This window comes from Pieris napi, chromosome 15, assembly GCF_905475465.1.
Source record: "Pieris napi chromosome 15, ilPieNapi1.2, whole genome shotgun sequence".
In the NCBI taxonomy this organism is placed as follows: domain Eukaryota; kingdom Metazoa; phylum Arthropoda; class Insecta; order Lepidoptera; family Pieridae; genus Pieris; species Pieris napi.
In genome coordinates, this window is record NC_062248.1 from 12,315,994 (window position 1) to 12,455,147 (window position 139,154).

The 139,154-nt window shown below is 40.6% G+C and overlaps 14 protein-coding genes across 46 annotated transcripts; 9 read left to right on the forward strand and 5 right to left on the reverse strand.

Moving 5' to 3' along the window:
- Positions 1-1,856: 1,856 nt before the first annotated feature.
- Positions 1,857-25,721, forward strand: LOC125056852 (prothoracicostatic peptides-like). Of its 3 annotated transcripts, none has more exons than XM_047660165.1 (7): positions 1,857-1,959; positions 19,006-19,089; positions 20,741-21,187; positions 21,303-21,413; positions 21,477-21,585; positions 22,146-22,235; positions 25,324-25,721. In XM_047660165.1, exons 1-7 carry the CDS (start codon positions 1,930-1,932, stop codon positions 25,347-25,349), a joined length of 897 nt encoding a protein of 298 aa, XP_047516121.1. In that variant the 5' UTR covers positions 1,857-1,929; the 3' UTR covers positions 25,350-25,721. The 3 variants fall into 3 exon arrangements, with proteins under 3 accessions (XP_047516121.1, XP_047516122.1, XP_047516123.1); XM_047660166.1 differs by having other exon boundaries at positions 20,744-21,187; XM_047660167.1 differs by lacking the exon at positions 22,146-22,235.
- Positions 25,722-31,011: 5,290 nt separating this feature from the next.
- Positions 31,012-36,219, forward strand: LOC125056791. Its single transcript, XM_047660078.1, has 2 exons — positions 31,012-31,439; positions 34,316-36,219. The coding sequence occupies exons 1-2, from the start codon at positions 31,423-31,425 to the stop codon at positions 36,033-36,035; spliced, it is 1,737 nt and encodes a 578-aa protein (XP_047516034.1). The 5' UTR covers positions 31,012-31,422; the 3' UTR covers positions 36,036-36,219.
- Positions 36,220-41,306: 5,087 nt separating this feature from the next.
- Positions 41,307-44,230, reverse strand: LOC125056766 (prolyl 3-hydroxylase sudestada1). Its single transcript, XM_047660046.1, has 8 exons — positions 43,866-44,230; positions 43,342-43,514; positions 42,941-43,228; positions 42,678-42,875; positions 42,453-42,608; positions 42,097-42,376; positions 41,794-42,029; positions 41,307-41,727 (listed from the first exon to the last, which is right to left on the reverse strand). Exons 1-8 carry the CDS (start codon positions 44,095-44,097, stop codon positions 41,452-41,454), a joined length of 1,839 nt encoding a protein of 612 aa, XP_047516002.1. The 5' UTR covers positions 44,098-44,230; the 3' UTR covers positions 41,307-41,451.
- Positions 44,231-46,361: 2,131 nt separating this feature from the next.
- LOC125056483 (tRNA:m(4)X modification enzyme TRM13 homolog) lies at positions 46,362-48,960 on the forward strand. 6 transcript variants are annotated; one of them, XM_047659596.1, is made up of 8 exons: positions 46,365-46,616; positions 46,751-46,917; positions 47,047-47,084; positions 47,156-47,343; positions 47,647-47,841; positions 47,912-48,298; positions 48,431-48,552; positions 48,656-48,960. In XM_047659596.1, exons 2-8 carry the CDS (start codon positions 46,777-46,779, stop codon positions 48,926-48,928), a joined length of 1,344 nt encoding a protein of 447 aa, XP_047515552.1. In that variant the 5' UTR covers positions 46,365-46,616; positions 46,751-46,776; the 3' UTR covers positions 48,929-48,960. The 6 variants fall into 6 exon arrangements, with proteins under 6 accessions (XP_047515556.1, XP_047515552.1, XP_047515555.1 ...); XM_047659595.1 differs by having other exon boundaries at positions 46,366-46,917; XM_047659597.1 differs by having other exon boundaries at positions 46,366-46,917; positions 48,431-48,575; positions 48,656-48,805.
- Positions 48,950-53,725, reverse strand: LOC125056482 (ADP-ribosylation factor GTPase-activating protein 3). The gene is made up of 11 exons (XM_047659594.1): positions 53,568-53,725; positions 53,305-53,496; positions 53,093-53,224; positions 51,450-51,548; positions 50,620-50,748; positions 50,441-50,539; positions 50,223-50,359; positions 50,029-50,145; positions 49,713-49,944; positions 49,518-49,646; positions 48,950-49,447 (listed from the first exon to the last, which is right to left on the reverse strand). The coding sequence occupies exons 1-11, from the start codon at positions 53,640-53,642 to the stop codon at positions 49,346-49,348; spliced, it is 1,443 nt and encodes a 480-aa protein (XP_047515550.1). The 5' UTR covers positions 53,643-53,725; the 3' UTR covers positions 48,950-49,345.
- Positions 53,726-53,879: 154 nt separating this feature from the next.
- On the forward strand, positions 53,880-59,783 carry LOC125056480 (E3 ubiquitin-protein ligase TRIM33). Of its 2 annotated transcripts, XM_047659592.1 has the most exons (17): positions 53,880-54,278; positions 54,441-54,696; positions 54,915-55,031; positions 55,181-55,295; positions 55,378-55,492; positions 55,573-55,832; positions 55,921-56,228; positions 56,300-56,481; positions 56,586-56,603; positions 57,896-58,007; positions 58,080-58,196; positions 58,264-58,419; positions 58,487-58,635; positions 58,715-58,992; positions 59,055-59,223; positions 59,301-59,432; positions 59,506-59,783. In XM_047659592.1, exons 1-17 carry the CDS (start codon positions 54,132-54,134, stop codon positions 59,638-59,640), a joined length of 2,766 nt encoding a protein of 921 aa, XP_047515548.1. In that variant the 5' UTR covers positions 53,880-54,131; the 3' UTR covers positions 59,641-59,783. The 2 variants fall into 2 exon arrangements, with proteins under 2 accessions (XP_047515548.1, XP_047515549.1); XM_047659593.1 differs by lacking the exon at positions 56,586-56,603.
- A 79-nt stretch (positions 59,784-59,862) lies between these two features.
- LOC125056485 (glucosamine-6-phosphate isomerase) lies at positions 59,863-62,383 on the forward strand. 4 transcript variants are annotated; one of them, XM_047659605.1, is made up of 4 exons: positions 60,560-60,672; positions 61,070-61,210; positions 61,258-62,039; positions 62,115-62,383. In XM_047659605.1, exons 3-4 carry the CDS (start codon positions 61,272-61,274, stop codon positions 62,181-62,183), a joined length of 837 nt encoding a protein of 278 aa, XP_047515561.1. In that variant the 5' UTR covers positions 60,560-60,672; positions 61,070-61,210; positions 61,258-61,271; the 3' UTR covers positions 62,184-62,383. The 4 variants fall into 4 exon arrangements, with proteins under 4 accessions (XP_047515560.1, XP_047515558.1, XP_047515559.1 ...); XM_047659604.1 differs by lacking the exon at positions 61,070-61,210 and having other exon boundaries at positions 59,863-60,672; positions 61,255-62,039; positions 62,273-62,383; XM_047659602.1 differs by lacking the exon at positions 61,070-61,210 and having other exon boundaries at positions 59,864-60,672; positions 61,255-62,039.
- Positions 62,384-62,546: 163 nt separating this feature from the next.
- On the reverse strand, positions 62,547-64,462 carry LOC125056486 (replication factor C subunit 2). The gene is made up of 4 exons (XM_047659606.1): positions 63,694-64,462; positions 63,253-63,474; positions 62,862-63,098; positions 62,547-62,788 (listed from the first exon to the last, which is right to left on the reverse strand). The coding sequence occupies exons 1-4, from the start codon at positions 64,060-64,062 to the stop codon at positions 62,582-62,584; spliced, it is 1,035 nt and encodes a 344-aa protein (XP_047515562.1). The 5' UTR covers positions 64,063-64,462; the 3' UTR covers positions 62,547-62,581.
- A 1,970-nt stretch (positions 64,463-66,432) lies between these two features.
- LOC125056487 (charged multivesicular body protein 2a) lies at positions 66,433-68,822 on the forward strand. 3 transcript variants are annotated; one of them, XM_047659609.1, is made up of 7 exons: positions 66,599-66,812; positions 66,918-67,101; positions 67,237-67,449; positions 67,718-67,815; positions 68,139-68,236; positions 68,301-68,441; positions 68,619-68,822. In XM_047659609.1, the coding sequence occupies exons 2-6, from the start codon at positions 66,934-66,936 to the stop codon at positions 68,417-68,419; spliced, it is 696 nt and encodes a 231-aa protein (XP_047515565.1). In that variant the 5' UTR covers positions 66,599-66,812; positions 66,918-66,933; the 3' UTR covers positions 68,420-68,441; positions 68,619-68,822. The 3 variants fall into 3 exon arrangements, with proteins under 3 accessions (XP_047515564.1, XP_047515565.1, XP_047515563.1); XM_047659608.1 differs by lacking the exon at positions 66,599-66,812 and adding an exon at positions 66,433-66,545 and having other exon boundaries at positions 68,301-68,822; XM_047659607.1 differs by having other exon boundaries at positions 68,301-68,822.
- Positions 68,823-68,879: 57 nt separating this feature from the next.
- On the reverse strand, positions 68,880-70,892 carry LOC125056488 (lysoplasmalogenase). 2 transcript variants are annotated; one of them, XM_047659611.1, is made up of 3 exons: positions 70,579-70,892; positions 69,576-70,112; positions 68,880-69,498 (listed from the first exon to the last, which is right to left on the reverse strand). In XM_047659611.1, exons 1-3 carry the CDS (start codon positions 70,579-70,581, stop codon positions 69,415-69,417), a joined length of 624 nt encoding a protein of 207 aa, XP_047515567.1. In that variant the 5' UTR covers positions 70,582-70,892; the 3' UTR covers positions 68,880-69,414. The 2 variants fall into 2 exon arrangements, with proteins under 2 accessions (XP_047515567.1, XP_047515566.1); XM_047659610.1 differs by having other exon boundaries at positions 70,561-70,886.
- Positions 70,893-77,069: 6,177 nt separating this feature from the next.
- On the forward strand, positions 77,070-79,495 carry LOC125056634 (zinc finger protein 330 homolog). Its single transcript, XM_047659849.1, has 6 exons — positions 77,070-77,512; positions 77,579-77,729; positions 78,580-78,691; positions 78,766-78,885; positions 78,961-79,197; positions 79,275-79,495. Exons 1-6 carry the CDS (start codon positions 77,373-77,375, stop codon positions 79,427-79,429), a joined length of 915 nt encoding a protein of 304 aa, XP_047515805.1. The 5' UTR covers positions 77,070-77,372; the 3' UTR covers positions 79,430-79,495.
- Positions 79,496-81,760: 2,265 nt separating this feature from the next.
- LOC125056471 (rho GTPase-activating protein Graf) lies at positions 81,761-99,271 on the forward strand. The gene is made up of 9 exons (XM_047659579.1): positions 81,761-82,244; positions 84,837-84,994; positions 90,887-90,958; positions 91,178-91,279; positions 91,357-91,572; positions 91,921-91,995; positions 92,074-93,074; positions 98,559-98,604; positions 98,692-99,271. Exons 1-9 carry the CDS (start codon positions 82,085-82,087, stop codon positions 98,971-98,973), a joined length of 2,112 nt encoding a protein of 703 aa, XP_047515535.1. The 5' UTR covers positions 81,761-82,084; the 3' UTR covers positions 98,974-99,271.
- Positions 99,272-102,374: 3,103 nt separating this feature from the next.
- On the reverse strand, positions 102,375-106,430 carry LOC125056801 (hamartin). The gene is made up of 3 exons (XM_047660088.1): positions 106,084-106,430; positions 103,588-105,190; positions 102,375-103,440 (listed from the first exon to the last, which is right to left on the reverse strand). Exons 2-3 carry the CDS (start codon positions 105,178-105,180, stop codon positions 102,496-102,498), a joined length of 2,538 nt encoding a protein of 845 aa, XP_047516044.1. The 5' UTR covers positions 105,181-105,190; positions 106,084-106,430; the 3' UTR covers positions 102,375-102,495.
- Positions 106,431-106,940: 510 nt separating this feature from the next.
- On the forward strand, positions 106,941-111,921 carry LOC125056651 (putative apoptosis-inducing factor 1, mitochondrial). 19 transcript variants are annotated; one of them, XM_047659886.1, is made up of 7 exons: positions 107,368-107,390; positions 109,664-109,704; positions 109,776-109,824; positions 109,913-110,068; positions 110,133-110,212; positions 110,314-111,476; positions 111,546-111,921. In XM_047659886.1, the coding sequence occupies exons 4-7, from the start codon at positions 109,962-109,964 to the stop codon at positions 111,849-111,851; spliced, it is 1,656 nt and encodes a 551-aa protein (XP_047515842.1). In that variant the 5' UTR covers positions 107,368-107,390; positions 109,664-109,704; positions 109,776-109,824; positions 109,913-109,961; the 3' UTR covers positions 111,852-111,921. The 19 variants fall into 19 exon arrangements, with proteins under 19 accessions (XP_047515844.1, XP_047515846.1, XP_047515837.1 ...); XM_047659871.1 differs by lacking the exon at positions 107,368-107,390 and adding an exon at positions 107,397-107,892 and having other exon boundaries at positions 109,795-109,824; positions 110,152-110,212; XM_047659884.1 differs by lacking the exon at positions 107,368-107,390 and adding an exon at positions 107,825-107,892.
- The last annotated feature ends 27,233 nt before the right edge of the window (positions 111,922-139,154 follow it).

A 139,154-nucleotide genomic window follows, 5' to 3' on the forward strand; every position in this document is an offset into this window, starting at 1 on the left:
CAAAAGGCCGAAAAATAATTAAAATAAAAATTTTATATTTTTTATTATTTTTTTTTAAATCTTGCGCTACGCATCATCGAAGACCACTATATTTTAGATAATAACATTTTTTTAAACAACGTCGCGTCAGCAATTAGTGTAAACCGAATTATATCGACTCTTACTTGGTATTGCTTTCCCATTTGACATTTAATTGCTTATCAAACTTATATACAGCTTTCAACACAAATGGTAATGTTTATTTCTCAGACCAATATAATTTAAGGGTTGTGTAACTATAATGCTAAGTTTATGTAGAAGACAAAAGTAAGAGAGTTAAGTCATTTAAAAAACAACACATCCAGGATATCAAATAAATTATTATTGGCATTCGTAGTTTCTATTGTTTTCCAGTATCTCTTCTATCCAAGCCGAATAGTAACCTAAAAAGATTGTTTTAAGTCGACATATTCAACGTCTTTTGAGTGCAATATCCACGAATAAACGATTGGCAATATGGCTAAGACTATGACTGTATTAAGTTTAACTTCTAATGAGCTAAAAAAACTGTAATCAGATCAGTGCTACGGATACTCTGCGACCAAATGACCCAAATAGAAACTTTTACTCCATCACGCACTTGAGTGTCAACTCACCTTTCAGACAAATGCGACGATTTGGGTCAACTCTTTTAATATAGATGTTGCCTGTAAATTATCCTCTGTGATTTCCTTCAAGGAAGACAAGATCCAATTTGTGAAACTTTTACATTTATAATACATAGTTTTGGGTAAATAATTTTAATTGTATTGTATTATTATATTACACTTGTATGTTAAAAGAATTTAGTGCTTCATGTAAAGACAGTAAAAGCTTCTTAAATAAACTAAATTGAGATAATAAACCTTCGATAGATTAAATTAATTATCAATTGTAGGTGATAAAGGAGATGGTGACGATTGCTGAGTGGAGTTTACGAGTTTCTTGAGAAGTTTACGAGTACACGCCCGTTAACAGTTTGCCAACAATTATCGCTCTTTATGGACTGTCACATTAAACTGTTATTACTTTATTTCTTAACGTATGGAAAATTTCAATTTGTCGTTTTTCTATAAAATCTAAGAGGTTGAGTTTAGGAACACTTTAAAATCTACGACCGACTGAATTTCACAAGGTGTTCAGACTGACACACTTCCTCGACGTTTTGGGTTTGAGATATTGACGGTTTCTTCACAGAACGATTCCTGTCATTATACTAGTAAGTGTTAATTGCGTACATAAAAAGTAAAATCCTTAAACGAAGAACGAATGCTTGATGGCGATACATATACTTAGGTGAATCAATTTGTAGCCATATCTATTACAAATTAATTAAAAATCTAGCGAAGTGATAACAAGCTTATAGCCTAGCCTAAACTAAGTCAACATGTTTTGTTTATTTTTACTGACAATTGCAGAGTCAGTCCATTAGATACAAACAGAAAGCTCTTGTAACCAAGGTCCTGGGATCTATTCTATTAATAGGCTTTGCCGTCAAAATATCTAGTAAGTATTATTTATAATTTTCACGACAGAGGTTAAAATGATTTCTCGCCTCGCCCAGGAATAATCTCTTTTGTGGCCGATTCAGATTTATTTAAACCTGTGCGAAATCTTACACGTTTGTCACTAACATACCCTTACACGTGCACATATAGCTTCCAAATCTTATCGAGGTAAAGGTTTACGTTTTCTGCGGGATGGCACCTGTAACCTTTTGACCTTGATGAACTAAAAATATCTAGAGATCATCGATGACGTCACATGATTTTATAAAAATGGGCGGAGCCAGAGGTGCCATGCGCTGGTTGGCGCCGCCCATCGGATTCGAGGAGCCAACGAGTATATAAACCATTTCAGCCTGAAAGGGCACCAGTCCACGTCGCACTACAGGCAAGAACGTGCTGCCTGATGTCGCAAAGTTTGCTCCGAAGTACAACGGTAAGTAGCTCTGAAAAACACTCCTACAAAATTATTCGATAAAAACATTCTACTCCAATTCAAAGCTTGTTCACACAACAACTCCACGTAAAATAACGTAAATTTCGCAAAATATCAGACCATCGAAAATAGGTTTTTGCAACTACATATTTCAGTAATTTTAATATTTCAATTTAGTTTTGTTAACTGAAAATTACATTAGCCAACAGTTTCAAATTAACCCGGATTGTAAGTCCCATATATTCAGTATATTATCGATTTCTCTATAACTCCTATAAACAAATAATATTTAAAATGTGCAATTCGGAAAGAAAAGATGAATTGAAAGATGTACTCTCAGTAAAGTTTTATCGAAGCCTACAAGTGCTTTTGTTTAAGTTGTTCTTAGGAACCGAGTTTATCTTGGAAGCCACCTTTTAAAGGCTTCTTATTGAATGCGTGAGACAATGGATAGTCAAAGAACGAATTACAAAAGTAGTAGTATATACAATATTCATTTAGTTATGATCACGTTTTTCTTTTAATCATTAGCAATTAAATGAACAATACCAACGGTAGTAAAACTAGTCACAAATACTTCTTTCTCGTATTGAGCAGTAGTTCGTTGGCAACGAATACGCAGTCTAATAAAAAACCGGACTACTAAAAAAAATTAATCGCGTGAAATGAAATTTCATAAAATACAGAATGACGTAAAGTTTACCGTTTTTTATTTAAAATAGGAGGAGGAGTAAAATTATACGCTATAAATAGGAAAATATATGAGTAAATAACTTTTCATAAAACAAATCATAAGACGGGCCGCTTAATATCGAAGAAAACGTAATAAAAGCCAATTCTAACAATTCTTGGAAGCCTTAAATTATGGGACAGTTATTTATAATATACGATTACGATATTTAAATGACCCCGCCAGCCATGGAGAAGGCACGAAGTGGTTAAGATTTTAATAAATAAAGAGGTTATCGATAATGACGATCAATCGGAAAACGAAGTTGCTATAGGTGTCAGCCTTTGAAAGTCTGTTTCTTTAAACAAAAGATAATCAGCTTGACTCCTTGTCAATCTCACTTACAGACCAATATCTCAATTTTTTTATCATATCACTTATATCACTGTCGCAGTACATGCTTTCAAGGGGAAGGTAATTAAATTTTTAAAGGCGAGGTGCTTTTATGTAATTAATATGACATTTGCATGCCTATTTTTTATAATCATTCAATCTGAATGTACCACTTTCTTTGCAAATAAACGATTTATTTATTTATTACAAATCGATTTCACTTAATGAAAATTAGTGTTAGTAATAGGTTGTCAGTTTCTCAAACTGCGATAAAGGTATTTTACGTCCTGTGCCCTTCTGAAAGTCTTGAAGATTGAGCAGAACTGATTGAGATTAGAATGTAAAGTAGACTTCCAATATAGAACAATTTCGATATCGGGCGTCTGAGCAAACAGAATAACTGCGTAGCAGACATCTACGAGGGGTCTACAGAGATGTGTGAAATGTCTACAAATAACTTTAGCTTACACTGACTACGTCATATGTTAAGATGTTGCTACTGTGTTTCATAATTACCATTGATTTTCATCAATAAACGTGCAATTTAGTTAAAAACTTAACTATTACTTGTCTTTAAACGGGCATTCGTACACTATTTCTTATAAGGTTTATTAAAGGTACGCGGTAAAGTATCGACTTACTTGATCTGTTTAATTTTGCAGACAATGAAGTTGTCTTAAATATTTAATCCGTTAAGAAATCTTCCGAAGAGGTTACCCTCGCGGTGCCAATGTATTAGAGTATGTACAGTGCCCCGTATCCCTATTGCCTTTGTTTCGGGATAAATTGTTAGCACTTAAAAACAGCAATGGCGTATTGTGTTCTCGAACAGTAGTTGAGTTTAGAGCCTACTTTGCGTCGATATTGTTTCTCTGCTCATTTGTTTAAGGACTATCAACGGCTGACGAATTTCCAAAGTGACGTTGAAAACCTTACCATAAAAGGTTAAGCAATCTATCAACCGTGGTAGACGAACAAAATCACCTGCCAGTCTACGAAATATTAAAACGTAGTGTGACGATAACCGAGGCTAGTATTTTCGAGTACAGCGATAGATACAATTTCTTTATATAAGATGTTCTTTCAACATAAATTGTATTCAGGATTTTTTTTGCAACAGCTCACACTATTTAACAACAGCGTCGATACTCGTTGGGCTTAGATTTCTTGAGACAATTCGGTGCTATAACAATGGTTGTTAATTAGTTCGAAACGTCCCAGAGGTTTGCAGTTCTCGTCAAATTATTCAAACAGATACGCGTCACGCGTCACTTCTTGCATGAAATTGCTTAATTATTGTGTAAATCATAATACAGAGAAACTATTCTACGATGATATCATTCAGATCTTACCAATGCTGTACGCTCTAATATTTAAGAAACTAATCTAGAAAATTATTAAACGATGGGTATTCTAAACAAAAAAGGAAAGAGAATAATTATTATAGATGAATATCAAGAGATTGCGAAGTATTAATGACAGCAGATCAATAATCTCCCGCCGGAGATTGATTCAACTGAAATATTGGCAGCGTAATTGTTCTTGTTATTTCAATTTGTTGGCATAATTCAAATATAATCAGAGCAAATAGAGACGTTGGGTCTTTGAGCTTGTAATAAGGTCTTAATATCTGTCGGACGTTTCTCGAGTCAATAACGACCTTATCAAGTTGTATCGAATATTGAAATAAAATGTAACCCAAAACGAGATATAATATATAAGAGAACATTTGATTGACATATTATCATTTTTGTTGAGGAAAGCTCCTAACAGACACCACGGCCCAATGAGTTAACAAACAACATTATATTTACATTAAACAAGGTACAAATATATTAAGAAATGTTTGATACAAAAGTAATTCTATCTTCACTCCGTTGCACAGACATTCAATAGCAACCCCTACGTAATATTTCTTACTTGATTCTCTCTTTATTCTAGTGATCGATTGCTACCGTCAACATAACATTTGGGTGTTAATTCTAAGTAATAGTCGGCGCATTCTATGCTCTTCATTCGATCTTAGTATTTTTTCTTACGTACAGTTTTATCAATTGCAATGATCAACTCTCAATATTTACTGATATCACCCACAATTATTGATAATGTTGTTATTTATCTGCTAATAATAATTGGTCATTATTACTATTGTTTTTAATGTGAATACGATATATATAATTTAAGTCATGTGTATGGAATTATTATTGATATTCACCTTATTACCCCTCTCGGTTTCTTAATACAAGTTAAAGTTTGTAATAATTTATGTAAATTATGAATTTATTTTAAAAACTACAATTAAATGGTACCTATTCGGTCTGAGCCACATAAATCCGTAAACCGAAAGTATTAATTTAAAATCCGGTCACTAATTGAAGCCACCTCCCGCCATCTGGCGTCATTTGTATGGAAATAGCTTTGTTTAATTTTTATTGTAAATTGATTCCTGAGCCCGTTGTTTGTTTAACTAGATTTTTATTATTCCCGTGAATGGCCGGTGGGTTTTTATAAACGCGGTCGCAATTAACTACGGTCGTTAGTTTTAATAGTTCTTCTTTAATTCAATCGTCTAATTTGTTTCGTTCCCGCTATTGTTGTGTGTGTGCTTATTTCTTCCAAGTTATGAGTAATGTATAGTACTGTACTACTAAGGGTTGCACAATCTAATGGGTTTATACGTCGTATGGTCGTATATTATAATATTTGAAACGTCCAGAGCAATCTGAGCTCCTTATCTCGGATACCTGCTTCTGCCGGTCCGCCATAAATAAGCACCGGGCGAAGTGTCCCAAGATACCGAACCCAGCTACTTTATACACGATTGTCTCCTTTGTTGGTATAATTTATTCATAATCAGGTTTCAACTACTAATTTCTAAATTATATTTTCAATAAACGTGACGCACACATTACTGTAGCTGTTAGGAATTTTCGAAAAAACAAGAAACAAATTCGTGGCGTTACTTAAGTCTTTCAGGTCTTGCAAGATATTATATGAATGATGTTTCGTGCGATTAATAATTGATTGAGATGTATGTATGATGTGCTCGGGAATATTCAACCGAGGAGTATATGTTACACATGTCACTTTTCACATTCGATGAATATTTTCATTACCTTTTATTTTTCTTTGTTTTCGGGAGTTTGGCAATCGTACTTCGTACAGTTATATTTTTCCGTCGCCAATCATAAATTATTTATTGGCATTGTGACATTAAGTAAATACATTTTTAATTTTATCTGCTGTTCTACAAGCTATTTCACTACTATCAATATTAAAACAAAAAAACAGTGATCCTAGTACCTTTTTGGTCTGGGTCTCAGATTTTTGTTTTTTTATCTGTTTCTAGATAATTTGTTTCTTAATAGTCTAGAATAGAAGGTGATCAGCCTATTTCTTAAAGTGCCAAGTTAAATATTTAAGTATATAAGTTGGCTGACCTTTATTTAAAGAAAAAATAAATGTCTACGTATTACAATAATACGTATAAAAATTCTATGAATATGTATGTATGTATATATATACACAGAATGCTATGAATCACACAACCAAAACTCATTAAGAGTTTACCGTTCGAAACTTGAAAGTGAGGGGAAATTTCGGAATATTAACATTTTAAATCCCAGTTTTTAATAATCTCGGAAGCGCCTGGCTCGCTCTCAAATAGATAGCTGAAGCCGGTCATTTCACAGTTACACCCATTAATCTCTCCCACTATTTCCATAAAATTGTTTAGCCTTGAGGTAATTATTTTGAACTCATTTTTTAATTAACACAATAAACTAAATCTACTCAAATTAATTACTTTGTAAAAACATATTATATATTAGAGTGATAAATATAATTAGAATAAGAAGTTAATTCGATTACAAATACTCTACCAAACAATGGGGAATTAATTAACAAAGAAAGATCACAACAAATACAAATTGACACCTTGATTATCAAGTATTTTTGAGAGGTACTTCTCTCTCAATAAAGCTACATTAATTTTCTCCTCAAAATTACTTCTCAAATTTTCAATAAATTGTCATTGAGTCTGGCACTGCGAAACAACGTTTTACAGATTTCTTTATACTTATTGTAAGTGTGTCCTACTGTTTGCAATACTAGGATGTATTACTGACGATTGAAACACTACGAATATATGTTTTAATTAAAATAGCAGCAGCAAGCAATGCCAAAAAAAATTACCTATACATTCCATAATTATAACCAATGGATATAATATTTTAGCCAAGTTTAGCATTATTTAAGCGTTCATATTGAAGTCGGTGTTCTCTGAGTGCATACAGAGACAGGTGCAACAAACAAAGCGCCGTGTCCGTCGACCGACATCACGGATTATATACGCGCACGTTTCCCACCAATACTTTGCCCTGTTTATTCTCTAAATAATAGCTAATGTTAACACGGTTTATATCAATCACGTATTATATATACACTCGTTGAAGTGCCTTAACGATGCGGGTCAGATGATGGGTCAAACACCCTGCTCTAAAGTGCAATTATAGCGGTATTAGGCAATTTTGGCAAATACAGTTGATTTAAATGTAACGTAATCTCAGTTTGGTAATATAAAAGCCATCGCTGTGCTCCTAGAGTATATCTAGTATAATAATTAGTTTAAAAATGAAATTAATTTATTCGTCTCTTATGGAGAAAATTATGTGCGACTGGAGTTATACTGAAACGTAACGAATCACATAATACTATGTGTTGCAACAAGGAACTACCAAGCAATCTCAATATCACGCTATTGTTGAATTTTATCAAAATTTATTAAGAGCCTTTGTAGTGTAATCAGGCGTAGTATGTTGAAGAGTTATAGTACTTATACCTTTTTCTAAAAGTAAACCTTTCCATCAATGATAATAGGTCCTTTTCGCTGTACAAATTGTATCGTCAAACACCAATATACAACACCTTAGTAACCGGTTTACTCCTCTTTTTGTGATATAAAGTTTGGTTATAATGCAAAACTGCTCGTTGAGTTATATTACCTTTAGGATCTGTTTCACAATGTCCGGATAAGTTCCAAATTAGCTATTTATTACTTATTGGTAGGATAAACACTAATGTTGCGTTTCACGACTGTCAGATAGCGCTATTCGTCACATAAAATCCATCAAAAGTTATGAGTCCGATGAAGTGTCAAATAGCACAATTTATCTTCCAAATAATTTATGTGTTGCATAGCTATTTGGTACTTTATCCATACATTGTGAAACAGACCCTTAGAATAAATAATCACTCGCCAAGGTAAGCTCATTTAACATGTTGAATATAATTATATTGTGGCGATTAAGATTATCAATTGAATCTGCCATAGACAATCATATTATGTAAGCAATTAATTGTTTTTACCCTTCGGGAACAAAACAATTTGTCTCTGGTCAGGGTGCGTAGGAATGTTTGCTTTTCTAAAGTAAATTAACACGCAAATGTAATTTAATTTCCTGGATCTTTTTCGGCTCCATATACAATACAATAAAGCAAGAAGTATCGAGCTTAAATAAGTAACAATGAACTCAAGGCCTTAGTGCGGCTGCTTCCGTTTCCGGCAAACTTATGTACAAATGTGATCGCCTACTTTCTTTTTATTTATACTTCATTTCCTCTCACATTTTCATGTAAGTATATGAAGTCAAGGGTCGGTTCACAGATAGCTTTAGTGGTCTGGGCTTTTTATATGCAAAACAATTTCAAATATTCATATTAAAGATTTATTATGAATATTTGAAATTTATAAATTTTAAGGTTTCAAAGTTGATCTTTATTTTATTAGATCGCTACCATGTAATAATAATAATATGGCATTTCTCGACTTGTCGATCAAAAACTATGTCAATCTCCAAAACATAAAAATATACTATTTTGGTTATTACACGCGAATGGAAAATACTTCGGAACCCGTACCCTATGCAGAACGTAAATCAGCGGAAGTGGATAAAAAAGGTGAAATTGAAGTTTTTTGATTCCCCAACCAGCTTCAACTTCCAAATTAATTTAGAGTTTACAAGCCAAACATGTCGCCATGTTTCATTCCACGCAAAACATATTTGTTCTGCATCAGCAGTAAATCCTTTTTAACGGCATTTTGTGTTGATTGAAAAAACACAAATTATTCTGAACCCTCGTGGGCAGTAAACATTAACTAAGTCTCGACAGTTAGCTATAGGCTAACATTTTGCCATTTTTATTTTTGTATTTTCGCCATTTCGCGTGCACAGTGCACAATATAGGCCAAATAAAACAAGTGGCCATCTGTTACCGGTACTATATCGTTTTAAATCCATGCATTCAAGTACTACCTGAATCGACAACATATAAAATTGACTTATAAAATTTTTTTGTTCATTTTAATTTTATATTACGTTTAAAAATTATTATATTATTTCTACACTGCTTTTTTACGTTATTGTTTTGACTAGATCTCTTAAATAATTACACTACATAAAAAATTGTCCTCCCACAAGGTGATGTCACTATATATAATAATCAGATAATAAAAAATATTTATTAATTTAACCTCTCGTTGCATTACAATACCAGGACAATGAGAACACTTGAATAATTCGGGAGGCAACTGGTTCCTCATCCGTACGCTTATCTATTTGAGACAGCTACTCGAATATTCAAAGTAAAAGTCAACTACATATGCTTAAAGGCGAAGAGTGAAACGAATGTGCTTCTGAGAAAGTGTTAATATTTCAGCTTTTTATAGACATAATATTATTTTACTATATTTTTTATGACCTAAGAAAAATATTTGAAGAAACACGGAGTATGTACGTAGTCACATGTCAAGTTTAGAAAAGTATACTTTTACATGATATACATATTATTGTGTATATGACGTTCGTTATTCAATATGTTCTCTTTTTAGGCCGTTTCTCCACTGCTCCGGTCCGGCAAACGTTTATTACCGATCCGATTTAGAAACTCACAACAGTACTTACGTACTTCTCCACGACTCCGGCATCCGGTTTTTAACGATCCGATAACTTGCTAGATCGGAACGCGGTGTTTTATCGGTCGAGTATCCAAGAGGTTATAAATTATTATTCACAGGTTTATTTATAGTTTGTTTAATTTGAAAGAATCTGGATAACCTGGACCAAACCAAATTATGTTGCTATTTATTTATATGTTTATACCAAAGTATTAGTGAACTATTTATAATATTTTAAGATTGTTAAAAAAGTAATAAACTTGCCAGGGCAACAAAATATTCAGAATTTAGAACGTTTTATTAATAAAATAAAGTATATGGGTTATAGTTAATATAGGTGTTGCATGATAAATATACAAGAATCGATTATTGTTGGATCGGATATAGTGGAGGAGCGCAATCCGGCCATCCGATATTTTTCTCATGACTCATTCCGGTATCCGACGCCGAACCGGAGCAGTGGAGAAAGGGCCTTAGAGCGTTAGCTGTGAGCTCTGTGGGTGCTTTAACATAAAATATTTGCACCGAATAGAACAAAAAGCTTTTTAACAAACCCGCATGCAGATCTTGCGTCGTGCATCACGAGCTGTACTCGCAACTCGTAAATACAAATATTATACAACCTCAGAACCGTCCTAAAATAGGACACCACATTTTTTTATGCAAAAGTTTTCCATTTCCTCTCAAAGTCGCTTTGACACGACTCTCGTAATATTGTTGGTAAAAACGTTATATCTGTCCGTAATGAGCAACTAATGAGCTCGCCGCACACTTTTATTTACTCTTTCGCAATTTATAAGCTGCTTACAACTTAAAGGATGACATCGTAATGTTTTTCGAAAAGCTACACAAACCGTTTCGCCGCTTATTTGCCCAAATAGGACAAAAACTTTACACAACCTTAAGATGAATTAACACGACCTTTCTCACTTACGTCACATAACTAACTATATTTATATACACAGATAACTAACACTCTTGGTATGTGTGTGTAAATGTATTTATGTTTAAAAGTGCTAACCAGTGTTGAACAAGTTGAAGCGCCATGAATCGTGTATCGTGATTGATGAGTTTTTGTAATTATATTGTGCAGACAAAACGGCAAAACTTTGTTATTTAAAACCGCAACCTTCCAACAGTGCCTGTTCTTATTTACATTACCGAACACCAATATTAACTGCTAGTATTTTGCGTTCTACTCGCTTCATTCTATGTATGGTGTGCTGTATTTTTGGGAGACCTACTAGATAGATAAGTGAAATCTATGTATGTTGAAGATTTAAGTTGTGTAGGTGTGAGAACGGAAGCTTCGACAGAGGCAGTGGATTGTCAAGTTTTCTCGTTACTGAAGCCCACGAAGCGCGAACCCTTATGAGATACTTTCCTTCTTTAAATGTCGAATCACAAATCTAAATATATACCAACTCACTACCAACTGAGGCAAATAAATTTTGTTACGAATAAAGTTTACCATTATTAGAAGTAGATTCGAAATATTGGTTGAAAAAATAATATAACTGCTCTTTTAGATGAATTTGATTTTTTCTGAATTTGTATAAACTCCCAAATCCCCTTTATGCCCGGGACTTGGAGTATACTAGGTTACTACGTCTCATTTAGTCAAATCACTCTTTTCTGCCTGTCAACTATTATTTTTAAAGGGGTGGAACTCAGGACATATTGATATGATGAATTATGAAATTAATTATTATTTAATGCTAATTAAATGACACGTGACATTCTTTGGACTCCCGGGCTCTTTTCAAACAATTTTCTATTAAAAAGTGCTCAGTGATCGTTTGGGTTTTAGCGTTCTTTATAATAATGTGTTACTGTTTTACGTTGAATTTTGAATGTGAATACAATATAGACTTACTAAATGGCCACATAAGAGGACAAAGCGTTTTACTTTACGTTTATTTTAATGCTATTATACAAGCAATTTTTGATTAAAATGAAAAATGGCCACGACAGAGTTTTTAATGAAAGATTGGCGATACAGACACCAAGAGGACGGTTAACGACGTGACAGTTTAATAACGGCGCCTTTCCCCTTCCTTCCCTCGCCGGCCCTCACCCTCACCCGCGCCAATACGCTGTTGATGGAGATTAAGAGATTGAAGCATTCCAATAACTTATAAAACATGACTACATATGGTTAACTACAACTACAAACTCCGAATGCCGTTTCAGCCGTTTAATTTATGCAGCCAGTAAGACTGAACAGCATATCACCAAGAATTTAAAAAAATATGAAACGAATATGATCAGACGAACATTTAAAAGTTTTTTAAGGCTACTATACAGTTTCCTTATAAGTTTTCAATTTCTACCACTAAATAGTAAGGCACGGCTCCGAAATTTTATAATAATAATAATTTTATTCATCAGACAAATACAGTCCATTGATTGATTAGTAAGTTAGTAACAATAGTTTCTTAAGATCTATGTTAGTAGAATAAGTAAAAAGAAGAAAAAAGTAGGTAAACAAAAACTATTAGGTACAAAGCCCTGCGGAGATGTCGGAGCAGTGTCGTAAATAGGGGCACTCCATTCTCTCGACTATCATCCGTAAGATGTTGCTGGAGCTGCCCCGCACCCGGCGCACCAAAGACGCGCACCGCTTTCGCATAGTGGCGAAAAAGCAATCCACCCGCGCCTCTGCAAACATTCCTGATGCGCTGCAGAAGCGAGGCAACCCCAGCAACACCCTAAATGCGTTTTTTATTATACTGCACCCGAAGCGAGTTGTATGTTTGTCGAGTGAAACTGGCCCATAGGCTGCACGTGAAGAAGCTAGTGCAATATGCTCTGAATAATGTGACTTTTACGTCATGAGAACAACGTACAAACCTACGAGCCAGCATATATTTTGCTCTAACTATATCGCCATTATCTTTGAGGTTGGGGAGTAGGACGTGCCCAAGGTATTTAAACTTACTAACTCGCTGTAAAACACTGTTGTTAATAGTAACTGTCGGCACATTTTGTCTCCTCCTCCCCGACTCAAACACCATCACTTGGCTTTTCTTGGCATTATAGATAAGACTTATGGTAATCTGTGAAGCAGCACCTATTTTTATTTGATTACATCGCCGCCAACAAATTATACGAAGCTTAGCCAATCTTCGATTGCAGCTACTAAAAGCTGTTGACGATTACCGAAACTCGGAACTGCATATAAATATACTTAAAAAGATATATACATTATACACACACATATATATAGAGCTATAACTATATAATAGGTTCCTTTATCTGCAAGCCCCTCGAGATTACTTACGCTATACGTATATATGATGGCTTGGAATCATGAAAGCGAGTGAAGTATGACAGAGACCGACCCAAAATCATAATTAAGAATAATCTGAATGTTTTGATGATTGAAAATTATTGTAATATTTGTCGACCGAAGTCTGTTTAGTGCCTTAAGTTACGTGAAGTCTCAAGTTTATAATAAACCCCAAACGGTTTTAGATAGTTGACTTCAAATAAACCGCAAGTTAATTTGAACCGATCAAATGAAAAGTCAACGGGCAGATTATCCTCCGTCAACTGATCTCGTCCAAACTTTAAGTATCGTCTTAATAACTACTTGATAGTCAGTCGTTCTGTCCTCATTTAAAACTATACTAACTATACCTTTGGTAGGTTTTTTCTCAAACACCTTTTGTAACACCCTTTGGCCATTAAGGTTTACAATAATTTACCAAAAGAATTAAAAGATCTTCCGACTAGAGTCTTTAAAAATCGACTTGGTGTTTTACTTTTGAAAAAAATGTATTATACAATAAATGATTATTTGCGTGAGACACTGTTATTTAATAACGTATGATATGTAGAATACAAATAATATAAGAACTGACCAATTCATATGCCTAAAAATGTAAAATGTAAAATTCCTTTAAAGACAAATTTGCGCGCCATTGTGTGCGGCAGAATATGCGAAATTACGCATTCATAAGGTGGTACATTTACCACCTTACACATTTTGTAGGATATTCTTGCGATAAATTGTTATTATTATTTGATTATTATTTAAATCTAAGTGTTCACTAAATACGACTTGGCTGAAAACTAATTTTAATCTATTTCCTCATACACCGAATTAAATTAATCGATTTATAAACTGATATTCGTTACTCTACTAACGGTAATTTGATAAAACGTTATTAATTAAATACGCCGATAATATGGTAATAAGCGCTCATTATACAACGTGACAAATCCGATGCGTGTTGAAAGACCGCGTGACACGATTACTGTGTATTTGCCACGTACGCGCTGTCGATAATGCGTGAATGCCTCAATCACTGACGTCTCGACAAGCGTGAGACACTTGAACGTAAGACTCGTTCGAAAACGTGACTTACATGTAACAATTCTATAACGGAAGAATTATTTAATTTATTTATTATAAAAATTAAATTCTACTACTCGCTTCAGAACAACGATGTATTTATTGATAGAGGAAATTTTCATTGATTTAATAGTAAGGGAAGCGGACGAGGGGTTATGTCTCGAAATGGAAACGTAGCCAGAAATATAATTCCGGCAATTCGCAATAATCTCGCTGCAAATTAGGTTAGAGCGGGCTCGAGGCGCGCAGTTAAATCTGTTTGCCCTATTAAACACTCATAAACATTATTTATAATTTACTTGTGTTTTTTTCATAATCCTCGGTTACGTGAGATTTAAACATTTATCTAATTCCTATAAATACATATTACGTCTATGTCGATTACTTACTGTTTAACTGAACTGTTTGTTGATGTAGCTAAAGGAACAGTGTCATGTAAAAATAATGAATCACTCCAAAAGAAGTAAATGAAACGTTGATTACGGCCTCACAGCAGCAAAGCTTCGATACAAAGTTAGGCGGTCTCCAAACAGAAAGCCACCATCCCAAACTCGTAATCTCCGCTAAGCCTGCCCGTAGACCTTAATCGAAATTAAATGTTTATTATTAAACCGACGTTATAATTTATCGAGTCCTATTTAGCACAGTTTAATTATACTTAGCCGATTAAAAGTATAATACATTTAAACAAAATAAATGTCTATATTTGCATAATTTACAACATTTCACAGGAACCATTCATTTAAAGTTGTAGCTGTTTGTGTCTCATTAGTCCATCTAGTCTTTATTTTGTTCTGGCTATGAAAGTATACAGTAATGCTCCTACTACAGCTATCTATTTTGTCTTTTGAAAATATACTCCATGTGTAGCAGGCACTATTTAATTAATCGAAGATGTTTAGTAATTCATAGATATCGATCCAATTCTCCGCCTTTCGTGAGCACTTGACCTGGCAAAATCTGTTATAATTCCCACCAAGGAAATGCACATACATTTCCAGTTTCCAATAAAATAACAAAAGACTACTACAAATATTTGCAAGTAATTATATAAATTAGTATGGAAACTCTAAACAAGAGTGTTCGATTTCACATCCAGCCATAGAAAAAATACTAGAAATTATCCATAACAACCATAAAGACTATATAGTTATTTTATTGGATTAGAAATTGGAGCGGAATTTGGAAAAGGATCAGATAAATTTATTGTATAAGTACATAAATGCTTATAATTTTATATTGTTATGAAAAATAAAACTGGCTAAAATTCTATATACATCAATATTTATATTAGATAAAAGGACAGAAATTGAAGTAGGAAAAGGAATTTTAATGGATAAAAGTGAGGAAATAAAAGCGGAACGGTCGTGTCGAGTACAGGCGAAGAATATATGATTAAAATCCCCAACGTCATTGCCACACTCACAAATATCGTTAGGCAAAATGCAAAGGAATGCATGTACTTTACAATAGTGTATTGAACAATCCTACCAATATTCAGCCAAGTGGGAATTTTTGTAACCTTACCCCTATTTTTTAGTCTAATTTGACCGGATTATTTCATCTCATTTAATTTCATTTGATATCAATAAAAAAATTCTACTGAAGACTTGGGCATAGTTCCCTTTGCCTACCCAGAATGGATGAAAAAAAATCTCTGCTTATATTCTTTTACGGTTGGCGCCATTTTCCAAAAATGTTCTTTATTTAATTGCTCATTTTCGTGCAACTGTATTAAAAATAGTTGTTCAGTACACGTGCGGAACTGCCAACCCTCACCTTTGCAATGACAGGCCTTCCACACTCGTAATAAAATATACTATTACAAAACGTTAAGTAAAAAGCGATTGCTACGCTTTGCTACGTGGCTACGGCGTAGATGCTGTAAAAATATTAGTAAAATTGTATTTCTATTATATCAGTCCTTGTAAAGAGAATATTGTTCCTTAATTTAATAACTTTTTGTGTAATTATTAATACAACATTTAATTGGCTGGACGTATAAATTAATTTAATAATTATACAACACGTTGAAATTATTCGTAATTTATTAGCCACTTCATCACGTCATTTATTGAGAATTCAATTTCTGTATTTGTAAGTTTAATTTAATTATTCCGAAAAACGTTGTTAATACTGAGCTAAAATAAATTAAACGATTCATTAAAGCTGTACTGATTTTGAATATTGTCATTAACTTTGCGGGTCCTTTCAAATTTGAGTAGAGGACAAACGAGGTGCTCGCTTTGTGCCTTAAATTGTGAGTTGTTGTACAAGTTTCATTCCATATTGAAGCCCTTTGATGAATTTCTGGATCTGGAATGTTAGAAATGTATTCGTGGATTTTTATACGACTAACTCCCTCAGCATAGAAGTCAAGAGAAAGAAATTGACTTCCTCGTGTCATTAACATCAATTAGCTACTTTACTCTAGCTATCACCTAAAACAGTCGGATGAAGAGCAAAACTGTTAACCTTTTCGTGATCTGGCAACTTGAACGGTTCATATAATCTAAATCATGTGCTCTTACTACGACATATTGCATTCATATATAGTAGACGTTGAAAGCATTAAATGAAATGCTAATGTGCCAACTGATGAATATTGAAGGTCACGTTCAGAGCGATGCTTTCATTGAAATTTTACTAAAATCTTTTATCAAATTGTATACAACACTATTATTAAAATGTTATAATAATACTAGTTAATAAATTAGTTTAGTATTAGTGATTAGCCGAAACTTATTAACAGTATGAAGAATAAACTAAAATTATATATATAAATTATATGCAGAAATATAGAAACTACCTAATAGTTTCTATAATTCTGCTCTATGTATTGAAACCGCAAGGATTAAACGATTCGGTTTTAGCTTTTAAAATTGAAAAGAAGTTTATCTGTACAATCGTTTTTTAATTACTTGATTTTTTTGCGACTGTCCCAACAGTTTCGGCTCCGTGTGGATTCTAATTCAATTGAAACATCCAACCTACAGCGTTTCGCCGCGGAATAAAACTAAGTAAACAAATAAGTTGGCTCTATAAAAAGGCCTGTGACGCAATCGGGGTATCTTCAGATTTAACCTACATCAGATACATATTTATACCTATGAGATTTATGTGTATGAGGCTGATCGATATCACTCTATAAATACAAAATGTAAGTCTGCTTTTATATCGCAATATACGACATTTCTCCCGAACAATGCTTTTTACCTGCTTGACTCTGTATCCTACAGGATTTTTTCGGTTCTTTATATTTAAGTATTAGGTTGCTTCCTCGTTATATCTTTGAATGTATCTCTATTAATAATAATAATGTGTTGATTGCGATATCGTATCGTTCACTGTGAAGAATAACAACTCCATGACACGTAGGTAACGACCATCAAAGCTTGACCTCTCACGTGTTCCAGTCGTTTGACAACGACAACGGCCTCAAGTAATCCCATTGAAGTGCAACAGATCAACTTACAATGGATAGTGCAGCTGGCGCTTTTTATAGAATATTGGCTTAGGGAATTAAACCGTGCCGTGTTCGTTTATTCTCTTTTAAATAAATATGTCTTGTATACTTATATTTTGGATACATAACGCCGTAGGTAAAGTAAGTAAAGTAAAAAATCATTTAATCATATAGGTAACATAATGTACATTAATGATTCGTCAGTAAAGAAATACATAGTAATGCTTCTAATTTTACATTTACTGCCAGTTCTCAAATCAAGGGCGTAGAACGGAAGAGAAGAACTGGCAATAAACTCTCCGCCACTCTTTTTAATCGCCTTTTTTTTACACGACGTTTGTAAGGAGCTGCAACCTTTACACAATGTTCCACATGACATATTAAGTAATTAATAATAATAACATTAATTAAAAAAAAAACAAAGACTTGTCCTCTATCAGCAGGAGGCATGGTGAAATAGGAGCACACACTTACATTCTCGTAGTGAAGCACCGATCGGTTGAAATGATTTGCATTCCGAAATTCTTATTTACAAACCAACTCTGGCGAACACTTCCGTTTAATTACTTTCAGCTTTACCAACATCCCTGTCCAAACAAAGTGTTTTAAATTATCTTTAAAGTACTATGAATGTAGAAATAAGGAGGAAAACTATTTCCGCATTTCGTCATAAAGGAAATTCTAAAGCATCTTATTTGTTTTCAATTGCAAAAACAAAAGCTTGGTACAACAAAGCATTCTTTATACCCTGAAAGCCTTATTTTCTATATTCATTTCTTTTTGAGTGCTTAACAACTACTTTTAAATGTAATAAAGCAATTTGTATTAAAATGCATTCCTCCAACTTTTCTCTTTGTTTATAAGTTTTAGAATGTGTCAGCTATGAAGGAGGGGCTGAGAAATGTGGATTTCGCATCCTGAACATCCTGATAACATTTTACTAATTAACATTCTTTACCCGAAAGCCGTAAACAACCTGAAAATGTTTAAATTCTTTGTTTTGTTGTCAGGAAGAGTAAATTATAAATGCAAAATTATACGTTCTGTCATTGTCATAATAATTATATTTCAATAAGCAATTTCAGATAAAAACATTCATTTGGTAGAGAATATTCTGGTTCATAATTTGCTCGGACTTCATAGAATATATCTTTTAAAAACTTTCGAATGTAAGTTTTATGAAACGTTTGCAAATGTTACAGATGCGCTGTGTGGCGGCGCTGTGTTTGTCCGTCCTTGCGACGCTTGCCGTCGCTGCCGCCGAGTCTCACGACACGCCACCCCAGGTAATCGAAAGGATCGAGCCACAATTTATGTCATCAAAAGACGCTTATAATTATACTTTCAATCCAATTATCATAGGCAAACATGACCACCGAATGTCACTTTTGTTTTAAACAATTACTGTCAGACGCATGACCCTTCGGAACCTGAATGAGCAAACTTGTCTTTACTTCACGGGCCATTCGCTATTACAATACATCTTTTAGCACAAAAGCTGCCAACAAAACCTTTGTTGTCTATGTAGCCGGGAATCCGAAATTATAATATTCTTCACAAAATGTTGAAAACTAAATTAGTAAATCATTTAAAAACGACATCCGAACATAGTATGACTATTAACTTTATGTTGTTAGATCTTTTGCAATCCGTTTTGAGAAATTTTGTTGTTATATAGGCCTCTTAAGCTTTAATTATTATTCGGACTTCATGTATCAATCTCACCCATCACAGATACATATACACATATTGTGTTTCCTCGCTATTTATTTTGATACAATCCTGTAGTTTAATACGAACGAATTTCAAAAAACTTTTAAAAAGTAAATAATACATGTGCTTTTAAAGATAACGATACAATTTCTAGTCTTGCAAATTATTGCCTAAAGTACAGACACAACGGTGATTTTTAAATGACGAGTATAAAAACTCGTAGAATAACTTAACTTGGAGTGGTGGTTGGTGGAGTGATTGTACTGCCCTTACCTATTACCGTTTACGTATTGGCTTTAAAAAATCTTAACGGTACGATTATAATTTTGACTTTAATTCTAACGCTGTCAAAAATATAAGAAAAATTATGACTACTTCATCGAAATAGAAGCTAGTTCGGTTTGTATTTTCTATTCAAAAAAATATACTTTAATTATTTTCAAAGCACGTAACGGCTATATAAAAAGCGTTGTAAGAAAGCGGGTGATATTAAAATATTCACAGAATACACAACCACGACGCAAAACGCGAATAAATCAGTGTCGTTAAACAATTTTCCTCCCACTCCAACAGATTGGAGATCGTCTCTTAGTAGCCTATTTCTCTTCTACCATCTTACACCTCTTCACTCTTCAGAAATCGTAATTTATGACTAATTCTGGGCTCCTCATTCATTCAAATACGCACCCTCCATTCATATGACTTGATGACAGCCTGTAAATATATGACGTTAAAATATTAACCATTGAGTAATGTAGGTCAATTAGCCAACTTTTACTTTGTCAATGTTACTTACTATCTATAATAGAGAGGTAATGTTAGTAAAAAAAGCGTGAGGCATTTATTTATTAGAAAAGTGTGTTTAAACCTCAGCAAAGTAAACTGATTAAGATTCCGCGCGAAAACAATTTGATTGAACAACTTGTGAAGCGGCTCACGCGTCGCCGGCTCCCAGGATTTTTGTACGCAATATAATTCAAAGAGCTTTGCTCCAACACCGCCGCTAAACTAATTTCATTCTAATTATACAATAATCTCGGTTTAATCGAAGACGTATCTGATGGATATTGCCCCCGGCTCGGCTATAGCTCGGACGGTAACCGAATACATAACGCGCTATTCATTTCATTTATTGTCTGACCACAAGCAAACAACATTACATAAACCTATTAATAAATAATAAAACTAAACTATATTTTATATAATTTGTCAACTTTGCTCCAGCAGACTGACAACGATATCCAATTAACAGACGAAGACAAGCGAGCATGGACAAGTTTACAGGGGGGGTGGGGCAAGCGAGCATGGCAGGACTTGAATTCTGCCTGGGGAAAGCGGGCGTGGCAGGATCTCAATTCTGCCTGGGGTAAACGCGCCTGGCAAGACCTCAACACCGCGTGGGGCAAAAGGGGTTGGCAAGATCTAAACTCTGCCTGGGGGAAAAGAGGATGGCAGGATCTAAACTCAGCGTGGGGTAAGAGAGGGTGGCAAGACCTAAACGGAGCGTGGGGCAAGCGGGCATGGACGGATATGTCGCAGCACCCATGGGGAAAGCGAGCATGGCAAGACCTTAACACTGCTTGGGGAAAGCGAGGCTGGCAAGACATGAGCTCAGCGTGGGGCAAGCGTGGCTGGCAAGACATGAGCTCTGCGTGGGGCAAACGGACACCTGTAAGCATACCTTTTCCTACTTTAGTTACAAACACACTTTCACTTAAATCGAATGCTAGCTAAACCTACTATGTCACTTCTTGACTTAAGCTAATCTCTTAGTATTGTTTGACAGGACAACTGGGCTAACTTGCACGCGGCGTGGGGCAAGCGGTCACCTGAGCCCGACTATGAAGACTACGAACTCATTACTGATCGCGGCCTACCCTTACAGCAGCTACAACCGGTACTCTTCATATTACTGACTTATATTTTCTGAAACGCAAGATTCTAATATTGTATGTAATAGTTGGAAGCCGACCAGCGAGGACTATCGGAGGCGCCGGAGAAGCGAGCGTGGTCTTCTCTCCACGGGGCCTGGGGCAAGCGACCCGTCAAGCAGGCGCACTATAACAACGGTGAATTATTTTTATTTTATTATCTGAATGAGTGTATGAGTAGTATTTTAATAAATTGTGACTTCTATTTCTTTGTCTAAGAACAGAACAGTTGCGGGTCCCTAGTGTTGCTCCGAAAGAAACGCAAAAAAATCTTCATCTCTCGCTTTACCACAGTTAATAAAATTACTAAGTTTTCGATGATCTGCTTTATAATATATCAAGTAGACCGAGTTCAATATTGAAGAAATTCGTTAGAAAAGCAGGAAAGAAAGTTAAGTTTCGTTTTCCCAGTCAAGATAAATTAGCGGCATGAAAGCCGGGATTTATTCCCGTACTCGCTGCGATCTCAGATTAATTACTCGGCTATTATTTAGCGTAGACATTTCGCAGTTGAACCCTTTAATATAAAATATTATCATTAAATTATATACTATATATATAGGATAACTTTAATAAATTTGAACTCGCCACTCAACGGTCTCATAGGTGCGACTGGACCTTTGTTGATACACCGAACTATTTGCTATAAACTCCATATTGTATGGTAACAGTAAGTATAACTTGCGAGTGAATCTCAGGAGCATATTACTGGAAGCGCGAGCCGGGCTGGACGAACCTGAGGGGCATGTGGGGCAAACGATCGATGTCCCCCTCGCACGAGGACCACGGTAACACTTAAGCCCCACTGTCTAGTGCATCTATGCCTCTATTTGCACCACTGCATATTTAGATGAGACTTTAGAGGATTAGCAATTAGCACTGCCCGTAATAGTATGCTCTCGCACTTAGCCAATCGCCTTAGTGTATCAGATTTCGCAACGTTTCGGCACCAAGCACTTTCTCCTAGTAAATCCTATTTTGGGTTTCTGGGAGATACGTTTCATAGCACCATCACTAACCCACCCATCACTAATAGCACCCACCACCACATTTTCTTTAATCAATGTATTTCTCGTTGTATTCTCACACAAGGACTATATATATAACATGTTTACTTATAAATATAGCTGACGGTTCAAACCGGTGGGTGTCGAAGGATAATTAATTTAAAATCATGATCCTCTTTACAGAATTCAATTAGAGTTTAAAAGCCCGCACGTTAAATCAAATGTATTCTAAATAAATAGAAGCGCTTTGGATATGTTGACAGGCGCCGGGTATCTGGATATGGACAATCCCAATACAAAGAAACTTTTGCCGATTAATGATATGTGTCATTACGTGTTTGTGCATTGTAGTGAAAGGTCACTACAATAATAAACAGAATATAATTAAAAATGATTCCAAAACAATTCCTTAAAATATTGCAACTAACAAATCCTTAGTTTCTGTAATATGTACAAGACAGCTGAAGAGCAGGACTTGTGTGAATGTAGCAGCCATGTGCCAAGGATGAATGCGCAGTCAATCAGTGTTACCACCGACTGGCAGGTGCCAGACGAACTGGCGAACACGTGATCCTCGGCACTTCACCATTCCATACATCTACTCTCACGAGAGTTTACTTACAGCACAATTAACCTCATTTTCAACACTTTGGTGTGTTTATATTATTACTTGTAACGCAGAGTAGTAATTCAAGTTTTTGTGATTGCATATACTAGTTATGAATTTATCTGGTTCTAAAGACTATTATTTTTAGGCCACTTTATTCATTTCTTTTAAATTTCATTATGATTACATTCGGCAACATTGTTGTTGTTACTCATCCGTATTCCAATAATTGATTGAGAAACAATTTGCATTTTACAGTTTTCAAGGAAAAACTACCTTGGATAACCATGGGTGAAACACATTCTGCGATAGCTTCTTAGACATTCATTTAAATTGATTTAATATTATGGGGTCTTACAGTAACTTAAGTTACTTTGAGTTAGCAAAAATAAAAAAAATGTGAAAAAGAATGAAAGATATTTTTATTTTATTTTAAAGAACAAGATACGATTTAAGTGTGTGTGCTGCGGTTGGAATTGGCCCTGGCTCAGCATTATGCTGAGGAGCAGACTGTTCCACAGCGCTGGTCATTCTTCCATTCATCCTTCTTCGACCACAGCAGCTAGTTTGCGCCTCAGTCGAAAAAAAAAGAAAAATAATGTAATACTTAGTAGAAAATATTACATAATATTTGTAAAAGTCAGCAGTCTAAGTAATGAAGTATTGTATAAAAGTATATAGTAAATAACATTAAAATGTGGCAGCAACATCCTATTTGCCTGAACGATGAATGTAATGCACTGGATAATTATACCTTTAATGTAACTTCAATAAAACGCAATGTTTTCACTCGCAATGGCTCACGATACAATGTCATTAGTAATTAAAAGGCCCGATAATGCTATTCGTATTGTTATGGTAATGATCCCATATTTCTCTTTCCGTATAAAATATTTTACTTTCATAAATCAAAGTGCTCGTCCCAAATTCTAAGCACTGGAAGTGACGTTAATTGTAATGAAAATAAGCCGGAGTTGAGCCAAAGCTTTCTGTTTTATGAGTAAAATAGCATCATTTGCATTTACCAGTAGATTCTTATATAATATATCGCAGTTTACCGCTTTGGAAGCTACAGTGGACCTGTTAAGGAATACTAAGATTACGGGATTATATTATAATAATAATTTATTTATTGCAAGAATATCATAATAAGTGGTACAATCGTAAATCGTTCGCATATTCTGCCATACACAATAGCGCGCAAATTTGTTTTAAGGAATTTTACTTTTTACATTATTAGTCAAAGTCAATTCTTATATTATCTGTATCGTACATATCATACTTTATTAAATTTATATCAATTACAGTGTCTCACGCAAATAATCATTTATTGAATAGTAAATATTCAATGGTTGTTGTCTTAATGCTGAATTAAGTAGGTACGAAACAGCATTTGAATCCAATATAAATCTTTGCACAAAACATACGAAAAACGAGCAAACCTATAAAACTTTGCTTACCCATAATGATAATAAAACTTAAATATATACATAGTAACCATTCAGAATTAGATGGGCTCATGCCGAAACAACACGTCTTAGAATCGTTCACATAATGGTTCCAACCGAATGAGCGGCTCCCTGACGATCTTAATGAGGCCTGACAGCGCTTGATAATGTTTACATACTCGCCTGAAGCGACCCTTCTATGTGTGACTCGTTAATAGCCGCACACAGACATATGATGTGTATACTATTGCTAACGAGATATTACAATTTGTTTTTATAATTATCCCGTTTGAAAAGGGATTCTCGGGGTACCTAGTGACGTCGAAGAGAAAATAACTAATGAACGTTGTTCCTAAATGAATACGTTAATGTGGATTAAATAAATAATGTACATTGTGCTAACAATGAGATTAGTAGAAATCTATTAGGACGGTATTAGATTCGGCTTTGGGAGTAATCGGGCGCTCAGCACCCGTTTGTGAAACAGATGGAGCGATCAGGCTTCGGGCGACCCACCGAGGAGTTCGCAGCTTGGGGTCAAATCGTTTCAATATGTAACGCCAATGATGCGCGAAAAACAATCGCTTTACTCGACCCCCGCACTCACCCCTAATTTATTGGGCCTAGGAACATATAAATATATCCATAATGTATGAGTGTTATTCTATGTAAGTTATCTGTTGACACCTTTTTAGTTTCATTTAGAAAGATGCACTCGAACCCGTTTTGTAGTCTCGGTAGATGCATGTTATGATGGATATGCACAAACACCATTGTACTGTTTCATAAAGTAATGGTATTTTTGTGTTTTCAGAGAACGTGACAGAAGACGAGGCCTAGACACCGGGACATCATGTATTATACGATAAACTACCTTATCTTTAATCCAGAATAATTTACTTTACCTTCTGTTAGCGGTATCAGTTCCTGCTAATTATTTAACTTTACCTGCAGCAAAAAAGTAAACTCTTTTTGAAAAATTTTAACGTTAATTTGATACTGAGAATTACTTTTACTAAATTCGTACAAGTGTCACCTTCTAGTTAAGAAACAATTTATGGAGATTATATGTTTAGCTGTAAGGTTGGGCTGGTGTAACATACGTTAGTTAAACATAAATTAATATTTAATTATTTATTGTATTTTATTAGTAATGTTGATGTATTAAACGGCTTCACGAGTTGTCCAATAAACATTTATTCGGAACCGAAATATGTTTCATTTTATTTACCTCACGAAAGACTCATATTAGGGCACAGTACAAAACAGTACAAACAAATGACTAGATTTACTAATATCATGATCAACAATATTTTACCTGGTTACTATATCACTTTCAGTTAGTTATACTACAGTTTAACCATTATTAAGCTAAACTCTACTGTCCTAAACTCTAATTCCCGTAATTATTATGCAATTATATCTTGGTACACCGTTTACAACAAAAGGCACAGCTTAAGATCGCTTTGCTTAGCTTTGTTATCTAATATAACATAATTAGAATCCATAAAGTTTAAGGTTTGATATAAGTAATCGGTAAATTTTCACCCTTTCATCATATCTGCGTCCATCTTTAATAAGGATACGACTTGTATTTTAACGTGTTGTCATTTTATCGTTCTCTATAGGTTCGTATCAAAGAATAATATAAAAATTAATTACTTTTATGTATGCTAGTAGCACACATTATACGAAAATACACCTTGCTGCATTAAAAAGCGTCTTTTACATTAATTATAAAACGGTGTGAACGTTTTAGCAAAATTCAAAACAGCTTACACTGAATTAATTAAATTTAGCTGGACTAACAGATGTTCGTATCAGTAGCAGTGAATTATTGGGCCCGTAACTAGGTACGTATATTCATTTACGAATAGCTAACTCTAACAGTTTATACATACATTACATAATATGATATTCCATATCATAAATACAATAAACTTACACGTCCAAATTAAAAGAAATGTATATAATATTCTATCAAAAATTTAACAACATATTAATGATAACTCAACCTCATTGTTTTTAATATAGCCAACAAAAGTCAGCATGAGCTCAAGTCATTTTATAAGATGAATCTCAGGAACTTAAGACGAAGCTCCAACGATATCTTTACAAATGAAATATTTGTTCATTTCATTTCGTACATGATGTCATAGTTTACACAACGCGTAGTACTAAGTTTTCATGTATTATTGTTTTATGAGTAAAGTAATATTACGAGTGTATAATAGAGAAACAAAATTGGCTGTAATTATTTTCAATCAAAACCCTGCAAGACTGATAACACGATTCCTCGCGGGTAATAAGGCACACGACAGCAATTTGTATAGTGTGAGTGACGGCGTCGGCGGAGCGCAATGTGACGATGAAATATGAACTGTTTTATTGCCTCTAATAAGCTCCGAACACACTACCAATCCACCTGTCAACGAGATGACGACCTCATCAAGGTAACGTAGTACACAGCAGTTATGTGGCTCAACCCAACAAAAATAATTTACGTTTAGTTCGTTTGATTATACATGCTGATAAAAGACGCTGAAGCTGTTATACTGTATTGCTGGTATTTTAAATGCCACAATATAAAAACGAAAAAGATCTGCTGCTTATTGATTAGGTATTAACCAGCTAAAATGGTAACAATGAGGATTGCGTTTGCCTTTTATTTTTGTTACGTGCTTCATGATAATCATGATGTGTAAGAGATTTTCATTTAAACAAAGATAGGTTAGGCGAGGTCAGCTCGAAGAGTGCAGACAATAGAGATGAAGCTATAAAAAACAAAGTAAACGAAGCACTGATATTTGGGCCGCAACCACTCCATTCAATCGTGTACTAAAACCAAATTTTTATACTTTTAGGGATACAAAAGCTTCAATTCAATACAAAAAAGTGTGCTCTGTTTTTTAAAGACCACCGTTTAATGACTTTTAAAAATTCCAAAATATCTTAACATTTCTTGGACCTTATAAGGAAAATAATGTATAACTTCAGCTTATGTCGCGTACTTGCAAATTTGGCGCTGAAGGTTGTTTTAAATAACTATAGAGATCATAATCAACTGTGTGGTTAAAAACACTATTCATGAAATTGAATACAAAATATTTAGTTTATAATCACTCCATTATGGGTATTTTGAAAACATGGTCATTGCTGTCTTGGCTATTTTGAATGTGGCGGCGTGCAATCGGACCGACTGTGTGCTTTGTATATATGCCCTGTAGGCTGAAGCTCACACTGTATCACTGATTAATTGTCAATATCCAACATGTATCATATCACAAACATTACGAAAATTAATCCAATTGCAAACAACCGACCGGTACCCGACTGAACAGAATTAATAAACTCATAGAACAGATTTTTATTTCTTTTTACTTATGTAACTTTAATGACGTTGTGGTTTATGACATTTTCCTTTGAATAATTGTAATATAGAGGGAGGGTAAAACTTTCTTCTCAGAACAAGGCCTCCTGGTAGTTTTGCGAACTAATGGCGTAGTCTTTCTCTTTCGCTAATTTTGTAAACGATTTTGACATTCATAAGCATTAAGCATGCCCTAAGACGCATCTAAATTGAATAAACGTATTTTGATTGATTGATTTGAATAAACTGCGAACTATGTTAATTTGTGATAATTCTGGTCTGGCCTAAAAGCCTGCTATCCTCGAGTAATAGAGCACAAGGAGACACTATCGAAAGAGAACACACACGCCCAAATTGCTGGTTTAGTTGAGTATTGTATAAAAGTACGACATCAATAATGCCTATTTACCGATATGTTACGTGAGGTCGTGGCGCGTTACCTACTTACCCGATAGCGTAGCAGGGTAGCGTTACAGTAAAATCCTTTTATTGTTGGAACATTGAGGCTTGAGAGCAATGTAATGCGCTCCCCGACTTGAATCGCTCCCCATTGCACTTTATACGCTATAAACAAAACAAATTTCCGCCAAACCTAAGCGGTAGGTACAGTTTGACTTTACTTTAGCTTATATGAAAATTCGTATCGCAATTAGCAGCGCTTAAAGTCGAAACATAAATTAATTAATATTGACATCAGTCTTTCAATATAAAGTAAGCTGATATGGTCTACTATGGCCAATAAAGAGGGTCTTCGATTTTATAATAAAAAGCCTTATTTTGGAAGACTTGGCTTAAATCAAATAAAACTAACCGTAATTAAGAATAATAGTCACTAATGGAGAATAAAATTAGCTTAATTGAGTATCAGCTGTAAGAGAGGGGTGCAGTTGTTCTTCAAAATGGTCGAATTTCACCTCCATTCTACGTTATAATATTAATATTCGCTCTTATGTGCAATTCGCGACTGTCACAGAGCGGAAGAAGGTCGAAGTTTGACTGGGGTGTGTTGAAACAATAACATTATTTCTATGGATTTATTCAAAGCGGTCAACTTCGGGGTATTTAAATTGCTAAACTGTGGACAAGATTCAGAGGATTTGTCGAATCACAGAGCAAATAAATTTATTATTATTCACAGGTTTAAAACAGAATTTACCGTAATTTATGTAGGATCGACTGTAGCCAATTTCCGCAGTAAGTTTTTGGCTTTTGTTTATTTATGTAATATATAATAAACCGAACATTAGACACACACACAGATTTTAGCGAGTATTTTATTTGCAATACGTAGATAAATCTCAGTATCCAAATATCCAAACAGCCAAAATGGTGAATACGAAGGTATATTTATGCGAGTTGTTCCCGAAACAAACTACAAAAGGAGACAAGGCTGTCTTTATCAATATTGCGCTGCTGTCACTTCACAAAATGAAATTAAATAAAATATTCCCGTCCACATTCCATTTACTCGGTTCACCTTAGCACCGAAAATTTCGCCGAGATTTTAATAAATTTGCAATCATTAATTACAACCAAAATTATGACGACTTTTCTCTGATTTTCTATTTCTTTTTTTTTGTCAGCCGTATTTGAAAAAAACACTTAACGATTAACACAGATTTATTTCCTATTATTGGAACTAGGTACCTACATACCTATATATTTGGCAGCAGGAGAACCACATGGTATCGGTTAATATTGACATCTTTGTAACTAAATATTAATGTTTTTGTTTTTGTTTAAATTAATCAGGTCTAATTAAGGATAATGAGGCACATGGCAGAGAGTGGCGCTGGGCAGACAGAAATGGTAGGATTTGGAGGACTTTGCCAAAAATGGGTGCACAGATAATAAGGAATAAACGGTGTTTATATATAGGTACAGAATGATAAATGTCGTGTTCCAGACTAGCCGAACTTAATTTATGATTTTTTAAAGTAATACAATGAATACAATACTCAGTGTTACAATGTGCCTTGATTTGTTGCATATTTAAATAGATTGATATATATTCTCTTTATTTTTACAAAAAATAAATTTCTGAACTCATGCATAAATATTTATAAATTAGCCAATCATTTTTCATTACTGATATTATTCTACATTTTTAAAATCTAAAATAAGCCATTATCCGAATATTGTGAATATATTATCTGGTCGATTCGGAACCTTTATTTAAGTACGTTCTTTAATTTGAGGGGAGTTTACTTAAATAAACTTAAATGTTTACAGTTACGAAACTCATTTTGTATTTTTTTTTATATATTGTTATAAATTTTTCATTTTGTTTTAATAATATACGAAGAAAGAAGATATACAACAAATCAAAATCCTTGAAAATTGGTTCAGTTATTATAACTCGATAATGTGCTCAAACGAACCCGACTTTGTATGAAATGTTTAAAGTGAGGATTTAGATGCGCGAGTGTCTTTCAGACTGCTATTCTACATGGTGTCATGCTGACACGACACGACCTAAGTGGGTCCATAATGCATAAATTGTTAGATAAGTGATTTTCTTCAGAAGACTGTACATTTATAATTTTTATTTACATGCTTCGGTAATGGCGAACAAAGTGATCAGGTATTTAAAAAGAATTAACTGAAATCAGCATCAGTCGATATAAATCTTCATTTATCGTTCGCACGATAACAGATATATCAAATAATGTTTTTGTTACGTCTACATACAAGTGTATCGTGTGAACATCGTATTAGCAAAGTGCGGCCGGACGACGTAACACATAATCTCATGTCTTTTCCGTTCTGCGAGAGAGGTTTGTATCAAAACGATTTATAACGAAACTTGCAAATGCCACACTTTATAAATATATTATGCAAAATTAATAAATCTAAATGTACATTCACCGCCTGCTTTCTCTAATGTGGTGTAATCTCGGGCGATTGCGAATTATAAAGCCTCAGAAGCTATCCATTGTTGTACTATAAATATTTGCTAAGGCAGGATGGTGTAGGGAAAATAAATGTTATATCGTGACAATTCTGCCTCCATTAGCGTCCCGACACTTGGATATCAATGACGCCTCAGCCGTCGTTTCCATCAAAAACAAGTACCTTCTCGATACAAATCCGTTATAATGTATGTAATAATTTAAAAAAAATTGTAACTAGTTATACAGTCACAAGACATATTTCCTAATCTTTAAACGGAAACGCCCACGCGTGTTCTCATGAAATATGCTGACGGACTGTCTAGCTCCCAGTCTCGATTATTAGATATTAAGTTAGTCTTAAGCTAATCACCAATGTAACCGGTTGATTAAATATTAATTAAAAATAAAATTTTATTCTTTTTAAAAACGCTCCAGCGCGACCTCGCGTTTTGACTGGCGCAGCCGGTAGGATTTTCACATCCCGCGAGTATATAACTAAATTGAAAATACTCAAATCGATTTTCATAGTTCTTGAAATACCGTGGACTGTCTAATAGCAGAGTGAAAATCCGCGAATCAAATAAATAAGTCAAATAGAAGAGCATTAAAATAATATCCGGTGCAGTGTGTGATTAGTGACTCAGGAAGAATGGAATTGGGCTGGCGGTGAGTAAACCTTTTCACTTCCCGCTAAAAATTTCATTTTATTCCACATATTATATATTATTACATTATCTGATTTTGTTTCGTACCAAATCTACGAATAAAATTGTACTCAGAGTGTAATTAGATTAGGAACTGTAGTTTTAAAATTATATTGCACAAGAATAGGCAATATAATATAGATTAAATATATAGATAGATAAAACAAAATTATATTGCACAAGAATAGGCAATATAATATAGGTTAAATATAGAGATAGATAAAAAATTATATTATTAATTAGTACGGATTTATTGCAAATTCAAAAATTATATAAGTAATTTAAAGAAGTGTAAGTGACTATATTGTATTCTTATATATAAAAATTAAAGATTAAAAATGTCAATGGAAACATATAGATTTGTACCAAGTGAGGTATTGTCCTTGATTCCCAAATATGATGGGACAGAAAACTTACTAAATTTATTTATTGCAAAAAGTGAATATGTGATAAAAGAATTTAGAGTCGAAGGTAATGCCGCCCAAAATTTATACTTATTTCATGCAATAACTAGTCGCTTAGTGGGTAAAGCGGCAACGCTATTAAGTGAAAATCAAAATATTACATCATGGGATCATTTTAAAGATATATTGACTCAACATTTCGGCGACCCGCGTTCAGAAGAATGTATAGCAATAGAATTAGAATCATTAAAAATTAAATCTGGAGAATCATATATAGAGTTCTGTCAAAGAATACAAAGTGTTAAAAGTTCCCTAACCTCGAAGGTTAATAGGTTAACCGATGAGAGTATTAAAGCAGCCAAATTAATCATTTATAATAATACGGCTCTTAATGTATTCCTTTATAATTTATCTGAAGATCTTTTACGTATCGTTCGTCTAAAGGGCTGTACTAATTTGGAGAGTGCATTAAGTGTTGTTACTGAAGAGGTTAATTTTCATTATCAATATTCTATTAAAAATAAATTGTGGAAGAATAGTGCATCCCCTCAACAAAATAATTTTAAACCTGGTATTCCTTCTCAAAATAGTTTTAAACCTGGCATTTCCTCTCAAAATAATTTAGCATCAAATGTGCCTCCACAGAATAACTTTAATTACGGGATTCCCCCACAAAATAATTTAAAATACGGAATTCCCCCACAAAATCACGTTAAGTTTGGAATGCCCACACAAAATAACTTTAAATTCGGGATACCACCACAGAACAACTTTAAATTCGGGATACCACCACAGAATAACTTTAAATTTGGAATGCCCCCGCAAAATAATTATCGGTTTGGAATTTCACCTCAAAGTAATAGTCGATTCGGTATACCTCAACAAAATTATAAATTTGGTTACCAGCCACAGCAGGGTCCTAGGTTCGATATACCACATCAAAAAAAGAATCCACAACCAGTTAACACAGACGTTTCTATGCGAACCGCACCGATAAGACAAAATATGATTAATGACTCTGAATATTATTACGAACCATATTATTACAACGACTATAGCGATTATGATAACTATGAATCAAACGAAACAACCGTGTGTGAAAATTTTAATTTATTAGAAAATCAAGAAAATTCTAAAGATAACAAGGAAATAGATTCGCAGCAAGTAAATTTTCAGGGAGAAGCCTCGAATCATATACCGAAATAATAAATCTTAACTATTGTGATAGCATTTTAAAATTACCACACATATTAATTCCGGAACTAAACGCAAAATTTCTTATAGACACTGGTAGTAGTCGTTCGTTTATCAGTCCTTCTAAAGTAAATCAATTTCTTAATGAATATAAAAGCTATGAACCATTTACAGTGGTTAGCACTCATGCTCGAAGTACACATAACGAAGTAGTATACATCCCTTTGCCGTATATTTTTAATAGCCCTTTAATGCATAAATTTTATGTATATGATGTAGATGCTAGATATCATGGTTTAATTGGCTCAGATTTATTAAAGGAATTAGAAGCTAGCATTGATATGAAAAATCAAATACTGTATACAACTGGTTCTGCCATACCTATATTATATAGTCCTCCATACGAAGCTATAATTGAACCCAGAACAGAATCAAAAATTAAAACCCCTACTAATCTACAAAATGGAGATGACAAAGTAGAACAGGACAATTTCAGTAATGGCGTTCGTATGCCAAATGCTATCGTTACATGTGAAAACTTCTTTGCAACCACCGAAATACAAAATACATCTGAGAAACCATTTAAAATTACTTTGAAAGAATCTATTAAAGTCTCAGTTTCAAAAAATAATGAAATTTGTAAAAGTAATTTTATAAATGAAACTTTAACAAATGATAATGTTTTAAAAGCCAAGCTTCGTTTAGATCATATGAATAGTGAGGAACGTAACATAATCTCTAAACAATGTTATGAGTTTCGTGATAATATATTTTATTCTGATAAAATTCCTTTATCATTCACCAATCAGATTAAACACAAAATTAGAACAGTTAACGACGACCCCATTTATATTAGACCATATAGACATCCTGCTTCTCAAAACCAAGAGATAGAAAAACAGATAAATAAACTCTTTGAAGATAACGTCATAAAAAAATCATTTTTCCCTTATAGTGCAACGGTTCATTTGGTACCAAAAATAAAACATTTCCGGTCTTATTTATATGGTATAAAGAAATCAAATACTAAACTAACACGTTGGAAATTTCAAAAATGGAAAGAAAAATTCAAACGCAGACTCATCATCTAGAAAAAGAGTTAACACGCGACGTAGTAAGGATAAGGCTCGTTATCATAAAGGCTCGAGTATCGGGTCCAATTCATAGAAACGTTATTCCAGTGATAACTCTTAAACGAAAAACTAAGTTACATACTAAAGATTTAAAACGCCCTTCACAGGTTGTTACTCCTGCTGGTACATCTGACACCAAGCCAGGCCCTTCAACTGCAAAAGATTAATAGAAACCCAGGCCTCCTACCCATTAAAGAAGGTCAAGCAGTAGTAGCTTACGACAGATGGACCGTGATAAAGATTTTAGATTTTAAAGCTATCAACAACGAACTAAAACTAAATATAAATAACTTCTTAACACTTAAAACCGAAGTCCAAAATTGTTTCGACACTAGCCTATTCAATTTGCACTTCCAAGAAGTACAGTTACAAACTAGTTTCATAATGAATATAACAGTGGAAAAATATAAACAATTAGTTCCGACTTCAAAATCTAAACGTGGTTTATTGAATCCTATTGGAACATTCATTAAAGCAATAACTGGCAATCTTGATAATGAAGATGCTATCAGATATGAAGATTTAATTAATAAATTAAAAACTAGACAGGACGCTATTAGTAATAAAATAACCATAGTTTCCGAAATGATGAGTACTGTAACAAAAATTATTAATGTAACAAGGAATAATTTCATTCAAATTAAAGAACGTTTTGAGGACATAGATCTCAGGTTAAACAATTCTAAAATGTTACAAATGAGCAATGAAATTATTCATTTTTATAATATTTTTACCCATAACTTTCAAACTATTTACTCAAGACTAAATGAAATTGAAACAGCTCTCGCTTTTGCTAGGATTAAAATATTACATCAATCTATTATTGATACTAAGGAATTACTGTCAATTTTAAAAGAAATAGAATCTATGTATAATTTAGTATTTCCAGTGAATATTGAAAATATTGTAAAAATTGAACTGAATATTGAGATGGAAGCGTATATCAAACAAAATCAGATAAAGTTTATTATGCACGTACCCTTAATTAAAAATGAACTTTATAATTATTACAAATTAATACCTTTACCAGTGCATAGTAATAGTAATAATATATCTAACATTATCCTTCCTAAGTATCCCTATGTCCTAGTGAAAGGGTTGAAAGTCGAGCCGCTCTCACAACCATGCCAAGAAATAGATGAAAACCGATTTTTATGTCCTGAATTTGAAACTGCACCGGTATTGAAGGACGAATGTATTACTACACTAATGAATTTTTCCCCCAACACATCTTCATGTCGTCCTGTGCCCGTTCTAATCGAAGATGTCAAGATTTATTTCGTACAACAAAATCATTGGATAATATTTTCTAGAATAGAAACCATTATATCTAAAATGTGTGACAACGACGTTTCACATGAGCCATTAATGGGCACTTACCTGTTAACCCTAGATGATGATTGTTCGATAAGAATCAAGGATTTCAACTTGAAAAGACACGAACACCAGGGAAACGATATCGCGTTTACCCGATTCCCAATTGTAAACCTACCGTTAATCTCCAGCGAAGTTAAGTCACAGAACAAGCGTCTGAATTTAGATGGAATTGACCTTGCAGACGTTCAGCTCTTAAACCTTTTGGTGAAAAATAGTGTTCCTACAAGTGTTAGTGAAAGTGAATTAAATCAATGGTTCTTTGGTATAATTAATATAGTAATAAGTTTTTTACTCATGACATGTGTCATTTTATTAGCATTTAAAAATAGAATTAAGAAAATTATGTTTCAACCTAAACAGAATATTCGAGATCATCCAAACCCTGAGGATAATCTCGATTCTAAGGAGAGAGGAGTTATACAGTCACAAGACATATTTCCTAATCTTTAAACGGAAACGCCCACGCGTGTTCTCATGAAATATGCTGACGGACTGTCTAGCTCCCAGTCTCGATTATTAGATATTAAGTTAGTCTTAAGCTAATCACCAATGTAACCGGTTGATTAAATATTAATTAAAAATAAAATTTTATTCTTTTTAAAAACGCTCCAGCGCGACCTCGCGTTTTGACTAACTACCAAATAACAACAAATTGTTTATCTATTTATTTATACTCGTCAATAATTGAATTCAGTTTACGAATTTGACTAATTGAAATAATAATGCAGGGAGCAATTCCTTTAAACACTAAATTTAAACATATAAAATAAGTAAATAAATAAATCTGTTCGATGCAGAGAAGTGCAGTGGAATGGGGAGGTTATAAATTGTTAAAACGTCTCGTGAGTCGAGAGGTGTGGGAGAGCGCACAAAGTTAAACAAACTCAATGCCTTCACTGCCGTCCGACAGAGCCGCACAAGACGGTGAACATTTTATAATAATATTAAGTAAAACACTTTAACTAAAATATTATGCAAAATAAATCAAAACTTAAATAGAAAATATAACGTTGCGCTATATTCTACATTTGATTAATGATTCACAAAAATACTCAACAATAGGTACCTAAAACATAACATTATTTTTTGATGTTTTAATTCAAATGTATTTTTTAAATTATTGATAAGTGAAGAAGTATAACATTTCAAGTCCTACCCTGTCGGCTATAAAGCAGTTAATCGCTAAATGATTCAATCTTGAGAGTTTTCTTAAATTTCAAAAGTTATCTTCGCTCTCATCGCTTGAAAAGAACTTCAGCCGAACTTGAGAGCAGACAGTTTCAGGCTAACTTAAAAAACGTATTCAACGTATTTTAATGCGGCATAATATTCCTTTATTTAATACGACGAGACGTGAGTTCACGAAAGAACATCTCCTGGAAGCGGGGGCTACAGTCGGGTGTACGAAATGGGGGAAGAGGGGGGTCATAAAACGGTGACACTTGTAGTGATAACGCTAAACATGTCGTTAAATAGTTTTACAGCAAGTTTACGAGATCTAGTGACGGCTGTGATCGCTTCGCTGATCCATGCCTGTAAGTGTTATTACATGAAAGCACTTTGACTAGATACTCGGCGGCTAAGAGAGTAAGCCGTGTGGCGTGATAGCCGTCTCCTTAGAAGAAGAACGCCTTAAACTGAGTATTCCACTGCTACCTGTCCAGAAGTGGCACATCAAATAATAAGTAATGGTTTTGTTGTGTGCTCTTCATATAAAAAGAAGCTTTAATTATTTCATACAAATGTGAATATTTTATATTCGTGCATTAAATATGAATAATCTTTGAAAGCCCATGCGTCGGGATGTCCCTGTATCAACAAAATGGCGGTGGCCGATGGCTGCAAATAACTAGTACTCGTGAACGGGTGCTACTTATATGTTATGGTTTGACACCTTGATGTGTTTGCGTGGTGTTCCCGCGTGAATTATATTTTTTTGTTACGAAATTAGTTTTTTTTATTATGTATTATTGTTTATCTTGGTAGCTATATTATACAGTTATATAGTTTATATATATGAATGCGATCACATTCCACAGACAGTTCCAGTGGGACACAATCAGCGTCTACAGAGAACCGGACGTGATCGAAACGTTGGCATCCCGGGTAAAAGCAAACTTATTTATAATATTATTTATTTTTGAAGTGAAACTTCTTTAGGCGCATGAGGGTAGATTTTTACGGAACGTCACGAAGATGTGCAGCGTGTTTGTCGAAGAAGAAAGCGATTGAGACTTGAACACCGATGGTTGTTTTTAATACATATCATTATTATTTTATTAAGTAACTAAGTTTCCGTTTTTTATTGTTGGTTTTAAATTTTTATAAGGGCACAGAACCAAGTCCTCTTTGACCCAGTTGGCTATTTTAGAAAATGTGGACATAAGTTAGCAATTATGTAATAATTAATTTGTTATATTATTGTTACCATATTTATGGTGGTATTTCTATATACATAACAACTAATTTTAGTTCTGGTTTTTAATTAGCCTTAGTATCATTCATTAATATAGAAAGACTGGCAAAATTAAATTATGGGATTTGGGCAGCCTTATTACTCAATAATTAATTTACAAAGAAGTTTCACTTATGACATATATGCATTTGTACGCACGCACTTTTTATTTAAAATAGGCTAGTACCTATCCGAGATTAACAAATAATGTGTACTGTCTGGTAAAAGGGTCTGTCTATCGTGAATAATCGTATCGAATCATAATCAGCATCAAAAATGCATCCTCCATCTCCACCGATTTCAAAATGTTTCACCAAAAATAGTTGGAGACTAATGTTTTGTAGATTGCGTGTTCAGTTAATAGAATAATTATTTGCTGTACCCAAAAGCATATTCTACAAATAAAATGATTATACTAATATTATTACGCGTGCTGTGGATTGAGTTTATTTTAATTATTTCCGCGCCGAGCTCGAAGATTTTAGTAATACCGCGCTTTGCCAGTTGCCTAATGAATTTTCTTGCGGGCTCCCGACGAGTTCCCACGTTTGCTTTTCCACATCGACGCGTGATCAGCCAATGGCGGCGTGCAGGGGCTCATCTCGTTTCGACTTAACCGCAATCTGGTATCACGACTTAACGTTTTTAATAATGAAAGATATTTGCGTTTTTTGTATGTATGCTATAAATGTGTTTCGCCTACCGAGACTTAGCATGCGTCTTGCTCTTGGACACTACCTATGTAGGTACATACATCTCATGTAGTTAAAGTGTTATGGAACCTTAGGGAACACCGAATCATCCAAGTAAAACCTACTTGGTTGATCGCATCTGGCAGGTGTTAGTCAACTCGACTAGCGTGAATCCAGCGGTAACCAATCGTGATGTGAAATCATGGAGAGTAATAAAAAATAGCTAAAAATTAGATGTTCGTGTCTAAGAGGATATAAGAAGTAGCTTACGTTTTGAGAATTGCATTAAAACGAAGCGGAATTTCCAACAAGCTCGAGGAAATGTACGACAAAGTGCAGACACTGGCGAGCGAATGGGATGTCGCCGGCTGTAGGATTACTATCAATAGATTTCCTCATGTGAAACAGGATTAGGCCTGCATCGAACCTATTGCGATGTATCTCTGAACACTCTACACGGGAGGCTCAAAGGAGACACCGACATAGGCTCCTATCGAATCAAAATAGTGAAGAAAAAAGATTTATCGCATCTGGTCCACGCGTGTAGGCAACAGGAATTTACTCTCCGTACGTTCGCAACTTTAGCGATTAATACCTAATCAATACTCGCGAGCTACCGCCGCTGGCTGCTAATCGACAAAGTTTTTAAACAAAACTTGCCGTATTAAAGTGGCGAGGTTTATTATCACTTAAAACATGAGTTATGGTCTGTTACCTCCGCTCATCGAGTTACAGATTTTCTATTTCTATTAGATAGAAAAGATCCGAGCCTCGAAAGGATAAGTATTTTTTAAATAGACATTCGAGCGAAGCGAACGTTTAAAATTGCGGGATCAAACGTCGGCACACGTGTCGACTTCGTAACGCTCGGCGGATCAGACATTTCTTGAAAAGTAAGTTTTATCATTTTCTCTTCGTAATTCTTTATTAAGTCTTTTAAAAACTTTTCGCGCCTAGGTTACTTCACTGTGCTTGACCGGAAATTTAAGAACGTTTATATACAATAGATACATATATACAAGTTCCTCGGGTCGGGAGTCGTTTACACAATCGAAGATGTTTTCACATCCCACATTGTCGAACAAACGTTGGCAGAAATTCACCAATTAATAGGTTATGTTACTACCATAAGTCAAAATCATTTATTCATATAGGAAGCTAACACAATGTACATTTATGAACGTCAAAAAATATATATATATATATATATATATATATATATATAAAACACTTCTCATTTTACATTTACAGCCAGTTCACAAATCAAGGGCGTAGAACGTAAGAGAAGAACTGGCAATAAACTCTCTGCCACTAGGGATGTGAAAAAATAATCGATTTTTTGAAAAGTAAAAATCTATTTTTTTACGCGATTTTTATATTTAAAATAATCGATTATTTTTATAGTGGAAAATCAATCATATTCGATTTTTCATCTGCCACCTTCCGACATTATGTCTGGTCTTTTATAACCCGGACCTCGAACTATTAGTGATATTCGATATACATCGATGTTTACAATGCGATACATTGAATCCGATTCTTTGAAGATGTATTGATATACTCGATGCATTGATGTTTTTTGTAAAACATCGAAAGGATGATAAAACCAGTTAATTTTACAAAAACTCAAGTTTGAATGGAACACTATAATTTAAAAGTAAAATAAATTTATTCAGCAGCACAAGATTACATACAATTAAAAAGACAACAACAATACTGCAATATGCTACTGAAAAGGCATACACTCAGCATTTATCAAATTTAACCTAAAACCTATCAAAACGAGATTCAGTTAATTTCGATTTTGATTATTCTTAACCTTTAATTTGTGTTTATAATTTCTATTGTTTATTTTGAATGAAAAAACCCATGAAGAATAAAATATTTAGGGTGTTTATTTTGAAATTAATTCAAAAATTAGGAAAAAATCGATTAATAAAAAAATCGATTATTTATTAATCGATTTTTCATGCTAAAAAAATAATCGATTAATAAAAAATCGATTTTTTATGCAGAATGTCACATCCCTATCTGCCACTCTTTTTAATACCTAAGTTTTTTGCTTTACAAAACGTTTGTTAGGACCTACCTTTATACCATGTTCCACATGCCATCTTAAGTAATAAATAATAATAAAATCAAAGACTTGTTCTCTATCAGCAGGAGGCATGGTGAAATAGGACACAGCATTGATAATTTCATTTCTCGGTTTAAATAGTTTAATTATTTTTATTGTTTGTACTTTTGTACGCTGTTTATCGAATCTACTTGATTTCGTCGGTCGTGTCCACTTTTATATTTTTGTTTGTATGTCAATTTATATCATGTATTTGTCCTAATTTTGTGGTCCTAATTTAAAAAAAAATTAAAAACAAAATTTTTAATTCGTTTGACCGATTTCGCAAAAGCGATTCCCAAATAAGACAAACGGGTCGCCATCTATCGGTGCCGAAGCTAAATCGTAACACCCGTTTCGCTGTCGAATGACGATTCTAGAAGGGACCGGGACGGGATGGGGAAAGGGAATTTATTGGCTTCGAAGCTAAGTCGTCAACGAGTCAATAAACGAGTCGGTCGTCTTAAATAGGTTTAATCAATGCGCTATTTACACAATCGGACAATAATTTACATCAATTCCTCCAATGTACTCTCGACGCGAGCGAATTCCCCTCGGGAGACGCGTACGTTGCGTGTTGCAAAATCGCTCTTCGGTCGCGATTCACTCGTAGTAGCTGCAGGCCAGCACGTAGTGCCTCCGATGGGGCGGCGCGGCGAGGCGGCCGAGGTACTTGGTGAAGGCGGCGGCTCCGGCGTCGCAGTAGACCAGCGCCAGGGCGTTGTGCACGGGCGGCACGGTCAGCAGCGCCTCGCCCCGCGCGGCCTCCTCCGGCGCCACGTACACGCGCTGGCCGCCGCTCAGAGCCCCCGCCGGCGCGCCCAGGTACAGCGTGGCCTCGAGCCGCGCCCTCTCGTACTGCTCGCGGCCCGCCAGCAGCTGCGCAGGGAGGGAAAATGAGAGTCTCTCGACGGCTCGCGTCGTCCGCTCCGTCGGCGGCCGTACCGTGTAGTCTCCGGGCGTCCAGCGCTGCAGCTCCAGGCCGGAGTACGAGGCGAGCGCGAGGTCGGTGCAGTCGGCCAGCACGCGCACGAAGGCCGCGCTGCCGGCCAGCCGCAGGAGCCCCGCCACCGGATGCGGCTCGCTCCCCGCCTCCGCCTTCGACGCGGCCTCCGCCCACGCGGCGGACACGCGCATGTAGCGTCGCCGATGGCGCCCCGGGCTCCGCTCCCACTCGACGTCTGCAAATTGAACGGTTTCATCCGGGCCCGTCGCTAAGCGGACGCGGGCGAGGCGACTCGGCCCTACCGGGCGCTTCGAGGGCCGCCATGAGCGCGGCGAGGCGGTCGGGCCGCAGCAGGTCTCGGAGGCTGACCTCGCTGGCCGTCTCCATCTGCGCCTGCACCTGGGCCCGCACTCGCGTCGACATGTACGTGCTCTGCAGCCACTGCTGCACGACCACCACTTGCGAGTGCGGTTTGTGCAGGACCAAGTCTTCCGGAGCGGGAGCGCTCGCCTCGGCCGCGGGGCCGTGGAACCAGCCGTTGATCGACAGCCGCGGCAACTCCATGGACAGGACCTCGCCCACCTTTTCGTTACCGAAGATCATTAAATTGGAAATACCTCATTGATAAATTTTGTACAATTAGCGTAATGATTGCAACCTGGTGGAAGGAGTCGCTGCCGACTTGAAAGAATGCGAGCGTGTTGTTAGCCGGGTAGAGCCGGCGCTCCACGTCGGCGGGCGCTCCGCTGGCGTCCCGCGCGAACAGCTCTAGCGCGCCGCCCATGCTCTCCGACCAGCCGCCCCACGGCGCGCTCTGCGGGGATAAACGTTCGAGTACTATCTGTATTTACACACACAAAGTAAGAAAATAATAAAAAATTACTTTCTGATCGGTCGCATCACTGTCGCCATTGTGAATATGATGTCGAAGGTCCGGGGGGTGCCACGGTGCTAGGTAGAAAATAAATGCCACCCGCCGGTCAGTCATCTGATCGTCGTGAATGAGCAAGTGATCTCCGGGGCCGTACAGTGAACACGATGCTGACACACTCTGCAATTCTAAGCCCGTGACTTCTGATACCTACAAAATTAGTTCATTAGACATTCAATAATTTTTTTGATAAACATATATTAGCAGGTACAGACCCAATTTTTTAATTCAGTCTTTAAGAGTTCATAGATGCCTCTTATACTCCTTTGCCATGTTAAGTTGGCGAGATCTGTTGTCTGGTGAAACTCATAAAGATCCATTTTTTTTCGTGTCCAGTCTAAAGTGTTCATGTCGTCTACTATATTATTGATGATCTCAGGATTAGCGAGTAAGTTGTGCACTCGACACACCTTGAAAGGTTGGCACGTCAGGGTTACTTCTTTGCTCAAATGCTCCTTGTCTTCTTTCCAGTGACTTGTTAATCTATCTATTACTTCATCTAACTAAAATAATGAAATGGGATTAAACGTTAGTGCTTTTATAAGAATACTAGTCATAATAGTAACTAGAAAAAAAATAATTTCAGTTAATGTTTTAAAGACTATTGAGGAGTTACCTTTATTGCTGGATTGAGCCGGGGGTCATCCATCCTATTTGCACGTGGATTGAGCTCTGCTCTTTTAGCTTTGGTCTCAAACTTATCCTCTACTACAATAGAGTCATCCTCCCAGGGTGACTCTGAATCTGAGCTATAGTCTGATGATGATGATGACGATGAAGAGGTGTAATCTGGAAATTAAAATTGACTGAGGAGATATAAGAGAAACAAGCAGTATTACACCATACGCTATACAACAAAGCAATAAGTGGTTACTAGAATTCAAATGAATAATCAAACTCTTGTTCATAGTGATCATGGTAAGCCTGCCTATGAAACGCCATAGCCATATTATGTGGTAAATAGGTTAACATTGCCATGAAAAATTTGCATATTATTTGCAGTTAAAATTAACGTGACATGTGGTCTCACGTTAATCTGCCTACTCTTAAGGATACCAGCATGAGTAAAATAAATAAATATTTAAAGTTCCCGCGTCGTTCTACTTCGTTTGTTGTCAATAAAAAACAAACGACATATACCTTTACGAATCCTTTTGACTTCATCGGCAGACGCTTGGTAGGAGTTTACAGCACACACATCGGAATCATCACTGTCAGTATCTGATATTTCTATCACTGCTGTGCTAGAGAGTCTTCGCTTCGCGGCTTGATGGTGACCTGACGCGCCGGCGTCATTACTTCCAGTAGAAGCACTTTCCGACTCTGCTGCGGCGACGGATGGCTCTTCACTGTCATTTCTAGGTGAGCTCATGTTTCTGTTTAAACTGTTTTCACTACATAATATTTATGTATAAAATAACGTTTAAAACCTAATAAAAAATGTAAGTGACGCCTAACCTCCAATTTCAAAACATTGGTTTGATTCACAGCATAGAGTAAAATACGTTATATAGATACATTATGCAGGTTCAAAGCCACAGATTTCGTCGAGGTGTCCACAGCATGTAGTGCACCACAGTTCAAGTAGAGGTTTATAGTTTTTTTTTTCTTCCAAGCGTTGCTATGGCTAAGGTTGTTTTTTGTTTTTTATGGCTCTGGCACGATTTGTGCATTAGCCAGCGTCAAGTATAGGATTTTTAATAATTCGTGCTTGTCTTAAGAAATTCGACCGTGTCCTCCATGTACGGTTTAAGCACTCGCCCGGTACATCACAACCCTCCCAAAAGCCGAGAACTAAGGTTGTTGTTATATTACATAGGACTATTCAAGGGAAACGGTAGGAGAACACCAGTCATGGGGACCATCATACTTTTTTGATGGTTAGCCATTAAATTGTAGCTTATGTGAAACGTTGGTACTTTCAACACAGCGCTATCTGTTAAAATTGTGACTATCAAGTAATACAATAATAATAAAAACTTTATTTATGGCAAAAGGGTTTGTGACAGAATTCATATATCGCTACTCCCCACACTAGGGAGGCCCGGTGTTGTGGGTAACTAGAAAACAATTATTACGTGGTACATGTTTAAATTAGTTTAAAGAAAAGATGAAAATATTTAGTGTTACAAATGAAGTGAATGATTGAGAGTGTGAATAGTTGTGTATGCGCATGTATTTGAGAGTGTAGCTAAAAGTTGTAAATATGCTGAAAATATTTTGCAATAAAATAATATTGCGGGTATAAATTGAGATGTAAGCTATCCTATCTTTTAAGTTAGATCAAACTACACACGGTGTGCTAATTTGATTGATATCGGTTCGGTAGTTTAGGAGTCCATAGCGGACAAACAACGTGACAGGTAATTTATATATATTAAGATAATGCAGAGATATCTAATATAGATGTTAAAGAGGCCTGAAACTTGATGTCTATGTCACCGTAAAATTGTAATTACCGTACTGCGGAGGCTTGAATAAAATGCCTGTGCTTTGGTACGCAAGGGTGAAGGGGCTGCATTTCCCGTAGCGCCGGAGCTGTCCAAAAAGTCTATTATTATTGAAGTTATACTTCTTTAGGCGCGTTATGAAAAATTTATGAGAGTGAAATTTTACAATGCGCGCGCACCTGTGACACAAAATTAGGAGTGTGATTATAGCGTGCGCGAGCGAGATAGGAATAAGACAATCTACAAGTAAAAAGAAATAGAATATGCGTGAAGTTCGTATGCCAAGAATTTTGAATGACCATAATGACATTTACTTTTTTTTTTGAGTTTTAATTATTTTTTCAAAGAAATTTAGCAATGCTTTTTCACAAAGACCTATTGTTACTTAGTTAAAAGGTTATGAAACATACCAAGTTATTAAATTGAATGATAATATAATAAAATAATAAATAATAATAATAATTGTTATTAATATTAATTAATAATTGAATAATATACTAAATATTAAATATTATTAAATTGTTTACGTTAATTATAAATTATTAATTAATTATATTTCAAAAAAATAAAGAAAGCCAAAGAAGTATTACTTCTTACGCGCGTACATAAGTACACGCAACCTTTTTTTTAAAATACTTAAACGCATTTCCGGCAGCAAAAATCACTTGGAGGTGTTCCAATCAATGTGCCCCGAGACTCCTGCATAATCAGTATCATCAGATTCGGGGGACCGATTTTAAGATCCAACCCGTTTTTACTATAAGGGAATGTAAACATAATCAGATTTTTGGTAGTAAGTGAGCACAATTTTTCATAGCTCTTTTTTGTTTAAATTCCCTCTATTGCCTATAAATATATTATCCGTTTTACTGGATGACACTCGTACAATATTCTTTACAATATATGTATCTAAAAGTAGCATTTGGGTAACAGCTGTTTATAAGATTTTGGTCCTTGTTTAAAAATTGGCTCATTTGTTGGCCTATTTGGTCACAGTACAATATATTTAGTTTTGGCATAATGACTAATTAAGTAGTAAATTGTATGCGGCTAGTTGGCAACACTAGTCAGTAGTCAGTAGTCACTAGTCACTACTTGTCGATTGTTCTGACTTGTTCGATGTCACTCAACACTCATCAGTCATGTCACTCATGACTATTGACTACTGAAGGACGTAATTTAAAAAAATTGTAAATGCTGCTAGAATTTATATAGAAATATGATGTATATACACCATAGCTTCAACTTAATTAAATATTGGGTTTAAATATTGTTACCAGGCCATAAACCTTTAAAAAAAATTGAATAAATAGTTTTTAGTTACACCATAGTTATTGTAATTTGCAGTAAATAATTATTATTTTGCGATTGTTGGCGGTGATACGTATTATGAAGTTTTGTGAGTGACACGACATACATAACCAAAAAAACTTATAAAGAAGTTAGTTATATATTATTTTATTGATTCAATTAGGCAAAAACCACAAAGAAATTTAAGGTTTCGTGGTTTCTGTCACTTATTTAGGAAAGACATAATCGACATGGGTGTTTTTTGAGGTATATCTGGCAATTCAGGTTTACGCAGACATTTCGAAATTAAAATGGCACAGGAAGTACCATCACTAAGCCCTCAGTGCAAGTTCTTTGTAGTAAGAAAGAAGCGATTTTTTCGTATGACAGTGCGCCCTGGATGGAATTACTGTGGAGAGCACCAACCTCAGATAGGCACAAAAGATGGGAAGGTAAGTAACACAACTGCAATATAGTTGTTTTAAAATATGTAATTCTCGTTATACTTGGAGTCAGTTGGCCCAAGACTTTAGTTTACAAAATATATTGAATTAATATAATAAGATACATATGTGTTACAGGATGAAAAGCGAATACCTTGTCCAAACGACAATAAACAGTAAGTTAAAACAATTACAATATTTTTTTATGCTTCAAGACATACCTTTCCTAATTACATCCCCTTTTCAGTACATGCTATGCAAACAAGCTACAAAAGCACCTCACCATATGTAATGCTCGTCAGCGAGAGGTGCCACCTTATATCAAATACAATGTTAATGCTCCGGTTGAAACTAGCCCCTTAAAACAACCACTTTCAGAAATACCATCCACTCAGATTGAGCAGATTATAAATAAAGTTAATCTGCTATTTGACAGTAAGATATCATCTATTAAGTATCTAATTATGAGTTATAATAATTGATATACATCAATTTTTTATAATGGAACAATTTTAATACAGAATGTTGAAATTTAAGAAATAAAATTATTTCAGTAAATGTATTGTCATAGCTCAAAACAAACAATATATTTTTAATGCTTCTTAGGGCTACACATTATTGATAACACAGATCTCAAGTATAGATTATGTTACTGTGGTATTTTAATAATAATTGTGGTAATTATTAAACTAAACTTAAATTATCAAGATTTAAAACAATTTATTTATATATTTGCAGCATATCTTAAAGATAAAATAGACACTATGCCTGATAGAGAAATTCATCCAGCTGTAATGGATGAATTTCTAACAGAAGGAAGAACAGAGAGTTCTTTACGTCACTTGAGACAGGCATCAAAGTTAATGCATATAATGGAAGATGAGGGCTTAGTCAAAGACCATACCTGTTATGTTGAACTTGGAGCTGGAAAAGGTAATTAATGAGTAGGTTTTTAAAATATTATGTTTAACTTAATTATAAAATAAGAAATGCTTGATTTTAGGCCATCTATCATATTTTGCGTGGCACGCTTGGTGTCCGGCCGCAAGTGGCAGTTCCATTTTGTTGGTAGAGAGAGCCTCTCTCAGACACAAGAGAGACAACAAGATCCGGAACTCGAGTGACAATTCAAATAAAGTAGTAAACATTGTCCACAAATTGAGTCCTGAATTATCTAATAAAAAGGAAATGGGCTCATTTGAAAATATTAACAATTATAGTAATAAGGATGATGATTGTAAAACAAAATCATTACAGCCAGCTAATATCAACAAAGGATCCTTCAGGTTAAGAGCAGATTTAGCTCACTTGATATTAGATCTCGTTCCAGCCGTGCAGAAAAGTGAAAGTATTGTAGGCTTTGCTAAACATTTATGTGGAGTAGCTACGGGTGAGTATTTATTGGAATGATTACCTCAGAGTTCCCAGTAAACAATAGATATACAATACTACTGCTAATAATAATTGTAATCGATCATCTTTAACTATGTCGTCATAATTGGATACATTATTGTGTTGTTAGATTTCTCGTTGCGCTGTCTCGCATCGGCCAATACGCTTCCGAAAACTCGTGGCATGCTCATAGCCACTTGCTGCCACCACCGGTGCAGCTCAAATGGATATGTGGCTCACAAACATCTGACGGTGAGAGCGGTGGCTAGGGCAATGTAAAAGCTTTGAGAAGAGTGTAATTAATTACCTACCAAAGTTGGAAATGTTTTTTTTGAGTAAAATTATCGCATTTCAGGAACTGGGAATAGACAAAAGAGAGTTTAACATAATGCTAGGAATCGTCTCGTGGGCCACTTGCGGGGACGGGCGCAGCCGGGACAAAAGGGACTCCGGCCAGAGAGACCTCTCTCGGCAGCGGAGGGAAGAGGTCGGGCGTCGAGCCAAGGCCGTCCTCGACTGGGGCCGGGTGCTCTACCTCAAAGAGTGCGGTTTCGACGCTCGACTGACGTACTTTATCCCCGACTCGGTCTCACCGGAAAACCTTTGTATAGTAGCTAAAAAGAATTGAGTTTTTTAAAATATACAATAATTTATTGCAAATATATTTTTATTAATCCATCGAATCGTCCATAGCGGTTCACCAGAATTCACCGAGTACCAAACAAATATCTAAAACGCTCGGAGCATACAATATTACATGAGAGACATCGATAGACCTCTCGTCAGTATCGCTGCGAGCCAAGTAGACCGTCGATTGAGGCTTTTGTTTATTTAATTTCTAATCTTGAATATATACAATGTTACGTTACGATTCATATTCTCAGTCGGAGGAATGTTTTCAGCGCGTCGCTTACAATATTTCACTTACAAATGTACAATAATACGCAAAATGTTGTAGAATAAATATAAAGTTAATAAATGTCGTCGTTCCTTCCGATCGCTTTGATATTTTGGAGACATTGAAATGACGAAACGCAGCAGTCCATCAGTAGCCGTACTTCTCCTGGATGGACGACACCACGCCGTTGGCCAGCGACGAGAGGCGCCCGGCCACGCGGGTCACGCCCATGCGCACCGACTCGCGGACCTGCCGACATCCGGCGACTTTAGCGGGCAACCGACCGGGGCCGCGGCGGACGGACCCGGAGGATACTCACGTCGTCGAGGTCCGGCGCGGAGACCGCGAAGGCGGGCTGGCGAGGGGCGGCGCCGCCGAACAGCTCGGCCGACGAGATGTGCGAGCTGCCCGAGAACCGCGACAGCGCCGACTCCTCGCCGCGGGACTCCTGCGCATTATCGAGGTTCAGACTCCCCGGCTCCGCTCTCGAGCGAAACTCGGCGTCGCCGCTCACCTGATCGCCGAAGAACTGCGCCGAGCTGATGGACTTGGCCGAGCCGAACTTCTTGACGGCGGAGTCGTCGTCGTCGTCGCGTGCTCGGGACCGAGGGGCGCGGCGGGGCTGCGCGGGCGCCGGGCGGGGCTCGGAGCTCGGCGAGGGGCGCGAGAACCGCCCGGGCTCCGGGACGATCTGCCAATCGGTCTCGCCGCCGCCGAGGTCCCCGCCTCGACCGAACGGCTCGTTTCTGCACATTTTTCGACGTCAGGGACTCCTTTAGGCGTTTAAGCGCCTTCGTCTGCGGAGAAATCGCGCGACGAGGCGGCCGTACCTGATCATGGTGAAGGCGGCGGCGAAGTCGTCCGCGTCGGGCGCGTCGGCGGCGGAGGACGCGTCCTCCTGCTCGATGCTCTGCATGGCGTGCGTCGCGCTGTGCGAGACTCCGCCCCTGCGACGATCGAATGTTAAAGTTTACCTTGCTTTTGTTTTAAACGGGGCCGAACGAAAGAAGGGCATTCGAAATACCGGTCTCGGGCCGCAGTGTTGGCCATGCCGAGTCTGTCGGCGTTCTGCCGGGCCCGGTCGGGGCGGTACTGCAGACGCAGAGCGGCCACCTCCTCGGCGACCGCCTCGGCCGTGGGCTGGGTCCGGGCGGCCGGCGCCTGCAACGCGTCACGTGACGTACTCATTAACTATTAACTTTTCGCTCGTCCCCATCACCCGTAGCGTCGCAATAGACCGACCTCCATCCTCAGCTTTTCGGCCATCATCGCCTCTCGCTCGATGTCGTCGAAGTTGGCGGCCACCTTGGTCGCCCCGAGACCTCCTTTGCGAGCCCCTAGCTGAGGATTCAAAGTTTTCTAATTATTCCCCGCACCGTAATAATAATAAAGGAATAATCGATCGCTCCTGCGGTACCGACCGTCCTCCTCGCCGTCTGTCTCGGTGGGGCTCCGCTGGTCGGCGGCGCGTCCTCGGAGTCTTTCGCGCCCCAGAGCCGAGCTTCTTCGCTGAAATTGTTGTTCACCGGAGTCACCGCCGCGGGGTAGGCCTGGGCGGATGATATGAGAGATATTCGGTAAATAGTGGATTGGATATTGGATATAATAATAAAGAAGCAATCAATTCTCATTTGTTTTTTTGTCCGTTGTGTGTCCAGAGTTGCGACGGCTGCCATTCGAGAATCTCATATCCTATTAGGATATTAGAGGAATATCTCATGAAGTAGAAGATGATGCAGTAGTGAAGTTTTTTAAAATAAGAATATTAGCTCTAGACGCCGATGACGACGAAGGTGACTAAATAAGTAAATAATATATTATTTACTCATTTTGATTTTTTCAATCTATAAACTTAAGCTAACTACTTAATGACAAATGACCAAATCTATAAACAGCACAGCATTGCTTCAAACACTTTGGTCCTACACCTGAAGATCATAGAACGGTTAAAGCAGAATGAAATAATGAAGAAACTTTGGAAGTGTACACAAACAAGAAAATTCTAGGTTCTAGTTATTTCATCAAGACACAATAAAAAATTCTTAACATTTAGAAGTAAAAGCATTAACCGGTTACATGCTATTTATTATTATTAACGATTTATTGTTGATTAATTATCATGAAAAATAAGAAAACTCCTCACAAACACACATTAATAGCATCAACTGAAAAATATGCAATGTTGATTAAAATGTATTTGTTAGAAGTCCCCACCACCAGCGGAGTGGTGTGGCGGGGACGGGGCGAATACCTCTGAGTCAATGTTAGTGCCATCAGTATGTTCTGCAAACCAGTCTACCTCCTTCGTTGCCTTGTTTTCTTTCTCAGCTGTTGCAGGTTCCAAATGTAGCTAGTAAAGAAAAAAAAATATTATTTATTATTATTAGGCATAGATTGTGGAGATTAAATTTTTAGATAATAATTAAGTTTTAGTAACTTTTGAACTAGATATCAATATCGGTATATAGAAAGTAGAGTTAGTGACACTATTTTACACCTCGAGATCGCAGTAGCAAAGTATGAAGAACGAAGGCGAGTCTTCGGCGCCCTAACCGAACCAACTGACTAAGGGGAGATTCCCTCTCTTGCTCAGGCTGTCCCACGTATTCTGGGGGGGACAAAGTTTTGCTAAACAAAGATACACTCACAGAAGGGGGAACGGAAAGATACACTCACGGAAGTAAGAGGGTGGGAACCCAGGCCCTCTTACCAGTTAATGCTACTGGTCCTAATATGAAGGATAAAAAGCTTGTTCAGCAAGCCTTTCATCCCAGCTTATTTCTGACTCGACCAAGAAGCTCATCTCTGGAGTTCAGTAGCTGATGTTAACAGCCCGACAGCTCTATTGAATAGAGTGCAGACAAATTCTAAAGACATTTACACAGACAAACAGAATCCTCCTAACTGGCAGAGAGCACCGACGCATACAAGGGTCTCTACTGGCTAATGGGACGAAATTCAAAACTATCCATTGACAATAAGTTGCTTCTATACAAAACCATTCTCAAACCCATATGGACGTATGGAATACAGCTTTGGGGATCTGCTAGTGCCTCAAATATAAAAATAATACAAAGAGCTCAAAATTACATAATCAAGCAAAATATATCAAATACCCCATGGTTTATCAAAACAACAGAAGTCCATGAATGAGGAAATAATCACACATGGGTATAACTACAAACTAAGACTTCAAAAGCACCCCGATCAGTTAGCAGGACAGCTAACTATACCAGAAACTACTCGACGACTAAAAAAGCGGCGAGACATTTTTGACCAGGACAACCCAACAGACTGAGTTTAAATAACAATAGGCATTACAAAAAAAAATTGACACTATTTATAACTCGAGAGGTAGGTAAGAACCAGGAGATGGCCATAGACACACAAAACGCAATTGACAATAAAAAGTTTTGAAGTTAATCAGTTCATGTGTTTATTTGAGTTTCTATTAGCTTATCGTGCCAATATTATCATAAACAATGCCACACCTAGACGATTGAATCCCGACCAAGCCGGAAAGCAATAAATGGGTGGACCAATATTGATGAGTTTTTAAGACAATGTTTGTTTATTGTTTTTTAAGTTTAAAATTTTGTATTTAAGACACCAGTGTATTAGTTAGTAACAGGACATTGTCTGTCGGGTCCACTAGTAATATGAAATTGCAGACAATAACAACTGGTCACAAATAAAAATTTGATTAGAAATCACATGTTCTTTTTCATGATGTTGACAGCATTGTTAGATCCTTTTAGAAGTAAGTATATAAATTTTTTACAATAAATAAAATGATGCATAGCTCATAAGCTTGACATTAGTACACATAACCACCTTAATTCTCTTCCCATAGATTGATTTATTTATTATGAATAAGGGTATTTATTAACTTACTTTAGTACCATATGTTTTCATAGCCTGTTCAGACATCGTATTAAGTTTGTCTTTGTACATTTGTGCAACTCTTGAATTGTACTTTTGACGTGCATCGTCGGTTACTAGCCCATGTGTACGGAAAAACTGAGTCTACAAAATACAGAATGTAATAACATAGAAACATAATAGCAGTAATACAGGAAGAATACATAAAACGACTGGATAAGTACCGCATTCACGTTTCCACCCAGCTGCATATTTCTTAATTGCTTCCATGTCCAGTTGGTGTCAAGCTGGGTGGACCGTACGAAGGTTATGTGCACTCCAAGACTCCGGTGCACCGCTGAGCAGTCTAGGCAGATGAAAACTCCGTACGTCACCGACGACCACGTAGGGTTCTTTGCATTGCAGTCGAAACATATCTGTAAATGATATTAATTATAAAAATTCAATGGTAATCAAACCGAAATTTTTTTTTAAATGTTTGACTTACTTTATTGGCTGAAACAGATCGTAGTCTCTGAAAAATAGCTTCAATATCGCTTTTACTAGGAGTTCCGTCAGCCATTTTAATATTTTGATTTTTGACTTTATAACAGATCAAGTAGGACTTGGTACAGTTTGGTAGTTCATATTTGACGGAAGTTGACGTATTTGGCATTTTGAGAACGTGTTAGCACCGTTTCATAAAGCCCATAGATACAGCAATAATCGTTTGTGGTCCACAGAGTTAAAAAGTCAAACGTCCTCATATTACTTACTTATCTGTGGTTTGGGTTTATGCATCTTCTACACAAATCCAGTAAAAAAGTAAAAACTAAAAGTATATATGAAAGATGTCTTTAAACTTCAAAGACTACAATTGAACAATTCTGAATTCATGTCTTCATGAGCATTGAGTAGTGTGGAGCGTATAGTAAATTAAATGAAAACAAAAAGGATTCAATTTTTTTGCGCTTATGTGGTAAAACATAATCGCTGTATAAGTGCTCGTAACTTTTCTAAATGACATAAAATGAGAATAGAAGTGATACTGATTTAGTGCAAGTTCAGTTTAATGGAGAGTTCAAGTCTGTTCCCGGGTGGCAGCGATTGTGGTGAGGAGATTGAGAGAGCACTTATGGACCTAGGACCCCTGCTCGGTGTTACTATCAAAGAGGAAGTACTTGAGGAACTCACCAATAACTCGTCCTCTCGTCCTAATGTAAGAACTAATTAACTTATTTATGTTAAACTATAATAAATTAGTATATCTATTAAACAATTTTTTTGCCAATATGTACCAATACATACATTACAATCCTTTGAAAAACTAGGTTTTTAAAAAATATCTGTTTACATCCATAAAATTATCTAAATATTGCAGGTGAGTTGCCAAGATGGTGCTGGTACCAGTGGTGGTGCAGATGCATTGGGCAAAGGTGATGGTGGGGAGGGGGCTGATTCACTTGTGTCACCGGCAGTACGAACAAGCTTTCTCACTATCAAGTGTGTCTTTTGCCAAGCTGTGCTGGCACAAACAGAAGGCATACCTAAATTAATGGAATGTCTTCATTCAGCGTGTGAGCCATGTATTAAAGCTAAAGTGGAAGAGAAACTGTCTGGTAGCAGAGACTTTTTAGGTACAATACAAATAAATACAATTACAATTCAAATTAAATTATATCATAGTTAGGTACATATAATAATAAAGGTTTTCTAAAAATTTATCTATTTCCAAGAGTTTTTCTGTTAAGTAAATGCTTTTGAATTAATGATTTGTTTTTTGTTTAAAGTTTATAGTTCTTTTTCTGTTAACAATACTATAGAATTGCAGTTTTATACATGTTTTCTTCATTAGGAGCGGGCCGTGTCACCATCCAGTGTGCAGTTTGCAGGCTCCAGTGTCAACCCAATAATATGATCGACCAGAGATTTGTTCTCGAGAAGGTTTCTGTCGAACATGCAGGCAACACCGGTACTACTAATCTTATTATCAACTGTTTGTGCTAACACAAATAGTCGCGCAATCAATAAAAGTTCTAACAAATTAGTAAAAACCAAAACAATGGATAAAATTTTAACCTCATAGAGATTATCAGACATATGCGTTTGGATTTCCTCTAGGAGCCGGAGGGAGCGAACAACAGTGCAACAGCTGTGAGGACACAGAACCCGCCACCAGCTATTGCGTGGACTGTGCTGAGTTCATCTGTGACAATTGTGTGCAGGCACATCAAAGGTCATTAATTTATAAGAACTTTAGCGTCCTTTATCTTAATCTGTGACATTATTATATTAAGTATAATAAAACATTTACCCAGGCTCAAGATAACAAAGGACCACACGATAAAGAGCAAAGACGAGGCCGTGACGGAGCTGCAGGCGGCGCAGGGCTCGCGATCCGACCGAGACATGTACTGCCGGGACCATCCTCAGGTACGTAACGCGGCGGACCGAAGTCCCATCGCCCCGAGCGAGCCTCGTTCCGGTCGACTGAAAGACTCGCTCCCTGACAGGAAAAACTCGGCCTGTTCTGCGAGACGTGCGACCGCCTGACGTGCCGCGACTGCCAGCTGCAGCACCACCGCGACCACAAGTACCAGTTCAGCACCGAGATGGCCGCGCAGGCGCGGGTCGCCATCGCCGCGCTGGTCTCCGAGGTCAGCTACAAGCGCGTGCTGCTCGGGTCCGCCATGAAGGTCATCCGCGACCGCCGGCAGCTCATCGCCGACAAGAAGAAGGCGCTCGTTCACGAGATCACGCAGACCGTCGTCAAGTAAGTGCCGCTTCGCCCCGACCCCCGACCCCCGACCCCCGACGCCCGACCCGAGCGGGCCGGCTGAAGCCCGACTGGCGTGTCGCAGGTTGACCAACGCCATCAACACGCGCGGCAAGCAGCTGGTGCTGAGGCTCAACGAGGTCTGCGACGGCAAGCAGCGCACGCTGGGCGAGAAGCAGGCCGCGCTCGAGCAGCTCGCCGCCATCACCGACCACTGCCTGAGCTTCGTCGGCGCCGCGCTCGAGCAGGGCAGCGACACGGCCGTGCTGCACGGCAAGCGCACGGTGTGCCAGCACCTGCAGCGCATCAAGAGCCGCCGGGCCGACATCCCCAACCCCGAGATCCCCGTGCGCATCACGCTGCAGCTGGACAAGCTACCCGAGCTCGTCAGGGGTGAGTCCGCCCGCGAGTCTTCGCCGCGGCCCCCCGAGGGGCTCGACACTATTCGGGCGTTCGTGTTCCAGTGTTGTCGACGATCGGCGCCATCGTCGTGGACGGCAAGGTGGACGGCGGCGGCGCCGGCTCCGGGGCTCCGGCGGCGCCTTCGGCTCCCCCGCCGCCCGCGACCGTCTCCGGGGCGGGCGGGACTTACCAGGCCGCGCCCCACTCCGCGGTCTTGGCGCTGCAGCAAGTCGCCATGCATCAGGTGAGCGTTTATTATAATATGATATATATTTATGATTATTGTTCTAAAACCTTATAAGCGCTTATAATGTTGGCGATAATGGTGCGTTTTCTTTCATGTCTCAGACGATGGCTCGGTATCAGGTAGGTCCCGATCGGGGATTTGGGAATGTAAACGTCATTAGTGCGATTTGAGAAAACTAGTTTTATGGTACTCGAGATATACAGATATTACTTATAACTCACAAATTTAATAAAAATTACGCCGATTTGGATTTCGATTCTACGGAAGCCTTGCTGAGTTTTGAGGAGGGCGATTAATTAATATTAATTTTGTTTTAAACGTCCACCGTGTACCGTTCGTGTGTTTCTTTATTTCTGAAGTTATTACTCTGTCTGAAGTCAGGTGAGTTTGCAGGAGCGATGATAATAGTGTAATAAATGAACTTCAAAATGCCCCAATACGTAATGTCTGTAAATGAATGTAAGTTGGTCGGTTGAAAGTAAAAAATGGCTTTAAATGCCTTAAAATGAACTTACTTTTACTAAAAAGAAACTACCGGTTCTATATTAGAGGGGTCTAAATATACTATAAACGTAGTACTACTTCTCTGGGTCGATGCGATAATGCAAATTTTATTGTACGTAAGAAAGAACGACTTTGTCCGAAATAAAGGCTATTTTATTTCAAAAGGCACACTAACGAAACACATACAAACACTTACAGAGAACACATGACATAAAAAACAAGATACATGCATGTGCAATTTACAAATATAAAAAAAAAACAAATAATTTTCTACTTTGCAATTATCACTATTGGGCACGGATCAACAGTGGCTGCAGCATCTTACGCTTGAAGACATGGAGATTGTCATTAAATGGATCTGTTTCGCAAGTACTCAGAGCGTTGTTTAAAGTCGATAGAGATCTGTGTAGAGGAGCATTACGACCGACGTTGGTCCTCACTGCCCGAACGTAAAAAAGGATTGATTCCTCTTTAAGAGGAAGTTCACTTGACTTAAAACATTAGGTAAATCTACCAAGTTATTTAAAATTTTGTAAACAAATGTCGATGAGGCGGCGTCTATCGCGGAGTGATCGCAAGTGAAAGAAAGCTTGTCTTTTTTCATACTCGCATTTATAGCTAACATTATTATTTGTATATATATTGAATATATAGAATATTGAGGGTTCCAAACAACACTACCATATTCCAAAATGCTACGGACCAGAGATTTGAAAAGTATGACTTTAGGCTTTACATTATTAAAATACTTAATCGAACATTCTAGAAGCTTTATTGACTCCTAAATCCCTAATTTCATGGACCTGGAGTAGAAGTACTCCGGCGATAGTGTAGTTATTATGCTTTCTCCGAATTAGAGGCTATTTAATTAACGTGATAGTGACGAGGAAGTGCGCTCGTGTTCCAGTCGTACGTGGCCGCGGGAGGCGCCTACGGCCTGCCCCTGGCGCGCCCGAGGCCCCACACGCCGCTCAGGCATCCGCACGTCACCTCCACTACGCACCCCCATCACTTGCACGGTACGTCCGGCTCGGAGACTTCCGATTCTGGCGGCAGCCTAACGTTCAAAAGCGCTCTTCGCTCCGACGCAGGTATGAACGAGTTGAACCTGCGCGGCCTGCTCAACGCGTCGGGGCGCGGCGCGACGGCGGCGGCGGCGGGCGGAGCGGCGAGCGGCCGAGCCCTTCACGCCCCCCAGGCCTACCACAGTGAGTACGCTCCCGATCCGACCTCGGGCGCCTCGACGGCTCGAGTGACGATACGACGCTTGTGCAGTGATGAACGCGTACGGCAACGTGGCGTTCGCGAGCGGAGGGCGCCGCGGCGGCGGGCCCCGGACCCCTTCGCCGGCGCCCCCCGCGCCCCCCTTCGCCGCGCTCACGCCGCCCGCCGGCGCCAAGTGGCACATCCCGCAGCACGGCCCCGGCTCGGGTAACTAGCGTTTATTTAAAATGTATTTCGAGTCGTGGAATGTCGTAAGAAGTGAGAACGATTGCAGCGTCCGGCGAAGGGGCGACCGGCCCGGGGCTCCCGCCGCCCGCGTCGGGGCCCGAGTTCAAGATCACTCTCGGCCCGCGCCTCGCCACGCCCGCGCGCACGTCTCTCGTCACCTCCACCAACCCCAAGACGCCCAGTCCCAGCCTCAACGTGAGTGGAAACTATTATCTCGTGTGAGACGTTTCTCCGTACGGAGACGACGATGACTAATCCGAGGCGCGGTCCCCAGGGCGGAGCGTCCTCCGAGCTGGACAAGGTGTGCGCCGAGTCCGTGCAAGACTTGATGGCGACGATCGCCAAGCTGGACTCCAACGGCGTGCAGGTGGTGGCCGAGGGCGCGGGAAGGTCGCCGGACCCCGTCCACTCGTCGACGGACGCCAGGCCCCCGGACCCCAACGACGACTGGTGCGCCGTCTGCATGGACGGCGGCGAGCTCATGTGCTGCGACCGCTGCCCCAAAGTCTTCCACCAGTACTGCCACATCCCGGCCGTCGAGAAGCTACCCGAGTGAGTGCCGCTCCGCCCGCGTCTCCGCCGTTCGTTCGTTCGACTCAAGGCTCCGTTCGCAGGGAGACCGAGTCGTGGCAGTGCCTGCTGTGCGTCAACTTCGCGGCGCTGCCCGAGGAGGGCCCGACGCCGCCCGGCGAGCTGAGCGGCCGGCGCAGGCGCATCGTCGAGAGGATCACGCTGGAGCTGTACTGCCAGGTCGACCAGTCGATCCCGTTCCGGGAGCCGCAGGTTCGCTTCGTTTTCGACCGAGTCGTCGGTTCCGCTCTTTGTCGAAATCGGTAATAACGAAAGGTCGTGCGTCGCAGGGAGGGAGCGCCATGTGCCTGGACGTGATCCGGATGAAGCTGCAGCCCCGGGCCGAGAACCGCTACACGCACGAGGCGCAGTTCGTGGCCGACGTGCGGCTGCTCTTCCGGAACGTCTACCGCCGCAACCCCGTACGTACCCGCCGCCTCCGCTCCGGCCCCGCCCGGCCTCGCCTCGTCCCTTGTAACTCGGCCTTCGTCGCAGGTGGAGTCGCAGCCGTACAGGGACGCCAAGAGTCTGGAGGAGTTCTTCGACGCGCAGCTGGTCAAGTGGCTGCCCGAATACGCCTTCTGGAGCGGCGAGGGCGAACCGCCGGCGAAACGCGCGCGCTGCGCCTGACCCGAGGCTCGGGGGGGCTCCCGCGACGTCCCCCGAGGGCCCGCCCGCTTCGAGCCCCCGGGGGCTCTCGGGTCTCTCTCGCGGCCGGCACCCGCGCCTCCCTCGCTTCATCTTCAAAACGCCGGACGTCCCTGGCCGCCCTGGCCGCAGTGATCCGGCGTCGCTCGTTCCTCCCTTTGATAGTAATCGTCTGCGGTAGAACAAAGTTTTACTATTTATGAAGTATTTTTGTAATCACGTGACCGTCACCACACAATGTAAACATTTGCGCCAAGTGAGTGACCTCGTATTGTCGAGTTACTCCATCTCTCTATCGTCTATTAACTCGTTTAATAAATATACGTTAGTTTTGACCCAGACGATCGTCTGCAGGCTCTGAATAGTGTTAGAGATCGTAGTGATAATGTTATATTAAATAGCATAGCTAGTAATTACAAACTATATTCACTAGTTAAGAATGTCCAGCACAATTAACTTTATTAAAGCTGAATTTTATATGTTTTCAATAATTTTAACGATAGGCTTATTACACACGATGAAGTTTTGATTTTTCTACGCTCCCTCGTGCAGTTTAGAAAAATCTGTACACAATTTATCTTAATTATTATTTTTAAATCTCCTCTCGTCCGGTGCGGTATTGTACTATATTAGAACAGTAAATTCCATCCGCCTGCGTCGTGACAACGTTAATTATTAAGTACCTATTATTTAAATAAAACATTACAAAATAATATTTTCTTGTTGATTTTAAATCGTGTTTTACAATGTGCAAAATGTTTAAATTTCGCGCCCAAACTGCAATTATTGGCAACTGACAATTGACAGCTCAATCTGTGACTTCCATGTCGACCGACTTTAATTACGTACCGAGCGCTGTCACTCGTTTTGTTAGTTTATTAATTTCACTGATAGACGTTAAAGTAAACAAACAAAAATATACATTCAGTGTGCGACTGTGGTCAGCGGCGAGAGCGCGTCGGCCGCAGCTTTCGTTATTCACAGATCCTTTCGGAACGAGAGCAGTTTTTAAAGGTTAGTGACCTGTCGTGGCAAAAGTCTTTTTAACCTTATTTGTATGAGTTCCATCTAGGTATATTTTAAAGATTTCCATTTTCAAGGTCAAAATGAAAGAAACGATTTAAAAGTTTTTTTATTGTCTAAAAACCGGAAACATTAAATATTGCTTAGAAAATAACTCACTTAAATTTAGTGAACTGGTGTAAAATGCTAATCGAATTCTTATTAATAATAGTTACTGATAATTGAGAAACTAATAAAGTTCGTTGCAAACGTTTAGGTCGATGACACGTATATCTGCACTCGACTGACTCGCGAGGTCAGAGAAACTGATAAAGTATATTATTCTAAGTATTATTGGTAAGATAACATAATGAAATTGAAGCCAAATAATATTATAAAGTCATTAAAGGCCTTCGAGTTGTACAAGTACACGGGCGCTAGTCAAAGCTTTGCCTGGTGTACGGCACCGGTGACCCGAGCCGGAGCTTTCCTAGCTCAGCGTGCAATGAGGAAATACCACATGGACCAAGTTTTTTAACAACTTTATTTAAAAAGTATACGAATGCACGTTTTATAATATTATATTAATTTCAGAGTCAGTTTACATCGAAATGCGCCTGATAATCTTAGAGGACGCGTCGGTGGTGGCGGATTGGGCGGCACGGTTCGTGATGCAGCGCATCAAGGAATTCGCTCCCGGCCCGGGACGGCGCTTCGTGCTGGGGCTGCCCACGGGCGGCACTCCCCTCGGGATGTACCGACGCCTGATCGACTTCTATCGCGAAGGCCGTCTCTCCTTCGAGCACGTGACCACCTTCAACATGGACGAGTACGTGGGGCTGCCGCGCGACCACCCCGAATCCTACCACCACTACATGTACAACGAGTTCTTCAAGCACGTGGACATAGCGCCGGAGCACGCGCACGTGCTGGACGGCAACGCGTCCGACTTGGCGGCCGAGTGCGCGCGCTTCGAGCGCCTCATCAAAGAGGCGGGCGGCGTGCACCTGTTCGTGGGCGGCATCGGGCCCGACGGGCACATCGCCTTCAACGAGCCCGGCTCCTCTCTCGTGTCGCGCACGCGCGTCAAGACGCTCGCCTACGACACGCTCGAGGCCAACAAGCGCTTCTTCGACAACGACATCTCCAAGGTGCCCTCGAAGGCGCTCACGGTGGGCGTCGGCACGGTGATGGACGCGAAGGAGGTGATGATCCTGATCACGGGCGCTCACAAGGCGCCGGCGCTGTCCAAGGCCATCGAGGAGGGCGTCAACCACATGTGGACCGTGTCCGCCTTCCAGCAGCACCCGCAGGCGCTCTTCGTGTGCGACGAGGACGCCACGCTCGAGCTGCGCGTCAAGACGGTCAAGTATTTCAAGGTAATTTCCATCCCTTTCGATCCGACGAGGGCTCTCGGGAGTAAGCGAGGTGACGGGTGTGTGTGTGTGTGGCAGGCGCTGAGCGAGGAGCACCAGAAGATGATCGAAGAGGTGCCGGTGGAGGCGCAGCAGGTCATCCATTGACGCCGTCACTCCCTTCGCGCCGCGCTCCGGACGACCTTTAAGTTTATCCTTTATCATCACTGCGAGGTAACGGTGGCCTGTGGTTGCAGAGTCTGATGGCGGAGCACAACAAGCTGATCGCGGGCACGCGGTGACCTGCGCCGGCGCAACTCTACGCTCGTCATACTTTTTATATTTTTGCATAAATGTATTTTTACGTATGCGTGGTTTTTTTTGTCGAGACCTTTTATTATTTCACTCGCCGTGCCCGAGACTTCGCTCGGAGGAAATTGGGTAAAGATGAAGCCCTCCTAGTATGAACGATCCAAACTTATCTTTTCACCGTACGGAGGGAGAGGGGCACAAAAGAAAATAACAAAAAGCTGAAGGTTGTAATCTTTACTCTTTCGGTTAGAATTTCAAGAGCCGTGGCACATGCGCGCGAGCAGGGCGGCCAGCTGCAGCGGCGAGGAGAGGCCGTCGGCCACGCGCATGTGCGTCAGCCCTATCTCGCGGATCAGCGTCAGCTTGGCGTCGTCGGGCGCGTCCAACGTCTTGGCTACTCTGAAAATGTTACCGACGATGTCTTCCGCGGCGTAGCCCAGTTTCACCAGCTTCGCTATCACCTGCGAAGCGTTATTTGGCATTTACCGACGACAGGTTCCGTTTAGGGAGAAGTGTGGAGGGGCGAGGACTGACCTTGTAGGCCTCGTGTATGTCCCGCTTGAGGCAGGATTCGAGCATATTGCGGATGAGCATCGGGTGCGGCTCATCGCACACCTTGAACACGTGATCGGGGCTGACGTGGCCGAAGCCCTGCGCCGTGGACTGCAGGTTGTTGAGTGCGGCTCTCAGGTCTCCCTGCGCCGTGAACACCACGGCCGACACCCCTTCCTCGGTGTACGAGAGACCTTCTTTCCCGCACACCTCTACCACCTTGACATTCATTATCCAAAAATGATTACTTACTATGTTACTGATAAATAAGTTAAAAATAATATTCTTACTAATGATGCATTAATCACGATGATGCTGAAGAAACTTACAAATATAAAAATCTGTAAAATTATGTTTAGTCATCAGTCAGTACCTTGGCTAATATCTGTGAGTCAGTGAGCCTAGAGTAACGAAGCACAGCACAACGCGATTGTATAGGTTCGATAATTTTCTCACTGTTGTTAGCGGCAAGAGCGAACCGTGTGGTGCTCGAGTAAAGCTCCATTGTCCGTCGCAGAGCCTGCTGGGCTCCATCAGTCATGCTGTCTGCCTCATCCAGTATCACTATCTTGTGTCGTCCAGGGGGAAGTGTCACCTAATTAAAAATAAGTAAATTATTGTATGAAATAACACTTAATTGACATACAATTTTTAACACAACCTGGAAAGTAGCCGTTTATAGAGATAAAAAATTTAGTCTAATAAAAGTATCCTTCATATTTAATAAATGAAAACTTTAATTACAAATTACTATTTATTATCTTCAGAACTACTTAGAGTACTTCCCCAGTTAAAGCTATGCTGTATATTGTACCTTTTGTTGTGCAAACATCTTTATTTTATTTCTAACTACATCAATTCCGCGGTCGTTTGATGCGTTGAGCTCGAGCACGGCGTCTTTGAAAGCCACTCCGAGCAGAGCTCGTGCCAAGCATAGAATAGTTGTCGTTTTGCCTACACCTGGCGGACCGGCTATTATAATGTTAGGAGCGTTGCCCGCCTTTGCAAACACAGCCAGCCGTGACACGGTATCTTCATTCCCAACTATGTCTGAAAATTTCTGAGGACGATACTTTTCTATCCACGGCAACTGTGCGGTTTTCAACGAGACTGATGCAGCAGTCTTTGAAGTCGCAGGTTCAACTTCGTCCACCTCCATTATAGTTACATCGTCGCCACTCATAATACAATCTTTACCACGTTTTAATTTTAAGAAAGTAGATTTAATAGGAAAGCAATTTTTAATATTATTATTAAACGTTGGTTATTAAGTGCAAAGAGACACCGAAGGCAGAAATTTTAAAAATAGAAAAACGCGCGAGTTTTTTCTTTTGACATTAATTAATAATCAAAGGCACAAATGGTTAGACAGTAGAAACCCACAATATATCATAGAAACAAATATTTCTACACATAAAACTATTAATCTGTAAGGCTTTATTCAGATAAACAGTACTTTGGATTAAAATTATAAAAATCTATCATTATTGAATATTCAATATTCGTAAAATCTACAACACAATCACATCACAGATGATTTTTTTTCTTTTTAATAGTTTTATGGCCTGGTAACGAGACCTTTAAGCCAACATCACAGATGACAGAATCAACCATAAACTAGGGAATAGGGAGCCCGAGCCCCGATGTTCACTACACTGATCAGTGTTGCCAACGACACCGGGACTGATATCGCCATTATTCACAGCATAAGTAGCTTAATATAGCCGAATTTCAGGATAGTGTAGCCTAAAAAGGAGCCGAAATATAAAAATAAAATAAAATTGTAGTGTACCTATATTTAATTTTAACTTTATTTATACTTAATCCAGAACTCCCGGAACAAATATCTGTCGCACAAACATATTTTGTTCCGAGGCGGGAATCAAACCCGCAACCGCCACCGCCACCGAAAGAGTTCCTAGAGATTTCCTGCTTGCCTGACTGGAGGACAGGGCCCTCTTAAACGGTAAAAAACATAAGTTCTTAAACATACTTTTAAATGCTGGTATTTTTTCCCATTCTTTGCGATAATACTTCACATATTTGCCGTGTTTTACCATGCTTTTTTCACAGAAATGATGGCTTTGAAATTACTTGTTACACGCACTGGTTATGTTGAAGTTGAAGAACAAATTGACAAAGCGAACGAAACGAAAGGCACAAAACATTTTCTCGAATTTAGTCAGTATAATATAGATAATTGCAGTAGTCACTAACAACAACATAGGTAGGTACATTGCACAGTACTACCTCCTAAATTTGGTTTCATAATTTCTAAGAAAAATTCTGGGTATTCCCCTACTGGAAACTTACTACTTTAATATCTCATACAGATCTTAGAGTGACTATGATTTTTAATAAAAGTAGTTCATTTGCGATTCATGACATGTCCTTGAAGTAGCCTAATAGGCGACCAATCGCCTTTCAAATATTTTTATCGCCAATTCTAGTAGCCTAAATGGCGATAAATGTGTGCAGTGCGGCCACAGGCGCAATTACTTCGAGCTATAGGGTGCCACACGGGCGTTGCAGTGTGGCAATATATTTTACAGCTCCCCGCCTCGTCCCGCAGGTCACAAGTCCGGCGCGCTTGCGGCGCAACGCATTGTGTGACATGGTAATGATGGTATAGTAATTTGTATGTAGGATGACGTTGTTTCATGAAGCAAGCAGTCAAAAGCCTTAGACAAAATCACATAAGACTCCCATAATGTCATTATTGTTAACATATTTACATTATTTTTCAGCATTGCCTCTGCCATAATATGTGAAGAGTTTAATGATTTTGTTGTAGAAACAGGAATACTAGTAAAAAACGTTTCAAACGTTTCTAGATCTGCTATATTTCGGCTACATCTAAATCTTTTTAACGATTTCTGATAAATATTATTTTTAAAATACGAAGGGTACAAATTATTTATAGATAACGAAAAACGGAATCAAATGCGAATAGTCACGTGATAACATACGCTTAACTAATGTCATGTTACACTGAGCTAAGCACAGATAAGATAGTAATATGTTAATAAGGGGATTGAGACAAAATCACTTTTTGACAGGCGTGACCCACTAACACTAAATGAATTTGTATGGGAACGACATTACTCACGCTCACGCTTTGTTACATGACCATTCAATTTTTTTTATATTAATTCCTATTATTTCTTACTACTAAACTATTTCTTACAGTATAGGAACTGACATGAAGTAGACCTTTTGTCAGTTCACTCAACGGACAATAAAAACGTCTGCAGTTTATTAATTATTTTGATACATTATGTCATGTGTGCCCTTTATGAGAAGTTAGTTTTCACTGAGGGTACGAATAGTATCGGCGGTCAACGTCGCCTTCTAACGTAGCCATCAGGCACCCTGACTCCTGAGGCCTAGGCGTAGGCACTGGAGAAGTGCCGGAATGTTTTCCTTTCTACGTAACAAATTTATAAGATACATGCTAAGTGCTAAGCTAAATTCTCGGCGTACTCTCAGTGAAAATGATCGGAATTGAATTGATGAATATATATATATTATATGTTATTAATTTCAATTTGAATTTGTAAAGTAATAGAACGAGCTCACGATTTGTCACGTGACCATACAAATTTGTTTGGCGTCAGTAGGTCGCGCCGTCGCCTGTCGTAAACTGAAACTAGTGATTCGTCTCAGGTGTAAATATTTAACTTTTTACCATAATTAAATGTCATCAATCACAATTCTATATTAATTTCTTAGTTTTGTTACACTAATATTTAATCGGTAGTAAGTAATATGTATTAAGAATTTAATCTGATATTTAAATATATTATGAATAAAGGCTTTCGTTTATCCAGTGAAAAGACGAAATTATAAATGTTCATATTATAACTCGGTGATTCATTCCATTTATATTTTATATCCAGTTTAGACTTTGCTGTAATATTTCATACAAAAAAGGTATGTGTTAACAACAAAAGGATTTTATTCAATTTCTCCTTATTCTTATTACACGAGTGACGAGATTGAAATAAAAAGATGACTTTATAATATTTTCTATATTAGCTTTAAAAAGGAAGTTATGGAGTGGTTGTTTGGACACCGAATGACGCCGGAGGAGATGCTGCGTAAAAACCAACGCGCATTGAACAAAGCCATGCGCGACCTTGATAGAGAGCGAATGAAGATGGAACAGCAAGAGAAGAAAGTGATTGCTGATATTAAAAAACTGGCTAAGGAAGGGCAAATGGTAATAATTTGTATTATTTTAAATCCCCTTCGGGAATAAGGTGTGAGCTTCCCTTACAAAATGGGAATACATTACTATCTCTTTACTCTTTCTCTTTACTTGAGGTTGAGACTAATTGAATTTATTGTTTTTTAGGATGCTGTTAAGATAATGGCAAAAGATCTTGTCCGCACACGGCGCTATGTTCGCAAGTTCATGATAATGAAGGCAAATATCCAGGCTGTTTCTCTTAAGATACAGACACTAAAGTCTCAGAGCAGTATGGCTCAAGCAATGCGTGGTGTCACCCGGGCCATGGCAACAATGAACAGACAACTAAATGTGCCGCAAATACAGAGAATTCTTCAGGTATTCAGACAGATTATGATGAACTCGAACTAGGATACATTTTATTTAGCTAAGCATAATTTTATAAGTACATATGATTCTGAAAATCAATCTGATTTCATCACATTAATTTTAAACAGGTTTTGACAAAACTGTCTAAAATCTATTTACTCAATAAATAGTTTTTTTATACTAGATTGTTAGAGCTTAACACCTCGGTGGGCTTCAGGACATAACACAACATTCCTCATTATTTGTAGGTCAATATGTATGTGTCACAATGTTACAGGAGTTTGAGAAGCAGTCTGAGATAATGGATATGAAGGAAGAGATGATGAATGACTCTATCGATGAGGCCATGGAGGGTGACGATGATGAAGAGGAAAGGTGAAGGCATATTTATATGATTTATTTTTGATCAAGGAGGTGAAAGTTGTGGTTGCAGAATGTACTTAAGTGGACGGGGGATCACATGTGCCAAGGACTTAACTTTATAGACTAGCACAAGATACCTGGCAATTAAAGTTGTTAACAGTCACCCTTTAGCAATAAAGTGGCACCAGAAGAAGAAAATGTCAAAATCCTTGTACAAAGTCTAAATAGGAATTTGTTAAATCAACTAAGATTAGTCCACCAACTTGATTTTACCAGTACATACATTTGTTTGTAATAGTGTGCTTGCATTAAAATGAGTTTGGCAAATATTACAGCGATGCAGTGGTGTCGCAGATCCTGGACGAACTCGGGCTCCAGCTCAACGACCAGCTTTCTGGCCTTCCGCAGGCGACCGGCTCCCTCGCTGTGACCGGTAAGCTTTTCACCAATATCGCCCTTTAAAATTGTAAACGAATGACACGATTACGGTGCTACAGCGAAAACGCCGGCGAGCCCGACGGCGGCGGCGGCGGCGGGCGGCGGAGCGGCCGGCGGAGGTCTGAGCGACGCGGACGCCGAGCTTCAGGCGCGCCTCGACAACCTTCGCCGCGAGTGACGTCACTCGGCTCGTCTTCTACGTGAGAAGAAACTTTATTTTAACACAGCCCCTCTGCTCTGCTTTATATTTTAACTAAAAAAAACTCGATCCAAAATAAAACCATTCGGCATATAGATAGGCTCGCCGACACGACGATCGGTGACGGTCAGTGTTTTTAAAAATACAAAACTTGTACCTAACATTTTATTTATGACAGAAGAGAAAAGGAAGGAAAGTTTTTTCCAAAAGTACTTAGCCCCTATGCCAGAACCTTTGGCGAGGCGTCAGTTCAAATCGGAAGATGTCGTCCGCCACACGGCAGACAATGCACCACGAGGAGCGAACTAACAATCGTCGCTTGTCATCGCGTCTTACTATTTGTTAAGTTTGTAAATATAAAATATTATATAGTTATTTTAAATTGCGTGTTTTATTACAATTCACCATTTTTTTTACAATGTTTGGAATAATGGAAGCGTTCGTGGATATGGTTTATTGATAAACAACTAAAAATATGGAAGATTGCAACACTTAGGTACTAAATAATTCAACCTCTCCTAACACGTCAAAGACGAATGCTGCGACTAATCGCTCGGCACTTATTATATATTATATCCTTTGTCACATGTGAACGATCACAATAGATATGTATAACTGCGCTCGATTTGCGCTTTTCTGATTTCTATTTGTATGTTCTTACCGAGTATATAACATTATATATAAGTACATTGACAAAATAGATTTTAGGCCAAATCATTTTAAAATTGGAATGTAAACAATTTATATAACAATATTTACAAAATATTAATACTATTCAAAGATTGTACGATATATAGACTATCGCTTTCAGTCTTATTCACTAACGGTACCGAACACCTCGATTGGTCTGAAATAACAATATATCAATTACCAGAAGATGGTCGCCCTTCATTGGCGTATGTTTGGCTTCGTTTAACTATCTAAATACTTAAATATAACGCTTGCGTCTCCTTGATAATATCGAGAATTCAACGCTAGTGCCGAGCGTCGGCAGGTCGCCGCAGAGCGCTCAGCGCGATGCCCAGTTGCCCCGAGTAGTAGCTCGTCATCACCAGCACCTGCGGAACGATATTTACAAAATATAATCGGCGAAAGGAAAGCGAAGCGTCGGCGCAAGGAAACGGAATTAACGGACCTTCTCGTAGGGCACCGACCCGCCGAACAGGCCGTACCCGAGGATGGCGTCGGACAGGAGGAACAGCAGCGCCCCGTAGCGCTGCGGGCCCGGAGTGGCCGCGCCGCGCCACGCCATCGTGGCCAGGAGCGCCGCGTAGGCCGGGACGAGAGCGCGCAGAGGCGGCGGCGGTGTTAGCGCGCGCAGGTATAACGCCGTGGCGGCGTAGGCCAACAGGGCGCCGCGCGCCCGCAGCGGCCGCAGCCCGAAAGCGGATATGTAGGCGAGGTGGGCGGCCGCGAACGCCGCCATGCCGGCCACGAACAGATGCGGCCACACGAGCAGCGCGTCGCCGGCCGCCGACAGCGCCAGCCCGGCCGCCACCCGCCTCCCGTGCGCCCCGCGCCGGGTCGTCGCCACGCACGCCAGCAGGCACATCACGGGCGCGCACTTCAGCGCCGCCGCGGACGCCGACGGTGCGGCGCAACCCACGGTGAAATAAACACCTACAGCCTTGAAGAACGGCACCAGCTTTCCGCTCTCGCCCACGCGTTTCATCTGAATCGATTTTTATTCATAAAAGACTAACATATTCATAATACAGCACTATACTCTTTATAATTTATTATTATACTTCTAGTTGATACATTTAATTTACTATTATTCTGCTATTTTATTTATTGACTAATTTTTTACGAAGCCACCATTAAATTTTCCTATTATAATATAATAAAATTTTATTCAGATATGAAGTAAACCCAGAAATACATATTACCTATCATTAATGACGAAGAAATAAATTACATATTGGGTAGGTAAGTTCAAAAATTTCAGCACTACATTTTGATTTTAGGTATACGTATATCTTAATAGTTAATATAATAACTTAATAGTTTAAGTTGCTACCTCATTGTAATTTATATAATTAGCTCACAAATTGTTTTTAACAATGTCAAAATTTACAAATACATACACACTCACAGTAACGTAATCTAAGAAACCTTACCAAATCAGAAGGAGTTACCATTTCTTTATTATGACAACAGTATTTTCTTTGTCCACAAACAACGTAAACAAACAAAAACTAATGCGTAATAAAAGTAATAAACACGCAATACTTGTTTCACTTATGTACTATGATAAATAGCAATGATGAGTGAAGTAGAAGTTAGAACTGGAAGCATTCAATTAGAGTCGTTTCTCGGTCCTCCCCGACGAAGCAATTCGAAAATATTTAGGTACCGAGTTGAATGCGCACAATTTATCGTACTAAGTAACGTAGTACTCATAGTACTATCGTTGAACGTATTGTTAAAGGTGGCTTTTCAATTTGTATGGATAAAAACTGTGTATCTAACGTTCAGAAACTCAAGAATGGAACATATTTAATTATATGTATGACAAGGATGTTTATATAGTGCTTTTCATGAAAGAAGTCCCGCGGTGATTTTTGGAACTAAATTTGACAGGTCGGCAATGTTGTCATTCGTCGATGTTATCAAGTTCGTTTGTTGTGGTAGATTTTTGTGAATTTTTAACTAGCTTAGTGCATTTTAAAGATTGATTACAATGCCAAAAATTATAAAAAGTTCGGCTCGAGAAATGATATTAAAGGTGAAAGAGTTCTGTGAAGCGGAACATAAGAATCAAGGTGTTTTAATACCACTAAACAATGTTCGGAAGAGATTTGCCGCCATAACAGGTACTTTTTAGAGTTGCCATTTAATAATTTTTTGCTGTATTGATGGGACTTTTATGATATAAATTCGTATTTGCGACAAAATTGAATAAATACATAAAGTGATGAAACTAGGTAACTGAAATTAAAACATATATTACATATTACATAAGCATTATAAACTTAAAGTTACTGTTATTTTTAATTGTTCATAATTTAATTGCAGGTGTGTCAGAGAAAACTGTAACAAGAATTACAAACGAAGGTATAATAGCGGCGTGTACTTCGAAAAAAATTCTAACCTAACAATTATGCAATAAAACTAAATAAAAAATTGTATTGCTTTTGTTTACCCTATTTTCTCATCTTTTCCCTGTAAGTAGTTGGTACACCGCTAATATAAGTAAATAAAAATATACTTTTTACATAACAGAAATATTGTTTCATCGAAGTATGCAAAAAATAATATTATATTTTGATAAATTACATCTGCTAAATGTAAATAAAATTGGTAAATTTTTTACTCATAAATGGCAACATTACGTTATGCGATTGCAGCGCCGCGTCTGGGGGACTTCTTTCATGAAAAGGACTATACATATAAAATAATCAGGTAATTCATTGTTCAATACAAAGCTGTACAATAGCAGTAATTTTTTTTTTTTTTTTTTTTTTTATGTAATAGGAGGCAAACGGGCAGGAGGCTCACCTGATGTTAAGTGATACCTCCGCCCATGGACACTCACAATGCCAGAAGGCTCGCAAGTGCGTTGCCGGCCTTTCAAGAATTGGTACGCTCTTTTCTTGAAGGACCCTAAGTCGAATTGGTTCGGAAATACTTCTGTGGGCAGCTGGTTCCACATAGTGGTGGTGCGCGGCAAAAACTGCCTTAGAAAACGCTCTGTTGTGGAACGACGGACGTCGAGGTGATACGGATGGTATTTTGTATTTTGCCTTGACGTCCGATGATGGAACTCAGCTGCAGGTATTAGACCGAACAATTCCTCTGAACACTCTCCATGGTAAATGCGGTAGAAGATGCAGAGAGATCCCACATCTCTACGCAGCGCCAAGGGATCAAGCCGCACGGAAAGTGACTGGTCGTCGACGATTCGAACCGCTCTTCGTTGAATACGGTCAAGTGGAAGGAGCTGGTACTGGGGAGCTCCCGCCCAGAGGTGAGAGCAGTACTCCATATGGGGCCGAATTTGCGCTTTATATAGTTGCAAGCGGTGGCCCGGAGTGAAGTACCGTCTCGCCTTGCTGAGCACACCAAGCTTTTTGGAGGCTAATTTAGCCTTTCCTTCCAGATGACCGCGAAACTGAACGTTATTCGATATGTCAACGCCCAGTATCCCGATGCTAGCTGAGGCTTTAAGGAGAGTGTCTTCAAAGAGGGGAGTAGCGACAAAGGGAGTTTTTTTAGCGGAAAACGCGCATACTTGTGTCTTCTTGGGGTTAAATTGGACTAGATTTAGTCTACCCCAGTCCGAGACTCCACGTAGAAGAGTTTCGACTTCAGACACAAGTTTGTTCCGGTACTCATCGACAACAGCCTGAGAAATACCTGCCCGGCCAGTGTAAAAAGTATCCCCAGTGCTGTCGTCCGCATAGCAATGAATGTTGCTAAGCTGCAACATATCATTGATATGTAGAATAAACAGGGTCGGGGATAGGACACAGCCTTGTGGGACACCAGCATTCACAGGTTTCAGGTCGGAGCATGCTCCGTCGATGACGACTTTGATGCTCCGATCAGCGAGAAAGCTGGAAATCCAGTTGCATAATTTCTCAGGGAGCCCATAGGCTGGAATCTTCGAGAGCAGTGCTCTGTGCCACACCCGATCGAAGGCTTTCGCTATGTCCAAACTTACCGCCAGCGCCTCCCCCTTGGACTCAATTGCCTCCGCCCACCTATGTGTAAGGTATACAAGGAGGTCACCAGCTGAGCGACCACGACGAAAGCCGTACTGAGAATCGCTAATCAGCTGGTGGCCCTCTAGATACCTCAGGAGCTGGCTGTTAATAATGGTTTCCATTATTTTGGAGAACAAGGAGGTTATAGCTATTGGGCGATAGTTGGACGGATCAGAGCGATCGTCTTTTTTAGGGATCGGATGTATCGAAGCGGTCTTCCAGCACTTCGGAACAGTGCCGAGCGTGTAAAGGTACCGGAAAAGGCGCGTTAGGACCGGAGCCAACTCAGGAGCACAAGTACGCAGCACAATTGGAGGGATGCCATCGGGCCCGCTCGACTTATGGATGTCCAAGGAAGACAAAGCTTTACGGATAGCACGTTGCCGGAATATAACTTCGAGCATCGTAGTATCACACCGCAATAATGTCGGTGGTTCCTTCCCTTGATCATCCAAAGTGGAGTTCGACGCAAAGAGACAGCCTAGAAGATCGGCCTTCTCTTTCGCGGTATGGGCCAGTGAGTCATCCTCCCTATGCAGTGGTGGAATTGAGGGCTGACAGAAATTCCCTTGGACAGCTTTGGCAAGAGACCAGAAGGCTCGGGTTCCCGAAGGGAGGTGGGCCAATTTCTCACCAAATCTGGCAATGTGCTCTGACTTTGCTTTAGCAATTTCTCGCTTGAAGGACCTGGAGGCTGAATTGTATGCTTTTTTACGTTCGCCGATAGTCACATCACAGGATGTCACCGCTTCTGCCCAGGCTTTAAAGCATTCACGCTTACGGCGCAAAGCCGCTTTGCAAGAACGCCTAAACCAAGGCTGGGACTTGCCACCGACCGGCACCGCAGAGAATGGAATAAAGAGTTCCATACCCTGCAGGACCACCTCGGCGACAGAGTCAGCGACGGCATCTGGAGTACTCGACGAAAAGCAAATGGGCCCCCAAGGGTAGGACGCAAAAAAAGACCGCATCCCATCCCAATCTGCTGACTTATAGTGCCACACGCGGCGACAACCCGTGAAGCTAGGCCGAAGAGGGCGCGTGAACGGCACAATGCTCCGGACCACACAATGATCTGATGAACCCAATGGCGATTCAACAGAGACTTGGTAGTTCTCCGGATGTGAAGTCAGCAGAAGGTCCAACAAAGAGGGTTTATGACCATCCACATCTGGTATTCGCGTAATCGCAGGGACCATTTGTGTCAGGTCGTAGGCTAAAGCAAAGTCGTGAAAGGATCTTCCCGCGTGATCGGTAGTTTCAGAGCCGAGCCAATCGGCATGGTGGGCGTTAAAATCGCCAAGTATCACGATTTCAGCGGTAGGAACCCTTTCGAGCAGGGAATCTGTAGCCATTTGGATGTGCTCAATGAGTCGGTCAGTTTCGGTATTTCCGCTATGGGACCTATACAGGCATGCGTAGAATCGCGGGTGGTCATCGCAGTCTACGCGCAGCCAGAGGTTAGATAGGTCCCTTCCTTCAAGCGTCCCGAGGCGACGAGAACAGATATCCTCTCTGACGTACACGCAAACTCCCGCCCGCGGCACAAATGAATGTTCCAATTTGTACCCCGGGTAGGAGAGGTGGGAAGTATCAGCCGGGGGGGATATCTGAGTCTCGGTAAGAAAGAGCAAGGCCGGCTTCGCAGTCTCTAAGTGGTAGTGGACAGCGTTGATGTTGGAATTGAGCCCCCTAACATTTGTGAAGTCCACGGCGAGTGTGGACGGGGGTGCCTTTGTTAAATTGCTCCGTTTGCCCCGAGAACGATTAATGTTTTTACCGAGCGCAGAATTGCCCCCCCCAGAATACGAAGGGCAGCCTGTGCGTCCACCAGCGGGCGCAGAGTGTCCCGGTGTTGGACGCCCAGAGGGGGATTCTCCACCGCGAGCGCGTGTGGTACCCCCCTGGGGTAGATTCTCTTTTTTCTGCACCTTCATATTTTATATGGGGGGGGGGGGGGGGGGATGGGCTCCGGGAGTCTCTCTCACCGCACGAAACGCGAGTACAATAAGGCGAACCTATTGCATCACTTCACGCCGGTTTTCTAAGAGACAGTGGTACTGCCCCGGTCGTGCCTGCCCATTTGGCTGAAGCCCGAAGGCAACAGCATGGCACTCCCACTAGGAAGGGGTTGACTGATTGCGCTGATGAAATAACCTCTGTCACAGGTTATTTCACCAGTGGGCGATGGGGTCGTCACGTCCCGACGCCTAAAAAAGTAAGTAATGTATAAATGTAATGTAGAATTTGAATAGAAAGCAGTAATGAATAAATCCGCTAACACTCAGCTCTGAATTTAGTAGACATACTTACATATGTATTTTATTAAACACACCTGTGACGCGACTATCGGCGAACGTGTAAAAAAGCATACGACCAGCCTCCAGGTCCTTCAAACAGGAAATCGCTAAAGCAGTCAGAGCACATTGCCAGATTTAGCGAGAAAGTGGCCAACCTCCCTTCGGGGACTCGAGCCTTCTGGTTCTTTCTTGCCAATGCTGTCCAAGGGAAGGGTCCACTGCACAGCAAGGACTGAGCTGTCCCACACCGACTGTCTCTTCTCGTTCAACTCGACTCTGGATGACCAAGGGAGGTCCACCACCGACCATTTCGCGGTGTGATTCTTCGTAGCCGGAAACGGTCCGCAAAGCACAATCGCCGAGCGGGCCTGATGGCATCCCCCCATCAGTAGTACTTGTGCTCCTGAGTTGGCTCCGGTCTTAACGCGCCTTTTCCAGTACCTGTACTCACTCGGCATAGTCCCTCAGTGCTGGAAGACCGCTTCAATACCGATCCCTAAAAACGGCAATCGCTCTGATCAGTCCAACTATCGTCCCTATCGTCCAGCTATAACCTCCTTGTTCTCCAAAATAATGGAAACCATTATTAACCTCCTGAGGTTATCCTATATAGAGGGCTACCAGCTGATTAGCGATTATCAGTACGGTTTTCGCCGTGGTCGCTCAGCTGGTGACCTCCTTGTTTACCTTACACATAGGTGGGCAGAGGCAATAGAGTCCAAGGGGGAGGTGAGTGAGGTAAGTTTGGACATAGCGAAAACCTTCGGGTGTGGCACAGAGAACTGCTCTCGAAGCTTCCAGCCTATGGGCTCCTCGAGTAATTATGCAACTGCATTTCTAGCTTTCTCGCTGATCGGAGCATCAAGGTCGTCATCGACGGAGCGTGTTTCGACCTTAAACCATGGCTGGGCCCCACAAGCCTGTGTCCTATCCCTGACCCAGTTTATTCTGCATATCAATTATATGTTGCAACTTAGAAACTTTAAAGCGCTAATTCGGCCTCACATGGAGTAGTAGTACTGTTCTCACTCCGAGCGGGAGCTCCCTAGTACCAGCTCCTTCCGCATGACCGTATTCAACGAAGAGCGATTCGAATCGAGCGACGACCAGTCACTTTCCGAGCTGCTTGACCCCTTGGCGTTGCGTAGAGATGTGGGATCTCTCTGCATCTTTTACCGCATTTACCATGGAGAGTGTTTAGAGGAATTGTTCGAACTAATAACTACTTACAACTACTTACTTAATACTACTAAATACCTGCAGCTTAGTTTCATCATCGGACTGAGTTGTATCACCTCGACGTCCGTCGTTCCACGTTTGAGCGTTTCTTAAGCGTGCGTTAGCGTTTCTTAAGCGAGCGTTCTTTCCACGTTTGCCTCCAATTACATAAAAAAATAATGGAAATTTAGACGAACTATAGCGGAGGCACAATTAAATATTATTATTAATACACCTTATGGTGTCATTCATGAATTGAGATGAAGTGCGTTATTTCAAAAATATTTTTTCATATCCGTATAAATTTTTAAAGATTTTATAGCCTTCACTTCTTCTGTCATGATTGTCAAATTTACGCCGTTTACGGTTTCTGTAATATATCTGTCTATTTAGGGTCATAGTTCATACGTATTCTATAATGGTTTATAGTTTATACTTTATACGTTTGAGTGATTTTACTTCAACTTGATGAGTGATTGGAAAATTCTCCAATTATTATCAAGAACAAGACCTGGCTGTACTTTGGACTAAAGTCCTTTGCCTACCCCAATCCCCATTAGGGATAATTTAATATCATCATCATCAGTCAGTGATTGTTTTTTGTAGTTTTTATTTGAATTTCGAAATTGACTGGCAACTGGCAAGCTGGATTCTTATTTCTATTGTCCTGATTGATATAGTCCAACATTAATAGAGGTTATAAATATGCCGAAGAAAAAGACGGGGCAACGCAAGAAGGCAGAAAAGCAAAAACTTCGGCAGAAAGAAATTCGCAATGCAAGAGGGCATATTGACTTAGCACAACACCCATGTAACCTTCCAATGGATTGTGATAAGTGCCAAAAGTAAGTAGAATTGTTATTTTTCATTAAAACGATTTTTTTAAAATAATAATATTTTATTTTGCGAAGGAAGCAGAAGAGTCGGGCGTTCTGCTACTTTTGTTCGGCCCTACAGCGCCTACCAGTTTGTGCGCAGTGCGGGAAGGTGAAATGCATGCTGAAGTCTGGTGACTGTGTGGTCCGGCACCCCGGTGTATACACTACCGGATTGGGAATGGTGGTAAGTAATACATTGGTTGGAAGAGATTATTCTAGAAATTTTCTAATTAATACTATCTCTAAATCTATAAATGAATTATGTTTGTGTCATAATGTGCAGCATTAAGGTAGAATAAAAGCAAATTCTTTTGATACTATCTGTTGAATAAATACAAAGCATCAATGTCTTTCCCAACTATCATAAAGTTGAAGTGTCGTTGCAATGGAAATCTCCCAGTTAAATACTGATTATTTTCATAGTGTCTATAAATCTGACTTGACTACAAACTTCCTATATTGCCTCGGAGTCATCCAAGTAAGGAAATATCAAATTAAAAATATCATTTGATCCTAGTAAAGGTCCTGATGGTATTCTGTCTTATTTTGCCATTAACTATACTTTTATGTATTTGGTTTAGCAAAACACACTTAACTGGATCCTTTCCCGCTTGAAAAGTGGCTTCAAAACCATCTTACGTTTGAATACATGGATGTTATCACAAAAATGATCATCCTCGCTTGTCCTAAAAAGCATTGTTCATAACAGAAACAAATCTATTTAGAGTGTGTGGTAACCAATGTTAAAAAAGGTTTAACAACATACCCCAACAGTTAAAAAAGGACCAGATATCTAACTAGGTGTACATTTTAAGGAACTCCATAAAGACCTTTCTGGTAAGGTATTTTAAATTTTTCAGTCTCAAGCAATACAGAGTGGCTTACATGATATTTTTGATTGGAACAAGCAGTGGCTTTATTAATATTGTAAAAAACATTCAAATGCCTCATATCAAGAACACTCAAAGATGTATAAATGATACATAAGACAATCATTTTATTTCACCTGTTTTTTTTTTATTTGGTATGAAAAGGGTGCAATCTGTGACTTCTGTGAGGCTTGGGTGTGTCACGGGCGAAAGTGCCTGCAGTCACACGCCTGCACCTGCCCTCTTCAAGATGCGGTCTGTCTGGAATGTGAAAGAGGTATATTATCCTTCCGTGGCTGCTATTGGGAATTTTAATTTTGTTCAAGTCAACTATAGCGTGATTCGTTCCAGGAGTGTGGGAACACGGAGGACGAGTTTTCAGATGTTGCTTCTGTCAAGGTTTCCTCTGTGAAGATGACCAGTTTGAACATCAGGCCTCTTGTCAGGTGCTCGAGTCTGAAACGTACAAATGTAAGTACTGCACTCACACACGGTAGAATATAAAAGTCGAGCGATCCTCGTAACCTCGCACGACGTCCCCTCCAGGTCAGTCGTGCAACCGCCTGGGGCAGTACTCGTGCATGCGATGCAAGACCTGTTTCTGCGACGAGCACGTGCGTCGCCGCGGCACCAAGCCGTCGAGAGGAGCGCCGCCCTGTCCGCGCTGCTCCTACGCTCTGCACCTCACTTCGGACCTCGCCCTCTCCACTCGCTCCCACCGATACGGGCGGCAAGGCGCGGCCGCCGCCGACGACGACGACTACTCCTCGTACTCTCACTCGGGTGACTAATCTTTCTTTTGAATGTTGTTGTACATTATAGAAAATACTAATCAGTTTAAAACCTTTGTTAAATTTCAGCTGCATTTGATGAAAGCCGAGATTACACTTATTCAGATGAGGATGGGTCGGATGAGGACGACGACGACGACGATGAGGATGAGGACGAGGACGAGAGCTCGGAAGACGACGAGGAGGGCGACAAAGGCCCGACCCCTGGCCCCGCAGACACCTAATCGCAGATATCTCGGGAATAAGCTCATTATGTATTTTGAATTAAACAATATGTTATTTGAACTTAATTCCGTATTTATCATTATTAGAAACATACTTTGAGAATTAAATAAATATTAGGTCCTGTATATGAAATTTTCGTTTTGTCGTACTTGGCACTTTGACCACAATTAATATCTCCTCTTCGGTAAGGAATTCCGTCATTCATTTCATTTTCCCGTTTTGATTTTTGAAGTGAAACTTCTTAAGGCGCATGAGGGTAAATTTTTTACGGCTACGTCTCGAAGATGTGCAGTGTTTTTGTGGAAGAAAAGGGACAGAGCTATTGAGACCGATTGAGAGAAAGTGAGAAGGGTGAATTACGTTTTAGAAAATCTATTTTTAAATTAAAATTTCGTAATAGTAGGGGAGCCCAACAGGGGATTTCGGGATTTACTACAGCGTGACAGATTAATATACAGGGAGATACATTGTACCCGGTCTAATACCGCTACCAAATATGAGCCCCATACATATGGCCGCCCGTCAAGGATAAAAGATCAGATTAGTAAAAAAAATTGACATCAGACTTTCTCGAGCGCGTCAGATTAAGGTAGGTTGAATTAATTACATACTAAGAAGTGTGTATATTTCACTAATCTTACAATTTGCAAGTAACGTAAGTACCTAAAGAAAGGAGAGGGCTGCAAAAAAAACGTTATCTCGACATTCTCGAGCGTGGCTGGTTTTATTTTGACGGAAATAATTGAAGGATGACGAAAAATATATAATCTGACGAATTCCATAAGCTGAAGTCAGAAAAACCCGATATCGTCGATAAAGTTTAATACGTGCAGCTGCGTGATGCCTATATTAGTTTAAAAATATTAACTATGAGTAATATTAACATAGTGTATTTTGGGGTGAAACTACTTTGCAAAAATAAAAAAAAATGTGCATTAGAAAAATGTATAAATATTTTAGAATATCGTCGAAGTAAACCGGTTATTTTTTATTCAATTTAAGCATTTCTTTTTATTAAATAATAAATACAAGTTCTACATGAACAACATACACTTGTTGCTATTTTTAGAGCTTATCAATCAATTAAGTTCAATGATTAAAAATATATTTTTTTTAATTATTAGATTAGGCGAATCCCTCCAGATAATCGTCAGATTATGAGACATCACGTCTAGGACATAAAGATGAACCATATATGTATATCTTAATCTGACGCGCTTGAGTGCAAAAAATTTGCCATTTTGATATGCACATTCTTTTAATGACTACGAGTTTCCGTCACATCCAAATCGTCAGATTATTAGATTAGAGAGCTTTTTTTAGGTTCACTAAAAAAACCCCCTTAGAAAATCTGACGCGCTCGAAAAATTTTTTTTTATTTTCAACCCTTACGTCCGACCACCCCCAGCATGCAAACAATCGGATTAACATACGTACATTATTTAAAATATGTAGGACATGGATGCTATCCATATATGACGCGCTTGAGTCCATGGCACAGCCGCTCCCCCCACCGATGAAAAGGTATATATAAGTACATTATATAACATTTTTTTCTTATAATTATTAGATTATTCGTCGATCGTCGATCGATTGCTTCGCAACCCAATAGGTCTCTATGACGCTCGAGTAAATCCCAATTTAGCACTGTGGGCACCCCTACTATAAAGAGAATTTAATAATATTTTAATAGGTACTAGTATTTTATAGTTTATGCAAAATAATTGATTGAAATGTGTTTTTTTTATTATCGACGAAATAAATTTAAATTTATTATTTGTATTAAAATAATAAAAATATTAATTTTCGACACTTATAATATTTAAATGACAACTAAATTAATTAAATTCCTAACATAATTATCTTCCTTTTCCCTCCCTCTAAGTCCCCCTTTTTTTAGATTTGTATAAATACAGTGTAAACTCCATATAACGTGCCCCGATTTAACAACAAACCCCCTAAAACGTCAAAATCAATCAGCTTTGGTTGGTTTAGCTTGTCTTCCTTAAAATTATACACTCTACATAGCATTACACCCACCCTCAATACCGACAATTAAATAATAAAAAGTACTTTTTAAGTTACCGAAATTAGTTAAAACTCCTAGCCCGTGATAAACTCGACCATCTTCATCATACGTACATTTTAATGTCTTTGGTTTTTTTTATATTATGGCAATAGTTTTAACTTATGGCAACGTCTATGGTTATGTGCCACTAATGTATAGATGAAACGTCAAAACTCAAATGTCAGATATTTGTCTGACTAATGTCACATTATAGAAGTCTAGTGTCTACATCATACTTCATAGTTCATACTTCATAGTCATATAACATATTGTAGTCTATGTGATGGTAGTCTAATAAATATTATTCATTATCTTGATAGCCCATAACTAGTGAACTCGCGCGGCTCTCTCTTAAAATGATATTTTTTAAACTATTCGACTGATAGTATGAAAAACCGTGTTTGTAGTTTCTTAAAAAAAATTGTAGTTGTTATACCTACTTTGTTGTTTTTAGTCTTCTTATTAAAGTGCACAACTCGTTATCATTTTCGTGTTTTGAGTTTGCGGGGCGTCGGGCAAGCAGCAATGTTGTCAGAGTATAGGTGAAAGTGATATTAAAGGCCTAGTTTGAGTACATTACACAAGGATGGGTGTGGGTCTGCAGCCTCTAGAGTTTACCGAGTGCTTGGCGGATAGCCCGCACTTCCGCGAGAACCTGCAGCGCCATGAGAAGGAACTTGAGCGCACCAGCCACCAAATCAAACGACTAATTAAAGAGGTCAAGGATGTCGTGCAAGCCGCCAAACGTAAGTTCCACCCTAAACACTTTTCCTAATTTCTATCTCTCTACAATAGAAATCGTCACTATCTCAATTCTACAACAAAAAATATGTAAAGTAATACAACAGAATGTTATGTTCTCTTTTTGCTTAAAGTAAATGTTTTAACAAAGTGATGGCTGTTATAGATAAAATAGCTCTGATAAAGGACTGATAAATATTGAAAAATTGTCTTTATGCAATATGTTACTATGATGTTAAGTTAATTTGTTAATATGATGATTTTATGTTTACTTTATTTTCATATTGTTTTTGTTCACATCATATACTAATAAAAAGGAACAAGACTTGAACAATTGAATTTGTGTCAATGACAGTGTCAATTAACAAAGATGTGATAAGTTGCAGTATGACACATTCATTACCTTATTTAAATAGTTATAACATAATTATATTGAATAACTATAAGTTTATACCTGGGATTTACAATATTATGGTGAAGAATAACAAAATTACTATAAGCCATATACTTAATATTGTGGTACATTAAATATCTTTGTTTTGTTATCATAGCTTTATTATTCAATTTAAATTTTCATAAATTAAAACCGCATTTTTACAATGCGTAACAATGTGTGTACATGTATGTTTGGAAAAAGTCTAAATTAATTTATTCCACGAAATTTCATAATTATGTAAGTGATAGTGTAGTAACACTAAAATTAAATTAAGGGGTATGTTTAATAGCTAAAAGTCTACGCACAACGGAGCAACCTCGAGTCTAATTGCGGAGAAAGGAGTCCTTCAACCCTAGCTAAAAGTCTCTCGTTAAAAGTGGAAGCAAAGTTACTATAGCACATTGTACTTGCTGTATGTTTTATTATTACATGTGACAATATAGTAGTGAGATAGATGTAGGTGTAAACCATTTGATTTGACAATCCAAGAGTCATAATATTTGTGCTTAGTGTGTCCATGAGGCAACATGTTATCACTCTTATAAAACATATTTTTAATTGCTCTTTTATCTCTACTTAATAGAAAGATTGTTTTTTGATTGTTGTTGGATTTTGTAAGTAATGGACAAATTAAGCTGTTATTTTGTCTTCGACTAAAAAATACTTTTTTTTAAATTAGTAATTCTTACATACAGTGCACAACATGTCAGTAAACATCTACTTAACTTAGAACTTGTCTCATAACACAAATTCCAATGACATATTATGCCAAATCAATGGTCTTCATCATTAGTTCATGCTTTCTTAAAACAAATGTAGAGATATAGGTTAATGTTGCAGTACCATTCCTTATCAAATAACTAATTATGCGTTTGGCATGATAGGTCCTAAACAGGTAAAAGGGTTTGATTTATTTTTGTTTAAGATGAGACAAGTAACTTAGCTAGATTTTGTCAAAATTGGTTTAACCATTTATAAGATATACTCCACTTTGTCAATTTGGAATGAGTGGTTAGATAAGACAGATATGTGGGTAACACTGAAAATGTTTAGAATGGGCCAGTTGAAACATTGCTAATGAAAACTTTTTTTTAATTTCAATTTTAGAACTCTTTGGTAACCCAATGTAGTATATTGCATTCATTTGTGATTTGTTTTTGTGAATTGGCGGCAAATTTAAAACTCTTGTTACACGTGAAAATGAACCTGACGCGAGAAACTTTTCGGTCAAAGATTTATTATGACTTTCGTTTTGGGCTTACTCAACAACCAAGCTTTGATAGGCTGCGATTAGCATTTTTTAATGAAGCACCACCTCGTGCCACTATTTACAATTGGTTTAACGAGTTTAAGCGTGGACGTAGCAATCTCAATGATGATCCGCGTGAGGGACGTCCTTTAACAGCAACTACTGAAGATAACATCAGTGCTGTGCGACGCATGATAGAGGAAGATAAGAGAGTGACCTGAGAGCAGATACGGGCAAGCCTAGGCATTGGTGTGAGTCAAGTTGAAAAAATATTACACGAACATTTAGGCTTCAGGAAGCTTTGTACCAGATGCATTCCCCATACTTTAACCGACGACCAGAGACACCTTCGCATGGACTGGTGTCGCCAAATGTTAGTTAAGTTCAACGGCGGTGACTCAAATGCTGTATTTGACGCCGTCATAGGTGATAAAAGCTGGATATATTGCTACGAACTCATAACTAAAAATAAAATTCGAAGCATTCGCTTTACGAGCCCTGAAGATGCGGTGAAAGCGTATGAAAATGGGCCCACTGCTTTTCTCAGTGGTTCCATCGAATGCGATGTGTAGAGAAGAACGGAGATTACTTCGAAAAACAATAAAAGTATTGGCAACTTTCTACATTAAGCCGTTTTTCATTTTCTAAATATTTTCAATGTTACCTAGGCATTATCTAAAATATAGTGTTAAAAAAATGCTAGTACAATTGATTTGACTTGTAGTTAAAATGATATTATGCATCCAGATAGTCAAAATAGTTTAAAGCAATGTTTAATTATTGTAAGTAAATGGGTGTTGATATATGATATGATATCACCATCAGATGATAAGATATCAACAAATGTGTGATGTAAAGCACTGGAATTTGGTATATTTTTGAAATAATGTGCATAATGCTCGCTTCATGTAGGTCTGGGTGCTGCGCAGCTGGCGTTAGCAACCAGTATGGAGCAGTTCGAGTTCGCATGTATCGGGGCCTCCATGACGGAGGACGAGCGCGTCATCAGCCATTCACTGCAGCACTTCGCGCACCTCATTCGCACCATCGAGGATGAACGGGACCGAATGGTGAGCTCGTCTACGTTCCTTTTCACCAGAATCAAAGCTGGGAAAGTTGTGCGAATTAAACACTATTCTCTCAAAGTTTTTTACAAAATGAATAGTAGTAAAAGTAACGAGGTAAGCGGTCAGTTAATGATCGCGTATCGATAGTGCAAGTGAGGCCTTGCGGGCCGCGACCTTCCGACGACGCCGGCTTCGAACGGCGCTCGCATATCGATGAGTACGTCACGTCCTGTCTTGTCATAGGTTATGCGTCGAAAGTAGGCCGCGCGTTCCCGAGTAAGCGGAAAAAACTAAGTATGATATATTATGCACAATTGCACATATTGAGAGATTTACAAGACCTGTATTCAATTTAAATGTTCCTTAAGGTCGCGACAAACTAAAACGATTGTTCCCGAGTAACCTCGACATTGATTTTATTATTTAATAAGCGAATGTTTGTACATTTAGGCTACTTGAAAATCAGCTTTCATTATCTCGCCGAATAAGGAGCCGGATTACGTGTTTGCTCATTAGTCTGTCAACGTATGTACGCTCACGTCGCTGGACGTGTGCAATTCACTCGTATTAAGCACGTGCACGGGTGGTTCTTTCGAGGAGCGCACAATAATTGCAACGCTGTGTGCAACGAGAGAATCGTCTATAGCGTGACGTAATGTGGTGGGTTTGCACTCGGCGGTCACGTCTCGTGACGCGGACGTGACGGACTCACAGATACGTCACCTTTTATACATTAAAATTTAAACGGAATGTACTTAATGAAATCGATCACATAGAACACGTGTACGGTTCCTGGATCATCAGGGGTTCGAAATAATAGAATAAATTGAACTTACTCTATATTTATCACTCGCGTTATACAATAGAATATGAGCGAAATAATAACTATTATGTTAATTGCTATATAATAAGTGCAATCTAACAAACAGAGAGAGTGCCTACGTCTGGCTATGCTCCCGGGTTGAAACTCCTATGACTTAGTTAATTACGAATGACTGCATAGTAACAGTCGAAGAGAGTGCCTGCGTCGGGCTATACTCTCGGGGCGTGACTCCGACGATTGTAGGAAATCGTCATGCTTATAAATGATCAAACTGTACAGCCAGAGCACGTACTTACATAATAAAAACATCACGCTCGTGGATGATTGGAATGTACGAGCCCTGGCACGTACTTATAAAAACATCACGGTTGTAGATGATCGGAATGTACGAGCCCTGGCACGTACTTGCATAGGGAATAATTAAGCTTATAAAATAAGGAAGCCTGAGCGAGTAAAATGTACAGCCTTGGCTCGTACATACTCCCCCAGGCAAAAGTGCAAGATGTACAGCCTTGGCTCGTACATACTCCCCCAGGAAAAAGTGCAAGATGAATATGTAGTGCTTTACAAGATGAATCCATTATATTATGCTTAACAGTCTCTAGGCTTACGCTAACACTTTTAATCACAGCACTATCACTAACACTAGGTCCCATAGCTCATGGTCCCTTGCACTACCTAACCGGTGTCCGGTCCCGGGTGGCTTCTCCTGAGGCCACTGCGAGACCGGCTGCTGATTCTGCCGCTGCTACACCTACTGCTCCGTGACGTCTCCTGATCTTTATATGATTATAATATCCTATCCACTACCTGTCTTGAGCACATTCTGAGAACTATCATGAGCATACAAAATATATTACAGGTTTGGTGAATGCAACCAATATCTAGGTTAAAAATAATTGTTGTAAAATGCAACCGTACCTCGGTAATTTGATATCTTGCATAATATTATTCATTGTAGTTGACGTCTTTCACAGTAGGTCATTCCACTTGCTAACATATGATATTTTGCTGAACTGGCATTCCATTTATTGTTTATGATATTATATTAATTATCGTTTTTCACTTTATAAAATGATTTATGTTAATTGATGTATGTATAATAATGTAAAGTTTCGACAATGTTGGTTATACATGAATGGATCTGAACATACGAAACATAGTCTCTGGTTTGTATGCTTAAAGGAATTTTAAGTATTATTTTATATATGGTGCTTTTCTTTCTCTTCCTCTGATTACTCATATTTGACTCATAGGATTGCATAACCCTGAAAAATCCTGAATCGGTGAGCCTGTTATATTGCGGAACGATAACGTGTCGCAATCTTCCCCTTTTACGAAAGACATTACCTTTCTTTCTGAACTTTCCTTTTGACCTTCCTGTAAATTCCTTTCTAATCTTAACACCATTTTTTCTTCTTCGAAATTCCTGCTTTTTCACGAAAGCTTTTTGCTTATATTTCTTGCCTTTCTTGATAGGCAAACCATTTAATTTGCGTGTAACCTTTTTTGATCCATGCGAAAATTTGCCATAACTCTTTCTAGTTATTATGCTATTGTTTCTTACAACTATGTCGGACCCTTGTGTTAAGTTGCGTTGCAAATAGGGTTCCGTATACAATTGAATCGGTGCTTCTAACAAAGGCTTAGACAATACTAAGCTACTATTTAAATTTTTATTCTTCTTGTAAGAAATGGACTGAGACAAACTTTCCTTTTCTTCTGTTTCTTGCTTGTCTTGGCATTTCATGCTTTTGATACCCACGTTAACACGATGTGATTTATCTTCTCCGCTCACTTCACAACCAAGTTGCGTTTGATGATCTGTACTATGGTGTAGGGTCTCTCCTACCCCGGAGATGATGCTATGTTGCTCCTTGCTGTAGTCAGTTAACGACTGTGCTACGCTTTCTGCCAATTTGGATAATTCTCCGCCTTGATAAGTATCTGCATGTATACTGTGATTAACACTAAGACCTATCGGAGTCCGGTACCGGGTGGGCTCTTTGGAGTCCACTCCGAGACTGGCTGCCACTGCTTCCGCCAATGCCACTATCGATGTTTCCTGCTGCACATCAGTGGTCTTCTGTATTGGCATCATTGCTATGCCTGATGGTATCTGCTGATTGTTACCACTTTCTGCTAAACCTTCCACCATTGCCGAAGACGAAAAGATTTTCTTGTCCGATTTATTTTGAAATGATTGCTCTGCTTGCGTAGAATTACAATTTAAATTTGCATTTCCTTGACCTTGTGTATCGAAATGCGTTGACAGCGAATTTTTGCTGATGCTAAAATTTGATGAAGGTCGCTGTTGTTTTGCAATTGAATCTTTCCAGGTTTGATTATTACCTGTTTCCAAGAAATTTTCTGAATTATATGAATAAAGTACCGGTGAATCCATATGCGTTTCTAAAGAATGTAATTTGAGATATATCTTTCTCTTTTGGCGCCTACATATAGCTTCCTTCTCGTAATATATATTTTCATACTCAGAGTAGGATCCGCCATGATCAACAAGTATGTCGATATGGGTTTTAAAAATTAAATCCCAATGCCACTTTATTTCGTCTAGCGCTCCTTCAAGTTCATCTTTGTCGGATTCGGAGTATACATTTGATAGTTCAAAAATCTTATCAAGCGACCTAAATAAATATGCTTGTTTGCGAAGCAACTCTTCGGTTTTTCTTGAATGCCTGATGGTTTTCAGACCGTCGGTAAACGAAGCTTGGAATAAATTCTCCATTATGCTTAATATAATAATTAACTAAACGCTTTGTAAATATTGCATTATAAATTCTTAAATGCTTATACGTGATAAAATGCTCAATGAATGCTTCAGATCATTCTTAGTAAATTTATGCTCACAAATGAGATAATTCTCAGAAATATAGTGCTCAAAACAAATGGAAAGGACTTACTGTAGATGCCTCCGTATGCTGAAGATTGACGTCCGTTGACTTCTTCTAGGTTGAAAGGACGCTGATATACTTTTTGACCGCTGTGGGTCCTTAAAAATGCTGGGAGTGGACTTCCTGTCGCCTGCCTCCCTATTTGACCGCTATGGGTCCTTAAAAATGCTGGGAGCGGACTTCCTGTCGCTTGCCTCCCTATTTGACCGCTGTGGGCCCTTGAAAATGCTGGGAGCGGACTTCCTGTCGCCTGCCTCCCTATTTGACCGCTATGGGTCCTTAAAAATGCTGGGAGCGGACTTCCTGTCGCTTGCCTCCCTATTTGACCGCTGTGGGCCCTTGAAAATGCTGGGAGCGGACTTCCTGTCGCTTGTCTCCCTATTTGACCGCTATGGGTCCTTGAAAATGCTGGGAGCGGACTTCCTGTCGCTTGCCTCCCTATTTGACCGCTATGGGTCCTTGAAAATGCTGGGAGCGGACTTCCTGTCGCTTGCTTCCCTATTTGACCGCTATGGGTCCTTAAAAATGCTGGGAGCGGACTTCCTGTCGCTTGCCTCCCTATTTGACCGCTGTGGGCCCTTGAAAATGCTGGGAGCGGACTTCCTGTCGCTTGTCTCCCTATTTGACCGCTATGGGTCCTTGAAAATGCTGGGAGCGGACTTCCTGTCGCTTGCTTCCCTATTTGACCGCTATGGGTCCTTAAAAATGCTGGGAGCGGACTTCCTGTCGCTTGCCTCCCTATTTGACCGCTGTGGGCCCTTGAAAATGCTGGGAGCGGACTTCCTGTCGCTTGTCTCCCTATTTGACCGCTATGGGTCCTTGAAAATGCTGGGAGCGGACTTCCTGTCGCCTGCCTCCCTATTTGACCGCTATGGGTCCTTAAAAATGCTGGGAGCGGACTTCCTGTCGCTTGCCTCCCTATTTGACCGCTGTGGGCCCTTGAAAATGCTGGGAGCGGACTTCCTGTCGCTTGTCTCCCTATTTGACCGCTATGGGTCCTTGAAAATGCTGGGAGCGGACTTCCTGTCGCTTGCTTCCCTATTTGACCGCTGTGGGTCCTTGAAAATATTGGGAGCGGACTCACTGTCGCTTGCCTCCCTATTTGACCGCTGTGGGTCCTTGAAAATATTGGGAGCGGACTCACTGTCGCCTGCCTCCCTATTTGACCGCTATGGATCCTCCTTCTCCTTGCTCTCCTCTTTTCTATTGATGCGGATGATAGTTTCTTACTTGCTTTACGACCCAACAAACCAGCAGTGAGATGTTTTTCCACGGCGCCGATCTTCAGGATGACGGAGAAAAACGCGAACGCGATCAACTGTACGCGAAAGACCCGCTATTCCCGGATAGCTCGAAGGACCAAAATGTACGGTTCCTGGGTCATCAGGGGTTCGAAATAATAGAATAAATTGAACTTACTCTATATTTATCACTCGCGTTATACAATAGACTATGAGCGAAATAATAACTATTATGTTAATTGCTATATAATAAGTGCAATCTAACAAACAGAGAGAGTGCCTACGTCTGGCTATGCTCCCGGGTTGAAACTCCTATGACTTAGTTAATTACGAATGACTGCATAGTAACAGTCGAAGAGAGTGCCTGCGTCGGGCTATACTCTCGGGGCGTGACTCCGACGATTGTAGGAAATCGTCATGCTTATAAATGATCAAACTGTACAGCCAGAGCACGTACTTACATAATAAAAACATCACGCTCGTGGATGATTGGAATGTACGAGCCCTGGCACGTACTTATAAAAACATCACGGTTGTAGATGATCGGAATGTACGAGCCCTGGCACGTACTTGCATAGGGAATAATTAAGCTTATAAAATAAGGAAGCCTGAGCGAGTAAAATGTACAGCCTTGGCTCGTACAACACGTGAATTGTTAACAACTATCTTTCGCATAACACGTTACAAATAAGAAAACGCAGAGACTGGACTCACAGACATAATAAATCATAGCTATTAGGAATAAGTTCTAAATTTATAGAATAAACTGTATTGCGGGGATGATCTGCACTCGTTCGTTCCACTGGCCTCGCTCCTTTCCCACTCTGAATCGGTCAAGGCGAACGAGATTGTATCGATTTTAATTCGTCGTCTGCACCAAATGAGAATAAACAACAACTCGACTGTTGATTCTTTACAGCTGGGACGCGCCCACGAGCAAATTATTCAGCCGCTGGAGAAGTTCCGCAAGGAGCACATCGGCGCCGTCAAGGTGAGCCTTCGAACTTTGACTTGAATAAATTTAATTACAATTATTTCAACGCAACATTTGAGCGGTTTTTAATGAAATTAGCACAATAGGTAGGTTTGACGAAACGTAAGTAATACGCGTTAACTGCGCTAATTGCGAGAGACGTCAAAAATGTCGAACGCCGGCTTTAATAAGGGTCTCGATTCAGGCAAGAAATGATATGTAAAACCTGTATTTCAGGAAGGAAAGAAGAAGTTTGACAAAAAGACTGCCAAATTTTGCCAGAGCCAGGAGCGCACTCTGTCGCTGTCGACCAAGAAACAGGAAAACGTATTCCAAGAGGTCGGTCCGCCTCAGCCGTCGACTCGCCTCCGTCACGTCCGCAATGTGTCTCACTCGCCTTCGCACACGATCCGCAGGCCGACGCGGCGCTGGAGATGGCGGAGCGGGACTTCTGCCAGGCGTCGCTCGAGTACGTGTTCCAGCTGCAGGCCGTGCAGGAGCGCGAGAAGTTCGAGCTGGTCGAGACGCTGCTCGGCTTCGTGTTCGGCTGGTGGACCTTTCACCACACGGCGCACGACGTGCACCACGACGCCGAGCCCCTCGTGCGCGACCTGCAGCTGCGCATCCAACGGGTGAGTGCCCTCGCCGCCCCCGCCCCGCCCTCTCTCACCCGTCGTCTGTCCGCAGGTCTGCCCATCTGCGCCCCTCTGCGCCCCCTCTGCGCCCCTCTGCGCCGACTCCGCCTCGCTCCGCCCCGGAACGCCGCGGGCGTCAGTCTTCGCAATCGCCGCACCACACCGAGTGCGTTGTGTGTCCCGCTTCCCTCTTCCGCCGCTTACCACTACTGGCCTCTCTCGGTTTTACTCACTAACACGCTGCTCGGTTTGATGCGTGTGTGTGTGTGTGTGTGCGTTTGCGTTTGATGCACGGCGAGTCGCTCACGCGTCCGAGCCGATAATACGGCAGAGATCACGTTGCAGACGCGGAGCAACTTCGAGGAGACGAGCAAGCAGACCGAGTCGCTGATGAAGAAGATGATGGAGATGAGGCAGACGGTGAGTGACGTATTATTTATTTTATATTTATTTTTATCTCCCGGGCGATCGTCCGCTCACGCTCGCGTTCCGTCGCAGCACCGGGAGGACGCGCCGGAGGACGGAGGACGTCGCGGCTACCTCTTCCTCATGGAGAAGAAGGCGTTCGGCACCACGTGGAGCAAGCACTACTGCGGCTACGAGCGCGCCTCGCGGGTTCTCTCGCTGATGCCGTACAACCAGATCAACCCCAAGTCCTGCGGCGCCGCCGACGCCGTGGCCGTGGCGGGAGCCCGCGCCGCCGACGCCGCCCTCGAGCGCCGCTTCTGCTGGGACGCCGTGCCCGCCGACGGCGACAGGGCCCCGCTCACCCTGCAGGCGCTCGGCGACCGCGACCGCGCCCGCTGGATGCGCGCGCTGGACACGCTGCCCCCCGCCGCGCCGCCCGCCCGCCCGCCGCTCGCGGCTCACGAGCCCGCCTGGGGGCTCGACGACGCCGGCTTCGCCTTCGCGCGCCGCCTCATCGCCGCCCTCGAGGCGCGCGGGCTCGACGAGCAGGGCCTGTACCGCGTCGCCGGCGTCGCCTCGAAGGTGGCCCGCCTCGTGGCGCTCGGCCGCGCCGGCCGGCTGCCCGCCGCGCTGGCGCCGCTCGAGTGGGAGAGCCGCACGCTCACGTCGGCCCTCAAGGCCTACCTCCGGGCGCTGCCCGAGCCGCTGCTCACGTGGCGCCTGCACGGCCGCTGGCTGGCCGCGGCCAAGTGCGAGTCGCGCGCCGAGCGGGCGCGTTCGCTGGCGACGCTCGTGCGCGCGCTGCCGCCGCCCAACCGCGAGATGCTGCGGCTGCTGCTGGCGCACCTGCGGCGCGTGGCGGCCCGCAGCGCGCTCAACCTGATGGGCGCCTGCAACCTCGCCGTGTGCTTCGGCCCCACCCTGCTGCGAGCCGAGCGCGAGACGGTCGCCTCGATCCTGGAGCTCAAGTTCTACAACGTGCTCGTGGAGGCGCTCATCGAAGACGCGCCCGATCTGCCCGACTCGCCCGACCCGTCGGAGTCGCCCCGCTCGCCCGACTCGCCCGCCCGCAACGGCGCGGCGCCCGACACGTGAGCGCTTTGCTTTCTTATTTCTTTGCACAACAGGAGAACTTTCACCTTTTGCTGCGACGCTAGACGCACTTGAATTTGATTGCATTTTTCTCATTTTATTTATTATTATTATTTATTTAGTGGGTGTTACCCTCATTATTCCCTCATTCCCTTCCAAATATTATCTTTATCCTTAGGACTGACAATTGTGTGCCTTTATTCGTGTTAAGAATATAGTTTCGCGAGCTGAATAACTGGATTTTCCCTATTTGGATGTTTAGCCTTTTTGACTCATTAGCGTAAACTCTTTATTTCAAAGGGATCACGGTGTAAAACAAAAACAAAATTGAAATATTTACGCTTATGAGTGCACATGAATAAAGGGACTCTTACGAATAGAAGATCAAACTTCTGAAGCAATTGCCGCATCGTCCCGATTCCTTTTCATTTGCGTTTTTCGTATTTATAAACTAATTTAAATCACAATCTGGACATTGTTTGGAAATTCCCTCGGGAACTTGGCAAATAAATGATGTCCCCTACGAAGGACCTACCTTCGTAATTGCGATCCCTGTCTGAGTTGAAATGTTTTCAAATACTTTTCATTTTCAGCAAAATCGTTGCGCGGGGCGCTTGGGCCATACGACACCACATATTAATAAATCAATCACTCCTTGGAATATCATATCAATTTGCTTTTCACGCAGCCCGAGAGATGGGTGTCTGGAAGCAATAAAACAAATAAAAACAATATTAACAATATTTGTTCCGTAGAAATTGTATGGTAGATATTCTTTGAAATATTCATCCCTCCCGACCGTACGACCTGGATAATATTCACTCTGCAAGCTTTGATCGGTGACCACCCCCTTATTACTATTTCACCTGAGAGTTTCCTCGGACCGTCGAAGGTGAACAATAATTGAAACCAAAAGTTGGAACAAGTGTTAAAGTATACAATAGAACCTCACACTACCGCCCCAAGTAGCCGATCAAAGTTGGTGCGAGCAAACCCTCTGCCACCGTTTAGGCGGGGCCTGGACGGGCCAGATTTAAATTCCTAGCTCCGTTTATTATTAACCAGACTGAGAGCCTCAAAATGGAGAAATACTTTTGGGGTTGTTGAAACTAACATATCACGACTTTCTTTGTTAGCTTGCAGAGGGGGTTGTAGGGTACGACAACCTTCACAAAGGTATCGACTATTGTTGCACAGTAGTTAATACATTAAACTGAACTATAATTGTCCGCACGTTCCGATCCATTTGGATAACTGAACTCTGTGCCCTACAATATGGTTTTTGTTGTGTTCGCATGTAAAAAAGGAATTTTTAAGTTTATTGATTGATTGAACTTCTAACAACTTATTCCCGATTTAAACGTCCAAAAAGCATAAGACTCAACTTAACTGGTGTTTATGCACCGCATCAGCGTATAAACCTTGATTCCCTCTTCAGCTGTATGTAGACTTATGAGCCCACAACCGGCACACGGTGACGTGAATTTGTGAGCTAGAATCGACGGTTTCTTACCTGCCTTGTAGTTTCGACCATGCCTCCTGCTCATTGAGGACAAATCTTTGTTTTTAATTTATTTTATTATTATTTATTACTTAAGATGTCATGTGGAACATGGTGTAACGGTTGCAGCTCCTTACAAACGTTGTGTAAAACAAAAACTTGGGGATTAAAAAGAGTGGCGGAGAGTTTATTGCCACTTCTTCTCTTCCGTTCTACGCCCTTGATTTGAGAACTGGCACTAAATGTTAAGTTAGAAGCATTTCATATACATTTCTTTTTTGACGTTCATAAGTGTACATTGCGTTACCTATATGATTAAAAGATTTTTAACTTTGGCCCAGCCTTCTCGAATGTCTTGTTCTCAACTGAGACTTTTCCATCTCGTACATTAAATATAAATCAATGCTCTTTGTCGTACAACGCTCGGTCGTGACACGTGCGCTTGTGCCGCCGGGTGACTAAACAAACGTAATCCCACTTGCCCTATTGTTGTAACTTGTTGAAGACGTAATGTTAAAATCGTTTGACAAGATACTTAAATATCGACAGTTCGGGTTGGCTTAAAGATATAGCTCTGAGATAGTACTCTTGTAATGTAACGGTTGAACCGAACTTTTATTTAACCCCACGGCTTCCCTAAATTGGTTAGCGAAACCCTCATCCTATCCTGTAATGCCTCGCTTCATGACGAAAGGGCCTGAACGCGATCGTTTCGCGAAATATTGAAAACGGCAGATCCTAGCCTCCGCATCACACCAGCTATTCGCGCCTTGTATTTAGTCCCAATCATAAAAATATAAGAAGAGCTTACATAAATTAAACGGTAGCGGAAAAAAAGGATTTTCAAAAAACAAACGGCGAATAAGAAACCTACGAGCCCCGATGCAAAATAGTATGGAAAGTAGTGCAAAGCGTAAAATATACAAAGTAAATATTTGTAAAATAATTAAAAACGTTTAATAAAAAGTAAACCACAATTTGCGGAACATTTTGAAGTTTATTTTAACATAACTGAAATTCTTTCATGACTTTGCATAACATCAAAAAATTCAAAGAATCTGGATGCTTAAGTAACGGAATAGAGGGCAGTAAATTCACTTCCAAAAGGTTTTGATACCTTGCAGCATTGATAGAACCATCCACCTTGTGCAGACATGCAGCCCCATATCATAAGAGACGCCGGAAACTTCGCTTTGCGTTTGAGACAATCAGTATGAAATGCCTCATTTTTGTTCCGAACCACTTGTCGGAACGTGAGAACGGAGACGTCTTTGTGAGTTCTCCAGCTCGAGCACGACGATTATTTTTTATAATTTTCTTCAGGATTCAGTTTTCTACTGCAGTTGTGACGCGTGGTCGACCAGTTTTCTTCAAACAAGAAGTCGTTCTATTATTTTTATAGTGCTGAATGATAGATTGGACTAGACCTGGGAAGTATCAAGTCTTTAGATATTTTCTACTAAACTATTCGCTTTCGAAGCTCTTCACAGACGCGGTTGCCGCGACGGCCCTTTGTTTTGAAAACTAATTAAAAAAACTGAAATTTTCAGAATTTATACTGTCTCACTTGACAAATGACACAGAATTACTTTAACAAATTTAAATTATGCAACATAATTGTACAAAGAAGGAATAATCTTATTTAACTCACCGGTAGACGAACTCATTTGCATCGATTAACAATTAGACGAACTATTTTGCTTATAACTTCTTAGACTTAAAACAGGATATATATGTATATTATTTATTGGTTCATTATTAAAAAATGGCATTAGTAACGCGAAATGTCATAGTAGAACAGCTTAATATTTTATATAGATATACAAAAATTATAAAGTTAGTAAAAATCTCACAGAGAAAATTTGACACTAGAACTATTTTGCATCGGGGCTCGTATATTCCAAAAAACTATAAAACCTACAAACAAAAAATATATACACGTCGTAGGTTTTGTTTTTTAACAAAAAGTGCCTACCTCGACATATCCTCGATAGAAACTCAATAAAAAGGCACTCAATGTTCAGTCGTAGAGATGAGTGAACAATAATTAGTATAGGCATATATTTAGTCGCCTACAAACACTCGCTAAACATTATATTATGTTTAAGGGCCTAATTAAATAAACGGGGACAACGCAGCAATTTCATATCAAAACCACAGCGAAATGAAATCAAATCAAATCGACCGTGTCAAAAAATTATGGCTCAACGAAATTTATAAAATAAAAATATCAATTTCGAAAAACAATAGACTTTACACTATCTAATGACAAGATCGATCAACAGACGTAATATAAAAATAAACTTTTAATAAAGAAATGACCGTGTCCAAAAGTTATAAACCAAAAACTGCAAATGTTATTGAAGGGATTGTCCTATTATGCAGGAAGTGATAAGACGGTATTGTGAACATCTGCCGCATCTGTGTGAGGTGCTTTTGTCGTCATCGTAAGGCCTCTACCTGCGTCCGCCGAGCGGCGAACAGCTGGCGCGGCTCATTATGCAATGTACAAAGCATACATTTCGTTCAATTCGATTTTTGTTCAACGAAAACGATTAAACGATTGTTTTGTGATAATTTTCAATTACGATATCACTATAGATCATTGAATCGCAAACCGTTATCTTTTAACTTTGTATACTTTTAACCTTATAGAAACGGGCATAATATATAATTCAGATTGAAAATAACACATCTCATTATATACATTATAAATTCCAAAAAGTGTATGTATTTAATGGCGTGATAGCAAAGGCCGCGCAAAAGATAAGACGCGGAGGATGCGCGGTGCGGCGCAGGTGTGCATTCCTTTGCGGCAGCTGCGTGTTCCGCGACAGATGCTCACTCGCTGCAACCACTTTCTATCTATTCATCTCTACAATTCAACTGTCCAAAATTAACTAATAAGTTCTTACTATATGAGGTTTACTTTATAGTCATACTAACGACCCGCCCCGGCTTCGCACGGGTATAAAAATATATAGCCTATGTCACTCACTGAAAAAATGATTAAAATCGATCCAGTAGTTTTGATTTATTCATTAGTGCCCGTGGCCCTCACGCGTTAAATTTGGATATTTTGATAAATCTCGTAGGGTTCAGCCTGCGTTTGCAATGTAAGCGGAATAAATGCAATTACATATTTACGACATCACATTAGTAACCTCAAAAATGGCAGAATTTCTCCATTATTTAATGGATGTTATTATACATATAAACCGTAGTTTTAAAGATTTAAGCATACATAGGCACAGAGAAAGCGACTTTGTTTATACTGTGTAGTGATTAGCGCAATAATGTCTTAGAGATCGAGCCGTTAGGATTAGGCGAGCTATGTAACGTTAACTGTGGGATGACTTGATTTTCTAATGATTAAATGATGCGCTTTTATAATTATGACACGGCCTGGCCTATTATCGATGTACGGATGGGTAACAATAGTGAGATATCGAAACATGGCGCGTAACGGACAGGCTAGGCTCAACATACGCCACCGCAAAAAAGTAATCACGATAAGATTGGCCATCTGCGCCTACGAAGCCTCAAGGCGGCGAAGGGCAGGTGCGCACGCGCCACATATAAGGCGCCGCAACGCTCGGTCCGCGCATTCGGAGTTGAAACGTTTCGTCGAGCGCTCGTCAGTGTCCGCCAGTAGTTCCGTGCAGTGCTTGTGACGATAGACAATATGATTATTTGCCTTTCTGGATTTGTTATCGCCGGGTTGGTACTTATAACTATAAAAGCCATTATTGTATTATTAATTTTAGCAATTATATGTGTACGCTTTTTAAATTAATATTAGTATGCCTATATTAGTAGCCTCCTAGTGTAGTTTGTCTATCGCGCCTAGTTCAAAATTTGAAAATGTATTTATTTGTCATTTAAATGTTATATATAATAGTTTTAAATTTTATACCAATGTTATACAAACGAGCGCAATTAACCGACCGTAATGTTTACGAAAATATCTTTGCCTCCACAGAAGCAGCCCCGGCGCCATGTCCTCATACGCGAGGAATGATATTATGGTAAGTTTACAATTCGCCCAATTCACTCCGATGTACGGAGACCGCCCTCGTATACTATAATAATCGCTCGTCTCGGTTGTGTGACAGGCGGGCGCGGGTGTTTACTCGCCGCAGCACCTGCAGCTGCTGCAGCAGTTGGGGCGCGTGGCCAGCTCCGAGTCGGTGTCGAGCTGCGGCGGGCCGAGGTCGGGCGCTTCGCGCGTGCGAACGCTGTACGCCTGCCTGGGCGAGAGTGACGGCGAACTGTCCTTCGAACCCAACCAGATCATCACCGACGTGGTCCCCTCCGGGGAGCCGGGCTGGCTGCGAGGCTCGCTGGACGGCAAGAGCGGGCTCGTGCCCGAGAACTACGTGGAGCCTCTGCCGTGAGAGGCCGGCCTCCGTCGCCCGACCGGCGACGTTCGACGACCTTGGACGGGCCGAGCCCGAGTCTCCGCGCTTCCCGCGACGCGCCTTCCCCGTCAACTATCGCAGCGATATTTAGTTACGAGTACTCGTTGATATTTTTCTACGTTTTGTATATTTCGTCCTCTGTACATACGACTTGTTACTATTTTAGTCCCTATTTATTGTACGTTGTGACTTTGTACCAAATACACTTTGTGAACGTTTTTACTGTGGATATTGTATGATAAGATATTATAATATATACATTTTTATTAACGTATTCTATCTTTTATTGATATCACCATCATTATCGTCAAATCGTGCGCGACCGGAGATTCATAGCATTTATAAATGTTTTAAACGTGCTTTATTTAAATTCATGAATCCACTAATACTAATAGGATGGCGAAGCACTATGGAAAGACGATTGAATTTTTGCACACGCGTAAACATGCTTTACTTGTATTAGAGTATTTATGTATAAATAAATGATGAAAACAACAGTTTCAAGAAATGGCCTTTATTTTTTTTCTTTATCTGTCGATATAGATATATAGTGAATGAAAAGTTACTTTTTAATTAATTTATTATAAGCGACAATAATAAAGCATGAGCTTTAACATGAAATGACCTATTTCAATAAGTAAATAAAAAGTATGATTACTAATATTTATTTCATAAAATATTTAAAGTTGACCAATAGGAGGCACAGCAAAATACTTAATTATACTTTCATTTATCTTATGATAGATAATGAAAGAGCTTGTAATATTGTGTAAAAGAACATTCTGCATTGCATAAAACAATCTTCTAGCTGTATTACCGTCATTTGTATAACGATGATCAATCCTAGCTCTAAACGAAAACGTTTTTGTATTAGTTTTCTTTTGCTTTTGTCGTTTCTTTCTTTCAATTGTGGCTGACCATGTTTGCAAAGAGAGGTTGTATGAATTAAGTAATATCATTTCCATACAACGAATCCAGGCATGCAATGTAAAATTGTACCTCCATGTGGATGTGATGCAATGGGCATGTGTATATTCGTAATTCTCGTGATCCATCAGCATTCTGCTCTGGCTTACGTTATCGATGAGATTCAAATACAGAGACTTTGTATCACTATCAGCAAGCCTCTCTCTTCCCCTATTGAACGTAATCCCTGAACAAAGGCTGGAAGTATTCAAAGCCATTCACCAAGAAGTATAACTTCAATAAAAAATACAGCGCTTCTTAATTTTCTACTTTGCAATTATCACTATTGGCCACGGATCAACAGTGGCTGCAGCATCTTACGCCTGAAGACATGGAGACTGTCATTAAATGGATCATTGATGATTATGTTACACTTAATGTAAGAGAATAATAATAAATATTTATTTATTTAATTTTTCAAATGTAAACTGAACTTTATTGACTATATGACTCCTTTTCCAGTCTTTGATTATTTAATTGTAATTAATTATTTGCATGCAATCAAAAACTATTTTTAATAATGCCAAAGAAGTATAACTTCTTACGCACGTACATAAGTACACGCACCCTTTTTATTTTTTTTAGCTGATTCTGACGAGTCCGACCCTATAACCGATAAGAGACTCATGGTCTTCCGCGTTTCCCAGAAGAAGTAGATGGCGTGAAGTCAGTTACTTCTTCTGAGTTACCACATATTCTGAATTCAAGCAATCGAGGTTCTTTTTAAAAAACGATTTTTTGTCCTCGATGCTTCTGCTCATCGTCTATTAAAGGGAGGAATAAGATTCCTTTGAATATCAACTACCAGCGTCAAGTTTTCCTCCTTCGATGTTTGAATGTAATAGAAGTAAATAGAAGTCATTTAAAATTTAGCGAATATACGTAGCAGTCAATCGTCTGTTTAGTTTTATTACGAATTTGTTAAAGCTATATTTAAGGAAACCACTCTTTACATATTGTTCATTCTTTAGGGAATGACTGGGCTGGTAAATGAAACTCTTAGACTTCTTGTATAAACTTGTTTAATTTCTTTATATGACCTTTCGCTAGTCAAGTACAAAGATAAGTGATGGCGCACGTCGCCCCACCTTACAATTATAATTTAAAAATGCGCCTGATATAAAACTTGCGCAATGTCGCAACACATATTATTTAATAATAATGCATTTTGTTGATTCTGTAGAAATTATTAAAAAGTCGACGGAGGTAAGAAACAAGACGAAAATCCCCATCTGCGAGTATATTAAATTGCATATTTGTACTCGTATTTTCGTCGTATTTCTTAATCTAGTTTAATGACGTTTATTTTTTTTATAATTTATTTTTCTCTTACCATTTTTTGTGCACTCTTCATTGATGTACAAACATGTTTTTTTGTAAGTGTTTGTTTCGTTAGTGTCGCAACGACGGCCATAGATACAAAATAATCACGTATTACACAGAAAAACTACAGAGTTTCTCACAGTTCATTTGCATATAATATGTTTTAAATAGAGTCTGGCTAACGAAAGTAGATACTGGATTTTTTGCAAACTTTTTATATGACAACACTAAAGTTAGTACGGTCAAAATGTCTTGATATTTTTTTATTTTAAATAAGTACATATTAGTTTTAGTTACTTTAGATAATGTTATTGTTCTTTTACAGATAGTCTTGAGATTATTAGCCAACGGTTATGAATTTAATTGAACGTTCATTATTAATTGAACGATATGATATAGCTGCATGGAGACATCGCTTTTTGCGTACCATTGCATCGAAACGTGCAGAAGGCAAGCCAATAATCTACTTAGATGAAACTTATGTCCACAAAACCTATTAGCCTAAAAATTGCAAGCATCCACTAGTAAAATAAAAATGAATGTCAAAGTATCAAAGTGAGTTGTTCCAACTTTCCTTTTTACTTTAGGGCTGCCATGCTGATATTTTTTAAATTTGCCGCGCTTTTTCAGTATCAACTTTAATTAGCCAGAAACTACAACACTACACTTTTGAAAACCGATTTATTTGCATAAATATTCCTTTATCCAAAAAGTAACTAGCCCTACCAGAGATAAAAAATCCACTGATATTGCCTAACGATTGCTTTTTATGGTGTGTATTATTACCATTAACTATATTTAATTAATTATTTTTTCGACGTGAACGCTATCGTATCATATGTCGAAGAAAGTTAAAGTTCAAAACTTACACAGAAACCACGAACAAAGCTATCGTTCTCTCAGCGGTCTCGGGATTTCAATACGTTTCAGTTTATTATTATTAGGAGGTCGTGGGACGAAGAATGCTTTTGAATTTAGGAAATATTTATTTTATAAATAGTTTTCAGGGCAAGTAGTCTCACAACTTCTGGTATTTTTTCGAGGAGTGCTTCGGAAGCGGGACTCGGGCGTGGAATAAAACCATATCGTAATAATTAAAATCTCTCGTTCTAACAAGCGATTACGTATATTTTTCGATAGACGTGTAAAAATCTAAGAGCGAGAGCGCATCCGTCGGACACGTTTCCGGACAGCTCCCGAGATCCGTATTTACAGAGCGCCGTCGGCGACGGCCGCGGGCCGCAGCTGCTCGCGCGCCTTCCGCTCCAGCCCGTGAGCCTCCGCGGCGCGAGCCACCCGCACCAGCGCCGCGTACTTGTCCTGCAGGGCGCGGACGCGAGCCGCGTGCTCCTCGGCCGCCGCCCGCGACACGCGCTTCAGCTCCACGACGCCCGCCTCGCGCGCCGCCAGCGCCGCCTCGAGCTCGTGGGCGCGCGTCGCCGCCGCCTCGCCGCGGGCGGCCGCCGACTCGGCCTCGGCCTCGGCGCGGGCCAGCGCCGCCCGCGCCGCTCTCAGCTCGCCGCTCAGCCGCTCCGCCTCCGCCGCGTGCTTCGCGTCGTCGCCCGACCCGGCCGCCGGCCGGCCTCGGCGCGCGTCGTCCTCCCCGACGGCGACCAGCTCGCGGCGCAGACGCCTCGCCCGCTCCGCGCGGCGCTCGGCGGCGAGGGTGGCGCGAGCGAGGGCCTCGACGCGGCGCGCCGTCTCGAACGCCTCGCCGCGCGTGCGCCGCAGCTCGGCGGCGTCGAGCGCCCTCTGCGCCTCGGCCTCCTCGAGCGCGGCCTCGGCGCGCAGCCTAGCGACGGTCTCGTCGGCCAGCGCGTCCTCCAGGCGGCGGTCGGGAGGCGCGAGGGTCGCGGGCGGCGGGTCGCGGGGCGGACGCGAGGCGAGCTCGTCCCGCTCCCGTTGCGAGGCGCGAAGGCGCTCGCGCAGCGCGGCGTTCTGCAGCTCGAGCATGCGCGTGCGGCGACAGCGGCCCAGGAGGCGTCGGTTGCGTTCGGCGTGCGCTTCGCGGCGCCACCTTTCGTACATGAGCTGCGCGTGAACCAGCGCGAGCTGCTCGGCGAGTTCGCCGGCGGTCGCCGACCTCCTGCCCGAGTACAGATCGGCCAGATAGGCGTCGAGGCGCTCGCCGGGCTCACCCCCTCTCTCGTCCGTCTGCGGAAACGAAAAATATAATTAAACAAACGGTCGGCGGAAACCAGCTTTCGAAACCGAAACGAGTGTCGATCGATCGCCATATTTTATTTTACTTTTTTATTTTATTCGGAGAGAATCGGTAAATATACGTTTGGTCGCACCCACTTGCGTCTGCTCGGCGTCCGGAAGCGACCGGAAGAAGTCCGCGATGAGGAACTCGTAGGGAGCCGGCCAGGTGTCCACCGTCTGCGCGGCCGCCTCCGAAGTGCGCGAGCGCCGAGCCGGCGAGCAGGACGAGGCGCGCCTCGCGGGCGGCGCCCGACGCGCCCCCTCGCGGCGGGGCGCCTTCGCGCGCGGGTCTCGCCAAGCGGGCGTTCCGCCGTCGCCCGAGTCCCACGCGGCTTCGCCGCCGGCGCGCTCCGTCAGCTCCAACACCTCGCGGTCCTCCACGTTGAGCGGCTCCGCGTCGCACGCCGCGGCCACGGCGCGACTCGGCTCCGGCCGCGGCACGGCGCCGGCCGGCGGCGGCCCCCCGCCGAACGGCACGGGCGACTCGGCGGCGCGCCTCTCGAGCGCCACGCGGGCCAGGCGCCCCGCGTACGCCTCGCCCCCGACCGGCGGCGACGTCTCTTTCCGCGGCGGCGACGGCGGCCGAGAGCGTCGACCGATCGCGCGGACGACCGCCGAGTCGTTCGGGAAGCGGAACTGGGTGCGCGCGTCCTTGGCGGGCGTGTTCTCCGGGGTCGCCTCGACGGCCGCCTCGGGGGGCTCGGCGCTCTCGGGCTCGGCCGGCAGGGGAGTGTTCGGCGCCGACTCGGCCCCGCACCTATCGGCGAGCGGAAACCAGGGTTCCGCGCCGGGCCGGAGCGCCGAGGCGGCGCGGGCGGCGTGGGCCCCCGATCCGGGCGCCGGAGAGGCGGACGCCGGCTGTCGGAGAGGCGCCGGCGCCCCCGTCGAGGGCGCGCGGTCCTCGGGCGGGTCGCGAGCGAGCAGCGAGAGACGCCGCGCCTCGACCAGCACGTCGTGGAGTTCGACGCGAGCCCACCGCGCCGGGTCGGCCTCCCGTTGCCGCGAGCCGGTGACGAGGTGCGGATGCAGTCGCACGGACCGGAGGAGCGGTGCGAGGGCGCGTTCGAAGGAGTCTCGGGCGGGCGCCGCGGCGCACTCGGCGCGTAACGTGTCGAGCAACGTGCAAGGGTGGGTCGCGTAGAGGGCGTGGAAGAGAGCGAGGCGGGCGAGCAGCAGATGGTCCCGGACGGGTTGCGGCGGCGGAGGCGACTCGAGCGCGGGAGGTCGCAGCAGCGCGTCCGCCAACTCGGGCAAGTGGGACGCGGCCAGGGCGGGTTCCGCGGGCAGCAGGGCGGCGAGCGAGAGCAGCGCGTGGAGCGACGCCAGCGGTGAACGCTCGAGGCGCGCGGCGCGCATCAGCTCGCGGGCCACCGGGTGCGTCGAGAGGCGGTGCAGCCAGGCGGGCCGTCGCGCCACCAGCGGCGCTATGGCGGCGAGGGCCTGGTGGCGGGCCGAGCGGTCGGCGCGCAGGTGGTCGACGAGCGCGTCGAGCAGGAGGCGCGCGTGGGGCTCGGGCGCGCGGGCGAGATGATCGAGGACGCGCGTGGATCCCGTGCGCGCGTGATAGTTCAAGAGGCCGCGCACGAGCCAAGGCTCCCGGATGGCCGCGAAGAGCGCCCCGACCACTTCCGGCGCGTCGCGGCCCTCCAGCAGCGCTATCACCTCGTCTGCTTCATGTGCTGTCAACATCTCCCACCACCTGACAGGAAAAACCAAAATAAATCTAACCTAGGTTAACAATAGATTAATAGGTTTTTTGGGCAGCTCATACACAGTACACACATTTTATTCAAGCCTCCGCAGCTCGGACTTTTTGTTCTCTCTCCGTCTGCGCCTACGGATTTAAAATAACACTCTTGGGGTAGAACAGACTAGAAACACATCAGTTGAGGATGACTCTCAGAAATTAATTTAATACCTCTTGTAAAACCATACTGCCTATGCAAAAGTTTATTATTATTGAAGTGTATCAGTAATTGATCAAGAATAATTTTTTCAAAAATTTTACTCAATGCAGGCAGCACAAGTACTGGTCTAAAATTTCTGGGGTCAGAAGTGCTGCCTGTTTTGAATAATGTTGTGATTTTACTCACGATCATCTGGTCTGGAAAGACTCCACAATCTATACATTCATTAAATATTATAGCTAACTCTGAACCGATAGCATTGGTTACTGATTGTAAAATGAATACAGATACACCCCAAAGATCTTATTTTTTTAATTTTAGTTGTTCAGCTATTTCTGAGCTTAATGCAGTATTAAGTTTTTTTAAAAAGTATTTGATTATTCTTTAAAATTTTTATACAACAGATAAAATCTGTAGTAGACATACACTTAATATGATGTGATGGCGATGATGATTAAGTCAGGGCACTGGTTATAGGTGCTTTTTACTTGTCCTTTTCAAAAACATCTTAAATCTGATACATGAAAATGCCTTAAGGTTTGCCACCCTATTACCATAACAATAGATTTTACATGTTTAAAATATTTGTACATATAAGAAATTATATACTTATACATGTTTACACCACTATGAAAACTACACACTATGACATTAAAGATTTTTATGTATGTGTATTTATACTCACCGATCAAATGTTCGGAGTGGTGAACCTCCGTTTATCGCAGCCGGAGGAATTTTGAGCTAATTGGTTTAACGTCAAAATTGAAAAAGAAATTTCCACCGTTTTCGCTGTTTTTAGTCGTAAAGCCAATGTGGCCGAAGAAAATTTTCAAATTATTTTTAACAGAAATGGGAGAACAAATTTCTAAGAAAATAGAAAACTTTAAAATAAAATTCTATTTTATCGCCTTTTATCCAATTTTTATTTAGTCATTTCGATTTTTTATTTCATTTTGACATCAGACATATTGTTAACATGACGGTTATTTTTTTTTCCTCTAAAGAGTAGGCCGAAGTCTTTAGACACGACTTTTTTTATTTCAGCTAATCAAAGTTCTAAATTAACAATTTTGCTTTTTTGATGGCTTTACTATCGTTGTTGGCTAACTATATACAATATACATGTCTCTAGAATACCCTCTAACCCTTAAGGCATACAGAGTACCAAAATACAATCAAGTTGTGACTACTACAGGAGAGTTGTAAGGGTTACTGACATAATACTTTGGAAATTACAATTATATTATTACTAACTTATGAAAATCTTGTAAATGAACGTGCGAAATAGTCGATATCAGAAATACACGATACACATAGGAGAGTCAGAATATGAATACCTAAAGTTTTAGAACCACTTTAAACGAGAGGCCGCATCATCTAGTTCTATACTCTATCTAGGATTTAATATATAATATATAAATATAATATTTCTTTGACGTTCATAAGTGTTCATTGTGCTACCGACATGAATAAATGATTTTTGACTGTTGACTTCTGACTTTAATATTAATAAAGTTAGCGTAGGAAGATTGCTTTTATTTTTTTGTTTCAATCTTATAAGTTATAATCATCAGAATTTTTTACACGAGTTTCAGACCCCAATCGAATAATACGTAAAAGTCCGTGTTGCATTCACGGAAAAAATAAGAGAATATATTATTTTTTACAAGATTCCTATGATGTAGTTTTTGTTATTAGGCATTTCGCTCTAAACCGGCTACTATATTAGTATACTCTTTGTTTTGTTATTACCTGTGAATAGTTATGTGACTAATGACTTATGAACATTTATAACTAACGCGTAGAAGGGCCTCATAGCCTCATAGCGGTCTTATTAAGTGGCAACTAGGTGAGGGGTACCGGGTTCGTTTCCCGGTTCTAGGGCAAGTTTTAATTTAATTTATTTGTTCTCGGCCTTTGGGAGGGTTGTGCGGTACCGGGAGAGTGCTTAAACCGTACATGGAGGGTACGGTCGAATTTCTAAGGCAAGCCGTGAGTATGCTACCTAAGAAAGGAGACTGTGAAGGTTTAGAACGTAGCAATACGTTCTAGGCCGAGGATGGCAAAATTGCAAGTGCGAATTATAAAAATATTATACTTGACGCTGGCTAATGCACAAACCGTGCCAGAGCCCAGAGCCATAAAAAAAAAAAAACTAACGCGTAATCTGTGTCAAATTTAAAAAATATTGAATACATAAAATAAATATTCAATATTCACAGTCACAACATACTATTGCTTGTAATTTAACCGTATTTTGTAAAATAATTTATTGAACTAATATTTAAATTAATAAAATATTAACATAATACGATATCATTAAGTTATTGTCTGTAGATCGATGGAGCATCAGAAAGTACTGTAATAATTCCAACCTGTTATTTTACAACAAACTAGTATCTTGTTAAATATTAAATCAAAATGTTAAGAGCAATATCTTTAATTTGTGTTGAGGGTAAAATGCTGCGTCGTAGTGATTTTGTAAAACTATTTCGTAAGTATGATCTTTAAATAATACTTTTGTTACTAACCAAAAATTTATGAATTGTTTAAAGATTAAAAACTCTCTATTAAAAACAATATTTGCTAAATTAACTAATGTAATAAAAATATTGCTAATTATAATTTTTTTATCAATCTTATACTAATACTATGAAATGAAAATCTACCGGATCATTTATAGTAATGCTGTAAAACTTTGTGCAACCCCTTTGGCACATTATAAGGCTTAATCTCGTTTTATATGTACCATTGAATATAATAATATACTTTAATGCTATTATTATTAAGCAACTAAGTTTTAATTTGAAAGATATGGTTGAGCAATGAGCTTTTTGCTCAAATTTGGTTATATTGGCAAAACTTTTGCTTGATTGATTAATAGATGGATGTGAATGCCGATTATGCTTAAAATTAGGCTGGTTTCGATGGAAGATTGATGTTGCACATCTTGTTTCCATCTGTCTCATTCTTTTCAAAATACTTTAGGGACCATTAGATTGACAAAAAGAAAGAAAGAAAGAAAGAAAAAACTTTATTATGCACAATATACAAGATATTTAGATAAAGTAAAGTGCACTGGCCCCCACACTAGGATTCCCTGTGTTGTGGGCAGCCAGTCTCTTCCTTTTGACATGAAAACAGTATTTTATGAATTATATTAATTATTTCTACACATTTATATTAAAACTATTTTTGTACAATAAGAATATTTTCAGTATCAGAATACGACAGGTTAACAAGATATCGTTTGAGGTGTTTAGTAAATGTATGTAATGTGATTTTTGAAATGTTAGTGATAATTTTGTTTTTAATGAAGTGGTTAAAGATGAAAGTAATGGCGCTTCTAAACGGGCCATGTTTTGCTGCAACACTGTGGCCGGCAACATTGCAAACAATAGCAGCCACACTATGCAATATTGCAGTAATGTCCCGGCCATATAGCCAAACATGTTTTGTATAGCCATATATGGCCGATGTTGCCCCCATGGGTGGCCGGACGATCGCTAGGCTATCGAATTCAACTGCAATATTGCACAGCCAGTTCTTGTTTCATTCATTTCACATTGTTGTTTCAGTCACTCTCTTTGTTATGCCACAGTGTATCCTTTTTTACGCGACATGAAGTTTGCTATGAGTGAAGTGTGCCTGTTGCTATATTCTGTGTTTTGCGATCAGCTGCATTTTGACGTGAAATTAAATATTAATTAAAATTCAAGACTCAAATTTTCTACAGTAGACAATTTGAGTCTAGAAATAAGTCTTGATAATAAATTATTCAAGAACTAGAATGTCAAAAGTAGTCATTTTTACGTATTAATCTAACGTCAAATACAGCTGATCGCAAAACACAGAATAAAGCACAAAACACTTCACTCAAAGCAAACGTCATGTCGCGTAGAAAAGGAAACACTATGCCATAACAAAGGGAGTGACTGAAACAACAAGAGAACTGGCTGTGCAATATTGCAGTTGAATTCGATAGCCTAGCGATCGTCCAGCCACCCATCGGGGCAACATCGACAATATGTGGCTATACAAAACATGTTTGGCTATATGGCCGGGACATTACTGCAATATTGCATAGTGTGGCTGCTATTGTTTGCAATGTTGCCGGCCACAGTGTTGCAGCCATCAATTGCAGCAAAACATGGCCCGTTTAGACGCGCCATAAGAGTAAGATAGAATTGACATCACTAATTGTCAACTTTTTCCAAGTCATTGAACAAAATTTCACATATATATTTATGTATTTCATTTGGCAGGTACACAATGTTCAGTTCACTCAAGTTTAAAGTCTGACCCGGTAAGTAAAGTCAACAAAAAATTTTGTCATTGTAAAGTGTTTTATTGATTTGTTAATAATTATTATTGTAGATTGAATTTTTGTTACAAGCCTACGAGGAAATTGAAGAAATATAGAACGGTATTTGAAGCCATTAATAATGTTTAAATAAGAAATAATACATTTTTAGATCGATAAGGTCTGTTCTCTTGAATATTTTCAACTTCAGACAGTAGTCAGCGGTGTGGGTGTAAAGAACGTGAGACCGGGGACAGAAGATGTTTCACACTCCCCACCCCCTCCGCCGCCGCCGCCTCCTCCACCGCGCTCGCGCCGCGCCTTCACCCTCATCACGGCCGTCACTTTCACAGCCTCCCTCGCTGGAGTGAGTCACTTTATTATATTAGAGTACTTATTCTATAAATTGCCTTTTTCATTTCCTTTTAAAGTCATGTTTATAATTCACAGATTTATTTGTATCGGAAGAGAACGCAAGATAAAGAAGATGCCGTGTCACTTACGAGTGCAGGTCAGTCCAAAAGATAAACGTGAACGAAGTCGAGTCGTTTAATAAAATAAAAATAAGAATAAAAAATAAAAAAATGCCTTTTTCTTCGTTCTCGCGTTCAGAAGCCGGCGAGTCGGAAGCGCGGACGTCATGTTCTCCGGAGCGCGGCGACGGGCTGCCGGCGCACGCGCAGTTCCTCCTCGTGGGCGGCGGCACGGCCGCCTTCGCCGCCATGCGCGCCGTTCGCAGCGCTCGTCCCGACGCGCAGGTGCTGCTCGTGTCGCCCGAGCGGGTGCCGCCGTACATGCGCCCGCCGCTCACCAAGGAGATATGGCGCGAGCCCGACCTCGCCGAGCGCGCGCTGTCTCCCGAACTTCTCACCTTCCGCCAGTGGAACGGCAGACGGCGATCCCTCCTCTACGAGCCGCTCGCCTTCTACACGCCGCCGGAGCGCCTCCGCGACGCGGCGCCCGGCGCCGGCCTCGCTCTGGGCTGGCGGGTCGTCGCCCTCGACCCCGCCGAACGGTCCGCCGTGCTAGAGAGCGCCGCCGGAGAGCGCGCCAAACTCACCTACGACGAGTGCCTGGTGGCGAGCGGCGGCCGGCCGAAGCGGATCGGCGCGCTGCGGGACGTCGCCGCCGCCGGACTGTCCCTCGCTCTCGGCTCCGTGGACGACGTCGCGGCGCTCGCGCGAGTCCTCGACGGCGGCCGGCGCACGGTGGCTGTGATCGGCGGCGGGACGCCGGGCGCCGAGCTGGCGGCCGCGCTGGCCGACCGCGCCCGAGTCGTGCACGTGTACCGCGAGAGCGCGCCGCTGGAGACGTCGCTGCCGCCGAACCTCGCGGCCGAGGCGGCGCGCGCGCTGGCGGCGCTCGGCGTGGAGGCCGCGCCCGGCCTGGAGATCGTCGGCGCGACGGCGTCGGGCGGCCGAGTGCGCCTGACGACGGCCGACGGCGGCGCGCTCGAGGTGGACGCGGTGGTCGAGTGCGCGGGCACCGAGCCCGACGTGGAACGCCTGGCGGGCGCCTCTCGACTCGAGACGCATCCGAAGCTCGGCGGCCTCGTGGTGAACGCGGAGCTGGCGGCGCGGTCGGGCCTCTGGGCGGCCGGCGACTCGGCCTGCTTCTACGACGAGGTCCTGGGCCGTCGGCGCCTCGACCGCCACGATCACGCGGTGGCTTCGGGCCGCCTCGCCGGCGAGAACATGGCGAGCGAGGGCCGGCCGCGCGCCTACGGACACCAGAGCATGTTCTGGAGCGACCTCGGCCCCGAGCTCGGATACGAGGTGACGCTCGGGAGACGCGATGGCCCGTCTCGCGGTTAGGCCGACGGCTTATCGAGGTTCAATTTTCAGGCGATAGGTGAAATAGATTCGAAGCTGCCGACCGTCGCGGTGTTCTGCGAGGACGCCGTGCGCGAAGCGAAGGAGGCGGCGACGGCGGCGGACGGGGTGGCGACGGACGAGGCGGCGGCGCGAGCGGACGGCGGCGTGCGGTACGAGCGCGGCGTGGTGTTCTACCTCCGCGAGAGCCGCGTCGTGGGCGTCCTCCTGTGGAACCTCTTCAACAGAATGCACCTCGCGCGACAGGTTCTGGCGCGGGGCGAATTCGAAGACTTGTTTGAGGTGGCGAAGTTGTTCGCGTTGCACGAGGAAGACTAGAAATAATATTTTTAATCTGTATATAATTAATATAATAGTTACTTATTAAAATGGCTTCCTTCGAACTTAACTACAGTTTGTTATTTTCCAATTCCCGACGATTCCCTCACGGGTGGCTTCTCTCCTACGATATGACAAAGAAGATTACAAAGTCAAAGTCAAATCGTTTATTTTTGGCACTTTTGAACGTCAAACAAAATACAAAGAAGATCCTAGTTGCCCCTTCCAAAAGGTAGTTTCGTGTGGAGAAGAATGGGCAAGAAACTCCACACTTACTCTTTTAAAATAGGTTTACAATATTTTGTTTACATTTGTTAAATAATTATATGTGAAGACAATGTACTCGTAGAATAAACTACTATACTAAAAAAGTTAGTATACATGTTCCTCACATATTTACAAATATCGAAACCGTAGAATATTTGTATTAAAGAGTAATAAAAATAAAAAATAAACACAATAAAACAGTGTGTTATGATTACACATTCGAAAGAAAGACCGCTAACGCATATACATAGTCATTTCGTATTACTAATAGAACAGCATTAAAAAAAAGTAGAAGATGAAGAGACGGCGAGAAAAGACAATTTTAGTTTTAATTATCTAATACCTCACCACAATGTTTCTTAATGAGTAAGGAGGGGTATTCCAAAGAATGCAGGAGTTAGGAAATAGCGGAAATTAGTCAGGCTGAGTCAGTCCGAAGGATGTTTAAGAAATTACATATTTTGACTTTGGCAAGTCAATACATTTATGAGAATATTTTGTATGTGCGGAAAAATATAGATATATGTTTTTAAAAAGAAAGTAGCTTCCATAATTATAGTAGGTACCTACTCGTAATGAAAACAAAATTAGCGCACCAAGTTTTTATGAAGTATACTAGATGGCGCTAGATGTTAAGTAAAACGCGATGACGTTAAATGACAAACACAACATAAGAAGTCTATGCTTGAAATTTTTTTTTTTTTATAAGTAATTTTAGGGTTATTGGGTCTGCTATCATTATAAATAAAAAAAATTAATTATTACTACAATAAGTAAGTAACAATCAGTTAATAACTAAACAATAACTCCAGTTCCATAATACGCCAATCCATAAATCAGTCTATAGAACTATTGTAAAAACGAAAGGATAAGAACTCGACCACAAACATACATACAATTTTTCAACAACGTCGATTATAACGCCAACTATAGTGTGGTTCAAGAGATAGTTCCCTTCGTCGTTATGTTGGCCCTACTGTTTGTCAAAACACAAAACACCAAACAGTAAACACGCTTTGACGAGTTCCATATTTTTTTTTACGAATTTTTGGGAGTTTTGTGTCTTTGTAGAGTTCTGGTTGCTAAAAGGAGACTAAATAGGAGACTTTAATGTTGAAATTAAATGGTTGGTGCAAACATACTAATTTATGACGTCATAATCTTCGGTTAAAAGAATGTATAATAATAATAAGACGTGAAATAAATAAAGTGATTTATATAAAGGTCACATCCTGAATACTTCAATAGATGGCGCTAGATGTAAAATAAATTTTGTCAAAACGCGATGTTGTTACATGGCAAACAGGACATAAGAAGTGAATGAGTGTCTTGTACGTCTTCGACGAGGTTAGGTTAGGTTAGGTTAGGTTAGGTTAGGTTTTTTTTTTTTTTTTTTTTTTTTTTTTTTTTTTTTTTTATGCACCTAATAGGCCTACCTTCCCCGGCTACTTTATCGCACAGGGTCGTTGTCTAAGCTAAACTTCCATCATTTCTATCATCCTTCCTCAAAATAATTGACACACAGCTTTATTTTTTATTAGGGTTTTACACCTATCAGTATCACAGTTTCAGTTACATTTTTTATTATCCTATTTTTATCTTTTTCTTTACTCTATCTATTTATCTTTACATTTCTATCACAGTCAGTCTCTTATTTTCCTACTTTTATCTATATCCTTACATTAATTATTTTCAACACATTCCTATCCAGAGACGGGGCCCGCGACGCGGGCGGCTTTTACTTTTCCGTGAGTATTCTTATAATACTCATTGGCAAGTGGGCGCCGGCCGCCTCGCGGTCCCCGCCCCGGCCTTACTCTCATTGAACTTAGCTGTTCTTTTGGTAATTTTTTGGCAAAAATCCTCCAGGTGCGATCTGTTACAGACTAGCATGTCGGGCAGTCCCTGAAGACTAAGCGACATGCCCGTCATCTGTTCCAGGTCGCATCTGGAGGAGGCAAAAATGGGGCACTCCAGAAGTAGGTGTGGGATGGATTGTTCCACCCCACTCTCACATTCGCAGTCAGGTTTTTCTTTCAGCCTGAAACGGCACAGGTACTCGGCAAAGGGCCCATGGCCTGTGAGGACCTGTGCCATCCCGGGACTGAATCTTTTCTCTCGGATTTGTTTATGTGCCCTTGTAATATTTGGCAGGAACAATTTGGTTATTCCCCCTGTTATCCCTTCCTTATATCTTCGATCCCATTCTTCTATAGTTTTTCTTCTCACTTCTTTCCTGATGTATGAGAGCGGGTACTCTACGTGAGCTGCTTTGACTTTCGAGGTCTCCGCAGCGGCTCTCGCGAGTTCGTCCGCCCTCTCATTCCCCTCCGTGCCGACGTGCGCTTTCACCCAGTGGAGCTTAATATTCTGGCCCTTTTTAAGGCTCTCCACCAGGTGTCTGCGGATCTCGACTACTCGGGGGTTTCGAGAGCGTCCGCCCGCAATCGCCTCGAGCGAAGACCGCGAGTCGCTGCAGATGTTCACGTCAGTACCCGCTATCATCGCCTCCCTCACTGCACCGACGAGAGCCGCCAGCTCTGCTTGATATACGGTGCAGTAAGGGGCCATCTTTATCTTTTTCCATTTTCGCTCTCTTCCTCCTTCCCATTTCGTCCATGCTGCCCCTACTCCTTTCTCCGTCTTACTACCGTCTGTGTAGATAGCTGTTGTGTCGTCATTTTGTATTAGGCCAGGGTCAGTTGTGATGGCGAAGCTTATCTCCGGTTTTTCCGCGGGATGGGGTTGTTCTAAAGCAGGTACGGCTCTCTCAATCCGGTCTCCTTCGCGTATGAACGGAGACGACCCCCTTCTGGCCTCAAACATCGCGGCGGCTTCTTCCACCCTGAGGTCGAGGGGCAGCATCCCCGCCAATAGCGTCGCGGAATTTAGCGATGCCGTCCTGTAGGTCTTTGCTATTTTCTGTGCAAATGCCCTCTGCACCGTCTCCAGTTTTTTCTTCGTGCACAGTTTCTTAACTGTCGGTGCCCAGGCTGCCGACGCGTACGTAATTATCGGCTCTATGACGGCTTGGTATACCTGGTGTACCATGTCTCCCGTCATTCCCCATTCCAGCTTCGCCATTCTAGCTACTTTTTTATGAATATCCGCCGCTTTTCTTGTGACATTTTGCACATGCTTGTTAAACGTTAGCCCTTCGTCTATAGTCAGCCCCAGTAATTTAATTTCCTTCTCTAATGCTATGTCCTGTCCATTCATTCTTATTCTTGGGGTATCGAACTTCAATCTTCGCGTCAGGACCATTGCTTTGGTTTTTTGTGGCGCGAAGTTGAGCTTGTTCTCGATACCCCACTTCCTCACATACTCGAGGGCAACGTTCGCTCGGTTTTCGATGGAGTGCGTGTCCGTTCCGCTGAACATCAGCACAACATCGTCTGCGAAAGCTTGTGCGTATGTCCCATCCTCTTCTAGTTCGACCAGTAGTGGGTCGAGCAAGATGTTCCAGAAGGTGGGCCCGCTAATCGAGCCCTGAATGCATCCCTTTTCAGGTTGCCTCACATTCTCTCTGTTTGCGTAGCGGACCACCACCTTCCTGCCTTTGAAGTAGTCTTCCACTACCAGCCTTAGTTGCTTGGGACAGTCTTTCTTTGCTAGTTGGTACTTGATCGCGGGCCACCATGCGTTGTCGAAAGCCCCCTCGATATCTAGCGACACCATCAGCACTATTTCCTTGTTTTTAATGTGGCTCCTCGCTTTTGTCAAGATATCGTAGAGGGCATCCTCCGTGCTCTTTCCTGGCATGAATCCATACTGCCTCCTGCTCATCCTGGGGAGTAGGCTATGTCTTATTCTATTTATGATCACCTTTTCTAGGATCTTCCCCATGACTGGCAACAGGCCTATTGGACGGTTAGGTTAGGTTAGGTTAGGTTAGGTTTTTTTTTTTTTTTTTTTTTTTTTTTTTTTTTTTTTTTTCACCTAATAGGCCTACCTTCCCCGGCTACTTTATCGCACAGGGGCGTTGACTAAGCTAATCTTTCCTCTTTTCTTTCGTCCATCCTCTAAATAATGTACAACACAGCTTTATTCTTTATTAGGATTTTACACCTATCAATATCACAGTTCCGGTTTCACTTTTTATTATCCTACTTATATCTATCTCCTTACTATCTATTTATCTTTACATTTCTATCACAGTCATTCTTTTATTTACCTACTTATATCTATCTCCTTTCATTATTTATTTTCTACACATTCCAATCACGAGACGTGGCCCGCGAGGCGGGCGGCTTTCACTTCTCCGTGAGTATTCTCATAATACTCATTGGCAAGTGGGCGCCGGCCGCCTCGCGGTCCCCGCCCTGACTTTACTCCCATTGAACTTTGCTGTCCTATTTACTATTTTTAGGCAAAAATCCTCCAGGTGTGATCTGTTACAGACTAGCATGTCGGGCAGTCCCTGAAGACTGAGCGACATGCCTGTCATCTGTTCCAGGTCGCACCTGGAGGAGGCAAAAATGGGGCACTCCATAAGAAGGTGTGGGATGGATTGTTCCACCCCACTCTCACATTCACAGTCTCCTCTTTCCCTCAGCCTGAAACGGCACAGGTATTCGGCAAAGGGCCCATGGCCTGTGAGGATCTGTGCCATTTCAGGACTGTATCTTCTTTCTCGTATTTGTTTATGTGCAACAGCGACGTTCTTCAGGAACAGTTTTGTTTTTCCCGCTGTTTCTCCCTCTTTATACCGCCGGTCCCATTCTTCGATCGTTTTCCTTCTGATCTCTTTCCTTATGTATGACAGCGGGTACTCTACGTGAGCTGCTCTGACCTTCGAGGTCTCCGCAGCGGCTCTCGCAAGTTCGTCCGCCCTCTCGTTCCCCTCCGTGCCGACGTGCGCTTTCACCCAGTGGAGTCTTATATTCTGGCCCTTTTTTCGGCTCTCCGCCAGGTGTCTGCGGATCTCGACTACTCGGGGGTTTCGAGAGCGCCCGCCCGCAATCGCCTCGAGCGAAGACCGCGAGTCGCTGCAGATATTCACGTCAGTGGTTAGGTTAGGTTAGGTAAGGTTAGGTTAGGTTAGGTTAGGTTAGGTTAGGTTAGGTTAGGTTAGGTTAGGTTAGGTTAGGTTAGGTTAGGTTAGGTTAGGTTAGGTTAGGTTAGGTTAGGTTAGGTTAGGTTAGGTTAGGTTAGGTTAGGTTAGGTTAGGTTAGGTTAGGTTAGGTTAGGTTAGGTTAGGTTAGGTTAGGTTAGGTTAGGTTAGGTTAGGTTAGGTTAGGTTAGGTTAGGTTAGGTTAGGTTAGGTTAGGTTAGGTTAGGTTAGGTTTTTTTTTTTTTTTTTTTTTTTTTTTTTTTTTGTTGCCCCTGCCTACTTGGCCTACCTCCCCGGCAGCGACTGCTCCGGGGCCGTGGAGCTGCGAACCCACCCCTCGACATTTGCCTATCAAGGACCTTTTTAGCTTTATTTATTCATCAAAAAATTACATTCATTTACATTTGTTATTCTTACATATTATTCATTTTACATTCTGTTTCTTACATGGTTGTCTTATACATTATGTTTACTTAACATTTATTTTGCTTAGTTTACTTTATTTTAATTCTTAAATTTCTAATTCACTTATTCATAGATTTACAATCGTTCAATGGTTACATATTAATTAGTCTAACATGTTTTTCATTTTACATATTGTTTATTGCATATTAGTCTTGTACATTGTTCTTACTCAACATTTATACTTCTTAGCTTATTCTATTTTAATTATTAAATTTCCAATACACTTGTTGATAGATTTACATTCATTTTAAGGCTTACATATTAGTTATTTTAACATGTTTTACATTTTTCATTTTGGTTCTTACATATTAGTTTTATACATTATTTTATTTAACATATTATAGTTGCTGGTTTACATTATTTTAATTCTTAAGTTTCTAATTGCTTTTTTCATAGATTTATATTCGTTCTATGGGTTACATATTAATTATTCTAACATGTTATTTTACATTTTGTTTCTTACGTATTACTCTTATATATAATTTTACTCAACATTTACTTCTTAGTCTACTTTATTTTAATTCTTAAGATTCTAGTTCGCTTACTCATAGATTTACATTCAATCTATGGTTTACATAATAGTTGTTTTAACATGTTTTTTATTTTACATTTTGTCTCTTACATGTTAGTTTGAACATTATTTTTTCTTAACATTTATACTTGTTAGTTTACTTTATTTTATTTATTAGTTTTTAATTCTCTTATATTGCGTTTTTGATTTACTTCACATGAAGCTATTCGTTAGTGATTTTATACATTAATTACTTAGAGCTTTGCGTTTGTTGGTTTACTTTATTTTAATTCTTACTTTTTCTAACGCTTATATTCATGTTTTTATTTTTAATTTATGTATATGTTAATAGTTTGTGCACATTATAATTTTACGTTTATTTCAGAGTTTACTTTTGATAATACTTCTGTTTAATTACTTATTATATATTAATTATTAATATTATACTTATTAAGTATTAATTACATATTTTGAGTACAGTGTTTTTAGATTTTTGTTGTATCCTTACTATTATTTTGTTTGTCAATAGTTTGGGCGCCATTAAATCGTCTCGTCCGATCCAGAATCCGCTCACAAAAGTTTTCCAAGGCCAATCTGTGCCCCGCAAGGATGTCGGGCAGCACATTACGCGCTATCCGCATTCCCGCGGTCTGCTCCAGATTGTGTCTTTGTATGGTGAATATGGGGCACTCTGTTAGGAGATGCTCCACCGTTTGTAACGCGTTTTCGTCGCATTCACATGCGGGACTTGGTTTTATTTTAAAACGGTGGAGGTATTCCGCGAAGGCTCCATGCCCTGTTAATATTTGAGTCATTATAGGATTAAATCCTTTGGATCTTACAATTCTGTACGCGGTCTCCGGGTCGGGCAAGAACATCCTAGTTGTCGCCCCGGTTGTTTCATTGGACTGTTTCGTGATCCATTTTTGCACCGTGTTTTCGCGTATTAACTTTTTAACATATGATATAGGGCAGCGGTCGTAGACCGGTTTCTGCTTTGCGCCTGTGGCTTCTTTGGCTAACTGGTCCGCTCTTTCGTTCCCCCTCCTCCCCGCGTGTGCTTTAACCCAGAAAAGTTTTATGTTCTTTTCTGAGTGTTGGATAAGAAGTTCGCGAATCTCGGTGACAAGGGGATCGAAAGAGCGTCCCCCCACAACCGCATCCAACGCAGACCTTGAGTCACTGTAAATGAGGACCTCAGTTTCCTTCCGCTGCACCGCTAGTTGCGCCGCTCTTTTTAACGCCATCAGCTCTGCTTGGTACACAGTGCAAAAATGTGCCAGATGCAGCTTTTGGCTCTTTATTTCAATGTCTCCTTTCCAAAGGGAGATGGCAGCACCCACCCCTTCTTCCGTCTTGCTACCATCCGTATATATTTGTAGACTACTACCGTTTATTGTAAGTTCTTCATTGGACAGGATAACATATTCCAATGCTGCCGTTGCCGGATGGGAAGTTTTGCAGAAAGGTGTTTTTATTTCCACCTCGGCTCCTTTCAGGTGCTCGCAGGCCGTGTATCCCTTTTTAATTTCATATAAGGTTTTGTTTTCGTGTGCTCTTAGGTCTAGGGGGAGCAAACCTGACAGCAGTCTGAGGGAGCTGAGTGGAGTTGTTCTGTATGCCCTACATATTTTGATGGCAAAGCTTCTCTGTACCGTATCTAGTTTTTTAATAATGTATGCCTTATTTGCCGCGTCTGCCCATGCATTAGCCGCGTAGAGGACAATGGGCTCGACTACAGCCGTATATATTATTTTAATAATTTCCGGACTGAGTCCCCAGCTCACCCTGGCTGCCTTGGATACCTGTTTGTAGAGGCCGATGGCTTTATTGCAAGCTGCGTTAATATGATCGCTAAAGGTGATCTTATGGTCTATTGTCAAGCCCAATATCTTCACGCTGTTCGACATATGTATTGGTGTGCCGTCCATGTTGAGTCGTGGTGTGTCATATTTAAGTTTATTTGTCATGAGCATCGCCTTGGTTTTTGCGGGGGCGAATCTTAATTTGTTTTTGTGTCCCCACTCGCAAATCTGCGTGAGTGCGTCGTTTGCTAATTTTTCTGTTTCTAGCGCCGTGTTGGACTCGAACAGGAGGACCACGTCATCCGCGAAGGCCTGCGCATACACTCCGGCTCTCTCTAATGTTTGTAGCAGTGGGTCCAACAGCAGGTTCCACAGGGTGGGTCCGCTGATGGATCCTTGTACGCAGCCTTTGTTTGTTGGTCTGGCCGCTACGGCTCCTCCGTAGACGACGCGGACCTCCCTGTCGCCGAGATAGTTGCGTACTAGTAGTGCCAGGTTTGGTGGACAACGCTCTTCAGTAAGTCGCACACAAATGGCCGGCCACCAGGCGTTATCAAAGGCACCCTCTATGTCCAGTGATATTAGTGTTATTAATTTTTTATTACTTAGGCCTAACTTGATTTTTCTCATAAGGGTATAGAGGGCGTCCTCGGTACCACGCTGTGGCATGAATCCATATTGCTTGAGGGAGAGACGGGGTATCAGGTGCCAGTTGAGTCTTTTTACCATCATTTTTTCTATTATTTTGCCCAGTACTGGTAAAAGTCCGATTGGTCGGTATGATTTAGGTTGATTATAGTCATCTTTTCCTGGTTTTTTGAGGACAATTACTGTGGCCTTTTTCCAGATACTGGGGAAGTATCCCAGGTCGAGACATCTATTCGCCAGTGCCAGGAAAACGTCTGGGTCCGCAAAAATTGCTTCGCCGCAGATGTCCGACGTTAATCCATCACCTCCAGGGGCCTTTTTGGGGTTAAAACTCTTGGCACACTCCGCTAGTTCTTTGGGCGTAAAAGGCGGGTCATGGTTGTTATCATGACTCGATTCTTCTATTCTTGCGGCTTTTATCCGCATTTCTGTGTGCCAGAGAGTCTCTCGTGCGCTCGTATCTTCCGGGAAAAAGGTTTCCGCCAGGTACTGCGCCGAGTCCTGGTAGGAGAGTGTCACACCGTCCTTAACAAGTTGTTGATCAATTTGTTTTACGTTCGTTTTCCTGATTACCCTGTAGATGCCATCCCACAGGCTTTCTCCATCTTGCTTTTCGCAGAAGCTCTTCCAACTTTCCAGTTTATTCTTATTTACTGCTTCCAGGTATTCCTGCTTCGCCTTGCTGTATCGCTCTATAACAGTAGGTCGGCGGATAGCAGAGCAGTATCTGATTTTCCTCCTCATTTTTAGGACGCTTTTCTTCATTTGAACTAGCTCTTCTGTCCACCAGGGGGGGGTTGTGTGTTTCCTCTGTACTTTAATTTTTGGAATGTGTGTGTCGCAAGTGTCTGTGATTAACTGTGTGTATTGTACTATAGTGTTTTCTAGAAGTGTAGTGGAGTTTAGGGTGTTAATGTTATGTGATGTGAGTTGGTGTTCAGAAAGCAACTGTTTGAATTTCGCACGAAAGTGGGTCCAATTTGCTTTCCGAACATTGTATACTCTAGTAGATCTCGCGTGTCCATCATCCATTTTGATCTGTGAGGTGATCTCAAACTGGATGGCATTATGATCTGAACTGGTCACACTCTGGTCCACCCTCCAGTTTACAATGAGACCGAGGAGGTCAGGTGTGGCTACAGTGACGTCGACGCAGCTAGTGTATAATGTATTTCCTCTATTAGTGTTAAATGTTGGCGTCCCGCCCTGGTTTAATATTTCTAGTCCGGCGCTGTGGAAAGTCGTTTCTGCTTCTTCCCCCCTCTCATTCGTTATTCTGTCCCCCCACCAGACGTTCCTCGCGTTTATGTCACCTCCTACTATCGTTCTTCGACCTAATTTTTCGATGGCTTGTTTTAATGTCTGGAGGTGCGGACTTAGGGGGTTCGGATACGGTTCGAAGTATATCGAGACTAGATTAAGCTTTCCTTTTTCTGTGTCTATAGATATGGCAATCATATTCGGGCTGGATATCTCGGGGTGTTGTGTGATATGTATGTTGTTGTCTAGTATGACAATCGCCGCTTTGATATGATTGCCAGATCCAGTATGTTGATATACTCTAGTACCCGTGTAGTTCTTCATACTTCGAACCGCTCCGATGTAAGGTTCTTGTACAAGCAAGATGGAGATGCCCTGTTTCTTGGCCTCGAAGATTAGCTCTTCCGTGACAACTGCTGATCTTTGTACATTCGCTTGCATTACTTTGATTTTGCTTGGGAGAACTTTAGCAGTATTGTACTGACCTTCTAGCCAGCACATCCCACTTCCTACGCACTGGGCATTCAGGGCTAAACGCACTGTGGTCTGCGTTGTTAATTCCTTCTCTTCTGCAATTTGCGCATTCAGGTGTCTTTTCTTTATTTGGGCAGTCAGCCCTCAGGTGCTCCCCTGTGCATTGGGAGCAGGTTAGTTTTTCAGTTTGGCAGTGCTTCCTCGTGTGACCGTATCCGAGACATTTAGAGCACTGTACAAGGGGGGACCGATCCTCTACCCAAACCCTCTGGAGGTCAATGTGTACCTTCTCCGCCCGGGTCAGCGCTTTCCACATCCCCGGGGAGACCTGCACGATGACGTGGCACTCGTGCGTATTTCTAGCGTTTTGGCGGTGCTTTTCCGTCATCACCCAGTCCTCCCCGGTTAGGTTTCCGGTCGTTGTCTTATTTTGGGTTTGGAGGGCTTTCTTGATGTCATCAATGGTGTTATACTTTAATAAGTCTTTAAATCTCACCAGAGGATTTTTGTTGTTGAGTTCCTTTACCGTAAGACCATTATCTTCATGCGTTATCCTTTCCCTGACCCTTTTCCGTTCTTCTTCAGTACCGCAACCGATGACCACTTTCCCTCCCTTTATCTTTTGGAGCTTTTCAATTTTGTATCCGTGGTCTTTTGCCTTAAGAGAGCACCTAATTTTCTGGACTGTGTCCTCTGCCGCCTCGGTCTCCTCTCCGGGCTCGACAATAAGAGAATACAGTCCGGTCCGGTCCGGTCGGTCATTGATCGCGGTTCTGGCACAGTCATTCCTCGGCTCGGTCCTCGCAACTGCTGCTACTTCTGCATAGCTGCGGATTTCCCCCAGCTTTGCCATTATTCTGTCTTCACTTTCTGTGACCGTTTTCTCAAAGCTTTCCTGCCTTCTCGAGTTGTTTTCCATCAGTTCCTCCATCCTTCTGATTTTTTCCTCTAGCTTGTCTGTTTTGTCAGGTTTCGCTTCATTCGTGATTTCATCTTTCCTATCTTTCCCGTGGAGCTCTCCGTCTCGCACCAACTCATACAACCTTTTAACCGCGACCGATACTGCGGTTTTTATATCACCCTTTAGATTCCTCGCAGCGTTAAGTTGTGCGAGCGCACTTTGTTGTAACGCCGCTGCCTCCGTTATACGGGATCTATATACTTTGTTTACTATTTTCCTACTCTCTTCTGTTTGTGATAAGATGGTTGCCTTTTCCCGAATCACGTTTTTAAGCTGATTACGAATATGTATAACACTTTTTAGAACACTCGAAAAAAACTATTTTTAAGATTTTTAAAGCGCGGAGCGATACGTTTTGAGTGTTTACTCTTCGGCGGGGGGAGCGCGACTGGGTTAGGTTAGGTTAGGTTAGGTTAGGTTAGGTTAGGTTAGGTTAGGTTAGGTTAGGTTAGGTTAGGTTAGGTTAGGTTAGGTTAGGTTAGGTTAGGTTAGGTTAGGTTAGGTTAGGTTAGGTTAGGTTAGGTTAGGTTAGGTTAGGTTAGGTTCCTGGGTTGAATGCCTTGTGCGACCCCCGGGGAATTCAATGCGGTGCCAGATGTCATTCATTCAGAATGGATGTGTCTGGCACTGCAGGTGATATGGAGGGCCTAGGAGGAATTTTTAGTGGGTCGGGTTTCTCCCCTCTGGTTAGCAGAGGGATAAGAGATAACCATCCCCACAGTCCCCGCGGTAGCGACTGCATACGCCCGCGGGCCTGCAATTGTGCATTTTAACCTCCTTCATAAAAAAAAAAAAAGGTTAGGTTAGGTTAGGTTAGGTTAGGTTAGGTTAGGTTAGGTTAGGTTAGGTTAGGTTAGGTTAGGTTAGGTTAGGTTAGGTTAGGTTTTTTTTTTTTTTTTTTTTTTTTTTTTTTTTTTTCCTTTTAATTGTTAGTAGGCCTACCATCCCCGGCGACTAACGCCCCGGGGCCGAGGAAGCTAAGCTAAATACTGCTTGAAGTCTTTATTAAAGTAAAACAAATATATACAGTGGTTGTGGATTAGGTGGTTGAGGGTTGGTTTTGCTATTTGATACAATTCTTTTCCCTCAACCACCTGAACAGAGTCCACGTCTTAAAACTAGTAATTATATAAAAAAAGTGAAAGTGAAATATTAACAGGTTATTTTGTGCTTAAATAAGTAGGTTGATACAATAAAATTTTTAACAACAAAGTAGTAGATAAAAGTGGTTATATAATTATTAAAGTAACAGTTATGTTTATTATTATATAGGTATTAGGAATTAAACGCGGGTAGGTTGTTGAGGGTCGGTTCTGCTATTAGATACAATAACCTTCCCTCAGCCGCCCAATTTAAGTCCGCTTCCTAATACCTACATTAAACATAACACAAACAAAATTTAGAACTAAAGTAAAATAAAAATGTAAAAATACACACTGGAATGAATAAGACAGTTGTTATAAAATTAAGTTTAAACAGATAGGCTTTAATTATGAGCCTGTAAATGACTGTACTGGTGTTTAGGAGTTGGACACGGGTAGGTTGTTGAGGGTCGGTTCTGCTATTAGATACAATAACCTTCCCTCAGTCGCCCAATTTAAGTCCGCTTCCTAACACCAATATTAAACATAACACAGACAAAATTTAGAATTAAAGTAAAAAATAAAAATGTAAAAATACACAATGGAATGGAATAAAACAGTTGTTATAAAATTAAGTTTAAACAGATAGGCTTTAATAATGAGCCTGTAAATGACTGTACTGGTGTTTAGGAGTTGGACACGGGTAGGTTGTTGAGGGTCGGTTCTGCTATTAGATACAATAACCTTCCCTCAGTCGCCCAATTTAAGTCCGCTTCCTAACACCAATATTAAACATAACACAGACAAAATTTAGAATTAAAGTAAAAAATAAAAATGTAAAAATACACAATGGAATGGAATAAAACAGTTGTTATAAGATTAAGTTTAAACAGATAGGCTTTAATAATGTGCCTGTAAATGACCATGATGGTGTTTGGGGTTGGACACGGGTAGGTTGTTGAGGGTCGGTTCTGCTATTAGATACAATAACCTTCCCTCAGCCGCCCAATTTAAGTCCGCTTCCTAACACCAACATTAAACATAACACAAACAAAATTTGGAGTTAAAGAAAAATAAAAATGTAAAAATATACAGTGGAATGGAATAAAACAGTTGTTATAAAATTAAGTTTAAACAGATAGGCTTTAATAATGTGCCTGTAAATGACTATGTTGGTGTTTGGAGTTGGACACGGGTAGGTTGTTGAGGGTCGGCTCTGCTATTAGATACAATAACCGACCCTCAGCCGTCCGGTTTAAGCCCGCTTCTTAACACCAACACAATATAATGTTACAAAGAAAAAATTTACAATATTAAACATAGAAAGTTTTACATTTACACATACAGTTGATACAAGGTTAAACTAAAACAGGGATAATCTATAGTGAATTGTGTTTGTATAAATGAAGTGAAGTAGAGTTAAAATTATAGTTAAACAAGAATACACAATGAAATGGTATTAAACTTATAATATATAAAAAAAGATATATAGAAATGGGATCAATATAATTAATTATGTTTAGTACAGATGATATTTACACAGTAAAGTGGGATTAGAATTTCCTATTTAATGAAAAATAGTGGGAATAAATTTGTGATTAAGGTCTAACATCAGTTAGTGGTAGTTAGTAATTGAATCGAAGTTAAGTTAAATATTAAATGTTGGGTATTATAATTGTAAAAGAGTAAAAGGTAATATATGAATAGAAGTAACTTTATACATTTTGTACGGGTGAGGGTGGATTACTTGCAGATTAATTATTAAGTGTGAGTATAAGATATAAAATATCTTTGTTAGCTTTGATAGAGCACACGAGGTTTGGGAAGGGTTGTGTTGTTTAATAAGGGGTAGGGATTGTGGTTGTTTTCGTGTTTTAGTGTAGGTAACCTAGAGGAGGTGCAGCGTGTAAAGGTCGTTGTGAATTTTGTCGTTTTCGATTTTAAAGGAGGTTTTGTATAGGTAGACAAATGCCCCAGTGAAAGTGCTGCGCGTTGAGGTCGCTGTTAATGTTAGTGTTTGATTCAGAGTGTAATTGTGTTGTTTAATGTGAAATTAGTGTTTTGTGTATGTTTTAGATGTAGTTAATTTTTGCCTCGACGCGGGCACGCATGGCTGTAACTTTGGGGCATTTGTCGGAGTCGGCGCGGTGTAGAGTGCCGGTGTTAGTGTTGAATTGTTTGTTGTGTTCGGCGCAATTGGTGCAGTTGTGTACTTCGGCCTTGCACTCCGCTGTCGGATGGTGAGCGGAGCACTTGGCGCATGTGGGTGTGGTGTTGGGGCAGCGGCTCTTTGTGTGTCCGAAATTTAGGCAGTTTTGACACTGCCTAAATGGGGAGAAGTTGTCACTGTGGACCCGCTGCATCCCTATGTTGACTCTGCCTAGATCGGCGAACGCATTCCAGGCAGAGGGTGTTGTGTTTAGAACCACGTTGTACAGTGTAGTGTTTCTGTTGTTGGCAATGAATTTTATAGTGAATGTGTGCTTAGTTAGTGTGATGTTTTGGTCTTTTATTGTTTTAATGAGTTCAAATTCGGGTATTGTTTTCCTTATACCTTTAAGTATTATCATCGGATCAATCCGTTTTTCCTCCTGTGTTTTGATGTTTGCGTTGTTTTGTAATTGTGTAACAGTGTGCTTTTTATGCTCGTCTTTTTCAAAGACGAGTTTGATTTTGTGTTTGGAGAGCGGAGTTACCTTTAAAGGGGCGTATCCGCCCTGTCGGAAGTTAACTGTTTTGCTAATTTGTGTAAGTAACTGTTCTGCTGTGTTGAGACCCTCTCCGGACACGATGATGGAAGGCCCTGCAGGGGGTTTGGGCGTGGCGGCGGCCTTAGCGTAGGATTGATGAGTCTTATGCGGGTCCGCCGACACTGGTTGTATCTCCGGCGGCGCGGGTTTAGGGGATGCCTTAATAACCCTGGTGTGTTCCTGCAAGGCCTTATTCGATTCATCGAGTAACCGAGAGTGGGCCTCGAGTTTGTCTAATAGTTGTTGTTGTGTGGTGTCTTTAGTTGGTGTAACTGTTGTATTGGTGGCCTGTGTCGTGAGGGGTTTGGGAGGGGAGGGGGTGGAGGGGTCGAGCATGGCGATGACTCCAAAGAGGCCGTTTATTGCCTCTGTGATCGAGGTTTTGAGATCACCCTTTAGGTTGCGGGAGGCTAATACTGCGTCCAAGCCTTTCTTTCTATAGTCTCTCGCCATCTCTATGTATGTAGACTCCGCAGGGGGAGTTGTGCGGGTGAAAGACGGGCTCAGAGTGTCCACTAGGGACCGCCTGGCGGCTGCTGTGGTCATGTAAGGTGACGGAATGTCAGATTTGGATGTTTTGGGAGGGGTTCTGGGTAACATGTCTGCGAAGGGGGGTGAGGGGGGGCTGAAATGTGGACAGGTGTACTCACCTCTTCGAGCTGAGTCGTTTGATACCCAACTCGAGGGGGTGGGGGTAGGGGGGAAGATTTTGGCGCGGTGGGGGGGGGAAAACCTATATTGTGGGGTGGAGGGGGGTTTGCGAAAGGAACCGTATACGCTATCAAATAGAACTCGCCGAGCCGGTTTAAATGAGCCCAAGCTCGACGGGTTTAGGATGAAAATTTGAAAATATTAAAATTTTTAAATATGGGGCTGGTAATCCACCCTACCTTATATTTGGGAGCAGGATTGCTCAGCGGCTGTTGCTCGTAGGGCAGAGGTGCTTGTAGTTTTCGACTTGCCCTCGGTGAGGACAATCCAGTGGTTTTGGTACTGGAGCTGTTCCAGCTGGTCACCAGACAATCTGGTGTCCAGTTGGGCAGGTGAAAAAGTGTGATGTGCGGTTTGGTGCTGGTCCGATGCTATCTTGTGCGGGCTATAAGATGGTGGTAGATTCCGATTTTTCGGAGGTGTGGATCCCCTGGAAACCCTGGATTCCAACCTATTCCTGGTCGAAATTCCTGAACTACTGGGCGAATATTGTTGATATTGGTGTCAGTCTGTAGGTTATTTCCTGTACTTTGTCCTTATCGTAATTTTGATTTGGTGTTCTAATGTTTGGGGGTGGTTAAACCCAAAAAACGGTTTTCCCTTGGTCCGAGAGGATATTTCTGGTCCGATTTTGTCGAGTGATGTGTCAAAAGATACCTTTCCGTCTAGCGCTTCTATTGAATGTAAAAAATGGTTCCTATCTTTAGGGGCTGCAGGCTGGGCGATAAAACCCCTGGTTTGGTCTCTAATAAATCAGCCCTTATTCCAAAAATTTAAAATTGGGTATTAAACGAAAGCCCTTACGGAGTACAATCTATTGAAGCTATAAAAACATGTGGTTGTCGATCCAAATTAAAAGTTATTCACCTTTTTAGTGTTTTTGCTCCAGATTATCTTCAATTTTGAGTCCTTAACCTCAAATTTTATGTCGAAATGTAGAGCTTAATTAGCTCTACAACACAGCACTATTTTTTGATTTTTAAAGTTATAAACACTATTTTTAAAATGGAAAAAACGGAAAATTTTAAAGTTTTTTGAAAAAATAAAATAGAAAACGTAAACTTAAAAAACTGAATTTTACACTAAAAGATAGATCGCAATAGCGCGCATCTAACGATATGTAACACTTCACTAATATCACACGAAATACCACTTTTTTGATTTTTTTAAACTTTTTAAGGCGCGGAGCGACGTGGATTTTGACTGTTTCGGGTGGCGTTTGGACGCGGACTGGTTAGGTTAGGTTAGGTTAGGTTAGGTTAGGTTAGGTTAGGTTAGGTTAGGTTAGGTTAGGTTAGGTTAGGTTAGGTTAGGTTAGGTTAGGTTAGGTTAGGTTAGGTTAGGTTAGGTTAGGTTAGGTTAGGTTAGGTTAGGTTAGGTTAGGTTAGGTTAGGTTAGGTTAGGTTAGGTTAGGTTAGGTTAGGTTAGGTTAGGTTAGGTTAGGTTAGGTTAGGTTAGGTTAGGTTAGGTTAGGTTAGGTTAGGTTAGGTTAGGTTAGGTTAGGTTAGGTTAGGTTAGGTTAGGTTAGGTTTTTTTTTTTTTTTTTTTTTTTTTTTTTTTTTCCTTTTAATTGTTAGTAGGCCTACCATCCCCGGCGACTAACGCCCCGGGGCCGAGGAAGCTAAGCTAAATACTGCTTGAAGTCTTTATTAAAGTAAAACAAATATATACAGTGGTTGTGGATTAGGTGGTTGAGGGTTGGTTTTGCTATTTGATACAATTCTTTTCCCTCAACCATCTGAGCAGAGTCCACGTCTTAAAACTAGTAATTATATAAAAAAAAAAGTGAAAGTGAAATATTAACAGGTTATTTTGTGCTTAAATAAGTAGGTTGATACAATAAAATTTTTAACAACAAAGTAGTAGATAGAAGTGGTTATATAATTATTAAAGTAACAGTTATGTTTATTATTATATAGGTATTAGGAATTAAACGCGGGTAGGTTGTTGAGGGTCGGTTCTGCTATTAGATACAATAACCTTCCCTCAGCCGCCCAATTTAAGTCCGCTTCCTAATACCTACATTAAACATAACACAAACAAAATTTAGAACTAAAGTAAAATAAAAATGTAAAAATACACACTGGAATGAATAAGACAGTTGTTATAGAATTAAGTTTAAACAGATAGGCTTTAATAATGAGCCTGTAAATGACTGTGCTGGTGTTTGGAGTTGGACACGGGTAGGTTGTTGAGGGTCGGTTCTGCTATTAGATACAATAACCTTCCCTCAGCCGCCCAATTTAAGTCCGCTTCCTAACACCAACACTAAACATAACACAGGCAAAATTTAGAATTAAAGTAAAAAATAAAAATGTAAAAATACACAATGGAATGGAATAAAACAGTTGTTATAAGATTAAGTTTAAACAGATAGGCTTTAATAATGTGCCTGTAAATGACCATGATGGTGTTTGGAGTTGGACACGGGTAGGTTGTTGAGGGTCGGTTCTGCTATTAGATACAATAACCTTCCCTCAGCCGCCCAATTTAAGTCCGCTTCCTAACACCAACATTAAACATAACACAAACAAAATTTGGAGTTAAAGTAAAATAAAAATGTAAAAATACACAATGGAATGGAATAAAACAGTTGTTATAAAATTGAGTTTAAACAGATAGGCTTTAATAATGTGCCTGTAAATGACTGTGCTGGTGTTTGGAGTTGGACACGGGTAGGTTGTTGAGGGTCGGTTCTGCTATTAGATACAATAACCTTCCCTCAGCCGCCCAATTTAAGTCCGCTTCCTAACACCAACATTAAACATAACACAAACAAAATTTGGAGTTAAAGAAAAATAAAAATGTAAAAATACACAGTGGAATGGAATAAAACAGTTGTTATAAAATTAAGTTTAAACAGATAGGCTTTAATAATGTGCCTGTAAATGACTATGTTGGTGTTTGGAGTTGGACACGGGTAGGTTGTTGAGGGTCGGTTCTGCTATTAGATACAATAACCTTCCCTCAGCCGTCCAATTTAAGTCCACTTCTTAACACCAACATTAAACATTACATAAGGAAAAATCAAAATTGCAGTAAAAATAAAAATACACAACAGAATGGAATTAAACCATTTGATATAGAGCCAAATTTAAACAAGTGAACATAGGGAAGTTTTACATTTGCTTAGAGTTATATTAAAATAAAATTACCCAGTGAAATGGGATTAAACTTATAATAAAAATAAAAATGGAATTAATATTATAATTTATGTTTAGTACAGATGGTATTAGCACAGTAAAGTATGATTTAAATAAAACAACAATCGTAAAAAAAATCTAAGTTAAATATTTAAGTAGTTAGTATAATAATTGTAAAAAGTTTAAAAGGTTATAGATGGAGAGAAATGACTATATACATTTTTGTACGGGTGAGGGTGGATTACTTGCCGATAAATTGTTAAATGTGAGTGTAAAATATAAGATATAAACATTTTGAAGGCTTTGATAGAGCACACGAGGTTTGAGAAGGGTTGTGTTGTTTAATAAGGGGTAAGGATTGTGAATGTTTTCGTGTTTTGTGTAGATAAGTGCCCCATAAGAGGTGCAGCGTGTAAAGGTCGTCGTGAATTTAGTAGTTTTTAGTTTGTAAGAGGTTTTGTGTAGACAGACAAATGCCCCAGTGCAAGTGCTGCGCGTTGAGGTCGCTGTTAATGTGAGTGTTTAATTCAATGTGTAATTGTGTTGTTTAATATGAAATTAGTGTTTTGTGCATGTTTTAAATGTAGTTAATTTTTGCCTCAACGCGGGCCCGCATGGCTGTAACTTTGGGGCACTTGTCTGAGTCGGCGCGGTGTAGGGTGCCAGTGTTGGTGTTAAATTGTTTGTTGTGTTCGGCGCAGTTGGTGCAGTTGTGTACTTCGGCCTTGCACTCCGCAGTAGGGTGGTGAGCGGAGCATTTGGCGCATGTGGGTGTGGTATTGGGGCAGCGGCTCTTTGTGTGTCCGAAATTTAGGCAGTTTTGACACTGCCTAAATGGTGAGAAGTTGTCGCTGTGGACCCGCTGCATCCCTATGTTAACTCTGCCTAGGTCGGCGAACGCCTTCCAGGCAGAGGGTGTTGTGTTTAGAACCGCGTTGTACAGTGTAGTGTTTCTGTTATTAGCAATGAATTTTACAGTGAATGTGTGCTTAGCTAGTGTGGTGTTCTGGTCTTTTATTGTTTTAATGAGTTCGAATTCAGGTATTGTTTTCTTTATGCCTTTTAGTATAATCATTGGGTCTATGCGCTTTTCCTCTTGGGTGTTTATTTTTGTGTTTTTTTGTAGTCGTGTGAGCGTGTGTAGTTTATGCTCTTCTCTTTCGAAAACGAGTTTTATCTTGTGTTTAGATAGCGGGGTGACCTTTAAGGGGGCGTATCCGCCCTCTCTGAAATTGACTGTTCTACTAATTTGTGTGAGTATCTGTTCTGCTGTGTCGAGACCCTCTCCAGACACGATGATGGAAGGCCCTGCAGGGGGTTTGGGGGTGGCGGCGGCCTTAGCGTAGGATTGATGAATATTACGCGGGTCCGCCGACACTGGTTGTATCTCCGACGGCGCGGGTTTAGGGGATTCCTTTAGAACCCTGGTGTGTTCCTGCAAGGCCTTATTCGATTCATCGAGTAGTCGAGAGTGAGCCTCGAGTTTTTGTATTAGTTGTGTGGTGTGTATTTGTGTATCGGTTGGCGGTGTACTCGTTGGAGGTGTAATCGTGGCTTTGGTTGCCTGTGGTATGTGCGGTGCGGGGGCGGGAGGGTTGGGGCGGGTGGTAGGTGAGGGGTCAATGAGGCTGACTACTCCGAAGAGGCCTTCGATTGCCTCTGTGATTGCAGTTTTTAGTTCCCTTTTTAAGTTGCGGGAGTCAGCGAGAGCTTGTAAGCCTGTCTGCCTATATTCTTTGGCCATCTCCATGTGAGCCGACTCGGATGGGCATTTATCGCGAGTGAAGGCTGGGCTCAACATCTCTACCAAGGTCCGTCTTGCTGGAGTTGAGGACGTAGAGGGAGTAGAGGCTTTGTTTGTTGGTTTGGGTGGAGTTCGGGGTAACATTTTGCTGGTGGAGGGTGAGGGGGGGTGAGGGGGGGCTGAAATGTGGACAGGTGTATTCACCTCTTCGAGCTGAGTCGTTTGATACCCAACTCGAGGGGGTGGGGGTGGGGGGGAAGATTTTGTCAGGGTGGGGGGTAAAAACCTGTATTGTGGGGTGGAGGGGGGTTTTTGAGAGGAACAATGTACACTATCAAATAGAACTCGCCGAGCCGGTTTAAATAAGCCCAAGCTCGACGGGTTTAAGATAAAAATTTGAAAATGTTAAAAATTTATAATTATGGGGCTGGTAATCCACCCTACCTTGTGTTAAGGACCAGGATTGCTCGCCAGCTGTTGCTCGTAATGTAGTGGTGATAGGTGTTTTCTGGCTGCCCCCGGAGAGGACAAGTTGTTGGTGTTGGAGCAGGAGCTGTTCCAGCTGGTCGCCTGATGACTTGGTGTCCAGTTGGGCAGGTGAAAAAGTGTGATGTGCGGTTTGGAACTAATCCGATGGAATCTTGTGCGGGCTATAAGATGGTGGTAGATTCCGATTTTTCGGAGGTGTGGATCCCCTGGAAACCCTGGATTCCAAGCTATTCCTGGTCGTGGTTCCTGAATTACTGGGCGAATATTGATGATATTGGTGTTAGTCGGTAGGTTATTTTCTGTACTTTGTCCTTATCGTAATTTGGATTTGGTGTTCTGATGTTTGGGGGTGGTTAACTCCAAAAAACGGTTTTCCCGTGGTCCGAGAGGATATTTCTGGTCCGATTTTGTCGTGAGATATGTCAAAAGATACCTTTCCGTCTAGCGCATCTTATAGACATATTAAATTAATTGTGTGTTGTGGGGCCGCTTGCTGGTGGGGAAAATCCTTATTTTTGGTGTTTTTTGCCTCTAGAAAATTATTCCTTAGGTCCAAAATTATAAACTAGGTATCAGGCGATAGCCCTCAATTAGGACTATCGTTTTAAGCTATAATAAGTCACTGTTACAGATCTAAATAAAAAGTTATTAACCTTTTTCTGCGGTTTTGTCCGTGAAATCCTCAGTTATGGACCCTTATCGACCAAATTTGGGTCGAAATGTCCGTCTTAATGCACTTTATTCAACTACACCACAAAAACCATTTTTTAATAACTGAAACTATTTTTAAAAGTCAAAAAACCGAAAAATTTACTGTTTTTTGTGAAAATTAAATGTAAAACTAAAACTTTTAAAACTGAATTTACCACTATTGGATAGATCGCAGAAGCGCGCATCTATTGATATGTAACACTTTATTCAACACTTAAGAAAAACCACTGTTATTATTTTTGCAAACTTTTTTGAGGCGCGGAGAGACGTGAGTTCGACCGTTTCGGGTGGCGTTTGGACGCGGACTGGTTAGGTTAGGTTAGGTTAGGTTAGGTTAGGTTAGGTTAGGTTTTTTTTTTTTTTTTTTTTTTTTTTTTTTTTATTTTTTTTTATTGCTAGTGGGCCTACCTCCCCGGCGACTTACGCCCCGGGGCCGAGGAAGCTAAGCTATAAGTAAGTTATTCAGTACAAGTGTTTTATTTAGAAAATTATTTTAAAATTATTAATTATTTGGTTTGGACATGGGTAGGGTGGTTGAGGGTTGTTTTTGCTATTTGATACAATTTCCTTCCCTCAACCACCCGATTAGAGTCCGCGTCTTATAAACTAATTTCTTATAACTAATTATACAAAGTTTTATTAATATTTTAGAAGGGTAATTATGGTAAAAAATATAAAAGTAACTTTTATAAGTCAATTTGTTTACAATTTTGGTTAAGTTACGTTAAAGTTACTAAGCTAATTACAAAAATCTTAGGTGTTAGGGTATTATGAGCTAATACATTTCTTTGTTGTTACATTTATGTTACATTATATTATGATGGATGAATACAGTGATAAAATGAAATATAAACTAAAATCTGAATATAAGGGTCTTATGGTTAACGTATTAATGTAAGGTTGTTTTTAAATTGACAATTATTATATAAGTTTAATTCCATATATTATGAACATTATACTTTGTAATAACAACAATGCTTTACTGTATGCAAGAGGAGAATATTGTACATTTCAAGTAAAGGCTTATAATATGGTAATGGTAACAAATTACAAACTATTTCTTTGTTGTTAGATTGGTATTAAATATATTATGATGGATGAATACAGTGCTAAAGTAAAATATAAAGTAAAATTAAATATAAAGGTCTTATGATTAACTTAGTGTAAGGTTGTTTTAAAATTAACAATTGTTGTATAGGTTTAAGTTCGCATAATATTATGAGCATTATACTCTGTAATAACAATACTTTAAGAATATTTTACATGTAAATTAAAGGTTTATGATATGGCAATGGTAAAAATAACAAAATAACGATTGAGTTGGGGTGGATTACGAGCCTGTTATTTGTGGGTTATTGTAATCTTTGATGGCATCTATAATCTTAGTGACCATGCTTAGAAGGGATTCTATGGTTTGGGGTTTGTTGTCGATTAGGGAGTAGGGATTGTGGGATTTTCTATTTTTCTGTAAGTGACTGTATCTAAGGCGTTCAAAGCGTGGGCATTCCTCTATTAAGTGTTGGAGTGTCTGTGTAGTGTTTGTGTCGCAAGGGCATGTGTCGTTGTCTGTGATGTGGAAGCGTTTTAGGTGATCTTTGGCGAAGGAATGCCCAGTGAGTAGCTGTGTGATTTGAAATGTAGTGGGATATAGTTTAATAAATGTGTTGATATTGTTGATGTTTTGTAAAAGGTGTTTAGTGTGTTTAGCTGTGGGTTCGTCGGTAAACCGTTTGTCCCACAGTCTGGCGGTATCTTGTTTGGCCCGCTGTTTGATATATGCCATCGGGCATTGTGTGTAAAAGTATTTCGAATGGGAGTTTGCGGCTGATTTGGCCGCCTCATCGGCCGCCTCGTTGCCAGCTATACCGGCGTGACCTTTTACCCAGTTGAACTTAATGTTGATGTGTGAGTTGTTGGCAATATTTTTGTGTATGCTTGTGATTATGTTGTGTGTGTTGTTTGTTTGGCCGATCGCTTGTAGCGCGGCCATAGAATCGGAATTGATTGTGTACGAGTGTATGTTTTTGTTGTGTTGTTTAAGTGAATGTGCGATGGCCCAGTCGCTGGCTCCCTTTATAGCAACCAGTTCGGCTTGGAACACCGTACACGTTGGGTGTAGCTTCCGCTTCCATTTGTGTATGATTTGCGTGTTGTTTGGGGAGTAAGCAACGTAAGCGGCTCCTGTTTGCCCCGCCTCTTGCTTGCTCCCGTCTGTGTATATGTTAATGGTGTTGTTTGCCGTGTGTTTGTCGAGGTTGTTTTTGTGTGTTCTGTATTTGATAAGCGGTCTGGAAGCGGGGTGTAGGAGTTCGGTGAATAGTGTTGGTCGTTCAACTGGGATGTCATCCGGTATGTATTTGCTTACGCCTTTGATACGAGCCCCCTCGGTCTCGCAGGACTCGAGGACCTTAAGATCTAAGGGAACGAACCCCGCGAGAGCGACGGCAGCATTGGTGGAGACGTTTTTAAAAGCTCTGGTAGTTCGCAGAGCGAACCCCCTTTGTGTCTTACTTAGCAATTTTTTGTTATATCTTTTGTTGGCCGCGTGGCCCCAAATAGATGCGCCGTATGTAATTATTGGTTCTATGACCATTTTATAAATGAGCCTGATGTTTTCTGGGTGTGGTCCCCAAGTGGGTCGAGTAAATATTGTTAGTTTGTTAAAAATATGTGTTGCTTTGGCGGTTATATATATGATATGATGTTTGAAATTAAGTTTATTGTCCAAAATGATACCTAGATATTTGATTTTATGAGTGAACTGTAGTGGAGTGTGATTAAAGGTTATTTTGCACTTTTGTGCCTGTTTGGAAAAGGCGATCATTTGGGTTTTTTCGGGGCCGAACTGAAGTTTAACTCCGTCGCCCCATTCTTTTATTGCGTTTAATGTGATATTCGTCTTATGCTCGAGTGTATTGGTGTCTGTATCTGTTATTACTAGTAGAACGTCGTCGGCGAAGGCTTGAATGTTGCACCCTGGTGGGAGTGGAGTGTTGAGTAGTGAGTTAAGGATAATGTTCCAGAGTATCGGACCGCAAGCCGACCCCTGGATACATCCCTTTTGTGTAGTTCGTGTGGTGCGTGTGTTGCCCATTTGGTGTGTTACTGTTCTATCTGTGAGGTAGTTTTGTATTAGTTTAAATATGTTAAGTGGGCATTTTACCGCTCGTAATCCGCTCAATACGGCCGGCCACCAAGCGTTGTCAAACGCGGCCTTAATATCGAGGGATACGGCTATTGTGTGTTGTTTGTTTTGTTTAGCGTTGCGTATGATATCGAGAGTTTTGTGTAAAGCGTGTGTTGTGCCAGTTTGTTCGGTGAAGCCGTATTGCGATCGGTTCAGTAATTTAAGTTTATGCGCGTTGTAAGTAAGGCGTTTAGTGAATAGCTTTTCCAACACTTTCCCGAACACAGGGATTAACCCTATGGGTCGGAAGGAGCTTAGGCTAGTGTAATCTAATTTGTTTGGTTTGGGGATAATTTTAACAATTGCCTCTTTCCAAGGGGTTGGAAAATGTGAGGTCTGTAAGCAGCGATTCATTAAGTTGGTGATTAATTCCGGGTAATTACGGGCGAACACCAGGCAGATGTCGCTGGTGAGGTGATCATTGCCTGGTGCTTTGGTATGGCGGATGGAGTCTATTGCAGATAGGATTTCAGATGTGGTGAAGGGAGGGTCGTCCTCCGTGTCGGGTAGTGAACTGGAATTACTGCGCATATGTGTGTGTCTGACGTCCGTATCCGGGACGTCGTCGGGATAAAAATGTGTAAGAAGTGCTTGTGATGTCTCCTCCTCGTTGCTTGTGTATTTGTTGTTTACCTTAAGGGTGCGGGGTTGAATGGAGTTATTTGATTTGAGTAGTCTGTTAGTTATAGACCAGACGTCTTCTGCACCTTGTGCGTTACAGAATAGTCTAAAGTGGTCTGTAGATGCTTTCCTTAGTGTTTGTGTGTATACGAGTTTTGTCTCGTGATACGTGTTTATTAGGTCTGTAGGAGGTGTACGCTTGTGTTTTGAGTGTGTGTGTATTTTGTGGTGTAGGCTAATGCATTTATTTTTCAGGTGTTCGAGGTTTTCATTCCACCAGGGTGCCTGAGGCTTTCTCAATCCTGCTTTGATTGCGAAAGATTCCAAGCAGGCGTTATTTATTATGTCAGTGAGGGATAGAACGAACTCGTCTAACTGTTGTGGTGATAGTGTAGATATATTTGTTTTAAGCGTGTGTTGTTGAGTTATTAATGTGTGGAGTCTTTCTTTGAAAGTGTGCCAATTTGCCTTGCTGGTGTTGTATTTAAATGTGCTATTATTAGTGGCGTGTGGTATAGGATCCGTTTGGCAATCCAATACGAATCCTATAGGATTGTGTTGTGTGGATGGAAATAGGCGCTGTTTTACCTCCCATTTGTGTATTTGGTGGTATGTATGTGTGGATGAGAGCGTGAGGTCGATGATAGATGACCTCTCCGTTCCGTGTGTTATTGTTTGGAAAGTGGGTGTGTTACCTGTGTTGTTTATGTAGAGATCGTTGGAGTTTAATGTGTCTATTAATTGTTGTCCCCGTGGGTTATTACGGGGGCTGCCCCAGAGTTGGTGCCACGCGTTAAAGTCGCCGCCAATTACGATGTTTGAGTTAGTGTATGTTTTTGTGAATGTGTCTAGTATGTCTAGGGTGTTATTGGTGTCGGTTTTCGGTTCAACGTAAACCGACGCAATGTATAGAGTTTTTGTTTTAGTGGGTATAGCAATAACTACTATATTCCCTGTGGTGTATTGAGATATGATGTGTGCGTTGATGTCTGTGCGGGTTATAATGCAGGCTTTCGTTGTGTTCGCCGAATCGGACTGAAACACGCGGAGGCCTGCAATATTCTTAACTGTGTTATTGTATGTGTAGGGTTCGGATATGATGGCGATGTCGAGTTTATTTGTGATAAAGTGGTGTTTGAATTCTTGAGTGGCGTTGCGAGACCGGTCAAGGTTCGCCTGAATGAATTTAATGTTTTTGTGCATGTTTAGATGTAATTAACTTTGGCCTCAACGCGGGCACGCATAGCTTTAACTTTGGGGCAGTTTTCAGAGTCGGCGCGGTGTTGTGTGTCGGTGTTTGTTTTATATTGGGCATTATGCTCATTGCAATTGGCACACTTGTGTATTTGCACCTTGCACTCTGTAGTGGGATGGTGAGCAGAGCACTTGGCGCATGTTGGTGTGGTTGCAGGGCAGCGGCT

Excerpts from the sequence above, each read along its gene's own strand:
- LOC125056651 (XM_047659871.1), top strand. The coding sequence starts at position 107,820 with ATGTTAAGAGCAATATCTTTAATTTGTGTTGAGGGTAAAATGCTGCGT. Across the intron at positions 110,213-110,313 it reads CGTGTCACTTACGAGTGCAG|AAGCCGGCGAGTCGGAAGCG; the intron begins GTCAGTCCAAAA and ends TCTCGCGTTCAG. Across the intron at positions 111,477-111,545 it reads GCCCCGAGCTCGGATACGAG|GCGATAGGTGAAATAGATTC; the intron begins GTGACGCTCGGG and ends TTCAATTTTCAG.
- LOC125056801 (XM_047660088.1), bottom strand. The coding sequence starts at position 105,180 with ATGTTGACAGCACATGAAGCAGACGAGGTGATAGCGCTGCTGGAGGGC. Across the intron at positions 103,441-103,587 it reads CGGACGCCGAGCAGACGCAA|ACGGACGAGAGAGGGGGTGA; the intron begins GTGGGTGCGACC and ends TCGTTTCCGCAG.
- LOC125056482 (XM_047659594.1), bottom strand. The coding sequence starts at position 53,642 with ATGGCTGACGGAACTCCTAGTAAAAGCGATATTGAAGCTATTTTTCAG. Across the intron at positions 51,549-53,092 it reads TGAAAACATATGGTACTAAA|CTACATTTGGAACCTGCAAC; the intron begins GTAAGTTAATAA and ends TTTCTTTACTAG. Across the intron at positions 49,945-50,028 it reads GCCGCCTTCACCATGATCAG|AAACGAGCCGTTCGGTCGAG; the intron begins GTACGGCCGCCT and ends AAAAATGTGCAG.
- LOC125056486 (XM_047659606.1), bottom strand. The coding sequence starts at position 64,062 with ATGAGTGGCGACGATGTAACTATAATGGAGGTGGACGAAGTTGAACCT. Across the intron at positions 63,475-63,693 it reads AGATGTTTGCACAACAAAAG|GTGACACTTCCCCCTGGACG; the intron begins GTACAATATACA and ends ATTTTTAATTAG. Across the intron at positions 62,789-62,861 it reads ACATACACGAGGCCTACAAG|GTGATAGCGAAGCTGGTGAA; the intron begins GTCAGTCCTCGC and ends AACGCTTCGCAG.
- LOC125056766 (XM_047660046.1), bottom strand. The coding sequence starts at position 44,097 with ATGAGCTCACCTAGAAATGACAGTGAAGAGCCATCCGTCGCCGCAGCA. Across the intron at positions 43,515-43,865 it reads AGTCAAAAGGATTCGTAAAG|ATTACACCTCTTCATCGTCA; the intron begins GTATATGTCGTT and ends TTTAATTTCCAG. Across the intron at positions 42,030-42,096 it reads GGCGGCCCTCGAAGCGCCCG|ACGTCGAGTGGGAGCGGAGC; the intron begins GTAGGGCCGAGT and ends TTCAATTTGCAG.
- LOC125056634 (XM_047659849.1), top strand. The coding sequence starts at position 77,373 with ATGCCGAAGAAAAAGACGGGGCAACGCAAGAAGGCAGAAAAGCAAAAA. Across the intron at positions 78,692-78,765 it reads CTGTCTGGAATGTGAAAGAG|GAGTGTGGGAACACGGAGGA; the intron begins GTATATTATCCT and ends GATTCGTTCCAG. Across the intron at positions 79,198-79,274 it reads CTCCTCGTACTCTCACTCGG|CTGCATTTGATGAAAGCCGA; the intron begins GTGACTAATCTT and ends GTTAAATTTCAG.
- LOC125056471 (XM_047659579.1), top strand. The coding sequence starts at position 82,085 with ATGGGTGTGGGTCTGCAGCCTCTAGAGTTTACCGAGTGCTTGGCGGAT. Across the intron at positions 84,995-90,886 it reads AGGATGAACGGGACCGAATG|CTGGGACGCGCCCACGAGCA; the intron begins GTGAGCTCGTCT and ends GATTCTTTACAG. Across the intron at positions 93,075-98,558 it reads AACGGCGCGGCGCCCGACAC|AAGCAGCCCCGGCGCCATGT; the intron begins GTGAGCGCTTTG and ends TTGCCTCCACAG.
- LOC125056852 (XM_047660165.1), top strand. The coding sequence starts at position 1,930 with ATGTCGCAAAGTTTGCTCCGAAGTACAACG. Across the intron at positions 1,960-19,005 it reads GTTTGCTCCGAAGTACAACG|ATGCGCTGTGTGGCGGCGCT; the intron begins GTAAGTAGCTCT and ends CAAATGTTACAG. Across the intron at positions 21,586-22,145 it reads GCAGGCGCACTATAACAACG|GAGCATATTACTGGAAGCGC; the intron begins GTGAATTATTTT and ends AGTGAATCTCAG.
- LOC125056483 (XM_047659596.1), top strand. The coding sequence starts at position 46,777 with ATGGCACAGGAAGTACCATCACTAAGCCCTCAGTGCAAGTTCTTTGTA. Across the intron at positions 46,918-47,046 it reads TAGGCACAAAAGATGGGAAG|GATGAAAAGCGAATACCTTG; the intron begins GTAAGTAACACA and ends TATGTGTTACAG. Across the intron at positions 48,299-48,430 it reads TTTATGTGGAGTAGCTACGG|ATTTCTCGTTGCGCTGTCTC; the intron begins GTGAGTATTTAT and ends TTGTGTTGTTAG.
- LOC125056480 (XM_047659592.1), top strand. The coding sequence starts at position 54,132 with ATGGAGAGTTCAAGTCTGTTCCCGGGTGGCAGCGATTGTGGTGAGGAG. Across the intron at positions 55,493-55,572 it reads ACTGCCGGGACCATCCTCAG|GAAAAACTCGGCCTGTTCTG; the intron begins GTACGTAACGCG and ends GCTCCCTGACAG. Across the intron at positions 58,197-58,263 it reads CGCCCCCCAGGCCTACCACA|TGATGAACGCGTACGGCAAC; the intron begins GTGAGTACGCTC and ends ACGCTTGTGCAG.
- LOC125056487 (XM_047659608.1), top strand. The coding sequence starts at position 66,934 with ATGGAGTGGTTGTTTGGACACCGAATGACGCCGGAGGAGATGCTGCGT. Across the intron at positions 67,102-67,236 it reads TGGCTAAGGAAGGGCAAATG|GATGCTGTTAAGATAATGGC; the intron begins GTAATAATTTGT and ends ATTGTTTTTTAG. Across the intron at positions 68,237-68,300 it reads CGGCTCCCTCGCTGTGACCG|CGAAAACGCCGGCGAGCCCG; the intron begins GTAAGCTTTTCA and ends ACGGTGCTACAG.
- LOC125056488 (XM_047659610.1), bottom strand. The coding sequence starts at position 70,581 with ATGGTAACTCCTTCTGATTTG. Across the intron at positions 70,113-70,560 it reads TGGTAACTCCTTCTGATTTG|ATGAAACGCGTGGGCGAGAG; the intron begins GTAAGGTTTCTT and ends AAATCGATTCAG. Across the intron at positions 69,499-69,575 it reads GGTCGGTGCCCTACGAGAAG|GTGCTGGTGATGACGAGCTA; the intron begins GTCCGTTAATTC and ends ATCGTTCCGCAG.
- LOC125056485 (XM_047659602.1), top strand. The coding sequence starts at position 60,483 with ATGTCGACCGACTTTAATTACGTACCGAGCGCTGTCACTCGTTTTGTT. Across the intron at positions 60,673-61,254 it reads AACGAGAGCAGTTTTTAAAG|AGTCAGTTTACATCGAAATG; the intron begins GTTAGTGACCTG and ends TATTAATTTCAG. Across the intron at positions 62,040-62,114 it reads AGACGGTCAAGTATTTCAAG|GCGCTGAGCGAGGAGCACCA; the intron begins GTAATTTCCATC and ends TGTGTGTGGCAG.